At 38.2% G+C, this 116736-nt stretch overlaps 1 protein-coding gene and 1 pseudogene across 3 annotated transcripts; one reads left to right on the top strand and one right to left on the bottom strand.

The window, feature by feature from the left end:
- Positions 1 to 781: 781 nt before the first annotated feature.
- LOC127543110 (cilia- and flagella-associated protein 410-like) lies at positions 782 to 2550 on the bottom strand (annotated as a pseudogene).
- A 5000-nt stretch (positions 2551 to 7550) lies between these two features.
- Positions 7551 to 105448, top strand: MTM1 (myotubularin 1). Of its 3 annotated transcripts, none has more exons than XM_051969317.1 (15): positions 7551 to 7843; positions 38401 to 38464; positions 40990 to 41062; positions 43158 to 43252; positions 57264 to 57374; positions 71615 to 71716; positions 77091 to 77174; positions 80227 to 80376; positions 88108 to 88296; positions 91684 to 91869; positions 93895 to 94101; positions 95362 to 95454; positions 97017 to 97130; positions 100068 to 100244; positions 102874 to 105448. In XM_051969317.1, the coding sequence occupies exons 2-15, from the start codon at positions 38402 to 38404 to the stop codon at positions 103036 to 103038; spliced, it is 1809 nt and encodes a 602-aa protein (XP_051825277.1). In that variant the 5' UTR covers positions 7551 to 7843; position 38401; the 3' UTR covers positions 103039 to 105448. The 3 variants fall into 3 exon arrangements, with proteins under 3 accessions (XP_051825277.1, XP_051825275.1, XP_051825276.1); XM_051969315.1 differs by having other exon boundaries at positions 7552 to 7843; positions 102871 to 105448; XM_051969316.1 differs by having other exon boundaries at positions 7552 to 7876; positions 102871 to 105448.
- The last annotated feature ends 11288 nt before the right edge of the window (positions 105449 to 116736 follow it).

The following is a 116736-nucleotide window of genomic DNA, read 5'->3' as shown; positions in this document are numbered from 1 at the left end:
TGAAGAGCCCAACTCAATCAACCCCTACTCTCGCCCTGTTGCCTAAGGTACAAATAAGCCAGAAGGAAATGAACTTCCTTACCTCCTGTTTCTTCCCTAGGAAGTAAACCTGTACGTGAGCCCACACTGGCAAGTGTGGTTTTGGACTCACGTAGCCCCAGGATGGGAGAACCTCACTGGTCTCTTGTCATCCAAGAAGGATCAACCAGGATTTCTGTTTTCATAAAGTCCAGGATACTTCTCTAGGGACTAGATCACTTTGCGGACTGGCTTCACTTAGTTCATGGCTAGTCTAAATCAGAGGTGTCAAATTCTTTGGGCCAGAAGAACTAGAGTTAGCACAATTTCAGGAGAGTCAGTTGGTCAATGGTGGGATCAGCCCACGGATGCTGGCCACCTGAGTGATGAGTAGATACACGGCAGACTGGACAAGTTGACCACATAGGCCAAACATTCATTACACTTAGCCAAAGGCCTCCAAACACAGGTCTGGCCAACGGAGGTCTTGCTGAGATGCCCAGGTTCAGCCTTGGTCCCCCATCCCCCATTTGCGAGTAAAACTACCTTCAGCAGCCATAGCAGGCCAGGACCCTAGTGCTCCCCCTGCAATTCTGGCTTCCCTGGGACTTAGAAGCAGGGCTTCGCCTCCCAGGCCCTCAGCACCCAGTTCATTCAGAATCGTCACATCAGCATCTAGGCTATTGTTGGAGAGTATCGCCAAAAGTCTGGCCTCCGTATAGGTGGGAAGCTCTGGGGCTCCCACAGACTTGTCTGTCTGGGTTCATGGCAGAGTATTCCTAGACACACTTGCCCTCTTATTACAGCTACTGACTGATGGTGCTCTTAGGGAGAAGGAGGAAAACCAGTCCCTGAGAGGAGGCTTCATGCTGAGTTGCTCCTGGATTTTGTTGGTCTCCTCCATGCTGTTAATCAGGTCACTCTCAGTGTCTATGGAGGAGTCAATAGTGCTCAGCCCACAAAAGAGCTGGAGATGATGGTTCTCGGAACCCCGCCTGGCCAGAGTAGCCATGATCTCCTTGCCTTCAATCAAAGATCAAGATGGATCTTCTTGGCTAACAGTCTGGTTGTCCAGCTTCTGAAGCCGGGCAGATTGCAGAACACCATCTGTAATGCCGAGGTCAGGGCCACACCAGCCCCAAGACCTTCAGAGGGGGCACATCCTCTACTCTGGGCTGGGAATGCTCTTTTTCTACAGGTAAAACTCACTCAGATTCAGGCAGTAGCTCAGCAGGATGGAGATTCTGTTGACGCTGAGTCTGATCACTTCAATGCTGGGTAAGCTTCAGCAGATGGAAATATTGGCAAGGTGACCACAGGAGCCCGGCGAGTGAGCCTAGGAACAAGTGACAGATTTCTGTTAGACCACAGCTGCTCCCATCTGCAGGTAGACTGACTATCATTGGATAGTGTTTAAGAAAATAAATAAAAGGAGCACTTAGATGGCCCAGTATATAAAGCACCGCTCTGGAGTTAGGAGAACCTGAGTTCAAATTCAATCTCATTTACTGTATTGCAATAAACACAAATATAATAAAACACAAGTAATTTTTTTTGTCAATATGCAGCCAGCAGGGATCCATTTCTATTTAAATTTGATGGGACTGCTTTACAATAGTTTGAGTTCAAATTAGCTCACCAGCGCTGCTTTCTAGTACTGGGACACCCTACCTTGCCCCCGAATAGCCTTGAAAAACCAAGCTTGTCTTAAAAGGGTCCTCTGTGGTCCCAGCATACTCTATGCCAGAGCCTTTTCTCTTTTTTAGCTTTAAATAACCCTTTAATATTACATATATGTCCATGAATATATCATTAAGGCCACCTGCTTTTGTATATTTCCTATTCTTTTTCCCAAACAGCTTCATATAACCAGTCTACATTAGACAACACATTGTATTTTCCTTCTTTTCTTTTTTTTTATTATAGCTTTTTATTTACAAGACATATGCATGGGTGATTTTTTTAGCATTGACCCTTGCAAAACCTTCTGTTCCAACTTTTCCCCTCCTTCCCCCCACCCCCTTCCCTAGATTATGACAAAGCTTCTTAAACTGGGTGTTGTGACTCCAAATGGGGTCATGTAACTAAATGTGGAGGTCACAAAAAATTTGGCAACAGTAGAAGGTATCAAGTATTCTGCCAGGTTTAATTCTTTACATTAAAAATAAGTGCATGCATCTTATTAGTTTGCAAATTTGCTTTCATCTTTAATAAATGGTAAAATATATGTATACCAAAGAATTGTTTTAAAATAAATTTTTGTATAATTTATTATCAGTAAGTTTTTAATTTGTATACCTATTTTATAGGTATATATACCTATATAGGTATATATAACGATATACCTGGGGTCACATAAAAATTTCTCAAGCAAAAAGGTCATGCATGGGAAAAGTTTAAGAAGCTCTGATTTATACTAAAGTAAGACACAAAGCTAAAATGGAAGACCAGTTGCAGGAGCAGCAAAGTGAGACTGTTCATCCTTGTGTGACAAAACCTTCTCTGTTTTCTCTTGCTCACTTTGGTGGCCATTCTTCATAAAAAGGCCTTGGAGCTCATTCTCTATTTCCACTCTTCAGTAGGAAGCTTTCCCTTAATCTTTCCTCTACCAAACAGGTTAAAAACTCTTGACAATTAACCACATTTCAGTCTAAAACGCCTCATGGGATTTACTAATGCCCAAAAGATCACTGAAGTCACTAATCTCACATCATTTTGGTAACTAGCTAACTCAGTGCTCAAAAAATGGGTTGTAACTTTATTACCTCTTCCCATAAAGGAAATAACAGAACAGGGAAATCTCAGTACATATAGTTGACCCTCCATCTTTCATTATCTATTGAAATCCTTGTATCGGAAATTCCATAACATGAAAGGCCCAGCACAATATGGGGTTTCACTTATTCTTCCTCACTCTTTTGGCTTCATAAGTCTCACCAGGAAACTGAGATAAATGTATGTGTGATCCATCCCTGAGATGTAAGATTTTCACACATAAGGGAATTTCTCAGGCATCATCAGGGTCCTCCTCCCAGCAAGCACTTCTGGGTGTTGCTCCCACAAGAGTGATCGGGTTTTGTCATGTGTATTTTGGGGAAAATGTACCTTAGGTTTATGGGGGGAATATTCTAGTGCCAATTTTTTGACTGAGCTATCTACTTAAATACATTTGCTTGGAACTAATTATGTCTTCTGGCTGACTTGAGAAGAAGTAAACACGTCAGTGAGTGCTTGTGAGTAAGGGTTTTGAATGGATTTGGACCCATGGAGTACCTTGAACCCGGAAAGCTTATTTGTGGAGTCCTACAATGTGTGAAGGAGAGTAAAGCAAGTAAAAAGGTAAAATATTAGATCTGCACTTCAAGGACCTGAAGATTTGAGTTCAAATTTGACCTCAAACTGTGTGATCCTGAGTTCTGTAACCCCTGAGCAAGACATCTGTTTGCCTCAGTTTCTTCAACTAGAAATGGAGTAATAACAGCACCTACCTCTCTAAGTTGTTCTGAAGATTAAAAGAATATTTGTCAAGCATTTGGCACTGTGCCTGGCACATACTATGAGCTATATAAATACTTATTCACTTTCCTTCCCCTAATATGAAATAAGACTGGAAAGGTAGGTTGGAGCCAGATTGTAGAGGTGAAACCAGAATCTTTCCTTTATCCATGAAGCAGTAGGTCACTGAAGAAGACTCTTGAGCAGGGATTTGACATAGTCAGACCCATGTCTTAGGATAATGAGTTTGACAATTGTGTGGAAGATATATTAGAGAGATTTTCCTGTTGTGGTATTTCCTTTATAGGAAGAGGTAATAAAGTTACTACCTATTTTTGAATACTAAATCAGCTGTTTATCAAACCTATGTGGGATTATTGACTTCAGTGATCTTTTGGGCATTAGTAAATCCCATGTGGCATTTTGGATTGAAATGTGGTTAATAGAATCCAAACAGTAGCCTCTGAAGGGCCTCATCCTCTGTAGCACTCCATCTAAGTGTAGATTTTAATCCGGACATTGATCCTTTTTCATTCATTTTTTCCCATTATTATTTTATATAGAAAGATTCTTTCTTATGTTCTGATGTATACATGGCAATGTTGATTTTTTTTTCTTTTCTCATTTTGAATTTAAGTTTAAGATACATTTAAAAATTTACAAAAGAAAATTTTCCCCAGTGTCAATGGCTAGTCCATAAAGTCCATTGAGGAATTCTGGAACTTAATAGAATTCAAACCAGTAGCATCTGAAGGGCCTCATCCTCCGTAGGGAATTTGTTTTCTATTTGGAGTTCACGAAGGACACCTTCTGTGACATCTTCGGTGAGTGTCTTCTTATTCTAAACCTCACTAGATATCGATACTCAGAGGATCATTAAGCAAAGTCATCTCCATAATTGCACTTGACGTGCCAGCTAAGATTTATTCGGCATTCCCAAAATAGGAACTGTATTTATATAACTTGATTTTCCACTCTGAATCCAAGAGGATGCTACAACATACCCTTCTAGGCTTCAAAGAGAAAAGAGCCTCTCTTTTTCATTCTTTAGTAACATAAGCGTAACAGCTGTTTCAACTGAGCAGCTGTTTACCAGAGGACTTTGCCCTCTGCTAGCCACAGACATGCTTTAAAGCCTGTTAAAACCAGGGCAGAGGGCAATCAGTCCCAGTTCTAGGATCAATAGTCCAGTGCATCATTTTGCTAATTTCCCCCCAGTCTTGGCTGATCACTTAGGTCTGAGTGTCTTGTCCCTGACCCCCATTTTTAGGTCTGAGTGTCTTGTCCCTGACCCCCATTTCTGTGCTTGGATTCCCCCCCCCACTGCCTTGCCCTTTTGACCAGTCTAGACATCTCAATATGATTCCAGACTTCCATCCACTCTGACTTGACATTTTTTTCTCTGATTTGGTTGGACGCTGATTTAGCTTCATTCTCTGGGATCCATAAGAACTGTGTGATTCCATCTATATTTATCGGGACTTATAGTGGTGATGTCTTGTTATCTCATCTCCATGCCTTTGCATTAATTGTCCCCGTGCCTGGAATGCATGACCTCCTCGCCTCAGACTCCCAGACGGCCCGGTTTCCTTCAAATTTTAGTTCAAACATCACCTACTACAAGAAGCCTTTCCTGGTCCCACAGCCTCCCCAAAGCTGGCTTGCACTCCAAGGTTACACTGCACCTGATTTGTCTTATGTCTTTTGTATACCCATAAAATCATGTTGTCTCTCTCATTGTCCCAAACTGTATTGGTAACCCTGGCGCCCAGTACAGTGCCTAGTGCCTAGTAAATGCTTAGTTTTTATCGCAGGATGGATATGATGTGGTACATCTCTTAGGAATATTGAGGAAATAACCCCCAGGCTACCTGGCCTTGGGAATGGTGTAGTAGAAACCCCAATAGTAGTAAAGACCCTAATGCTTTTCAAGGAACCCAGGTCACCTGGCCTTGGGAATGATGTAGTCACCTTAGGAATGTAGCTATTGGGAGTAATGTGCGGAAAATGAAATGTATTGGAGAATGTGGTGAAAGAAAGAGAGCTGGGTGGGATATCTTCACTCAGCTGTTCTCCAAAGATTTTTGTCACCCAAAAGTCTGAGCTTCTATCTTGCACCTGGACTCAAACGATGAGCACTTTTTAGTTTCATGAGAGATGAATGGAGGTCCTTGTTAGCCCCATTGCCAAACTTCCCACCCATCCTGTGAACCCCCTCCGGTGATGTCAGTCACCCTGCTCTGTTCTGGGCTCCCCAAATCCCTATAAATTTACCTGCTTGCTCCCTGCTCTTTGGTACCTTCCTCTCTTGGAATATAGCCAGATTTAACTGGCATTACTTTCACAATAAAAATCTGCCTCTTGATTTGGAGATAATCTAAGCCTCCACAGTTCTTTTGTGACACCTGTATCACTGGTCCAGAATACCTATATTCTGGCATTCCCCTGAATCCCGACAGACATGCTGCCCTCTTCACTAAGCTTCTCTTTGCCAGTTCTGTCCTCTTGCTGTCCATATAGTATTACTCATAATGGCTTCCAGGGATGAGGATTATTAACATCAACCTTCCTGTGGATGCCATTGGTGAACAGCCACCGCTTGGATCTCACTCCAGAAGAAATTCACTAAAATTGAGATGGGAGCAATCATTTCACCCAGCCTCAGTCATTCCCACTTCTTTCCAAGGCTTCGTGTCTGGCATATCAGCAGAACTGGCTATTGTTAGTAATTCTATGTTCCAAGCGGGGTGTCATTCCAGTAGAATGAATGACATTTTCCTTTCTTCCCCTCTTCTTTCTACCCAATTTCACTCCTTCCCTTCTTCTCCCTTCCCCCACTTCCAAAGAAATTATGGAGAAAGGTTAAAGTGCTTCCCCAGGGATTACACAGCTAATATGTATCTGTAATGGGACTTCATTTCAAGTCTTCCTGACTTCCAGTTCCGAATTTCCAGTAATCATCGTGGGATTTTAGTGCAGTGTTGTGGAAAGAACTCTGATCTGAGGGAGGAGGGGGCTGAGGCACAACTACACTGATAACTAACTAGCCATATAACTTGAAGCAAATTACTTCCTCATTCTGCTTCTCAGTTGGACTAAGACCCCTTCCAGTTCAGACATTTTATGGTAATGAAATGATACAGAGGAGCTAAGACAGATAAGAGGAAGACGTACCAACTTGGCTGTGTAAAGGTAATACCATCTGTATATCACTCAGTGTGTCGGGTTCGTTTTAGTACGTTTTATTTGATTGCAGTTTTAAACTGCTGGAGTATACGAAATATCCTTAGTCTGGAAGTCGCCCAGAATAGACAGTTTTAAACACGAGTAGAGGGGGCATTGCTCTGATGCTTCTGCTCCCCTCTAACTCAAGAGAGTGTATCCGTGAAGAGCCTTAAAGTGACGGCCAGATGAAGAAGCTATAGAATGATTGTACTCAGAATGGCATTTTTTTTTCTTCTTTACTTTATCTCACCTTCAGACACTTTCTATGCTCTTCTTCCCAGTTTAAACTGTCTGGAAGGTCATTTGCGGCAAAGACCCTAGAGGAAAATTTCTATTGTGGGTTTTCCCCGTTTGAAACGAAAAAAGAGGAACTACCTCAAGGAAATCCCGGGCTTCTGAACTACATTTCCCATGAGATCCCGTTTTGCCTCCAGTGCAGTTTAGAAAGTGAAGTTATCCACTCATCCTCGCCCCGCCCCGCTACATTGTACACTACAACTCCCAGCAGCTCTTGGGGCTTCCCGGGCCCTCCAAGACTGAAGAGGTTTCCCGGCAGCCATAGGGGCAATTTTTCCCAGCCAATCACGTAAGAGAAGAGAGACCGGGGCAAGGAGGAGACCCTTTCCTGTCGCCTTAGTTTTGGTCCACCCAGCACCCGCCTCCTGCTTCCCACCTCCTCCCTACTCCGTCCCCCCCCCCCCCGCCCCTCCGGCTGGTCACGTGACAGGACCCCCTTCGAGAACCCGTGGGAGGAGAGGAAAAGGAGAGGGAGGGGAGGAGAGGGAGGCTGGCGGGGTGGGGAAAGGGAGGAGGAAAGGGAAGGGGGTCGTGAGGGGGCGGAGTGAGGCCCCTGGCGCTGAGCAGCCTTGGCAACAGCAGTGGTGGCGGTGGCCGGGGCCGAGGTGCGTCAGGCAGCTGGAGCAGCCTTGGCTCCAGCCCGGGAGGCGAGGACACTCCTTTCTGTGGAGTTGAAGGAAGAGGCGGCAGCGGATCCCCGAGCTTCCTCAGCCTGACTCCTCGGCCTCCCTGCCCACAGGCCCCAGCTGCCCCTTTCGGGACCCACTGACGGACGGCCGGACACACGCGCGGGCAGCCTAGCGCCAAGGTGCGGAACGCTCGCTGTCAGGCCCAGGCCGGGGTGAGCGGGCTAGCTGGGCACCCACGTGCTTGCCCCCTTCTTTCACTCCTCTTTTTCTCTGCCTTCTTTCCTTTTCCCTTTTTCTCCTCTCTATTTTTCGCCCCCTTCCCATATTTTTCTCTCCTTTCTTTCTCGAGACCCCCTCTTCTATTCCTTCCCTTTTCCCCATTCCTTTCCCCGTCTTTCTTCTTTCTTTTCCTCCATTTCCCAATTTCCCCTTTTTTGTTTCTTCTTTTCCTCCCTTTTAATTTCCTCATTCTCCTCTTTCCCACCTCTTCTTCCTTTCCTTCTTCTTTTCCTTCCTTCTCTTTTCCCTTTGAGCGCCTCTAATCCCCTCCCCTTAGCCTCTCTACACCTGTCTAGCTTTCCTCCTAGCCAATGTCCCCAGAAAAGGAAAAGGAAAGCTCAGAGGAAAAAGACATAAGAGGTGGTAGCTAAAGATGAAAGAACTGCATTTTTCTTGACTTTGCAGTTTTCCTGGTCAGTCATCCTTGTGATCAGTTTGTATTTATTGGTGTGGGGATCCGTACAGTTTCTTTAACCTGTTGCTTTTGTGCTCAGACACATTTAATTTTTTGGTATTTCATATGTCATAAATGGGTAAGAAAAACGGAACAGGAAACCACTTTTTCATCTCGTGGAAAGGCTTTAGAGAAAGTTGTCCCTGGAATTCCACAAACTCCTAAGTATTCTAAATTGGGAAGGGAGACATTGACTACTGCTGTTTGTCCTCTCCTTTAATGTCTCTATTGAAAAATGGTTAAGGTTTATTCTGTTTTCGTTTTGAAGTTGCTTATTCTATGATGGCATGGAAAGAGCCTTGGATTTATAGTTCAAAGACCTTCCTTGGAATCCTGGCTTTGCTATTTAATTCCCTCTGTGAGTCCTAGTTTGTTCAAACATAAATTGAGAGGTCTTGGACTAAATGATCTCAAAGGTCTCTTCTAACTAAATTCTATGATCCAGTAATGTTTTTTGGGCAAACGTATTTTACCAGATAATGCACACAAAGCCTGTCACCTCTCTTCTAGAAGTTAAAATACTTCAAATCCATATGGAGAAACCTTTTTTTTCCTACTTACAGACTAGGAAACCTGCACTAACCTACCTATAAATAAGAAAACAGCTTTTGAGTAAGTGTGAGCTTTTCCCTTATTTTGAGAGAATGACTTGTCATTGAAATTAAAGGGAGATTTGAGAGAGAACTTGAAGAATGATTGCTATCTCCTACCTCTTCTTACTCCAGTAAGACTTTGCTTTGCAGCCAGAAGTATACAATAACAAGGATAATCTGAATTTCTTGTCTTTAATTTGCTGTGTGCTCAGGAGATCCAAACTATTTTAACATATCCCTAAACAAACATGATTAGAAAGATCTAAAGTTGGAAGGGACATTAGAGACCATCTCATCCAGAATTACATGACATCTTCAATAATTGGTCAAGCTTTTGCTTGAAGACCTTCAGGAAGGGTTCATTTCTTTCCTCTTGAGTCAAGCCCATTCCACTTTTGGATGGTTCTGATTGTTAGGAAGTTTCTCCTCATATGTCATTTCTGAATCTAACTCGTGCCTTTGCTCCTAATTCTGCCCTTGTTGGTCAAGAAAAACTGGTCTTATCTTCCAAGGACAGCTATCTCATTCCTCTTAAGCATTCTCTGGTTTAAATATCTGTTGTTTTTTCAACCATTTTCTATTGTATGCTCTTGGGACCTTTCACTCTTCTTGTTACCCCTTTCTGGGTGCTCTCCAAATTTCTAAAATGGGATACTTCTGATTGAATGTAGTGGGACTATGGCACAGTATGGTTAGACTGTCACCTTCCTAAGCTTGGATTATATCCCATCCCTAATGTGGCCTCAGTTCCCATTGAATGTTTTTTTGTTGCTGTATAAATGTGTTAAGAAGCACTATAGCATAGCGGATGAAGACCCAGTCTTGGAGTCAGGAGAATTTGGATCCAAGCCCTGATACTGAAATAACAATCCATTAGAATACATTTTATTAAGCGCTTCCGATTAGCACTTACTGGAAATACAGAGACAAAAGTGAAATAGTCTCTGCCGTCTAAGAACAGTCATACATATATACGTATACACATATACATATATATATATATATAACAACACACACATACACACACAGCAGTTAGATAGCACATCAGATAGAGCACTGGGCCTGGTGTCAAGAAGATCTGACTTCAAATCCGGATTCAGACATACTAGCTGTGTGTCTCTGGGCAAGTCACTTCACCCTATTTATCTCAGTTTCCTCATAGGAAAATGAGCTGGAGAAGGAAATGGCAAACCACCCCAGGATCTCTGCCAAAAAAAAAAAACAAAAAACCCAAGTAAGCTCACGAAGTGTCAGACGAGACTACAGAGACTGAACAATGACAATGTATACATACCTATGTATGTGAACATATATACATGCACATGTGTACACACAGAATATACACAAAATACAAGATAGTTTTGGTGGGGGTGTAGTAGCAGCTGTAGAGGTTTGGAAAGGTCTCATGAGGAAAGTAGTGATTGAACTGAGTTTAAAAAAAAAAAACCAGAGAGTACCTGAAGTGAGGAAGGAGTGAATTCTAAGTGAGAGAGACAGCCAACCCAAAGGTGTAGAGATGAGAGATGTAGTGTGTGTGTGGAACAGCAAGTAGGTTAGTGTGGCTGGATAAAGAACAAAGGGAGAGAAGTGAAATATAAAGGTAGCAAGAAGCTGAGGCCAAATTGGACAGATCTTTAAACACCTAGCAGAAGAGTTTGTAATGGATTCTTGAAACAACAGGAAGCCACAGGAGTTTATTGCAGGGGGGGGGGGTTGACATGCTTTTGAAATATGTGGAAAGTGGATTGGCTTGGGAAGAGGTTTGAGTCAGGGAGACCAAAGAGAAAGCTGTTGCTATCATCTAGGTCCTGGCTTCTTAAACTGTGGTTCCTGTGACTAAATGTATGCGTGGGGGCGGAGAGTCACAAAATTCTGATTTCTCATCAGCAAATGTTTGATTTGTATATCCTGGGGTCATTCTCTCTGGCTCAAAGGGGTTGCCACTGGAAAAAGTTTAAGCAGCTCGGGTCTAGGTAAGACAAAGGCCTGAACTTAGGTACTAGTTATGTGAGTGAGAAAGGGATAGATTTAGGGAAGGTTGTCAGAAAAACAGTATTTGGTAAGTGATTGCATGAGTGAGAAATGAAGATGACCCTGAAGTTATAAAACTGGATAACAAGGATGGTAGTGTCTTTGACGTTAATAGGGAAGTTTGGAAGTAGGTTTTGAGGGAAGATGAGTTTTGTCTTATACGAATTGAATTTTAAATGCCTATAGGATATCTAATTGGAAATGTGTAGGAGGAAATTGGTGATGCAGGCTTGGAACTTTGGAGGGAGATTAAATAGGGCTGGATCTCATGATGTCTCCCAAAAACCTAGAGAAAAGAGACCTTCTAGAAGAGGGTGATCAAGGGTATCAGAGGTTGCTGAGGGGTCAAGAAGGATCAGAATTGGAAAAAAGACCATTATATATGGTCTTTAGGAGATCATTGGTCACTTTGGAGAGGGCAGTTTTGGTGAAATGTTGAGGTTAGAAGTCAGATTGTAGAGACTTAGGAAAGTGAGAGGAAATGGAGGCACCATGTATATACTGCTTTTTCAGGGAGTCTAGCTGAGAAAAAAAGTAGAAGTACAAGGGGATAGGATAGAATGTAAAGAGGATTTTTTGCAAATGGGAGAGACTTGAATATATTTGTAAGCTGTGAGAAAGGAAACGATAGGGAAAGATTGAATATTAGAGAAGGTGAATGAAAGTACTGAAGAAGAGGGGATAGAATCAAGGGTGAGTGTAGAGTTAACCTTAATGAGAAGGACCACTTTTTAAAGACTGGTATGGAAGAGATAAAAGTAAAATCATTATCTAAGGGGGTTGTGAGAGGAAGGGGAGAAGAGGGAGTTTTTGCTAGGAAATCTCAAATTTTTTTTCAGAAAAATTTGAAGCAAGAGCCTAACTAAGAGTGTATGTCAAGAGAGATGCTGTTGGAGGCTTGAGGAATGAAGGGAAGGCTGGAAATGCATGTGGAGAGTGTGGTGGTAAATCATTTTGTTGTTGCTGAGTTTTTTCAATTGTGTTCGACTCTGTGACTTCATTGAGGGTTTTCTTGGTAGAAATACTGGAGTGGTTTGCCATTTCTTTCTGCAGCTTATTTTATGAATGAGGAAACTGAAGCAAACAGGGTCGAGTCACTTGCCCAGGGTCACATAGCCAGGAAGTTTCTGAGGCCGGATTTGAACCCAGGCTTTCCTGACTCCAAGCCCAGTGTTCTATCTACTGCAGTGTCACCTAGCTGACCGGAAAATCAGTTAGGGAAAATAAAAGATTTCTTGCTACAGCGAATCCTCCGTGGAGATTAGATAACATAAGTTTGTAGTGTATCTAGTCAGCACAGCTGCAGGATTTTCTCTGGCTCTATTCAACATCTAACAGTAGCTGTCAGTTAACCACTCAGTGCTCCAGACAACTCTTAAGTCTGTAAATCACAGAGAATTCCTAATCTGTGACAAAATCACAGGTTGCCTTTTTTGCCTGACCCAATGATGTTACCATTTCTGAAACCATTTTGGGGGCTGCTTTCAGAATCAGTTTGAGCCACATTAGGAAAGTGGTTGACCCCAAATTATTTTTCTGAGACTGAACATATACTTTGTTCACCAGTCTTGGCTTTCTGTGATCTTAGGATCACATATCTAGAGCTGGAAGGGACTTAATTCTTCAATTTACAGATAAAGAAACTGAGGGCTGGAGAGGTTAAGTGGCATATCCAAAGTCACACCTGAGTGACAGAACTAGAATTTGAACTCAGATCCCCTGACTCCAAATGTGGCATCTTTTCCACTATACCACATTGGCTCTGACCTTTGGGTTTTGTTAAAAATCAAATCCACTGTCGGGAGTAAAGATCTGCAACTGTTGAGTATATTCAGGAGATTATGCTGTAGCTCATAGACCTTGGAAAGGTACAGAGATATTTTTGAGAAAGATTATTAAAGCATTAGAATAAATTGTGCTGTGGTGGCTGCTTAAAAAGAACAATGATCATTTGGATGTGCAAGCTGCAGAGAATTGTATAAAAAACATTATTGAGGAGTTGTATGGTCATTAGAGGAAGGGACCCTGATTGATCAAAGCGTAGCAGATGGACAGAGAAGGAGATGGAAGCAAGGGATGTTGGAGAGAAACAGAATTTGGCAAGTGATTCCTGTGTGAGGAGAGTGGGATGACACGGAAGTTTTGAAACTGGGGAATGAGAAAGCTAGTGATACCCTAGACCTTGAGAGAGAAGTTGGGAGGAGTAGGAGGTGTTTAGAGTCGTGCATAATCCAGTGGAAAGGGCTGGGGACTCAAGAGTCAGAGGACTTGAGTTGAAAGCCCAGATCTCCCACTAAGTGCCTCTGTGGCCTATGAAAAGTTTGGACTGGACTTCTAAGACCCTTCTGGTTCTTATTTATAAAGCGTGTGAACCCTAGGAAGGCCTCTATTGGGCTGAGTAGTTTTCCTTTTTGTAAGATTTACAGAGGCAGGGACAAGAATCAAGGAAGAGGAGATGTTGATTTCTACCAGTAGAGTAAAATGCTTCTGTCAATGAAATAATGGATCCTTTGAAAGCAAATTTTTCAGTCTTATTATTTAACACTCATGCATGCTTCATATACTGTATTAAACTATTTGCTGTTGAGGATTATTGGTGGTGGTATTGGGTTTGGGCAAGTAGCCAAATTGGAGTGGAAATCTACCCAAACCAAAGGGTTTCTTTAGATTCCTAATTTCACACACTTAACTGATTATATCCCATGCATTTTGTCAATTTTTCTAACTTATTCATAGGTTAAGAAAATAGACAGTCTTTAAATCAGCCATGTGTGCTTTTAATTCCTTTACAAAAATCTGGTTGTCACTAGTTCAAATTCATTATCTTGTAAGCCAGAGATCTCAAAACACCCCATTGCAATCTGCAACCCTCCCTAATGCCCGTTGTGGTCTGAAGCAGATTAAAGTTTAACTGCAGAATATTTAATCAAATAAAAATATGTAGAACATCGATAATGTTAATATATCATTTTCTAAGTCAGTCTGTGGCCCTCAAGATTCTTATGTAGTATTTTATACCCCTGTTTCTGTTTCAGTTTGATACTGCTAACTCTGACTCTAAATGAATTCTCAGTTCGACACAGATCCTTTTTGTAGCAAGGATTGTAGCATTTCAGACTGAAAAGGACCTTAGAGACCCTGGAGTCCAAACCTGCCTTTTCACAAATAAGAAAGCTTAGGACCTGGGAGGACACATATGTCATAAGAAGTAGAACTGGGATCCAGGCTCAGATTATCTTCTAATATATTAATCCTGCATTCTCCAGTTCATCCTGCTAAAGATTTCTTCTCTGGATTCATCAGTCAGCAAACTTTTATTAAGAAATAGAATCAGCTTTTTGTACAGCAAAATAACTGTTAGGACATGTATGCTTATATTGTATTTAATTTATACTTTAACATACTTAACATGTATTGGTCAACCTGCCATGAGGGGGTGGGGATGGGGGGAAGGAGGGGAAAAATTGGAACAAAAGATGTGGCAATTGTCAATACTGTAAAATTACCCATGCATATAACTTGTAAATAAAAAGCTATAATAAAAAAAAGAAAAAAAGAAATAGAATCAGGCACTATGGTTAAAAACAGAAGCGATGAAATAATTCCTCCTCTCAAGGAACTTACATTCTAGTAGAGAAAATAACAAATTCATATGGAAATGTAGAGAGAACAAATATAAAAAGAATGCTAACAAAATTCAAGGTAGTTAAATATATGTTATGCAGAGACAGAAAATCAAAAAGGTTTTTTATAGAAGGTAGTACTTAGACCATGTCTTGGAGGAAGAGAGAAATACTAGGAGGCAAGGATGAAGAGCAAATTAATTTGTGGCATGGGAAATGGCCGATACAAAGGCACAGGGAGAGGCGATAGGGTGCTGTGTGTGAGAAATGGAAAATTTGGCTGGCTGTTAGAATACGAGAGGGGAAGTAATAGTACAGTGAAGCTGAAAAGATAGGTTGGGTCTAGGTTACAGAGGGCTTTAAAAAGCAGAGGAGCTTCCATTTCATATTAGAGGTGATAGGGAGCCACTGGAGTTAATTGAATAAAGGAATGCCATAGTTAGATCTATGCTTAAGAAAAATCACTTTTTAACAGCTTTGTGAGGATGGACTGGAGTAGGGAGAGATTTGAGGCAAGGAGGCCAATTAGAAGATTGCAAATGTCTGAGAGAGAGGATATGAGGGCCTTGACTGAGGTGCTAGACAATGGTAGAGAGAAAGAAGGTAGATGAGTGAGATAACATGGAAGTAGAAATGGTATGGCATTTGGTTGAATACATGTGAGATGAGAACGAGGATTTGAGTTTATGAACCTGTGAGGCTAAAAGAATGCTGGTGGCATCAACAAAAATAGGGAAGTCTAGAAGAGGCATAGGGTTGTGGGACAAGACAGTGAGTTTTGTTTGAGGCCCTTGGACTTTGAGTTATCTTCAGGACATCCCTTTGGAAATGGAGACTTGAAGCTCAGGGGAGAAATGGGAGCCAATTAGATAGATCTAGTCATCTGAGTATAGATGATAAAGCCACGAGAAATTATGAAACCACCAGAGAATGTGGAGAGAGAAGAGGGCCCAGGACAAATTTTTATAGAATACCTAATTAGGGGCATGATATCGATGATGAACTAACCAGGGACACTTAGGAAAGGATACAGGAACAGAATAGAAAAATCCAGAGAAGAGAGTCTTGGGGAGAAAATAGTGCTTAGCAGTGTCAGTGCAGCAGAGGGGTCAAGAATGATGCCAACTGAAAAGAGTCATCAAATGTGGCAGGTCAGAGATCATTGACAGCATTATGCTTGGAGGTTGTCATCTGAGCTGAGCTGCTATGTTTGTGTTCTGGGGCAGGGGGGGTGGCACTGTCAGAAGTTTACCTTTGCAGTATTCCAGTTTATTCTTGAGGATTTTGAAAATCATAATTGATTTCCAGAGTTCTCAGCTTGTCCAGATGAGTTTAGAGTACAAACAAAAGAGCAGTGTTGCTGGATAAGAGAAAGAAAGAAAGAGAGAGAGAGAGAGAGAGAGAGAGAGAGAGAGAGAGAGAGAGAGAGAGAGAGAGAGAGAGAGAGAGAGAGAGAGAGAAAGAAAGACAGAAAGAAAGAGAAAGAAAGAAAGGTATCTATTTAGTACCTTTTTATTTCCCAGTTCCTTCCTTCTCTCCATTTCCTTCTCTCCATTTAAAAATGCTTTAGAGTAAATATTGCCTTTTAAAAACTTGGTGGAAAAAAAAAACTTGGTGAAATGATTAAGAATATAAGCATTTTAAAATTGTTTTTGAACAGAAATGAAAGAGGGAAGTCTAGCAAGACACTGTCTCAAGTCACTGAAAGAACATGTGATTATAATTCTAAGAGATCTCTTAAATGACCAGAAACAGGAAATTTTCAGTATGGACAAAAGGTTTCACAGACCACAAATTCAAATAATTTCTAAATGTGAGGTGACATCATCAAAAGTTCATCAAAAATATCTAAACAATAATGGGGGCCCTTGATTCTTTTGATGATTATTAGGTAATTGTGTTCTCATTTCTGCCCTTTCTTCTAATTCTTTTTTTAAGTGGCCTTTTATTGATGCTTTTTGTTTCTGCATTAGTAATTTCTGATGTAAAATAATTTCCCCATCTCCTTAGCCTAAAATTTGATTTTTTGTGACAAATAAGGATAAAAGTTAAATATAAATTACTGATATGTTGAGCATCTGACTTTGCAAATATTTTTGCCCTTGTAGCCTTTACTCTCCTGCATTTCTGCTGAAAGGAATTATGTTTCATTAACAATAGTCTTTTAGAGAATGATTTTCGGTCTTAAATATTTGTCAATTCCTATATGTTTTATGTATCAGACTTATAGCAAAGATACTTTTTTTCCCCTCCATCTAATGGTTTCTTTTCTTATTCTGTCTGCCCTGATTTTGTTTGTGCAAGATATTTTAATGTTATGTAATTGAAATTGTCTATTTTGTCTTCTCTGATAATTTCCCTCATATAGTTAAAAAATTCTTGACTATTGCTATGAAATATATTTCCTTTGTCATCTTTTATTTTTTTTAAAATGATTTATCTTTTTATTTTTAGGTTGCTTATCTGTTCAGGGATTATTGGGGGATATAGCATAAGATGCTAATCTGTCAAACTGTTTCCCAATTTTCCCAACAATTGTTGCCAAATAGGGAGTCTTTCCCTTGGTAATTTGTGTTCTTGTATTTAGAAGACACTGGGCTATTGTTTTTAATTGTTTCTAGTTTTTGTTTTTTCTCCTCTCTTCCACCAATCTATTTTTCTGGTGTATGTTTTTAACCAGGACCAAAGCTTTTTTGATGATTGTTGCTGTTTCAAAATGTAGTTTGAGGTTTGATCATGTTCCATTTCTTTTGTTCCCACTTCTAAAAGTCATTGAAATTAAAAACCTTTTAATTCTCACATATTATTTTGTCCAGTTCCACAAAGTAACCCTTTGGTAATTTGGCATGGCACTAAATCTATAAATTGAATTAGTATCAGCATTTTTACAATATTGGCAAGGTCCAATCACAAGTCCTGAATATCTCTCTGATGATATGTCTTTATTCTAAAACGTGTTTTATAGTTTAATTCATACAAATACTTAGTACAGTGTTTTTAATACATAGTAAGCACTTCAGTAAATGTTATCAGTCTTCTATTTATCCTGTGTTTTGGTGGTGGATTTTTTTTTGTCCAGACATATGGTTTCATCAGTATGAGGAACTCCCTTTGTAGAAATTTCCTATCCTATTGGTGATCAGCAACTCCAAAATTGAACATGCTGCTTCCTTGAGCCACTGATTACTTCTGAACTATAAGACTAGTCTCTATCCACTTTGCCAGACTGTCTCTATCTCAGTAGCTCAGATTATCTTATACATTTTATATTTATTTTGAATGCTATTTCTCTTAGCATTTTCTCTAAGTTTTGTTATTCTACATTAGAAATATCAATGATTCTTGAGACTTTATTCTGTATCTTGTTATTTTACTGAAGCCATTAATCTTCTCATTTATTTTCTTCACTGAGTTGCTGGGGTTTTCTAAGTAAACCATATGCAAATAGATATGATTTTCTCTCCTGATTGCTTCCGTTTATGCCTCCAATTTTCTCTTCTTGATGCTCTGGCTAGCATTTTTTAAAAACTATTTTTTTCATTTAACAAGCATTAATTTTCTCTCACTGCCTATTCTCCCCAGTTGGAAAAAAAAGAAAAGCCAAAACCTTTGTACCACAAATACTCTTAGTTAAGCAAAAAAAGAAGAGTTTTGCATTGGTCATGTCCAAAGCATTCTTCATATTGAATCTGTCACTTCTCTATTGGGAGGTGAATAACGTGCTTCTTGAATCATGGTTGGTCATTTCATTGATTAGATTTCTTATATAAGTTTTTCAAAGTTGTTTGTCTTTAGAGTGTTATTGTTATTGTATAAATTGTTTTCCTAATTCTGCTCACAGAACTCTGCATCTATTCATGCAGATCTTCCTAAGTTTCTCTAAAATATTTTCATCATTTCTTATGGCAAAATAATATTTCCTTACAAATATGCCGTAGTTTGTTCAGCCATTCCCTAATTAATGGGTTCCCTTTTAATTTCACATTTTAAATTTTCTGTTACCAAAAGATCTACAATATTTTTGTATGGATGGATCCTTTTCTTCTCTCTTTGATCTTTTTAGAATACAGTATAAGCTTAGTAGTGTTATATCTGGATCAAAAGATATGCATGTTAATGACTTTGGGAGCATAATTCCACATTACTTTCCAGAATGGCTTCACCAACAGTGAAATCATGTCTCTGTTTTCCTATAGCTTTTCTAATATCGTCATTTTCCTTTTTTGCCTCTCTTTGCCAGTCTGATAGCTGTGATCTGACTAGCGTTTTAGAATAGTGTCAAATGATAGTGGGGAGAAAGAGCATCCTTAATTTTTCCATGTTTGTATAAGAGAAACTTCCATTGGTCCATCATTGCCAGTATTGCTGGCTCTTGGTTTTAACTTTAGGCTTTTAATCCTATTGATGAAGGAGCTTTCCATTTCTATGTTTTGGGGGGAATTTTAATAGAAATGAATTCTGAATTTTGTTACAGTATTTTTATGTAGTTCTTTATTTCGGAGATTCTCTATTCATAATCCAATTCGCATACAAAACCAAGTGCCAGTTTTTCTACAAAATTGTGTGTGCCATTTTGTGTTTATCAGCTTGACTCTTCTTCCTTATTAGATTAACCAGTCTGTAACTTTTGAAAATCATTGAGGGTTGATTGATTTTTCCTATAAACTTCCCAATATTTATTTCATGGTTCTTAGCTCAGTGCCTAGAAAAAATACCCCCTTCCCCATCATCATGAACCAGATCAAGTGCTGCTACTACCTCCATAATGCTTTTCCTGAACCCTAGACTTTCCAGTTGAAGGTGATTTTCTTTTACATTTCTAATAGTACATTATTTAGATCTTTTCCTAGCATTCATCTCACTCTCTCTGTATCAACAGTAATTTCCAGGTTTAATTGCCCATCACTTTGAAAATAGGGTGTTGTTTGTAAATTAAGGTGAAGGGTTGGAATGGATTGATGGAAGACCCATGTGATGTCAGCCTGGTAGAGAGTCTTTACCAATGTAAATCGATAACCTGATGTCTTAATTGCCAAACCATCAACAATCTGGCACTCTTCCAAGTTACTCTGGGTTTTAGATATACTAGAGATATCATAAATACTTGTAGTGAACTTCCCAGAGCTTTCTGTATGGATGCCCTGTCCCATCCTGATTAGTAGCGACAAATTAAATTTGACTCCAGCAAAATTTACCATACATTTGGGCCGCTGTCATATTTGCTGATATGGGCTGATAGTCTCTTCTTTTGGTCTCATGACCAGGATATATGACAGTAAATGTAGCTAGAGTCAGAGCTAGCAGCTGTAGAAAGTATAAGGCTTTAAAAAAAAAAAAGAAGTTTATAAGGCTATCTTGAATTAGAGAAATCTTTTGAAGTATGTTCTTTCCCTAAAAGTGAGCATCTGTTGAAGTTTCCCATCTTTTTTTTTAACTTACTATTATTCAGAGCTTTTGCTGCTTTTTCCATCTCAGGGTTGGTAAATGGGGCTATTTCTTGGTTTCTGGATCTCTGATACAGCTTCCTCTATGGTGAGAATTCCAGTCCAGCAAGCCTTTGTGACCTTGGACAAACTAGTGGGACCCTCTCCTCCTCAGCTTTCTCATTTATAACTTAAGGACTAGATGATCCACCAGTATTTATTGTTACATACAAGGTATCACGTGGACAAAAGCAAACATTATCATTGTCCTTTAATAGCCTCTATTCTACCTGAGGAATGGGATAGAAGAATAAGGGTAGCTGGCCTTGTTTCCTGATCTGCTATGCCCTTTCAGAATCAGTAATCTTAGATGAATACGAGAGACTTCACAATCTCCCATTTTTGCCTGATGTATGGCTTTAAAGGATTGGAAAATATTTTACATTCGTTATCTCATTTGATTCTCACAGTCTTGGATGTTTTATTACCTCCATTTTGCAGATAAGGAAGCTGAGACTCCAAGACACTTGCATCACAGACAATATCAACAGGCTGTGTTATTGCTTCTTTGACCCAGACAGGCAACCATTGGTGCACTTTTCCATTTCTCATTCTTGTCGTGCAAGTTTTTTGGACAGTAAAACCAGAAGCTTGAGAGATTGGGGGTAGCAAGCAGATCCAGCCTTCTCCTTTAATATATCACCAATTTGAAGAAGCCTGGGTTTCTACATTTAAAAGCTTACTGCTTCATGCTTGCCTGGAACTGCTTTTGCTTTTTTGTTTTCCGAGGCTCATACTAACCTGACCAAATACCAAAAACCCAAATTATCCCTTTGGGTAATGGTAGGCTGGGTAAGGTTTAAGGGTATTTCTTGGTACTGATTTTCTTTCTGCTGATGGAACTGTTGCCTGTGGTAGTACCATATTCTGACTTTTCTCTGTTCCCCCTTGAGATCACGATATGAGTTGATCTCAGCACTACCTGTTGCATTACCAGTGCTGTAATGAAAAAATAGCTTTGTTAAACAAGACCCTTCTTTGTAATCATTTGTCATGTCTCTGTGTGCAGAGGCCGCAAAGCATGGCACGGTGCAGGGTGCTTCAAATGTTTTCAATCCAGCACCCCAACAGTAAAAGACTTTTGAACATAATCCCACAACAGAGGTATAATATTAGTACACATTAGTAACATATTAGTCTAGTACTACATATATAATTTATATAACTTATAAACATGTATTATTGTGTCATATACATTATGAAACATACACAAAAATAGAAATTAAGAAGAATGAGATGAAAATTTTAAAATGTTTATTTCACTAATGATACAAAAATTCATTTTACTAATGGTCCAGAAATGCTTTTCTTGTAATTATATAAGAGAATTAATATCTCTCTTACTGAAAGCAATGCGATTGAATATGACATATTATTATTTTTTTAAATCCTTATGTCCTTGGGGCAGTGAGGTGACCTTGTAAATATCTGTTAATAAATGGTTATTAAATGTGATCTTGCAGATGAATTGTTTTTAAGATACTTTTTATTGAAAGACACCCAATACAACAAGCAAGTAATAGGTCATAAGTCACTACCTTGAGAACTTTTCAGCAGGAGTCATATTTCTTTGTGTGTCACTGAACACAATCCAGCAATAACAAGCAGGAAGGAATGGCCTCTGATTCCAACTGAGCATTAAGTTTTCAGTATACATCCATCCTTTTTTCTTAATGTGGTTCTGCTAATAGATAGCAGTATACCTTAATTTAGTTTCCTAATCCAGGTTCTGATAGCTATTAATGATTGATTCCAGGACATTCTCCTTCCTTTTTCAGTGAGTTCAGTGCTTGGTTCATAGTCTTTCTTTTCTCCAAACTCCTTTTCTCATCAAGGGGTACGTGTTGATGTTCCTCTAAGTCCCCTAATTTCCCACTTTCTCAATCTGTTTAACTCCCACGACTCATTCTTCCACTCTGCTTCAGCTCTGCACAGGGATGCTCATTGCCCCTGATCTCACCATCACTCAGAAATGCACCCCTTGCATGTTCAGGAACTTTGAATTTCCTTCAAAAATGGCTTGTTATTTTTAAACTACTACTACCAAGATCTCTGATCCCCTCATCGTTCAGAAGTATGCCAGACCCTCATCCCTGCTCTCGATACACCCTCCTTGCTTCCCAGAAAAGTAGACAGTCACTGCTTGTCAAGGAGCTCACATTCTAATGGGAGAGATAACACGTAAAGGTGGTTTCAGTTGTGAGACAATTGAAAAAGTACCTTGGTCCTTAGGGTGCTGTGGCAAAGTGGATGGTAATGCACCTTCTTTAATGTCATTTCCTCTGATAAAATCTTATCTGTTTCTGATGGTGAACCTTTTGGCTGGCAGTGCCAAGGCAGCTTGCTCGTACAGTGGTAGATTGCTGGGCCTGGAATTAGGAAGATTCCTAAATTCAAATCTAGACTTAGACACTAGCCATATGACTCTGAGCAAGTCACTTCTGTCTATCTCAGTTTCCTCAACTGTAAACTGGGGCTAATAATAGCACCTACTTTCTAGGATTGTTATGGAGATCAAATGAGATATTTATGAAATGCTTGACACAAGAAATTGGTACTTAATAAATGCCTGTTCCCTTTTTCTCCACTCTTACCCCTTACTCCCAAAGACTTTGATGTTGAGAACTTTATTTTCTTGGTTGTTGAAGAGGTGGGGACCAGAGAATACGGGAAAGGGAAGAATAACTAATAATAAGTCTGAAAAGGCGTTTGCAGCAAGGTAGTTAAGTATGTTAAATGACAAATGGAAGAGTTTATGTTTGAAACTTACTAGATTTTGCTGAACTGGTGGGGACAGGGGGGTGCCTGTTACTGGATTCTGCTTTTGCTTTAGGAAAATCACTTTGGCAGCCGTGTAGGGGATGGAGGAGTGTGGGGAGAGACTTGAGACAGAGACCAGTTAGAAAAGGCTATTGCCATAACCACCAGCTGATCTGGGGGCAGGAGGTAGGGAAGATCATTATGATGATTTTCCCAGTGGCATCTGTGTAGCTGTTACTGTGGACGACTGGTGGCATTTGCTTTATAACTACACTAAATAGCCAAAGCCTAGGACAGAAGGGGGAAGGTTAGGAGCCTTTACAGTTGAGGAGCCAAAGTTAGGGAAGTATTAAGAGAGAAGATATAAAGAGATGAGATATACTAGTTTTAGAGGTAGATCCCATCATTGGCTGTTGTGCACAGGGTGGGGTGGAATCCCTCTTCCCACTCTCCATTTGATCACACACCACTTGGCATCATATCAGATCCCCCCATCAAAGGTCTCTGGTATCGTCAATAGAGTGCAGGATGTGGAGTTGGGAAGAACCTGATTCAGATTCTGCTACTGACACTTCTGATCTGGGTGACTCTGGACAAATCACTTCACCTTTCTGAAGCCACAGTTTAATCTGCACTATAATACCTGTAGCACCCAGTGAGATAATATGTGTGAAATGCTTTGCAAACTTTAATGTGCTATATGAATGACACATTTATGCCATCATGCTTTCCTTATTATCGAAGCTGATGTGACAGAGGATTAAAAGGGACCCCAGAGGTCATCTAGTACAACTTCTGGGAAAATGCCCTCCCTAAAAGGCCTGACAAGGGACTGCCTTGTTTGAGTATTTCCAGGATCAGGAGCTCACGGACCCTCTTGGTTTGTAAAAAGCTTTGTCAGTAAGTTCTTCATTGTTTTGGGCTGAAATTTGTCTTCTCCTAATTTCCACCCATTGATTCTAGTTTTGTTCATTGGCGCTACACTGAGCATTATTCTTCTTTCATATGTATTGGAATACACTGTCTCATCTCTTCCAAATCGGTCCCTTCAGTCATTGCTCATATTTTCCAGATCCTTCACCATCCCCTCTTTAGACAAATTCTGCTTTCTCATCTGGAAAAGAACAGAATATTGTGGGAGGAGTATCACAAGGACATTAGCAAGAGGGATCTAGCAAGACTCTAGTGGATCCAGAGATCAGCCTGGTATTATATGCTCCAACCCCAAAGTGCAAAGACAAAAGTGGACAATGGGCATTAGTTCCTCAGGGATAAGATGGCATGGGATGAATGAACAATTCAGAATGAGGTGGGACTGTGGAATTCTAGTCTAACCCTCTCATTTTTTACAATCTCTGCTTTTTAAAGGGAGGTTTGAGAATTGAGGAATAAGAAAGAGGGATGTAGAACCCAGTTCTGGAATTACTGATTTTTAGAACTGAAAGAGACCTTAAGAGAACATACAGGATTTGGAGTCAGAGATCAAGGATTTGTATCCTGCTTCTGCAGATCTCAGATTAGTCACTTCACTTCCCGGGGCCTCAGTTTCCTCATCTGTAAAATGAGGGGCTTAGGCTAGATGGCCTCTAAAGTTCTTCTGACTCAGAATCATGTTGTACCTCATCTTGCAAGTCTGGCTTGCATGAGATTTTAGCAAAACATTTTTATCTAATTAGTTGGCACATCTGTACTAGTAGGCCAGTAGGGTCTAACCTCTACAAATCCTGACCATGTGGCCAAAAGTCTGGGTTCACTTGGCTCCTTAAAACTGAAATTGAAATTCATGTGATTTGAACATACCAGTGATTCACAGAGTAGAACCTTGACCAGGTAGGAGGGAAAACAGTAAGGAGCTGGGGAAGGACAGTGGGGGGAAATTGTGGGATAGTTGGGTTTTTGGCAGCTTTAAATCATGCTTTGTAGGTGGTTTCTACTCTTAGTGTTGTTGGTCCTGGAACCCAGCCTGAAATCTTTCTATCTGGCAGGACAGTGTTGTCTCAGTCAAACCGAGACAAAGGCCCTTTTGTCCCGTGTCTGTGTATTTCACCTACTAGTTTTAGAGCCTTCCTGTACATAACCAATGAGAGAGCGCTTAGAAACACACACATTTAAATCACTACTTGAATTAGCATCACTTTTTTCATAGTATGTCTCCTGTGGACCCTGAGAAAGAATAATTAGCTTTTTAAGTATCAACGTCAGTTGTTTTCCCTTTAAAAATCTCCTTAAGGAGTTCACATTCCCTTGGATATACAACACATAAAACAGATAAGATAGTTTTGATGATAATACTGAAACAGTAGTCACCGAAAAATTTGTAGATGTCTTTTTCATATGAAATTGTTTTTTCTGCTCATGAGATTTCTCTTATATTGAGAAGTGTTTATTTTTGCTTGATTTGCATGTCATCTGTTGAATAGTAATGGTAAATGTCTTAATATTTGCTTTTATTTTTCTTTTCTTCTTAGTTTTAAGTCTTCAGATCAGAAAATACTTCTTTCAATATGATTATAATCATTCCTCTGTTTTCTTTGTTTCATGTGGTTTAGCTCGTTATAAAACTTATTTAACATAAATAGGAGACACTCACAGGCCCCTTCCATATATAGTTAAACTGTATTAATGCTTTCTTGCCATAAATTAAACACACACACACACACACACACACACACACACACACACACAAATATACCCACAAAGCACACTTGTACTACATTTGTCTCTTTCAAAGGTATTCATCAATTTTGCTGTAATAGTTTATGAAACCTCTTTTTAGAACTATTAATATTTTACTTAGTTATTCCCCAATATTTAGGACTTAAGTAAAGCCATATTTAAACAATATGAAATGAAACTATTAAGAAAATGTTTTAATTGTCACCTTCAGTTATTACCATTTCTGGATATGGATTTGAGCTTTAGATAGTTATACTTTTTAAAACTTCTGTAATTTATCTAATTGCTTCTTTGTGGGTTTTGATTTTTATCTTCACTTTAAGAAAATATTTTTTTTCAAGCCAGCTTTCATACTTGCTCAACACATTGATTCAAATCAATTTTGCTTTTAGGCATTTCTGAAACTGTGCTGGATTTACTTGCATTTTGTTGGAGGATAGTCTTTAAAATGAAATACTCTTTTTCTGTAAAATCAGATTTTGCTTAAAGAAAAACATACTAACCCCATTAGATATTTGTTATGCAATAATCCTGATGTTATATAATAGCTAATTATTTTTAAGTATCTACATACAGTCAACTTTTTGGTACTATTGCCAACTCCGATAAAGCGAAACAATAAGTCAGAAAATAGTTGTTGAACTCTGCTTTATACTTAGTTCTACCCTTGGGTCCTGAGGATTAGCCACTATTCATTTAATTGTCAGGTAAGAGGGAAGTTGGCATTAGGTTGATGGGAACCAACAAATTAAATCAGAGGCTGGAGCCATTTTAAAAGGACAGTGGAAAACTGTGGCAGGACATGCTGCCCTTTTCTCTACAGTCCAGAAGGGTTTGGGGACTACTGGGGGAAACTGATTCTTCTCCTGTATGTGGCTTGTTGGCAGTACAGAGAGTCCAAGTGTCCCTATAATTATTTTTGAAAATGACCGTTCTTTTAAGCCTCTCCTCATTGATAATCTTTTTAGCTCTAAATAATTCAAAGTCAAGTTTTTTTTAATTCCCAAAGATAATATTGATATTGCTTAAGCTCTGGCAGCTTTTCTCAAGTTTGAAAGGCTTTGAGTACAGGCCTGGTGATGGATTGTCTGTCTGGCATCTGAGGATCAGCCAAGTTAAGTTTGGAAAAGCTCATCACCGGAAAGTTGGCTGTGAAAAGATTTTTGTTTTCAGCCACAGCAACTTAAGAAACTTGCTTCTAAGTGTTTAGGAGCTACCATCTGAAATGGTGGAAGGTTTCCTCTTAAAGATGAAACTGTGGATCGTTCAAGTAATAATAATGGTGACAATTAGGATAGATAGCATTTTTAATAGTGCAGAAGAGGTCAGCAAGCTATAGCCTGGGGGCCAAATTAATCCTCAACCTGTTTTTATATGGCCCACATACTATGAATGACTTTTACCATTTTAAAATATGATAAAACTTTATTTCAAAATGTAAAAAACTTTTTTTAGCTCATTAGCTATACAAAAACAGGCACCCATGAGAAGGAGGAGAGGGCACTGTCAATTTTCCAGTTCCTGATGTAGTAGTGCTTCAAGGTTTGTATAATACTTTATATGTATTATTTTATTTGATGCTTATAAAAATCCCATGAGAAGTATTTTATTTTAAGAAAGCTAGTACTTGTCTTCCTATTGTTCATTGTGGTGATTCTTACCAGAAACATTAATGGAACCCCTGCTTTCAAGGAGCTAACAGGGTACTTGGAGAGATAAAACATACACATGTGAATCTGAGGAGGATTCAAGTTGGTGTGCCCAAGTAATAAGTAAGCATTAAAAAGTGCAGCATGTGTGATATGTTTAGGAAGTAGGAGTAGGGAGAGATTAATGTAGACAGAAGTAGTTGAGGGAAGCATCACGGAGGAGGTGAGAAAAAATGGGCCTTGAAGGATTGTTAGTATTTAGATTAGCAGCCAGGTGGTACAGTGGATAGAGTTCTGGGGTTCAAATCTGACTGCAGACACTTATTAGCAGTGTGATTCTGGGTGAGTCACTTAACCCTGTTTGCCTCAGTTTCCTCATCTGTCAAATGAGCTGGAGAAGGAAATGGCAAACACTCCAGGACCTTTGCCAAGAAAATTGCAAAGGGGGTCATGAAGAGTTGGACATGTGACTGGACAACAACAAGAGAGCCTCGACTTAAATGAGAAGTTTGTAAGGTAGTGGGAGTTCAGATCTAATAGACAAGTTGTGGTCAAATTCTAGAGAGTCCTCAAAGGCAGGCAGATTTGATGTGCTAGGAATTACAGAGCAGCAACTAAGACTTTTGAGGAAAAAGACATGATGAGAGTAGTGATTAAATGAAGGCTGAATTAGAGAAAGGGTAGGCAGGAATCAGAGAAGTCAGTCAGCAGGCTATTGTAGTCATTCTTAGTGGAGATGAGGACTAGGAGAGTGACAAAAAGGGATAGAGATCCAGGCATGTGGAAGGAAGGAAATGCTAAGAATTAATAACTGAATATGAGAAGTAAAAGAGAAGAAAGAGTCAAAGATTATTCTAAGGTTTTAAGTCTTAGAAAGTAGGAATGAGATGGTGCCATTTATAGGAGAGAGGCATTTGGGAGTGGAATCCAATTAAGTGGAAGAAAATGAGTTTGAGGTCATGTAACATCTGAGAAGAAATGGACTTTGGGTGGTGGCAAGTAAACAGATTTAAAACAAATTACAGGAGTAAGTCTTAGAGGGAGAATATGTATCTCATATATATATATATATATATATATATATATATATATATATATATACACACACACACACACACACACACATACACACACACACATATATATGTAGAGATAAATAGAGAATGAGAAGGAGGGAGGAAAAAAAGAACATTTGATAAATATCATTGTATTTATTAGGGCATTTTTTATCTTATAAGTCCCCACTCAATATTTAGGGAAGAAATTATTTACAGAATAATTTTCACCCCTTTTCTCTCAAAAAAAGGGATGTTTTTGCAACTGCCACTGCAAAGACCTATTTGGTCTAGTGCTGCAGAGGATGAAATTAAGATCAGAGATTGTAAATGAGAGAAGCCCATTTCAGTTCTTTATAAGACAAAACTTTGAATTAGAGCAGGTCCTGATAAATATCATAGGATCAGAGAGTTGGTGATTTAGAGTTAGAAGGTATTTCAGAAATCACCTAGTGCAGGGATTCTTAATTTGATTCTGCTAACTTTTACATAATAGTCCCTTTTGATAACTGTATTTCAGTTTAATTGATTTTCCTTTGTAATCCTACATGTTATTTTACGCATTTAAAGCCATTATTCTGAGCATGAATCCATATGCTTTATTAGAGTGCCAGAAGATGTCTTTAGTAGAAAAAAAGGTTTTTTAGCTTTTTCATTTTCTAGATGAAGAAACCAAAACCAAGAGATTGAATGATCCTCCCATTGTCGTATAAAATTGTGAGTCTGCTTATTCATCAACTCAGTTAGATGACCTTCTAGCACTAAATCTTTACAACAACTCTGTGAGATGCAGATGAGGAGACTGAGGCAGGCAGAGGTGAAGTGGTTTGGCGGGGGTCACACAACTAGGAAGTGTCTGAGGTCCCATTTGAACTCAGGTCTTCCTCACTCCAGATTCAGTGCTGTGTGCACTGTGGAATCACTGCCTCACATGCATGCATAGTGAGAGAGAGGTTCAATTAATTACCTTCAAGGTCCCTTTTGATTGTGATTCCATATGTGAGTAACCAAGGAAAGTTAATGCTGAATTCATAATAAAAAATGAAAATTCAAAAATCTTTTAAAATAAGATATTGGTACATAAGTTAAAAATAGGCTATTATGTAGAACTTAGCCCTTTCCTTGTTACTACTGCTAACATGTTAACATTTTTAAAAATTTTGCTTCTATCTAAAGTTTTACATGTAAACATTAAACGTAATTTCCCTGGAATATACAAATTTAGGGGGAAATTCAACAAAAAGTGTTCTTATGATATAGAGTCAGTAGTTCAATTCAGCAAACATTTTTTTTAATGTGCTTGTTGGATGTAGTGGCTGTACGTGCCAAGTGATTGGCACAACTTGATCTCTTCTTGTTCTTATTTTAGACCTTTGTTCATGCTCCAATATTAAGTCCCATGGTGATGAGTTGACTGATTCCACTTAAGTCTGTGTGTGGGTGTATGATGGGGGTGTGAGGAGGTAATATCTTTGTAGGGTGGCTTTTGGATATTTAAAATTAGTTAATATAATAACTGATGTCTTAGTTATATAGAAAATTGCTAGTTCATGTAGAAAACTTCCTAATTTGTTTTTCTTGTGCCTTCCTACTTCCTTTTTGTGTAATGGTGCCACAGATAGGAAAAAAATGCTGTTCAGAATTCACACTAGTACTTTTACCTGAAAGCATGTAGGCTTGGGACTGATAGTCTTGAGGTTGGTAACCTGGATCTCAGGGGGTCATAAACCTTGGGTTTGAATCTCTTAGGCTCAGTAAGCAGGTTGACATTAGGGTGGCGCGTTCTGGTTCTGATCACAGTACACTTGGTAATCTTAGGAGTTATATATTTTTGTGGTGACTTTGAGCTCCATGCACTTATAGATTGTGGGTTTGAAATCCTCAACCTTGAAAATTGTGTTGTTAAAGGCTTTGTTCACCTCGTCTTGGCAGCAGGTTTTCATGTTAGGGGCTTTTTAGTTAGTTTTTGCTACTATGTGATATATGCCTTCTAGTGGTATCATTGGGTGAAAGGGTATGCACACTTTAATGACTTTTGGAGCATAGTTCCAAATTATTTTCTAGAGTGGCTAGACCAATTCACAGCTCTCCCAACCAGGAATATGTATGACTGTTTTCTCACAGCTCATCCAGCATTTGTCATTTTCACTAATCTGATGGGTCTGAGGTAGAGCCTAAGACTTTCTTTAATTTGCATTTCCATAATTACTATTGATCTGGAACATTTTTTCCCTATGTCTGTTGCTAGTTTGGATTTTTTCCTGTAAAAATTCCCTGATCATATCCTTTGACCTTTTATCTATCTAGTGGGGAATGATTTTTATTGTTACAAATTTGGATCAGTTGCTTATATGCTGAAATAATCAGGTTAATGCTGTGTCTTTTTTAATTGATCCAGTTTGTAGTTAATTAATTTTGTCTAAAATGTGGTTCTTTGTCTCTGAACTTTAAGATCAGAAATTTTGCTGGCTTGTAATGTATTAACTTTAGATGTCTAGTTCTGATGATCCCTTTTCTGTTCTTGTGTAAAAGAAATCTCTTACCCTAAAGAAGGCAGGTAGTCATCAGGGACCATTGTCTAGGATGTTTCTAACACCAAGCTATCCTTCAAGGATGTTGTTTTGTTATCCAAAGAAGTCTGATCCACTATCTCTAACCTTGCAGGTGGACTCAAACAATGAATACTTGTTAGTCAGAGAAGGGAAGGGAGTGGGGGTGGGAGTTGTTGGTAGCCCCTTATTCCCAATTCCCAACCAGTCATGTTGTCCCCCGGGCTCAGCTCTGTAACCAGTAATATTGGTTTTGCCATTCATGACGCTGAGCTCTTTAAACCAATTATAACTTGTTCCCTGCCTGTGAAGTCCTCTTCTTTGTTCTGTCCTCCCCAAACTATAAGAGAGCCAGCTTTCTCACAGGGGTCTTAGCTTTGCTAGGAAAGCCGAGATCTTATTTATTAGTAAATTCTCTCTTTACTAATAAATTGATCATGCTTAGAATTTTGTGCCTCAGTCTACCTTAATTTTAACTGATAAAATGCTGCAAAGATTTTCTTGCAGTTACCCATTTCCCTTCTAATTTTAACTACATTGGTTTTGTTTGTACAAGTTTTAAAAACATTTTTACATAATCCATCTGTCTGTTTTATCTTCTGTGATCCTCTCTGTCATAAATTTTTCCTCTATCTGTAGATCAGAAAGATGAATTCTTCCTTGCTCCTCTTATCTCCTTGTGACATCACCTGTTATAACTAAGTTGTGCTTATTTAGAAGTAATCTTGATAGAGGATGTGAGATATTTGACCTTGGCTTCTTGATAGCGTTTCATTCATTTATGAGTATAGTTCTTGAACACGATTATCTTTAACTTGCTCCTGGAGATACCAGAGATTGGAAGCAGATATTTTCCTAAAGCATTTACAGAGCACTTTTGCAAGTCCTTTGATAGAAATCAGTAGGTTTCCAGGCCACATTGCACATGTATAACCCAGTCAAATATCTTAAACATCTTTGTCATTGGTCACAAGCATTTCTGTGACTAAATTTGTTTAAGATCCTCACCAATATAGGAAAAGCCTTACTGCTTCAGAATCTTACTGCTTTTGGCCAAAGATTGTTATATGTCTTATAGAACTGGGATCTTTAAAATTAACTATAAAAATCAATAGGAAACAAAATTAGAGTGAATTTCTGAGTGTAAGAAAAGATGATGTGTTAGAGTTCATTACAGAGAATCTGATCCATGAGTCATGTGACCAATCTACTGGTAATGAGCTAAAAATCAAAGAATGTTAGAGCTGTGGTGGAACTCAGAAATCACTCAGTCCAACCCCTTAATTTTACAGATGAGGAAGCCGTGACCCAAAGAGTTAAATGCTTTGCCCAAGGTCGCACAGCTGAATAAATAGTACATCACTGTCTGTTTGTTTTTTCAACTTTTGTACATGGCACAGAAAAAAAGAGCTCTGGATTAAAAGTCAGAGGGTTCAAATTCTGGCAATATCATACTAGCTATGTGATATTGGATGAGTCACAACTTCTCTGGGCTTCACTTTCCTTTTTATAAAATGAGAGGGTTTGTTAGATGGGACCTCCATGGTCCCATTCAACTCTGAATATTTGATCTTGTGATATAGTTTGGCATAGCTTTGGGGTTTTATTTTATTTTATTTTTTAGGAAAGTAGTATGATTAGATCTAGTTTTTATGTACATATTTGTTATGGACAGTAAATACTTCATCTCTTCTCTTCCTGTTTTCAAGTAGACACTAGTTAAAATGACCCCCCCCGAAAACTTCTGACATAATTCTGGGTACTCGGGGCCAAATAAAAGGTAGTATACTAAGAAATTCTTTGTTAAGAATATTACAAGAACAGGTACACAGGACGAGTCTAATATTATCTGTGTTTGTCATGGTAATGGCACACTTCAGAGGAGATAAGTTGAAAGACCTGTTTCAGTGCTGGAAAAGGTGAGGTCGCCTGTGTCAGGATTACTTTTGCTTATTGTAATTGATAAAACTTTTTAAATAGCTGCGCTTAAAATCTGACTTGGGGATGCAGTGTGTTAACAGATGAAGCAGCCAGAGCTTATACAAGCAATGAGCTATTAGTTCTTGGGGAAAGACTAGACTAGCACTTGAAGCAGTCTCTGGTAGTTATAAACAATCCTTGTAGTTTTGCAGTTGGACAGACATCATTTTGACAGAACACAGCCTAATGAGATTGTCTGTAGGTTAGAAACATAATCTCATAATAAGAGAGATCATACACTATTCTTTTCCATAAGTGGAGAATGTTCTTTTTCATTTAGAAAAAAAATCTAGTGTGACAAGTCCGAGAAAAGTGTATAAGATGAAACAAATGAGTGGTCTTAGTTCTGATAGTTATTTTATTTTTTGAAAAAGCTAAAAGCCACAAAAAAGTAGATCTTAATGGTGCCACATCACAGAATGTTTTCAAAGCTAGTGGAAATATTAATACCTTTTCCCCACTTTTCCAATTTGCTTTTGTTAGAGAGAAAAAAAATTAAGGTTTATTTTTAAATTGCTTGCCATCTAAAGTGGCCTGATAATCTGAAAGCCTTTGTTTCACAAAGTAGTATGTAACCTAAGTACTGCAAATCAGCATAAGCTCATACAGTAAATTATGGGTTAACAGGCATTTAAATTATAAATGGAACTCTCATTTAATTGACATTTTTTTTTCAAGGATAGAAACCCCAAGCTCAGGAAAAGACAACCTCAGATGTGATCTGAAATTCTTTGATGCTCAATCTAAAAGTTAAGACAAAAGAAAAACCTTCAGAAATCACCTGGAAAGATTTAACTTTTTCAAATTTCATGCTATTCAGAGACTCTAGATATAATAATATTCTTGAATTTCACTTGAAATTCACTGGAAACATAAGAAAAACAAGGGGAAAAGTACCCTTATATTTGGCCACAAACAGTTCTCAAGGTAAAATAAAAACCTAGCGAATTAAAATTCAGTGCATGCGATTAAGAGAAATACAATCCCCCTTTGCCCATATAGGCATGCCTCTTAAACCGTTGTCCCAACCAACATCCTTTCACAATAACACTATTAATGCGTTACAATCAAGGGCTTCTCTTTAGTCCTCGAGCCAGCCCCAGGAGACCAGCCCAGCTCACCCCTGTTGATCAATTTGAGTCTTTGTTTTTCCTTTGTGTTATTAAATATTGCCAAGCAATGTTAGACACTTAGAAGAGCCAAGCCTTCTCTAGTAGTGGCCCTATTCACAATAAAGAGGCACCAAGTTGATTATTGATTGTTTCCCTTTCTGGAACACAAGAAAGAAGAGAAAAATAATGAAGTTTTAAAAAGCTCTTAGCCCAACTTGTGCAAGTTCAAAGCCACTTCCATTGGTTGTCCAACTCCTTTAGTCTCTTGAAGAAGAGAGGTCAGGAATTTGGCTACCAGAAACCTCCTCCCCCACACTCCTTTCCTTTTTTCCCATCCTCTAAGTCTGATCATTTACCTTTCCCTTTCTACATGTTATACTAGAGCTCAGTACTTTCCTGTTGACCTGTTTCTCTAGAGAGATGATTTTTACCTTCCTAAGCTGTGGATTAATTTTTTTATCGTTTTAGAGAAAAGAGGGACAGGAAAGAGAAGCTTTCATTTTCTCTCTCTCTTTCTTTTAGAGAAACAGAAGGGAGGAGGAGGGGGAATGAGAGGGGAAAGGAAGAGGAAAGGAAAGGGGGGAGAAGGGGAGGGAGAAACTGTTTTTCTCCAAAAACAAAGAAGGCAGAGCAAAAGAAAAAGCAAGAGAGTCTTTTAAAAAAAGAGTAAGTTGCTCTGTTTCTCTTAAAGAAATGGAAAGTAACATTATAGAGAGAAAGAATAGAAAACATTTCTGTGAGAAAAGCAGATAGGAAAACAAAGAGAAAAAAGAACATCTCTTCCTTTTTTCAGTCAGTGAGTGTGAAAGTTTAACTTTTCCTGCTTCTTATAGAGAAAGAAAAAGAATAGAGAAAAGAGAAAGAAAGAAGAATGGGGGGAAAGAACAGAGATAGAAACCCTTTTGTTTCTCTTTCTTTAAGAGAAAATGAGAAAAGAGGAAAAGAGAATGAAGGAAAGAAGAAAAGGAAGAGGAACCAGGAGGGGAGAGAATCAATTTCTCTTTATCTCCTTCCTCTTCTCATCCTAGTCTCCTAGTCTGATCATTTATCTTCTCTCTCCCACATGTTGTACTTGGGCCCAGTACTTTTCTGGCAGCTTGTTCCTCTTTCGAGATGGATTCCACCTTCCCTAGCTGTGGACAAATTTTGGTGGTTGAGAAACAATGCCCAGATTCATGAGACTTGTCACTTCCAGCCAGATCCTCAGCTAGAGGTTAGCAGATTCAAGAGAGAGTTCCTCTTCCCATGATGTCATGAGATTCTCTGCTGCTTGTCTTCTTGCCAGCCTTTAACCCTCTTGACTACCTCAGGGACCCCACTAATGACTTGGGTTGTCAGGTTTCCAAGCTGCAGGTCTGTTTGCTTAGCCAAGTAGCTTAGCCTCATTATACTGTACTTTTCAAGGCTTTGTAATGACCCATTTTAAGCTTTTATTTAGTCCAACTTTTGGCTGTCTAATTTATTTATTACATTTAAAAAAAATAATTCCTTGATCAGGTCTTAGTCAGATTTTCATATATTGTTTGTTCAATCAATAAATGTGAAAAGCTTTGTTTCTGGTCTTTTGCAGACAGCAAAAATAGCTGAGGTGTAAGCAGTCTTCATGCTCTCCTTGCATTTAAAAACATACAGTAGATGGAGCTGCTCCTCTCATGAAAACTAAACCAATACAATTGAAACTTGTTTTTTATTCTATAATGCAGACTTTATTTAGAGGTCACATTGATCTAAAAAAAAAAAAACTGACAAGGCACAGCTTTAAAATGCATACTGCATCTCTCCTAAAAATAAGTCCTCTGGCACCAACTTATGAGGAAAACACACACACACACACACACACACACACACACACAAAAGAAAATAGTTTTTCTGTGAAAGATTGATTAAATCATTTTCTTGACAAAATTAAACTGGATTAAATAAAACCTATTCTTTTTAAATGTTTGAACTTGAATAAATATATCATGTTAAACTCTGAAAATTTTCTTGATTTATTTTCTTTTTAATATCTCTGACATTTCCTGCTATATCTGTTCCCCACAGAGAGCCAATTTTTATAGTTTTTTAAAAATTTTGCCTAATACATACAAAGATAGTTTTCAACATTAACCTTTGCTAAAAGCTTGTATTACAAATTTTTCTCCCTCCCTCCTTCCCTCATTTCACCCCAATCCAAGACAGCAAACAATCTGATAGAAATTAAATATGTAAAATCCTTTTAAGCATATTTCCATATTTGTCATGTGGTACAAGAAAAATCAGAGCAAAAGGGGAAAAGCCACGAGAAAGAAAAAGTAAATAAAGGTGAAAACAGTATGCTTCAAGCCACGTTCATTCTCCATAGTTCTCTTTCTGGATGTGGATGGCACTTTCTGTTCCAAATCTATTGGAATAGTCTTGAATCACTGTATTGCTGAGAAGAGCTAAGTCTGTTTTAGTTGATTGTCACAGAATCTTGATGTTGCTATGTACAATGTCCTCTTGGTTCCACCCACTTCACTTATCAATTCATGTAAGTCTTTCCAGACTTTTCTGTAAAATATCCTGCTGATCATTTCTTATAGAACAAGAATATTCCAAAACATTCGTATATTATAACTTTATTCAGCTGTTCCCCAATTGATGGACATCCACTCAGTTTTCACTTCCTTGCCACTACAAAAAGGGCTGCTACAAACATTTTTGCACATGTGGGTCCCTTTGCCTCTTTTATGATCTCTTTGGGATACAAATCCAGTAGAGACACTGCTGGATCAAAGGGTATGTGCGGTTTGATAGCCCTTTGGGCATGGTTCCAAATTGGAGAGCCATTCTTTGTAACAGAAGAAAAGCAGTTCAGCAAAACTAACCAATACATTGAAAAAGTCAGTGGGATCTATGGCAAACGCTATGGTCATTTTAGTCACTTTCTTAGCATAATTTCAAGTTGCTTTCCAGAATTTTTGAACCAGTTCACAATGCAATGATGTGTTAGTGTGTCTGTTTTTCTATAATTATCCAACATCGATTCTTCTTTTCTTATCTGTGTTAATTTTCTGGATATGAGGTAAAACTTTAGAGTTTTTTTTATTAGTGATTTGGTGCAATATTTTTAATATTGCTATTGATTTGCAGTTCTTTTGGGATGCATGGTAAACTTTTGATTTTTCCTTCATGTCCTAGTTATTTCACTATTTTATTTGTCTCCAAAAAAATTAGGATATATGATTTTGAGACCTAATAAAATGTTTATCAAATACATGTGTTTCAGATAATACTTTGCAGTGATAGTCATTTAAATTTCATGTATGTAAATGTGAGTAAAACTTGGGGTTTTTTAAGGAACATGCTAGACAATATATACTGTTTCTTGGGAAAAGAACACTTAGGAAGAGGTCACTTTAACAAAGTGGGGAGAATTATTAGCTACAGGATTTAAATATACATAATCATGTAGTTATTTCTCTGGTTTTCAAAATTTTGGTCACTTTTTACTCTTTCCTCAACTTTCTACATCTTGTCCATACCTCTCTGATATGTCTAGCATCTGCCCTCCTCTTCTCTCCTATTGCTGCTTAATCAGGTGCTAGAGCCATAATTACCACCTGCTTGGACTCTTGAAATAGCTTCTTAATACATTTTCCTTCCATTTTCTCTTCTGATTCATTCTGTCTTTTCTGTTTGAGCTGCTATGTTGCTGTTCCATATGAAGAGATATTTTGCTCAAAGCCCTTCAATGAATCCCTGATATCTATTGAGTAAAATTCAGATTGTTTTTCCTGGAGTTCAAAAGACCTCCAAAATCTTTGACTTGTATTTTATCATACTGTTCCCTTCCACATGCTCAGTACTCAATCCAAACTGGACTGCTTGCCCTCCCTTACATTTTATGTCTTCTCACCTCCATGCCTTTGCTTACTTTGTTCCCTATGCCTGGAACTTCCTCCCACTCAGCTTGTTAAATTCTTGTCCATTCCTTAAGTCCAACTTAAGGCTAAGGTTTTGGGGAAGCCTCTTCTGATTCTTCTAGCCAGGGATGAGAGCTTACCATAAATAATACTTTGCTTATAATACACTCATCTAAGGATCATAGACTGAGAAGAAGAAAGAAAAGTCAAATCATATATGCTTCTATAAGCCTATATATAAGAAAACTCTGAACCGTAGTTTAAATAGCCTATCTATAATCACAGAATTTCAAACTGTAGAGCTGAGATTTGAACTGAGATTTTCTTGACTATGTGGTGAACTCATCTATTATTTGGGGCTGTATTTACTGATGTATGTGTCATTTTCTACTAGACTATAAGCTCCATGAGGGCAGGGACCTCATTTTAAAAAAACCATGATTTCTTTTTTCCTCTCCTCGACCTCCAACAGAGGTTTTAACAAGTCTTTGTTACATTGAATTAGAAAATATATAACATACTAATTCTGGTTATTATTTATACTTGGGTTTGATACACCAATTCACATGATTACTTAAATGTTATCTTTCTGCGAAATCTTCTAGGATGGCTTCAGCATCCACACCTAAATATAACTCCCGCTCCTTGGAGAATGATTCGATTAGGAGGGTAAGTATAGTGTTTTCATATTGTGTTCATTAGTTACTTTTATTTTTCTCCTGTTAATATTTTGAAATGAGACAAGCTGGTATGGTGGAGAGAATGGGATTGAAGTCTTAAAGACTTAGGTTTAAAACAGGTCTAACATATGTTAACTGTTTGATCCTGGACAAGTCTGTTAAACTTACTGTGCCTCAGGCAGTTCTCTACGATTTAATGACTAAGTCATAGATGACTATTGCTGGAGGGAGCTCCCTAAACTGGTGATTTTTTTTTTGCTTTTATACTGAAATGACATATTTTATATTTATGAAGCCCTTTATACTTTTCAAAGCACTTTTTCGTAACTGCTTAGATACTTACCAAAGCCCTGTGGGGTAAGTGAGATAGGTCCTTCAGCCCTTATTTTACAGATGAACATATTGAGACTCAGAAAAGATTAAGTGATTTGTCAAAGACAGGTAGAGGGCTGGACCTTGAGTCAGGAGAACCCGAGTTCAAATATGACCTCAGATACCTCCTAGATGGGGGACTAAGAGGCGCTGCAATGGATAGAACATTGAGCTTGGAATCAGAAAGCCTCATTTTCCTCAGTTCAAATCCAGCCTCAGACACTTCCTAGCTTTGGGACCCTGGCAGGTCATAACCTCTGCCTGCCTCTGTTTCCTCAACTGTAAATAGGGACAGTGGTAGTACTTTGCAAACCTCGAAGCTCTTTATTATGCTTGTTATAACAGAACAGGGCTAGAATTCATTGTCTTTAAACAACATGATATTGGATCAATGCTTAATTTACATAGTAACCCAGGGAAACAAACTAATTCTTAATATATTAAAAAGGAAGTGTCATGCACTCCTGAGTGCTGCCTGAACCAAATTAAGTTGCAGTTGCTAAATACTTAACAAAATCAACAAGAATGTAATCTAACATAGATAAAACAATGACATTTTCAAATTGAGTCATTCTGTGGCCATCAGAGATCCTTGGGATGTCCGGATTGAGAAACCTTGTTTCTATTTGAGTTTGACACTGGTATCCTAAAACAGAGGGTCCCAGAAGCCTTGGTGCACTTTAACTTTGTGATAGATTAAAACTGCACTCAGACTTTTGGGATGCTTTCTATATCCTAATTCATTCAGATCCTAGTTTCTGTTAGCCACATACTTTTTTGGATGATCATTAATGCTTTCTCCAAATGGCCCAGTAATTTGGTCCTCAAAAGGTCCACAGAACAGTTATGTTTCTCTATTTCTTCTTAGTGAAATAAAATAGTAACTGCCAATATCGGTTTCTCCTTGGTTTCATGATTCATGACTTAGTTTTCTGTGTGTGTGTGTGTGTGTGTGTGTGTGTGTGTGTGTGTGTGTGTATGTGGTGGGGGGGCATAGTAGTAAGACATTCCTGGCTTGAAGCTATGTGTAATATTCTCATTAAAATGTGCATTACAAACTTGCTGCAAACAAATGCAATTTAAAGTTTTCTATGGTTGGCCTGTAAACTTGCATCTAATCTGAAAGAAAACAGGTGGTTGGAGCAGCTTCTGGCATTCTCCCACTGAAGCCCCTCTCTGCAGGGGGTCACCTGAACACTTCTGAAATTCACAGTGAGGCATTTATGGCATTTGCACATGAATTAAAGAAATGCAAATTGGAAAATGACCAAAGGGAGGGAGAAGGAAGGGAGAGACTTACATGAAAAGCACCAAAGAGCCCCCCCTCACCAAAGTTTGATGGCTTATTAGGTGGGTTCTTGGACTTCACAAGTCACTGGAGAAACTAGGCGAGGATTATTGCTAAACTCCCAGGTCACCAGAGACCATTTTCCCCTCCTTGCATCCACATTATATGAGTGTGCCAGGTCTTGTGTATGAGCTAGAGCTTACTGGAGGAGCTAGCTTGACTTCTTACTCAATTACCTTTGGGAGAAATCATTTTAGCAAACTCTGAAACTTAATATTTATGATGAGCTGGACCTGAAAGAAGGCTGATGTGTCTTGCCGGTGAGTTGAGACCACACTGAAATGAAACTTTCCCTTGATCGTAAACTGTAAGATTACTCTGATGAATGTTACATATTGCACGTGGAAAATGTGCCAGAACAGACTTGCCTGTTACGCTTAGGCTAACATTTTTCTGGGAATAAGAGGAAATCTAGAAATTTGTTGAAGTATTTTTAACGATTGGCTTTTAATCTCTGTGTCAGAGTTGGAAATCAGGTTTTTACTGGCTGTGCAAAGCCACTGTCTTTAATTTGAATAATTTATACAAGAAAAGTGGAATCATTTGACTGGCAAGAGTACAATATTATTTTAAAAACAAACCAGTGATTGCATAGCAAGTGACTGTTGATACTAAATATTTCTTATGTTTTTATTTGAGTGTGATTCACTAATTTTACATTATTATTAATGTTCACTTTTCTTCCATTTTTTCTTTTTTCAAAAGGTGTATTTCTAGCTCAGTTTGTGTTTCTGAAATCTAAGGAAGCTGTATTAGGCATTATAGTTGTTTCTGATTTTCCTGTTTTATTTCAGAGCTCAAGGGATGGGTTCACTCGAGACCTCTGTGAAGAAATTCCTCGACTTCCAGGAGAAACTAGAATTACGGGTAAGGATTGTTAGAAATTGATGCGGTGTTGAGAAATATCAGATGACTCTGATCACCTACGTCTTATCTTCTAAAGACTAAATTTAGACAAATAGGGCACTTCTATTCAGGGCTGTTAAGAGAGAACTTAATTTTTTTCATTGGCTCTTTGATGTTATATCTATTTCAAGAGCTTTGTGTTAACTTGATTATAATTGCTATTTTTCTGTGCCAAATACAGGATTGTTTAAGAAATTTGGTATTTATGTCTAGAAAGTTCCTTCTCCAAGCTAAAAACTGACTATTTATATGGTAGGTCCAACATAATATTAAGTTATATAGCCTCCAGATTTTAAAATGTAAATATTTCTTTACTTGGCATAGTAAGTATACCTGCTGTAAATGCTGATCTCCAAATTATTAAACTAAAAATCTAATATACTTATCCATGATCTCTAACCCCCAAATTAGAAAGTCCAGGATCTAGAAGGTAGCATTCTAAAAACCTGGTAGGTTTATAGATTAACAAATTGTATTTTGAAACTATCCTGTTTGGAAGGGATTTTCCAGATAAGATGCTGCATATCATGTTTATTTTTTTCATGATAATTCAGGCTTAAAAGGATGCTACCTTCTTCATAATGGTCAGATCACTCAAATATGAGACTGCAGGAATATCCATGAGCTTTATCTGAGCCAAGTACTGATACCATAAGGTTTCAGTTTTTATAATATTCCTGTATCAGTTTCATATGCACTCCTATGACATCCTGTGTACTTACTAATTGTGGAAAGCTGTAGGAGGCATTTTTCCCTACTGGGAACTCTTTTGCTAGGGTACTTTTTCTTTATTTTTAAAAATAAATTCTGCTTTTGTTTTTTAATATAACTTACTGTCCACTAATGGCACCCCCACCCCCACCGTCCACCTGTCTGATCAGAGAAGTCTTATTCTACCCCAAAAGACGTTCTTACATCGCATGTGCTCGGCTATTCTGGTAACTTTTTCAACCTAGAAGTAGTAGTATGTTCCTAATTTTTGTCAAGACTTAAAAGTATTCTACAAGTAACCCACTTAAGAGAAGAGCCTTGTTGGAGGAGGACCAGGGATTCTGAAGCATAAATTCTAAATAATTTATCATGTCATATTGCAAAACATGTTAAGTCAGCAAGTCAAATAAATATGTATTGAGTCTAGGCAGTCTCAAGAAATAGTAATCATGGCATGTTAATGCTGAAAAACATTTCATAATTTGCAGGCATTGTAGGAATTGTGTACTTGCTCTTTAGGACACATTATTATTATCTTTTAACTCTAACCAGTACTATTCAATACTGAAAAACAAAGTCTGTTAGGTATTGTTTCAGAAGGAAAATTATGGAGATGAAGTCTGAATGGCTTATGCCATACAGGGGATTAATGAGGTCGTTACGGGAGTGGGTCCTTTATGGACCATTACTTTGGCCCAGTCTATGGCCATAATCCATACATACAGAATCTGATGTTTGCGAGGTTGTATTTTTAAAAGTGTGCAACTTGCCTACTGAGGGAAAAGCATCACAAAATCTATATTTGTCTTATTGTCATTGTCCCGAATGAAAGAATATATAATTGGCAATACCTTTTATAGGAGGTAGAACCCTAAACTTGATAACACTTTAAGGTTGTTATTTAAGTTACCGGGAAGTAATCTTACTAGCTATTAATGGTTTTTATGCTTGAGCAGAAAAGAGATAGCAATTGTAAAAAATGAAAAGCTGTTAAGTTATTCTATAGATACAGTCAGCCTTCTAATTTATTCTTTATCCTACCACAGACTCAGTCACTATCCTCTATTATGTCTTTTTAGTACTTAAATACTTAACTCACCATTGTAATATTTGTGTGTCTTAAACCGAAGCTCAGCAAGCCCAAATACTTAGATCCTTCCTTGCCTCAGGTGTCTTGATCTCTGTGGGAAAGTTCAGTGAGACATTCTTTCTACCCTGAATGTGTCACATACTGATTTACTCTAATGCTTTATACTTCCTTGGCATGATAATGTAAAAAACATTGCCAGTGCTTACTTTAAACCTCTCTAGTTCTCACTTGGATACTTTTTTTAAATTTCAATAGACAAAGAAGTAATTTATATATGTCCATTCAATGGCCCCATCAAAGGACGAGTTTATATCACCAATTACCGCTTGTATTTAAGAAGCTTGGAAACGGTAAGTAGAACATAAGAACTTAAAGATGATTGTGAATAATTAGAAATTAGACATTTTAATTTTCTTTTGTCATTAGGCTTACTGTGGTTCAAAAATGCATGCTACCCAGTATACTTGCTACTCAAGTATCAATGACTGGATTTATATAAAACAATATGGAACCTGAACCTTTACATGGAGGGAATATAGAAATATAGTTTGATGTTTGTAGGGAACAGGGAGCAAATGGTTTAAGAAGATCTAGAATAGGAGTTCTTAACCTTGAGTCCATGAACTTGGTTTTAAATATTTTAATATCTGCATTTTTATATAATGTTTCCTTTGTAATCCTCATTGTTTTAAGCATCCATAGGTTTTACTATATTCCTAAAAGACTCCATGACATAAAAAAGCTTAAAAGCCCTTGATCTACAGCCTCTTAACCCTACAAAACAAGACTTATTAATTGGCTCTTCACCTTGTAATTTGTATTCTTAAAAAAGGCACTATTTTGGTTTTGAAACCAGGGTAGCTGTGGTTCTAGCTTAGTGTTTGTCATCGTTTTCATGCATTACAAATTTATAAATTTCCAAATTTACCATTGCATACCAGAGAAACTCTTAATAGTCATTGTTGAAAATTGGTATGGTAGAAGGGGGTAAAGAATGTAAGGAAAAATATATTTGACTAATGATGGTGAAGGAGAAAGAGAGCAGGGTGGTTGTCACTTGGACTTCATCTGCAGGGCTTTCAGGTATTATAGCTTGCCAGTGCCCAAAGCAAATGGATGGCAGTAAGGACTCAGTGACGGGAAATTCCAGGGCAAAGCAGGGATGGATGTGTAACATCTTTCAGGAGTGGTCTTAGCGGCAAGTTGTGAATGAGAGAGGAGCAGCCAGAGCAGTGGGGAAATTCTGATTTGCTACTTTCCACATGCTAGTTCTTTAGGACAACATTTGCCTCTTTTTAAAGAATTTTTTTTAAGTTTTCATTGATTTTTTTGGTATATCATCACATTTCTGAATCTATCTCCATTTTCCCATCAAGTGAAATATCCTTTGTAACAAGAATAAAAAGAGGGGCCGGAAAGCAGGTCAGCAAAACCAATCCATTTATCAACTGAATCTGACTATATATGTAATATTCCATATCCAAAGTCTCTTACCTCTGGAAAGAATGGAGGGAGATATGCTTTTATTTTTTCTTTGGAGACACTTTTGGTCATTATTTCATAGCATTTGGTTTGTAGATCTTCTTTTTATGTACATTTGTGTAGCTATTGTGTATGTTGTATTCTTGGATCTGCTTCTTTCACTTTAGTTTGTGTAAATCATCCCGTGCTTCTCTGAATTCTATCACAATCATTTCTTAAATCACAATGATAATTCTATTAGATTCATTTACTACATTTTGTCAGCCATTCCCCAGTGAATGGGCATCTCCTTTGTTTCTAATATCTTGCTACCACAAAAAGTGCTGTTATAAATGTTTTGAAATGTATTGGGCCTTTCCTTTACCTTCTTGGGGCATGTACCTGGTTAAGTGATCTGTAGGTTCAATATTATGGCATGTCTCCTTTTTTCCTTTATGTAAAGTTCATTATTAGACTTTGGGCCTGTATGGCTACCCAAATGGAGACAAACTGCCCAACTCTGCACCTTCTCCAGCAAAAACCTGAAATTTGCTGAATAATGTCAAAAAATTAAATGGAAAACTATAGTAAAATAATTTTTCACTCAGAACTGCAGAGAAAGTCAGCCAAAACCCCAGTAAACTCAGTGCTACCACATGCAACTTCCCAACTGCTACTACACCAAATACAAGTATAGCTTGCAGGGTTCTGCATCTGGAAGCAGCAAGAGTGGAAGACTCCCCCAAGAAAATTCTAGAATGGGGATTTTGCTAGCCCTGGGGAATGACAGAGATTATCATGAGATAGCAATACTCTGGACAGTCCATGTGCCTCCCAGGCTCTAATGATCCCTCGTACTCCATCCTAAGGCCAATAGAGGACCCTTAAGGTGTAGTACTCTAAACTTCAAAGATCTATGATGCATGACCTCAGGAATTAAAAATCATTGTAGGACATCTTGCAGATTGGCTAAGATGACAGATTAAAAGATAATGACGAATATTGGAGGGGTTGTGGGAAAACTAGGATACTAATGCATTGTTGGTGGAATTGTGAATGGATCCAGCCATTCTAAAGAGCAATCTGGAACTATGCCCAAAGGACTATAAAACTGTGCATACCCTTTGCTCCAGCAGTGTTACTACTGGGCTTATATCCCAAAGAGATCTTAAAGAAGGGAAAGGGGCCTGTATGTACAAGAATGCTTGTGGCAGCCCTCTTTGTAGTAGCGAGAAACTGGAAACTGAGTGTATGCCCATCAATTGGAGAATGGCTGAACAAGTTATAATATGTGAAGGTTATGGAATATTATTGTTCTGTAATAAATGACCAGCAGGAAGATTTCAGAGAAGCCTGGAGAGACTTACAGAAACTGATGCTGAGTGAAATGAGCAGAACCTGGAGATCATTGTACACCACTACCACAAGATTATACGATGATCAATTCTGATGGAAGTGGCTCTCTTCAACGAGATGATTCAGACCAATTCCAATGGTCTTGTGAAGAGAGCCATCTACATCCAGAGAGAGGACTGTGGGGACTGAATGTGGATCACAGCATAACATTCTCACTCTTTTTGTTGTTCTTCGCTTGCATTTTGTTTTCTTATTCATTTTTTCCACTTTGATTTGATTTTTCTTGTGCAGCAAGATAATTATATAAATATGTATGCATATATTGGATTTAACATATATTTCTACCATGTTTAACAAATATTGGACTACTTGCCATCTAGAGGAGGGGGTTAGGGAAAGGGGGGCAAATTGGAACACAAGATTTTGCAAAGATTAATGTTGAAGAATTACCCATGCATATGTTTTGAAAAATAAAAAGCTTTAATACAAATAAATAAATAAATGAATTCTGCTCCTGCCCTTAAAAAAAAATTTAAAGTCATTGTAGGAACACAGGTGACTTAGAGTAAGTCCAAGGAGAACATACCATTTTACCCAAAAGCACAACAGAAGGCTGAGCCTGTCCCTGGTATAAAGCCTCAGTTTAAGAACCAAAATTAGAAAGATGAGTAAACCAAAGAAGATACTAATAGGTATAAAAAAATTATTGCAGGTTTCAGTATTTCTCAGATATTCTCTCTGTACCTGAAAGCAGAAACTCAAAGAAAAAATGAATTTTCCAAAAGCACCACAGAGGAAATGAAGCAAAAGATAAAAAAATGAAAAAAAAAAGAAAAGAAATTGATGAACCTTCCCCAAGTAATGAACTCCCAAAAAACTAGAATAGACCAAATAGAAATCAGTTTCCATGAGACAGCTAAGAATATTAGAAAAATGTCAAAATATTGCAAAAAAATGACTAAATAGGAAAACAAATCAAGAAGGTATAATGTAAGAATTATTAGACTCCTTGAAAAGTGTGATTTAAAAAAAAAAGCCTAGCAATTAGCCAAGATGGCAAAACAGGAAGAAGAAATATAACCCAGCTTCTCTACTTTCTTCCCCTCACCCTGCCCCCATCCCATTTTGACAAAGACCCAGAACTAATGAGGAAATATTTGGAAAAGTAAAAATAATTAATTTTTTGACTTAAACATAGGGAGACAAATAGAAGTCTATGAAGATTAGAGAATGAGTTTCTAGGCATGTAGTTCTGTCTCTATACTGCAAGACTCCATGTTCAGCAATAGAACTGGGGCCTGCAGATGTGCATTAAGGTAAGAAAAGGTATTGGATCTATCATGGATGGGCCTGAAGCTGAGCAGGAAATTGGAACAACTATGAATGGCCACACTTTCATTTATATCCTAGAGGTAGGTCACAGATGTCTTATTATTGAGGCAGTGACTTTCATTTAAGAATGGTGACCAGGGCAAACAGCTATCATGGTCCTGAGACTGTGTACTAGGTAAGGAATACGAACAGTAGTGAGCAGCAGCTGTCGTGTGGCTCTGATCCAGTCTCAGCTGTATCTGAAGTCCACAACTGAAAAACCAGTTTGGGGAGCTCAGACCAAAGGGAAATCTGCAGTTCTTTTACGCTTGCTCTGCTCTATAGAGACTTTCAATTAACTGACAGAGGCTAGGATCAGAAAGTGTAGCTTGTTGGTGCTCCAACCAGGGACAAGACCACAGATGTGTTGCCTAGACTCAAACTGAGATCAGGACCTTGCAAAGCTCAGCTCTGGGGAGCAGTGTTCAGATTTTGTGTTAGACTGTTTTGGGTGCATTGAAAGCTTGCAGGCCTCCAATCTGAACTCATCCTGATATCCTGATAGTCATGAAGAATATAACATTCCATACCCAGAGAATACAGCAATAGAACACAAGAGAATGGACCAAGTAAGGCCCAGATATTTCTCCCAGAAGCATTCAGAGTCCAAATTTGAGAAATAAGGCTAGGGGAAAAAAAGTGAAAAAACTGCTTCCCACCATAAAGAGCTGTAATGGTAACAATTACTCCTAAAGCGTAACCCCAAAGAAGGGAATAACTGCAAAATATCTGTAACAAAAATTCAAAAACACAGCTTGGCAACAAATTTGACTAGACTTCCTAGGAGAAATGAAACAAGGGGTGTTTTTTAAGAGTTAAAAATGGTTTTATAAATGAAATCAGAATATTAGAAGAAAGAACTAGAAAAGAAATGGGGACTGCAGAGGAAAGACTTGGAAGGAGAATTAGCAGCCTTGCACAAGAGGTACAAAACCTTATTTAAGCAACAGATTCCTTGAAGATAGAATAATAAAATAAAATTGAAACGTGAATAAAAATTGAAGAAATTTTAAGGTATTACATGAAAAATAACTGAACTATAGTTCAAGAAGAGAGAATTTCTAATCATTGAACTGCCTAAAAACTACAACCAAAAAAAGTGCCTGGACATTGAATTTCAAGAAATCATGAAAGAAAATTGCCTAGATCTATTCAAGGAAGAGGACAAAGTAAAAATAGAATCTACTTGTCACTAAGAAATCCAAAAAGGAAAACTTAGCACAGTGCCTGGCACATTGTAGATGCTTGATAAATGCTTATTGACTTGAAAATAGAGGACTACCAAGAATTTCAGATGAAAAGATTGGAGATAAATAGAAAACTTGAAATACATAGGAATCAAGAGAAACATAACAAAAAAGTCCTGTATTTCAAGGAATCATGAATGAAAGCTGTACAGATCTATTAGAACCAGGGTACAAAGTAAAGGTAGAAAAAATTCACCAATCATCTCCTGGGAAAAAAAACCAGCCCAAAAGGAACAGTCAGGATTAACTAAGAACCAGAGCTCTTATATCAATACCAATATCTATATATTGCTATATAGATAGATAGATAGATAGATAGATGGATGGATAGATATAGATATAGAAGACCTCCAGAAAGAAGCAGTTCAGGGGCCAAAGAACGAATAAGGACCTTGCAGCTTCTTTTATAAACCAGAGATAAAGCAGTATGATATTCTAAAAAGCAAAAGAGATAGGCTTATAACCAAAAACAACTTTCCTTGCAAGGCTGAGTATACTTTTACAGGGGAAAAAACAGTTCTTTAATGGAATAAACAACTTTCTTGCATTCCTAATGAAAAGACCAGAGTTGAGTGGGAACTTTGAAATGCAAACACAAGACTCAAGAGAAACCTAGAATGATAATTGAAAAGGACTGTATGATGATCTAGTACTAACATTCTAATAGGGGGAAAAGAAACAAGTGACCCTTAAGAACTTAAATGTATCTAAAAAGGAAAGATAGTAACAAGAAAGGAAAAGCTACAAAATAAAACAAACTTCCTGTTCTTGAATGGGAGATTCACAGGAGGAAGGGGGAAGAACTAGAATCTAGGAGTTTCATAATTGTTTAAACAGTTTGAAAATGGCTGAACGAATTGTGCTATAGAAATATAATGGAACATTATGATGTCATAAGAAATTTTGAAAGAAACAATTTCAGAAAAACAGAGTATGGAGTGATGCAGAGTAAACAAAAACAGGAGAATGTTACATACAAAGACAAAAACATTGTAAAGAAAAATTACTGCAAAAGATGTGACCTCTGAAATGACCAACCATGTGTGCAATGAAGCATGTTACCCATCCCCTGACAGAGAGGTGATGGAATGAAGGTATAGAAAGACATACCTTTTTGGCCATTGCCACTGTGGAGATTCAATTTACTCTTACTATGTTTGTTAGCAGGGTAACAATCCTAGGGGGAGGTTTGGGAGAAAGGTCAATAGCAACAGTGAGGCAGTTTTCAGAGTGATCAGAAAGGACTGAGACAGCTAGGTGGGCCACTGGATAGAGTGTTGGGCCTGGAGGCAGGAACACCTGAGTTCAAATCTGGCCTCAGATCCTTACTTGCTATGTGACCCTGGGCAAATTATTTAATATCTGCTTGCCTTAGAGATAGAAATGGCAAATCACTTCAGTATTCTCACCAAGAGAATCCCTTGGAGAGTATGGTCTGTGAAGTCACAAAAAGTCCAACACAGCTGAAGGACTGAACAACAGGGTTCCAACTGCACTTTGCCTTATTTATCAGTTCCACTGAAAGAGAAGGCAGGGTAGAAAATAGAGTGAGTAAGGGGATCTATTATTCATGACCCTAAGTTTTCTTCTGCAAGTATAAAAGTAAACTAAACAGTTATTTGTAGCAAAAGGTAATATAAAGAGAGCCACCTAAATTGTCATAGGGAACAGGAAAACACAGTCACAGTGGTGTTTTTTGCACTTATGTAGTAATAAAGAGAACGAGTTGTTGATTTGCTGCCAGATTTGGAAATAGTAAGAATGTGTTACAGGGATGTCAATCTAATGTCATTTTTCTGTAGTGTACCCTGACATATTTCAGATTTCATTTGTGAAATTGCAGCAAGGGAGCTCTAACTCTGCTGTTGTGTCTGGTGAGGGCTAAGTTAACCCAAAGATCCATGTCATGAGATCTGGAATCAAGACCTCCATTTCTTCTCCTGAATGGACTTTGCTGGTAATCCCACACAACTGTCTGCTTTGTGATGGACAGGAAAGTAAGGCTTTGGTGGATATCCACTATGGTGGATAGTCCTCACTTGGTGAAGTTACTGCAGTGTCCCTTCCTATTTGAGATCTGCCAAACTACCCACACCGACACTTTGGATCACCTTTTGTAATTGCTCTAAAGCATAAATCCAAAGAAATGTCAGCAGAGCTTCAGCATCCCTCTGTTTAAGCTCCAACATTGCCTCTAAACTACATGTTCCCATAATGTGACACTAAGATAGCTCTTGAATTTTGTCTTGATGGAGTCTGGGTGATCTTGAGTTGCCTCATGGGTACAGGCCTAGGCTACCACCTAATTTGTGAGACATGCAGAACAGCAGCTAGGTTCCATAGTTGCCTCTGGGATGTATAGAGTATTTTAGGTGAAGATCTAGTTCACACCATAGTATCAGGACCCCTCTGCTAGGGTATTGGTGGTCCTGGGTTGGGGTCAGGTAAGGGACATCAGTTAGGAAAGACAGGGCTAATTCATTCCTATGGCATCTCTGGACTTAAAGTAGATACACTGGAGATGGGCTTTGTAGTTGCATTTAGAACCGTGCCAATAATTCCTAAAGCCTCCTTGACATTCATTAACAATAAAGAATTCTGAAATTCCTTTTTAAAGCCATGATCAATTATTCTATCTCTCCCTATCTCTTCTCCTCTTTCCCTGCCATTTCCCTTTAACCCCATAAACTTCAATAGTTCCCTATTGCCTTTAGGATCAAACATAACCTCCTGTGGCTTTAAAACCTTTTCTCAACCTAGTTCAATTTCCTTTTTCAATCTTGTTATACACTACTCCCTTTCCTTCACACTTCAGTCCCACCTAGATTGGCCTTGGTATTCCTCAAACACAATATGTTGTCTCCAGTGCCATTTTCACTGCTTGCTCTCAGACCTGGAATGTACTTCTTTACCTCCACTTCTTAGAATCTTCCCTGTCCTTCGAAAATCAGCTCAGGTGCCACCTTCTATCCGAAGCCTCCCTGAACCTTCTCTCTTTTCTAAAATTCTATGCTATCTGGACAGTTTTTCCTCCCTAGATATCTAGAAAGTAGGGACAGAGATTGTTTTTTATCCATAGTGTTCATCACAGTGCCTCACACATAGTAGGTGCTCAGTAAATGTTTGTTGAAAGATTGATTAGAGCCTAGTGGCATAGATATTGTGGTTTTCTGGTAGTCCAATGGTGCTATACCAGTTATGTTCACATTAGCTTAAATCTAATCTTACTCCAAGCCCTCTTTGTAAAAATAAGATCCTTCTAGTTCGTTTTATGTTTAACATTATGTGATATAGTATTATATTACACATATATGTTATGTGTATATAATTAGACTGGGGAGCATATAAATATCTGCTTACTTGACAAAAGAACTTGAAATGGCTCATAAACTACTAGAAGTGCAAAATATTGCTTTAAAGGATAAAATAGAATTTGAAAGAAACAAGGGGAATATATACTTTCAGGCATCAGAACTGGACACATTTTTAATATTTGGGCAGTCAGTATGGCTGTAAACTTTCTGGCTCCTTAGGCAAAGCAAATACATTTGGCCTTAGTTTTTGTTTTCTGACAAAAGAATGGATGTAAATTCATTTATAGAGACAGAATTTTTTTCCTGGAACTAAAGTCAAACAAATTTATTGTTTGAGTTCTTATATGAAGGTTATTGAGTAGCATAGTGAGCAAATACCTTCAGCTGTAGTTTTACACAAGATAAACAAGTGCTATTCAACTGTCAGATTCTCTTATGGCCTTGCTATACGCATCATCATATTATAACTCATCGAAAGGATTTGTGCAAGGACTTGAGATACATTGGTTGGCTTTCTGTTGATAAAATAGGGATAAAACTTGGAGAAGCTAAGGCCAAAAATAAATAGTTAATATGCCCATTGAACTGCAACTCTCAAATATTAGATATCTTAATCTTTGGATAGGTGCTGGATCGTCCAACAGATGCCAGTGGTACTTAGAACTTACATTGTTCATTGCAGTGAGAGCTCTAAATTTGGTAGCAGTTTGAAGTAGATTTGTGTTCTTTCTCAGATCAACAAGTAACTTTAAATCTTCTAAAGATTACCATTTCAATTCGTTCTCCTTCTCGACTGATTTTGGTATCTGTTTTCATTTTGTTTTATGGAAGTAACAGAGAAACCCTGGTGTAGCCCTTGGCCATGCAGCATGTTTAGAAGCATGTATTATATTCACCTGCTTTCCAGCCTCAAGGTTTGGCTCCTTTAAGAAATGAATATAATAAGATTTTCATCTCTTGTTCTTTAATGATGACATATTATTATTCTTATGAAGTTTTATTTTCTTCTACTCAAAATTATATTCAACTCCTTTACATATTTAATCATATTCATAGCATTTTAGTGCCAGAAGGGACCTTAGAGATCATTTAAATGTTTAATAATATTTAGTCAGTTAACACTGTCAAGAGAAGGCAAAGATAATTTTCTTATTCCTAAAACTTCCAGTTAGTCTTTGGGAGTTCATTTAAGCAGAATATAGTGTATACTAGCACTTTTATACGTGTGGACCAGTAGATAATCTGTAATTGCAATTCCCTATACTTAGTACCCTTTCCTTTTGGTGTAGGTAGTTGAGTTCAGGCTCAGAAGATAAAAATAAGTATGTCTAGGTTTAATCTCCAGAACACATTACTACTCAGATCACCACTGACTCTGGAGCAGCATGGGGCTAGATCATAGAGCCATGTGCTATACATTGGGGAATACAGAGTTGCCATACGGGCCCCTGCTTGTCTTTCTCAAAAAGGTTAGTATCCAAGACCATACCTAGCATAAAGCTAAAGAGAACATAACAGCAGATAGTCTACTAGAGCTAGGCCCCACCTCCCTGGCGGCTTCCCTTAAGCCTAGTTCTTCATGAACCTCTCAAAATATTGGTTGGCTCGACCCTTGTCCAGCAGTACTGACAAGTGTTCATTTCAGGATGGGCCTTACTTAAATATTTTATCTTCTCTGACTCGTGTAGAGAGCCTCTGGTTTGTAGCCCAACTGTTTTCCTCTGCCTTAGTGCTCATTAGAAACATGTCTAGTCCTTCTTCAGAATCCTTTTTTCTGTTCTGTCTTGGGTCGGTGTTATTTTGTTTTCTTTAAGTGGTACAAAGAGCATCATAGTTATCTTGTTAGTTTTTGCTTTTGCATTCTGACATAAATATTGATGGTAGAGGAGTGAATTTTCACTTAGTATGCAAGTATATTTTTCTTAAGGAACATTTAGGAAGTTGAGAAATAAAGTTGAACATCTAGAAAATTTCACAGAACTCTGTAAATTTCAACATGGCATAGACATTCTTATAAAACTGCCTGATGTTTTTTCATTTAACAATAGGCAAAAGTTTCTTTTTTCTTTTCTCTCTTAAGGTAATCAAGTTCATGTGGTATTGTTTCCTTGTGCCATATAATAACTAGAAAACGTTTCTTTACAAGTATAATCCAAAACACTAATATTGTCTTTGGTAAAGCAGATTGATCTGAGTAAATAAAATCTCAGTGTTTGCATTTATTCCCTTACTCCTGAAACTCTTCTATTCTAGGCTTCTATTTCTAGACAACTACTAAAAGTTGTGTTTAAATTTTATAAAAAATATTAGTTTTAATATTCATTCATTTGGCAGATATTTATTAGGTACCCTACTGTGAATTTTGCATAATTTAGCTATTTGAAACTGATCATTTAAAAAACTTTGCTTTGTGTTCCAAAAAGGTGATCAATTTGCAAGAAAAAAAATTGTATAATGCTTCAGTTTCATAAGAAAATAGATAGAGGTACTGATTGCAAATAAGTCTTTAGAAATACAGGTCATTAATTCTTGATTTTTTTTTCCCCAAACAGTATCAGCTACAGACGTGCATTTTCTAGCATTAATGGTTACTGGCTTAAAGATTTTAATTTATAAAGAAAAAAATGTAGAAAGTGTAAATAAGAGTACATAAATACAATTTAAGTAAGAATGTGAAGGTTATAGAATAAGGCATCAGATTATGGGTTAGATATAGATTATAAAATTCGAGAGGCAAAAGGAACCTTAGAAGTAGTAATGGAATCTAATCCCATCTCTTTTTTTTTCCAGATTTAGAACTGAAACCCACAGGTTGAATGACCCGCTGATGATCACAAATCTTGATAATAGCAGAGTATACTCAGACCTTCAGTTTTTTCTTGAAAAATCAACAGTGGATGAAGGGAATTATAGGAAATTGGTAGAGTAAAGCAGGACATTATCTGGTTCTCTCAAGTTCCCCCTCAAATGACTTAAAATAATGTCTCAAAGTAAATTTTAGATTGATAGGAATATATAGTCTAGATAAAGCAATCACTCAGCTTAAGACAATTTGATAGAATGTTAGGAAAGATCTAACCTATGAGTTGGTGGTCTGACTAGGAGGAAAGTGTGTCAACAAAGTGCAAGCCCTGATGGGGGAGGCGTGGCTATGTCACCTTTGTCACCACAGTGACAATATCAGGGTCGTAGCTGATTGGGACAGGGAGGGGAGGGTGTTTACTAATAATGGACAGGGGCCCAAACTTACTGGCTAGACAGAGTCTCAGGTTGTATTTGCAGGTGAGGAAGAACCAGTGCAGCCAGTGAGTGTGGTGACAGAGTGGTAGGGTCCCTGCTCCCAATTCTAAGAGGAAGAGGACTGGTTGTGGTCACTCACAGGAAAGCAGATTCTCTGGATTAAGTTCCAAGGCAGAGTGATAAACTGGTGCTTGTGGCAGGGATAGAGTAGAGGCTGATGGTGCATTTCCTGGATTGTAGGGAGTGAGTGCATCTGTGGTGGTGGTTGTGCCAGGGTCTTGGTTGTGGCTCAAGGTATCTGAGGTCATTCATAAACCAAGGTATAAACTGGAAGAGCAATGATCATGCCTGGTCTTGGATCACAGCACATTGGAGAACCAAAAAGTCATAGACCACCCCCTCCTGTTCCCCCAGCTAGAATTCTGAAAATAATAGCACAAAACCTCGAAGCCTGACACCTTGTTTCCCCACACCCTGACAGGAGAGCCCAACCGTAATGTAAACTTCACAGCCAAAAAATAGGTTGTTTAAAAAAAAAATGAATAAACAATAGAAAAAGAACTTGACCATAGGTAATTACTATGGTGGCAGAGAAAATCGGACTTTAAACTCAGACGATAACAGTGAAATAAAACAATAACTTGTAAAGCTTCAAAGAAAAATGTAAAATGGTCAAAAGTCCAATAAAGTTCTTGGAAGAGCTTCAAAAGCTCTTTAAAAATCAAATAAGAGAGATAGAGAAAAATTGGCAAAGGAAATAAGATTAATGTAAGAAAGTCACTAAAATTATAAAAGAAAACCAGTTAGAAAATGATATCTAAAAACTTTCTAAAGAAAATGACTCCTTAAAAATTAGAATTGAGCAGAAGTTAATGATTTCATAAAACATCAAGAAACAATAAAATCAAAAGAAGGAAAAAAAACAGATCAGAGAGAGACAATATAAGAGTTGTTGGACTTCTGGAAAGTCATGTTCAAAAAGAGTCTAGACACAATACTTCAAAAAAAATCTAAGAAAAATTGCCCTGAAGTTTAAGAACTAGAAGGTAAAATAGAAATTGAAAGAAATCTACCCATCATCAGCTGAAAAAGATCCCAAAACGAAAATCCATAGGAACATCATAGCTAATTTTCAAAACTTCAAAAGTCAAAAAAAAATATTATAAGCAAACAGAAAGAAACAATTTAAATGTTGTGGAGCTATAGTTGGGATAACACAAGATTTAGTAGTTTCTACTTAAAAGCCAAAAGAGCATAGAATAGGATATTCCAAAAAAAGCAAAGGAGCTAGGTTTGTAACCAAGAATAACCTAACCAACAAAGCAGAGTGTAATCCTGCAAGGGGAAAAATGAATCTTTAATGAATTAAAGGACGTTCAGACATTCTCTTTCTTGGGGGAAGGGAACCAAGGCAATTGGGATTAAATGACTTGCCCAGAGTCACACAGCTAAAACATGTTAAGTGTCTCAGTCCAGTTTTGAACAAAACACTTGTCTGTCAACAAATTGTGGCATATGAATGAAGTGTTGCATGCTGTTAAGAAAAGATTAAAATAATAAAAACTAAAAGCTATGGGGTCTTTTCCCAGAGTGATCAGGAAAAAGGGAAGGAATCTACATGTTTTAAAATATTTATAGCAGCTTTCTTTGTGATGGCAAAAAAACTGGAAATTGCAGGGGTACCCATCAATTGAGGAATGACTGAATAAGTTGTGGTATATGATTGTGATTTAAAACTACGGTGCTGTAAGAAATGATGAACAGCTTGATTTTAGAAAAATATGGAAAGAGTTGTAGAAAATAATACAAAGTGAAACAAGCAAAATCAAGAGAATGTTTTGTACAGGAATAGCAATGACCAATATGACGATTCAAATCAACTATAAACAACACTGCTATCTACTTCCAGGAAAAGAACTGATATATGGAAGTATATAATGTGTGGTTCCAGATAGATAGAGAGTTCAGAGAAACTGATAGGCTTTAAAAAAATCTGTTCCATGTGAGATTTTAGACTTTGGGAGACTGTTTTTAGAAATTTAGGCATATAAGTCTATTTTAATCCTTGCTGTTTATGTATATTCTATTGTGTCACACTTTTATCTATAAAATTTTAAAATTTCAAGGTAAGAAATTCTGCAGTATACTGCCTATGAAGTTTTGATAGATTCATGATTTGTTTGAGGATAGGATGGTGGGGATGTGATTTTTATTAATGTAGAAAACTTCTGGTGAGGACAGTTTCTGCCAGTGCAGATCAACAACTAATTTATACCACAGAGTTATAAAGAGTTGTCTAGGACCCAGAGATGTGTAGTTGACTTCTTGATTTTTAACAAAAATCTTTACTTTTGTATTTGTGTCTCTTTTAGGATTCTGGGGCATTACTGGACATTCCTTTGGGTGTCATTGCAAGGGTTGAAAAAATGGGAGGAGCTTCAAGCCGAGGAGAGAATTCCTATGGACTGGACATTACTTGTAAAGTAAGATATTTAACACTTTTGTTATAAAGCAAGGAAAAAATGATATTAAACAAACAAAAAAAAAAAGCTCTAGAAATTGAAACAGCTATATAAACCTAAGATTTTGAAAATGTTTTTCCATTCAAATGTTCACCTCCTTCCTTAATTGTATCACATTCTCAAGATGTAGTTTTCCAAAACTGTTAAGAGCAACATTTTACACAAGATATGTGCCTGCTTTTGTTGCCAAACCTAGAGGGAAAAAAAATAATATCCTGCTCTCCCTTTCCCCTTCCCCCCAAAAAAGGTCTGCTTACTCTTATGCTAACAAATATTATACTAAAGAGATGTAGTAAGAGTACTCATCAAAGGGATTAATCAAAGAACTAGCACCTAGATCTCTCAACTCCTAGCCCAGTGATTATAGATAGGGTTTCTAATTTTCATAGTGAATATAAATCCCAGTTTGTGGGGTTTTAGTGCTTAATTTGGTGCTCTGTTTTGGAGATTGAAGAAATTTAATGATCCTGTCCAGAGCAGAAACATATCTAATTTTTTTATCCTATTTCTTTTATTATTGTTAGCTGCTACCTACCACTTTGATCTGCTTCTTAAGTCAACACTATATATTCCCTGATTTTTAAGTGCCATGATCAGCTAGAACAATGGCGAGTAATAATTTGTCCTTATTGGGGGAAAAAAACTACTTCACTTCCTTCTTTTTTCACTGTATTTGGAAATCCACTGATAAACAAGCTTTTATCTCTCATTGAAACTGGGTTTGGGTGAGCAAAGGAAACTTTTAATAGTTTAATTTGAGGTTTCAGTTGTTTGAGTATATTGGGAATATTTTCTGCATCCTTAGTGTCAGTACAATTCAAAAAGTTCAAAAATTCTAAACTCTTACCAATGTTTTTCTTAGGAGCTTGTAGGATTCCATTTTTTTTGTGTGTGTTCCCAGAGAGCCACTTGAGCTTTTCTCATCATATTCAAAGGAAGGTGATTATTAAATTGATTTTGCTGGTAATTGTTAACAGAGTTGGAGTGATTAGAACATTCATTGGAACTATATATGCTTGAAAATAATTGTTAATAAAATAATCTAGAAATTGATCAGATTTTTGAAGCTGAATAGTTATGTATAATTGTGGGAAGTTTTTTTATGCCTTATAGATATAAAAAAGCCAAGTTATTGACAGTTTAAAGAAGTGAAATACTTCTATTTAGAGTGCTGGAGCCGCTCAAGACCCTTCACTCTTAGGAGTACTTATATAATCAACCATTATAGTTGCAGCTGTTGACCAAAAAAAACTAGCTTTGAAAAAGTACCTTTCTTCCTCCATCTGTCTTGTGCTTTGATTTATGGATAGACAAGTAGTATTCAGATTTTTTTAAACTATGCTTTAAGTTAGTACTTCCATAACTCATTATAAAGTGAATCATTCAGCTGTATTCAAAAGAAATTGTATTTAAATGATCATACTTTTAAAAAAAATTACATAGAATAATAGAACTGAAAGGGTTCTGTGTAGAAATTTATATAAGCTTGATCATTTTGAATCATTGACAAAAATTTTGGAACCTGGTCTTAATTGTCTTCTTGCTATATGTATTTTCCCCAAAATGTTTGCCTGAATTTATTTACTTGCTATTTAATGATCTTGGCAAAAATAAAAGTCAGTATTAAAAGAATGGAAACACTAATTAAAAATCATAACTTACTCTGTATATTTTTTGGGTTCCTGCATGTGGTAGAACATTTGTTGATCCTATACTTAAAAATGAAGGAGTATAAGGACTTCAAGCTACGTTGGTTGCCTGAACAGTCTAGCCTAACTCCCACATATCTAGTCTAGCACAGAGCCTAAGAATTGACATGATGATCCAGAAATCCAATGAGAAAAATATCAAAAAAAATAACCTGGAAAACAGGCCTGGGGGATGACTTAAGAATCACCAAATTCTCTAAAAACCATTATTTTAAAAAAAATTTTTTAAGTTTTTTATTTTCAAAACTTATGCATAATTTTCAATATTTCCCCTTGTAAAATCTTGTGTTCCAAATTTTTCCCTCCCTTCGCCCTACCTCCCCTAGATGGAAAGTAATCCAATATATTCTTCTATACATATTTCCAAAATTATCATGCTGCACAAGAAAAATCAGATCAAAAAGGGAAAAAACAAGAAAGAAAACAAAGCGCAAGCGAACAGCAACAAAAAAGTGAAAATACTATGTGCAATCCACATTCAGTCCTCACAGTTCTTTCTCTACGTGCAGATGGCTCGCTCTATCACAGACCGTTAAAAAATCGTTGTTTTTAAAAGCCTAGACTGTAGATTTTAAAATATCTTAAATGAATACTGCCCCAACCTATTGGAAACAGAGGTCAAAATGAAGACTGTGAAAACCCATCAATCACCACCTTAAAGAAACACCAAAAGAAAAAGTCCTAAGAATAGACAACATCCAGAGGAATCTTGTCTATCCAAGGAAAAAATATTATAGGCATCCAGAATGAAGCAACTCAAGTTCTAAAGAACCACATTCAGTATCGCACAAGACCTAGCAGTTTCTTCTTAAACCAGAAGAGAGCGTGGAATACAATATTCCAGAAGGCAAAAGAGAATGGCTTATAATCAAGAATAATTTGCCCTGCAAAGCAGAGTATACTTCTACAAGGGAAAAAATAAGCCTTTAATGAAATAAGAGATTTCAAGCATTCCTAATGAAAAGTCCAAAGCTGAATAAGAATTTTGAAATGAAAACACAAAAGTCAAGCGAAACCAAGAATGACAGATGTTTATTTGAGTAGTTGGAAGGGAGCTTTACAAGGACAAGATGTTAACATTCTCCTACTAGAAGCAGCAAGCATCCCATTAATATCACAGTTCTAATCATTAGAGCTAGTAATCCTGATAGTGATAGAAGCATTACAAATGGGTACAAATACTCTTTCTTTCTACTATTATTTGACAGTGTTTAAAATGATAGCTAGGTCAGATACATCAGAATATCAAAGAAGACCAAAAAAGGATATGACAAATGTTGAAGAGACTATGGAAGAATGGACACATGTTGTTGACCTGTTGGTGAAGCTATGATTTGATTTAGCCATAACAATTTGAAACTCTGCCCCAAAAGTCAATTAACTGTATATATCATTAGACCCCACTACTATGTTTCTTTCCCAAAGGGATCAAATGAAAAGGAAAGGAATCTATATATTAAAAAAAAATTTTAAGCAAAGATCTGAAAACTAAAGAGATTCCCCTCACTTGAGAAATGGCTAAACACATTTGGTCTAGGAATGTAATGAATTAAAATGCAATGTTGGAAATGATGAAAGAGGTGATTTTAGAGAATCCTATTTCCAAAAGAATATAAATTTTGATTGCTGAAATCTCCCAAGATACCTTGGGGTTTACTGACTAGATTTCTTTTGTAAGAACCATTCCTTAAACTCAGATCACTCTGGCTCTCATTAAAAATGTCATTTTAACATTTGACAGTAGGTCAAAGGCTAAACCCTGGTCAGTCATTGTTTGGGCCCTGATTTGCTCCAAGTGAATATAAATTGCAATTGTTTCTGTTTTGACCAGGAATTCTGAAGGTCTTCCCCTACCAGGTTGATTTTTTTTAACTAGGTAAAAGAAACCATTCTTTGGCTCAATTCTTACCTAGTCTTAGTCAGTGAATGACTGTTAGCTGAGTTTAACTGAGACCTATTGAAGACCTTAGTTTAAAAATGCCAAGGACTCCCATTGTATCCAGGGCCATCTCCAGTCTGATCTATAGCTGGCCACTGGACCCAGATGGCTCTGGAGGGGAAGGTGAAGCAGGTGACTTTGCACAACCCTCCCTCACTTAAATCCAATTCATCCACATGTCATGGCATCACCTTCCTGATTTCATAGTCTTTGAGAACTAAGGTCAAACAATAACAAGTAAAACTTATGTGAACTAATATGGAACCAGAAGAACAGTTTCTTTGACATTGTAAAGAATAACAACTTTGAATGATTTTATTCTCATCAAAGTCAGGACCAACCACGATTCCAAGTGATCTCTAGTGAAAGTTATCCTGATGGAAGGGTAATGAACTTAAGATAAAGAAACATACATTTTAAAAAAAGATGGCCATCATATGATCTGATTTTGCCTGAATGTATGGCTGTTTGGTTTTAATTCAGTTTTATTTTCAGATTTTCATTGTTTCCATCTTACCTACATTTTCTCTACCCCTTTTGTTTTTCCCCATTAAAAAAAATAAGAAAAACAAAATCCTTGTTATATGTAGTCAAGCAAAAAAAAATCCTGTATTATCTAGATCCAAAAATAAAGTCTCAATCTGCATATTGACTCCATCACTTCTCTATCAAGAGATGGGTAACATGTTTTATTATGAGTCCTTTAGAGTATTAATTGGCCATTGTGTTGATCAGAGCCCTTAAATCTTTCATAATCATTTATCCTTACAATACTTTTGTAATATTATTATATTGAATAGAATTGTATAAATTGTTTTTCTGATATACTCACTTCATCTTATACCAGTTCATACAAATTTTCCTTGGTTTCTCTGACACCATCTCCTTCATCATTTCTTAATACACAATAGTATTCCATCACATTCTTGTACCATAACTTTTTCAGCTGCTCATCATTTGGTGTTCACTCCATCAGTTTCCAGTTATTTGCCACTGAAAATAGCTCCTACTAATATTTTTTGTACTTATGGGTCCTTTTCCTTCTTCTGATCTCTTTCGGGATGTAGACCTAGTAGTGATACTAAAGGGTCAAAGCACATACACAGATCAATAATTTTGAAGGTATAGTTCTAAATAGCTTTCCAGAATGCCTGGATCAATTTATCCCACCAACAGTGCATTAATATATCCATTTTCCCACAACCCATCCATCCTTTGTCATGTTCCTTTTTTATCAGCTTTGCCAGTCCAGTAAGTATGAGCTAGAATCCCAGAGTTGTTTTAATTTTCTTTTCCCTAAATATTAGTGATTTAGAGCATTTTTTCATATGGCTATTGACAACTTGGATATCTTCCTCTGAAAATTGCTTATTTCTATCTTCTGACTATTTAGCAGTTGGGAAATGGCTTTTATTCTTATAAATTTGAAACTATTTCCTATATATTTCGAGCCATTCCTTATATATTCTTTTATTAATTTAATTACATTTTATTTTAGCTTCAGAGGTTAACATCCTTCTCCCTCCTGTACCTTTCTCATCTCCCTCCTTCCCACAAAGAAAGCAAGAAAAACAAAATCCTCGTTGTAAATGTGTAGTAAAGTAGTACTTAATTTCTGTGTGTGTGTGTGTGTGTGTGTGTGTGTGTGTGTGTGTGGTTTTATTTATTTATTTATTTATTTATTTGTATTTTATTTTAATAACTTTTTATATGCATGGGAAATTTTACAGCATTGACAATTGCCAAACCTTTTGTTCCAATTTTTCCCCTCGTTCCCCCTACCCACTCCTCTAGATGGCAGGATGACCAATACATGTTAAATATATTAGAGTATAAATTAAATACAAAATAAGTATACATGTCCAAACCATTATTTTGCTGTACAAAAAGACTCGGACTCCAAAATATTGTACAGTTAGCCTGTGAAGGAAATCAAAAATCCAAGCGGGCAAAAATATAGGGAGTGGGAATTCAATGTGATGATTCTTAGTCATCTCCCAGAGTTCTTTCGCTGGCTATAGCTGATTCAGTTCTTTACTGCTCCATTAGAACTGATTTGGTTCATCTTATTGCTGAAGATGGCCAGGTCCATCAGAATTGATCATCTTACAGTATTGCTGCTGGAAGTATATAATGATCCCCTGGTCCTGCTCATTTCACTCAGCATCAGTTCATGTAAGTCTCTCCAGGCCTTTCTGAAATCATCCTGTTGGTCCTTTCTTACTGAACAATAATATTCCAGATTATTCATATACCACAATTTATTCAGCCATTCTCCAATTGATAGGCATCCACTAAGTTTCCAGTTTCTGTCCAAGTAGTACTTAATTTCTAATTGGCCATATCTAAAAAAAAAAGTCTCAGTCTTTGGTGTTACAACAACTTCTCTATCACAAGTATAAGTAGCATATTTCATCATAATTCAGAAATTGTGATTGGTCATTACATTAATCAAAGTTCCCAAGTTTTCTTTTTGTATGTAATAGTTTTAAGCATCCAGGATCCGACTTCTCATCTTCTCACCCCTCGCCTCTTACCCTCATTGAGAATATAAGAAAAACAACCCATTACACACACGAACACTATTTGTGTGTGTAACTTCCACTTTGGCCATAATTCCCTATATACTCTAATAAGATCTTTGAGGTTTTATTCACAAAACTTATGAGTGACCCATTTTTCAGAGAAAGTTGATGGAAGAAAAATACCTGTTTAACTTATAATTTTAGCTGCATTGGTTTTGTTTATGCAAAAAAAAAAAAGTTATCAATGAAAATAGCCCATTTTACTTCCTAAATACTTCTTATGGCCATGAACTCCTCCATGATCCATAGATCTAAGAGGTATTTTCTTCATTGCTTTTCTAATTTATGATGTTATCCTTTATGTTATATATATATTTAGAGCTTTTCTTAGTATACACAGTGTAAGATGCTGATGTGTACCTAGATTTTGTAAGGCTGCTTTCCAATTTTCCCAACAGGTTTTGTAATATAGTGAGTTGTTATCCCAGTAGCTGAAGTGTTTAGATTACAACAGACTATACATTTTATTATGTGTGCTTGATCTACTGAACAGCCTATTTATTGTCCATTACCAAATTGTTTTTATGATGATTGCTCTGTTGTATAATTTGAGATCTGGTTCTGCTAGGCTCCCTTCTTTTCTACTTTTTTTCCATTAATTTTCTTAATATTCTTGACTTTTTTAAAACTCCAAATAAATTTTGGGTTTTCTCTGCTCTAAAAAGTAATCTTTTAGTAGTGATTACTTTGGCACTAAATAAGTAAACTAATTGGGTTATTATTATCATTTTTATTTTTTTCATTGGCCTACTGATGAGCAACTAGTTATTTGCTAATTATTTAGATTTGTCTTTATTTGTGTAAATAGTATTTCATAATTGTGTTCATATAGTTGTAGTGTATCTTGGTTTCCAAATATTTTATCCATTCTGCAGTTCTTCTAAATGAAATTTCTCTCTTTATCCTCTTCTTGCTAGATTTTGTTGGCAGTACACAGAAATATTGATTATTTGTGTAGATTTATCTTGTATCCTAAAACTGCTAATGTTGTTAATTATTTAATTTAGGTTTTTAGTTGATTTGAGGGTTTTCTATGAAACCATTCCACCCTCTGCAAAAAATGTGACTATTTGGTTTGTCAGTGTTTATAAGCTTACTCTTGTCTTATATCTAGCATTTCTAGTACTATATTAAATAGGAAGGGAATGGAAATTGATAGAAATGGATTGGAAATTAATTGTCATCCTAATCTTAGTGGAAAAGCCTCCAGTTTAGTTTTGTTACTGATTATGCTGACTTTTGGTTTTGGATGGATATTCCTTATCCTGTTTAAGAAACGATTTATTCCTGGTGTTTTGAACAAGAACAGGTGTTGTATTTTTTTCAAAATCATATTTTGATTATTGTTTTTAATGTGGTCAGTTATCTTTATAGTTGTCCTAATATTGAACTAGCCATTACATTCTTAGTCATAGTACATAATCTTTGTGATATATGGTTGTAGTCTCTTTGCTGATATTTTATTTAAAATTTTTTGCATCATTATTTATTAGGGATTTTGGACTAGAATATGCTTGCTTATGGTAAGTTTTTTTTCTCTTTTTTATAACTAAGAGATAGGGCTTTAATGGAGATAGGAGCTAACAGCAGTGATTTCCCCTCCCTCAAGAAAAGAGGCATTTTTTAATGTACAGAAGAGCGTTTATGGTTATACACAGAAGCATAGATAAGCAAGATTGCTTTGAAAATAACATGCTGAAATATGTGCTTTAAGAAATCCAGTCTCTTGGAATAGAGATTCATAGTTTCAGGTACAATTGTCTTTTATTGTCTGCTTGGTATTATAAAAATATTTTCGGGGGAGGATTTATGTTCATAATTTTAAAGTGTTTATTTTTAAAATGAGGGGTTAGAACTTTCCAAGAAGTTTCTTGAGTTATTTGATGTTAGAATGCCTCGAGAAGAACATTCAGTGATGTTACTAATTATGTAATTCTAAGTTGTTATCTATCTTCAAGTTAAATTTGAGTAATGGTAATTTTTATTCATGGGAAAAGTACAGTGTGACCTTCGTCCTGGAAGCAAAGGTAAAGAGACTCAAAGAATGTCTCTCCATTATCTAGATTATCATGGAGCATTAAGTGTTCTTTTCCACAGGAGATGAAGGGCTTCAGTGTAAAAATAAAAAAGAAATAGGATCTGAAGAGGCAAAGGGGACTTCTCTTCAATGTCAGGAAGTTAGAGAATGGAAGAATGGATCACAGAAGGAAAGGAGAGGACTGCCAAGCTTGCAGAGCTAAATAATAACCAGGAAACTATCCTGAATATGAGGGAATTGGACTCACTGAAGGGGAAGCAGCTACTTGGCCATCAAAGAATGTTGATGTGAGAGACAGTTTGGTACAGTGGAAAGAGGCAGAGGTTTGGGGTTTGAATCTTGGTTCTGCCACTTTTCAGCTGTATGACCTTGAACAAGTTGGATTGGATGATGTCAGGATCCTGTAATAGGTGACATTAGATGAGAGATTGTCCACTGTGGCTTAGAGGAAGAAACAGACAAGCATCGGTGGTTGTGACTCCTTGACACAACAGTAGAGAGCTCCGCTATTCTGCTGGCAGGTGCACCCATACCAACACAGGGAACCTCCCAAGACTTGTCGGACCTGATGATGACTACCTCTTCTGGGGTGTAGGCAGAAACTATAATGCCAAAAGGGATCATGAAAGCATTGCTGCCGCTCGAGAAAACCAAGGCCCTTAAGGGCAAAAGTTGTGTTTTCATCACTGCTGCTGTTGCTACTGATTGGAGAAAAATGATTCAGAAGAACAGGAGATTTGGGCTGTGAAGAGGTTAAAAACACATCTGAGAACAGGTTTGGAATATCTAGACTACTGTCTAATATCCAGGAATAATGTAGAAAAGGACCTAACCAGAACTGAGGGTGGGGGTGGGGGGGGAGAATGTATTTGCTTGGGATCTTGAGAACCATATAATATTATATTATTATATTATATCATATAATCATATAAGCTGAAAGGCAAAGATAGAAGAAAAACAGCTAAAAGCTAGCTAGCTAGATCTTCCCAAGAAAATGCCACAGAAAGTAGCTACAATGTAGGAAGATTAGCAGTAGCTAATCCAAAAAAGAATTTCAGGATAGAACCGTGAGCCTCAGATTTCTTTTTTTAAAAATGTGCAAAGTATTGTTTTTTAAAAATGAGTTAGAGAGCTCCTAAGTGAGGAAAGTGAGTTTGACCTCAAGTTCTCTAATTCCAAATCTGTTGTTCTGCTACCATACCAACAGGAAGTAGCAGTATGGCATTGTATATTAAGAATACATACTCAGGGCAGCTAGGTGACACAGTGGAGAGAGCACAAGCTCTGAAGTCAGGAGGACCTGAGTTCAAATTTGGTCTCAGACACTTAACAGTTTCTGGCTGTGTGACCCTGGGCAAGTCACTTAACCCCAATTGCCTCAGGGGAGGGGGGGAACCATTGATGAAATTCAGGAGTCAGAGGAGAAAACATGGAAGAGAGAGAAGATTTAGGAAAAGATAAAAGAAGTCAGAGTCTATAATACACTGAAAGCATGTACAAGAGTTTAAACAAGAAGGCTAGGAGGCAGAACTGATGTAATATGGGTAGGCTGTCAGTTAGCCATGTTGTTTCAGGAAGGTCTCTGTCCTCAGCTAGATAGGACTAGAGGTAGCATCATTCAAATGCAGGTCTTTCTGACTCATATTTAAGCACTCTTGCCATTGTAGAATTTGGTCTCTTATTAAACCACCCTGCCTTTCTTTCCCTGAGAAAAAGGAGGGACGAGGAAGGAAAAGGCACAAAGAGAGTGGAAATCAGGGCTTAATTCTGCTCTATATTTAGAAGAGGAGATTTCAGAAAGTTGGAGAGAGAGAGAGAAGAAAAGGGAGAGAGACTTGAGAGAGGGAAAAATAAGTAGGATCCAATGGATTAAAATTCTCCAGAATAAATCAGGCTGGGGACTAGGAAAGTCAAGACTGAAATTCTGAAGGTAGTAAAAGAAAATAATTTTTAATGGGGGGTGAGGAGCAGTTATCTAAGGAGACTGATATGGAACCAGGAATACATTGTACATAAAAACAGCAAGAGTGTACAATGATCACCTCTGAAAGACTTGGTTCTTTTCAATGGTTCAGTGATCCAAAGCAATCCCAATAGACTTTGGACAGAAAATGCCATGTGCATCCAGAAAAAAAACTAAAGAGATTGAATGTAAATCAATACATGCTATGCTCACTTCTTTTTTTTGTTTTTTTTTTCTCCCATGGTTTTTCCTTTTTGCTGTGATTTTTCTCTCCTAACATGATTCATAAAGCAATGTGCATTAAAAATAAATAATTTTTTAAAAAGAGACTGATATGTTCATGCAAAGGGAGCCCCAACCATCTGGGAATTTGAAAAGCTGCAGAAGATCAAAGCAAAAGCAGGTGATGGCATAGCATAGTGTAATAAAAAATAGAGTCAGGAGCAGTGACTCCTAGAACAAATTGAAGCTGATGACAAAAGCTAAAGACAGAATAGGGTTTGGAAAAGATGAAAAGAGAGTGAGAGATAGAGCTGCTTTTTGGTATGTCCAAGAGAATCAGCTTTCCAGTGGTTAGGAAGGAACACAGATGGGTAAGAGGGAGTTAGTCCCCACACTAAGTGAGGAGATAGTGTAAGAGGCTCAGGCTCAGCTGGCTAGTAAGCATCTTTTAAGCATCGATCTTGCACCACACACCACCCCAAGGTATAAGGAAGTTAGAGACAAAAGCTTCTGTTCTAATGGGCAAGACAGGATGTACTCTATAGCTACATATAGGTACAAGAAATAGCATATATTTGATCTAATATGATCTTAGAAGGGCAGGCAGACCCTTTGAGGGAACAAGGAAATATTTCCTTGCAGAAAGTGGCATTTGAGCTCAGTTTTGAAGGAATGTGGATGGGAACGGAGGGCATTTCAGGCAGGGCTGACAGCCAGTACGAAGACACAGAATCTGGAAATGGAGGAACACACCAAAGAGTAACATGTGAGAATCCTAGAAAGGTAGGCAGGGCCTGGCTTGTGAAGTACTTCAAATGTTAAGCACTGGCTATTTGATCCTAGGGAGCAATAAGCAACCGCACAGGTTTATTGAGTCGTGAAGTGGTGTGATCAGACCTGGATTTTACGGAAGTCACTGGCCACACCAGAAAAGATAGATTGGACTGAGAAGAGATTTAAGGAGGGAGGACTAAATAGGAGACTAGCTGGAAGCTGGACAGAAGTCCAGGTGAGAGGTCACAGTAGGCTCTGAACTGAGGTAGTGGCTGTGTGAAGGAGAAAAAGGAAATAAAAGCAGACATGTTCTAGAGAAAGAAATGACAAGATTTGGCAGGTAATTGGATTGTAAGATAAGAGTGAGGAGTCAAGAATGAAAATAAGGTTTTGAACCTGGGGAACTAGAAGTAAGAATAATTTATAAAAGTAATTTTATACCTATTGAATTGCCCCCTCAAAATGACAGATTAGAAACTAATTTTTGGATTTTTCACATTCTACTTAAAGAAAATTTTTTTGTTTATTAAGAGTTTAAGTTTCTACAAGATATTGGGTTTTGTTTTTGATTTTTGGTTTTTTGGTTTCGTTTTTATTTTTTAACGAAAAGTTTGTTCGTTGATATTGTGGGACTCTTTAATATGACCTACTTCAGAGATCTATCAAGGTGAGATCGTACATTGAAAATACATTTCTTGAATGAAATTTTAAGGTACAATTCAATTCTCCTAAGCATAACTGGCAAAGGAGCATTGGAAGAAAAGTTCATATTTTAAAAGACATTTAAAATGTTGGTATATTTTATCGTGCTTTTGATGACTTTGACATCTAGCCTTTTTAAAAATAAAATATTTTATGTCCAATGAAGAATCATAACTGTGCCTAGAAGGCTATCAAACTGTGCATACCATTGGATCTGGCAGTGTTTGTATTGGGCCTGTATTCCAAAGAGATAATAGAGAAAGGGACCCACATGTGCAAACATGTTTGTACCCTCTCATTTTTTATAGTGATAAGGAACTGGAAACTGCGTGGATGCTCATTATGGGGGGAATGAATCAATAAGTTATGGTATTGAAAATAATGGGATATTATTGTTCTATGAGAAATGAAGAGAATTCTGATTTCAGAAAAGCCTGGAAAGTCCATTTCGTGAACTAATGCTGGATGAAATGAGCAGAACCAGGAGAACATTGTACATGGCAGCAAAGAGATTATGATTGACTAAGACAGACTTGGCTCTTCTCAGCAATAGAGTGATCCAAGACAATTCCAATAGAATTGGGATGGAACGTGCCATCCTCATCCAGCAACAAAAGAATGAAGACTGAATGAGGATTGAAACATAGGACTTTCACCTTTTTTGGTTTGTTTTCATTCCTGTGGGGTTTTTTCCCCCTTTTGGTCTCATGTTTCTTGTACAAAATGACAAAAATGGAAATATGTTTAAAAGGGTTGTACATATTTAACCTCTGTCTTGAGGAAGGTAAAAGAGGGAGGGAGGGAGAAAAATTTGGACCACAAGGTTTTGCAAAAAATGAATGTTGAAAACTATCTCTACATGTATTTGGAAAAATAAAATGCTATTAATAAGAAACAATGAAGAATCATAAACTGTTTAAATTTTTTTTTAATTGCAATCACTGTGGTGATGAGGAAAGATGGTGGTGGGAAGAAATCCTAGTCTGCCCCCTGCTGAGGCACCACAGGGTTCCAGTTAGCCCCAGGTCTTCTGCTGCTCCAAGTCGCCTACCCTGCTGTCCAGTTAAATTCAGTGATTTCAAAGATTCATAACCACAAGGGATTTTTTTAAACTACTAACTTTTGCCTTTTCTTTGAAGGTACTATTTTTTGTGGATAAACTCCATAAAGGCTGTTTCTTCTTCTCTTTTCACTTTTTAAATTTTATGCAGTCTGGCTTCTGAACTCATCATTCAACTCAAGCTGCTGTCTCAAAGTGAATAGCTTTTTCTTGGACCTCACCCTTCTTGACCTCTCTATACTTGTTGACACTGTTGATGAGCTCTTCCCTAACGTCTAGGTTTTTGTGACACTCATCTCCCCTGATTCTCCCTTTACCTGGCCGACTGCTTCTCGGTCTGCTTTGCTGATTCTTCATCCAGGTCATCTGCAATTCTGTTGTCCTCAGGATCAAATAGCAAATCGTTTAGTTAGCATTTAAAACCTCTCCCGACCTTTCCAGTCCTCTTGTACCTCACCCCTCCCCACCTCAGCCACTGTCTTCCAGATGTAGTCAGCGATCTGGTGACATGGGCTTCCTCCATGTTCCTTGCAGATGACATTCCCTCTCTGGCCTCATGACATTTTTATTGCCCACGCCCCATCCCTAAAACTCATTTCTTCATCATTTCCACCTCCCGGCTTCTCTAGAAGTCCTACAGAAAACTTTTTGATGCCTTCCCTCTGAGTCTGTCTCACTTTACCCTGCCTCAATCATGTTTCTCCAAAGGTGTTTGCGTATTATCTCCCCAGCATTCTTGGACTAGTTTGTTGCCTTCCTTTCCCAGTAGTTAGCACAGTACCTGGCACATTTTATTTATTGTTTAGTTGGTTTAATCATATCTAACTCTCAGTGATCCCATTTGGTGTTTTCTTAGTAGAGATCCTAGTGTGGTTGGCCATGTCCTTCTCCAGCTCATTTTACAGATGAGGAAACTGAGGCAAACAGGGGGAAGTGACTTGCCTCAGGTTGCAGCCAGTAAGTGCTGAAGTCAGATTTGAACTCAGGTCTTCCCGATTCCAAGCCTGATACTCTACTGCTCACCTGGCACACAGAAGGTGTTTCATAAGTGTTTATTTACAGTACTATATAATAATTCATTTACTCACATAGAATAATTGTCCTTTTGATATTCAGTCAATCAAAGAGTTTTAAATTAATTTGAATATTTTTACTTAATATGACTATATCTAAGGTTATGGTAATAATTTTTTTTAATCTTCCCTTTAGGATATGAGAAATTTGAGATTTGCTTTGAAGCAGGAAGGTCATAGCAGAAGAGACATATTTGAAATCCTCACAAAATATGCCTTTCCACGGTCACATGGTTTGGTAAGCTAATGTTTTTCCCCTCAAGTTCTGGAGTGTGTGTTTCAATATTTTATTTTTATCTCGTTTCATTCAACAAGCATTTATTTGAATAAATGAATAAATAAATAAGTAAAGCAGACAGGCATTTATGAAGGGCCTGGGGTGTTCTGGGTACTATGGTAGGTGCTGTGGGATCCAAAGCCCGAAAATGATGTCGTCTCTGTCCTCAAGGAGCTAATGTTCTGTTGGGGAAAACATCTTCTACAGAGAAAAGTAAATCCAAAATTAACACAAAATCATTTCCTGAGGCTACTGCCTAGTATTATCTGGCATGGCTCCAGATAGCCCTCATATGGAAGATAGTGCTCGAGAGGATGTCAGGCCCAGAGGACAGCCAGTCCAAAGGCATAGAGCTAGGAGAGAGAGTGGAATGGATAAAAACCAGCTCCTCAGCCTGTTGGAGTGGAGCAGATAGCGTATAAGGGACAGGAATGAGCAGTAAGCCTGAACAGAGAGGTCAAGCCTGGAAATTCCAAACAAAGGGATACACGTTGTATTCTGGTCAAAAGGGAAATTTTGAAGAGGTCCCACCCAGGCAGGTATGTGCTAACTCAGCCCAGTTTGTGCCCCTGTGTAGAGTCCGGATTAGGGAGAAAGGAAAGGGGAAGAGGGTCTGAGCTAACCTGCTGGCCACATGGATGAGAGATGTCATAGAGGTTGAATCAACAAAATGTGGTAACTGTTGTATATGAGGAGTGAGTGAGCGAGTGAGCTTGGATCGTTGAGGACGAGTCCAGGGTTGTCAGCCTCAGCGATGAGAACGATAATGGTGCCATCAACACAAATAGAGAATTTAGAAAGGCAGCGACATGCTGAGTTCAAGATGCCCACATTGATTTAGAGAGTGCCAACAAGCAGTTGGTGAAACAGGATTGTAACTCAAGGGAGAAGTGAAGGCTACAGATGTAGATCGGGAACATAAAGATGATCATTGAATCCATAGGATCTGAAGAGATAGTCAAGAGAATGGATTTAGAAACAAACAGGAAGAGGACAGATCCCTGAAATACACTCACATGTAAGGAATAGGGCAAGCATGATGATCTAGGAGAGAAAAGATGCAAGAGTAGGACCAAGAGAAAATATCCCAATACCTTCTTCTCCCCACACACCCCCAAAAAAAAGCTAAAAGGGAGAGAGTACCTAAGAGGAAAAAGTAGTCAGCAATGTCAAAAGCTTCAAAGGAGCAGAGAAGTCATTGAATTTGTTCGTGAGGAGATCGTCAGCGAGAGCAGCTTCATTTATGTGGTGTTCTCTTCTTTTCTAAAATATGATGGTTCTCTGGAGGCAGCCTTAGTTTTGGTTCAGAGTAATAATCACCTCAAACACAGCCAAGAGTTACAATCCAGTCCTTTATTGTGTCCTTCAAAGTCTTGAGCTTCAGCCCCTAGCTCTCTGTGAATGTCTCCAGCCAGCACAAAGGTGGAATATGGAATGACTCTGTCTCTGTCTCCGAGAGTGGGCTTCTGTTGTGTCTGGCCCTGAGAGCTTCTTGCTTACATGCTGTACACTGAGTACACACCAATCATTATATCACTGGGAAACCATTATTTGTTGTAGGATTAAATCAATTCTAAACTAGATTTAACCATTGTCTCCTCAATTCCACTCAGTACCTTGTTTCAAGTTCTGGCCCATAACATCTCCTTGTAGGATTAGATCAATCATACTGAACCATGCTAAATTAGATAATGATTGTCTCTATCAACTCTAATGACTTAACACTTTGTAAGGATTCCAACAGTTTATATGGTGATATTCTGGGAATTTGGTAGGTGCCAAAGTCAGGAGGCACATTATGAGTTCCCAATGACTACGCTGGCAGAGTAGTCACCCATACAAAGCTAGAAAAGCTTCCAGTATAGGCCCAGAAGTAGACCTGTGTGTTATCTATTATCCTGTAGCCAGGACGAGGATGGCTAAATTTTGAGGGACTCATCACTAGAAAGTTGATCACCAACCATCTAAAAGGCTCAGGAATGATGAGAGGTGGAGGCAAAGAGGAGAGAAAGGTTTTTCTAGGAGATTGGCTGTGAATGGGAAAAGAAAGAGAGGGTAATTATCTTGATCAGAAATACATAATAGCCTGGCATATGTTTTTCCTTTAACATGTTTCATCTAACCCCAGTTTCTCTACAGAATATTCCAGTATACTAACTCTTAAAACAAAAGATAGTATACTTTTATTCTGACTGTAGAGTGTTACTGCCTGAACTAAAAATGATGAAAAGACTGTCCTGGAAGGACTTGTCTTGCTGTAACTATCCTGTGAAGCATTTTTGCACAAAAGACCAGAGTATACATCCAAATGGGATTTCTCCATTCCTGTGTCCCATTGATCATTATGTCTACCAGTGTGCATGGCTGTATTTTCAGGATTATATCTAAATAACATGATAAGCTTTTATTAGAAAGTTATTGAGCTTTTAAAAATAAGCTTGAATAAATTATGATATGTGAATGTTATGGAATATTATTGTTCTGTAAGAAATGACCAACAGGCTGATTTTAGAGAAGCTTGGAGAGACTTACATGAACTGATGCTGAGGGAAATGAGCAGAATCAAGAAAACATTGTACACAGTAATAACAAGGTTATACTTATGATCAATTCTGATGGATGTAGCTCTCTTCAACAATGAATTGATTCAGACCAGTTCCAATTGTTCAGTAATGAAGAGAGCCATCTACACCTAGGGAGAGGACTTTGGTAACTGAGTGTGGACCACAACATAGCATTTTCACTCTTTCTGATGTTGTTTGCTTGCGTTTTGGTTTTCCTTCTCAGGTCTTCTTTTCTTTCTAGATCTGATTTTTCTTGTACAGCAAGATCACTGTATGGATCTGTTTACATATATTGGATTTAACATATATTTTAATATGTGTTGAAATACCTGCCATCTAGAGGAGGGGGTTGAGAGAAGGAGGGAAAATTTGGAGCAGAAGGTTTTGCAGGAGTCAGTGTTGAAAAATTAACTCATGCATATGTTTTGCAAATAAAAAGCTATAATTTTAAAAAATCAGAGTATCATTTTAAGAGGCTTGCTGTATCATGCACTATTTTATATCAAGGTCTTTTTTTCATTCAAAAATTTCTAAAATTATAACCTCCTAAAATTATTCATTTTACAAGAGTTTGATTTATATGCATCTTTCTCAGTACAAACCTTCTGCTTAAAGTGAGATGTGCTTGTGTTGGTTTCTGCATGCATGGTCTCAGACATATTTAAAAATTGAAGAACAGGTTATGTACCAAGTGAGAGGTAGAACTGAGACCCCAATAGACCTTTGGAGATTGCTGGAGTTTATTTGAAGGCAGGATTAGAGTTGCTCAGGTTACACTTGCTTTTGGACCCAACGAAAGAGCATCTGGAAATTTTAAAAAGCTCAATTCCAAGTCAAGTCATGAATTGAATGGATTATGGGTGTTTTTCTTCCGAGCCACCCTCTGGCCCCTCCTGCTTCCCATTGCAGGCAAACATTCAGTCTGTTCGCTCTATGCCTTGAACTTGGAATTGAGCTTTATTTACCTTCCACTTAGAATGGCCTACAAAAGAAGATTTGGATGTGCTGTAAGTGAATTCACTGGCCTGATCTCATTTCTTAATTCAGTCAGTTTCTAAATAAAGTTTTAAGGTATATTTCATATTTTCAAAATCACATTCATTGGTTTGCTTTCATATTCTTTTCTCTTAATGTTATTGCGAATTCTTGTAAGGAGATTATTGCAAAAATGTTTATTATTATTAAGTGTCACATACATATATATTGCATATCTTTTCAAATGTCATTTCATATCAACATGTTTTGTAATCAAAAAGGAGAAGTTTTCACCTCCAATTCTCAGTTTCCTCCTCTACCAAAGTGAGGAAATTGAACACGATGGTCTCAGATCTGTCTGATCTATCACACAGCATAATCAAATATAGTAGAACGCTTTAGAAAATAATTAGAAATCTCTATAGTTCTTGTAGCAACTTTGACTTTTTGTTTAGTTTCTTCAGCAAAAAAATTTGGCTGCTGAAACAGGGTAGAGGCAAGAGCACTCTGCTGGGAATCAGGAAATCTGGGTTCTGGTCCCAGCTCTGCCACTGACAAGCCATAATACCATTGGGGCGAGACACTGGATCATTTCTCTCACTGGAGCAAGGGGAAATCTCATACCAGTTTTGTAAGGTTATTAAAGAGACATATTGGAGCGCTTTGAGCTTTTTCAAAGAAAAGTGCTGCTCTGTAAAGCTGCTTATTCCTATTGACACAGCCATGAACATGTTTTGAAAAAGTATGAATTGAAAACTTATAGGACATGAGAGTGTAGAAGATAAGAATGTACCTTAAAAATGCCAAATATCGAAAAGGAGTTAGAATAATCAGAATTTCTTGAGATCATTTCTTTCTGTAGTCATTTTTCCACTTCAGTAAATGGCTCATTTAAACTGTTCCTCCAGTTTCTATTAGGTTTCCCCGGATGGTTTGAGATATTTTGCTGTAAGTTACTTAAGTTTTACAAAACTTTCTGGATAATTGTCTATTTTCTTCTGACCTATGTCAGTGAAACTCCACAAAAGTTTTCCTCTACCTTAATTTGATGTGGAGGTGACATCCTGGGTTCCCAATGACTACGCTGGCAGAGTAGTCACCCATACAAAACTAGAAAAGCTTCCAGTATAGGCCCAGAAGTAGACCTATGCGTTGTCTGTTATCCTATAGCCAGGACCAGTATGGCTAAATTCTGAGGGATTCATCACCAGAAAGTTGATCACCAAGTGATGAACTTTTAAAAATAGTTTCATAAGTTGTAGTTTAAAAAAAGAAATCTGCTAATAAGGCCTTGGGTGGTAGAGGGATTGTACTCCTGCTATGTGGTAAAGGACTGAAGTTATGGTCCTAACAGGTAGGTTAATAGAGGTCACAATTTTAAAAGACTTTTAAATTGATAATTGACCAGTTTACAGTAAACTTGCCAGCTTCAGTTTTGAGAGAACATCAACTTATTTTAAATATTTTTGCTGTGGAAACCAAAAACATTCTGAATAATGGTTTGGTGAATCAGGAAAAGAACAGAATCATTTAATAAGTAAAACCTTTCTGGAAAAGATTCAACATTTTTTCCAGGTATTTTTAATGCTTTTAATGCTACTCTCCCTACTTCTCCCCATTATTGTTCATTTCTCCTGTAAACCTGGTTTAAAAAGATAAAAAGTTTAAACATTGCATAATCTGAAAATGTCTATAGAAATTTGAGGGGGGAAAATTCACGTGATAGAATGTATTATTAAGATATCATTAGTTCCCTTGCCATAGACATTAAGTGCTTTACCCTTGTCTTTTCCTAGCCTTTATTTGCTTTTTTGAATGAAGAAAAATTTCCTGAAAATGGGTGGATGGTCTATAATCCAATTGAAGAATATAGAAGGCAGGTAAGTTGATAAGTACTGTGCCATGATTCTCATATAGCAAATTACCCCCAAAGATAGTAAATTAAAATAAAAATACACATTGCAATGATCTGTAATTGGTCATGTTCTTTGGAAAGCAGAAATATCCTAATGAGCTTCTGAATTATAACAGAACAATATTATCCAAATTGCAGACAGCATATACTGTACTATTCTGTGATTACTCATACCTTTAGCCTCACATATTCCCAAGGTCATAGTTCTCACTTCATCAGGGACCATATTAATTCCATTTCTTTATTTTCCTCTCTACACAATTGAGGAAGATCTTTGCTTTGTGTATAAAATAAATTCTAGGCCACTATTATAGACGAGTCTTTGACACAGCTACTTTATAGTTCATTTTTTATTTCTGCATTAAATTCTTTAGTTTGAGAGACTAACTTTTCTCTCTGTACACTAGCAGCAGTTGGTGGCTAATATAGGCCTTTTCCATACAAACTTGTGACATTTAAATTGTCTTCCTGAAGTTGCTTGCTCTCATAGCTGCTTATCCAAAGGAAGGTTTGATGAAAGTACATTATTAGCACTAACAATAAGCTCAGACTTTTCAGTAGTGCTCCAAGCACATTATGTGCATTAGTCTCATGAATCTCACCCCAACTCTCTGAGCTTAGAATTTGGTACTGAGTCTAGATTCCTGAAGATTTTATCATTGTGATTTTATAGCTGATGAAACAGACTAGGAGAAGGTGACACCCTCCTGCTGTGGAAAGGGTGCCAGGCTTGGGGTCTGAGGGAGGGGGTTTGAATCCCACCCTCATCCATTGTTAGCTGAATGCCCTTAGTCCACTGCTCCTCCTTGTGGCTCATCACCCTCATTTGTAAAATGGCCTTTAAAGGTCCCTTCCAATTTAAACCTACAAACTCATCAGCATAGAATAATGAAAAGGCAAGTGACATTCCCTCCCTAACATCAGGTTTGGACCAAGATCTCTCCTGAGTCTACATGTCCAACCCTCTTTTCCCAACTCCCTGGTGTTTTACATACTGTCAAGAGATAGACCTCGGACCGAAGGTTGCCTTTGCTACGTACTTAGCTAAGTGACTATAAGGAAAGGTCTTTTCACTTCTGAGCCTCAATTTCTTTGTCAGCGGAGAATAATACTACTTCTGACAGCCTACTCCAGAGGATTGTTGTGGGGGAAATGCTTTGTAAATCTTTGTGTCAGAGAAATGGGAATTATCATTGAAGTTAGTGGTCTCTTACACTTGTGTGTGTGTTTTAGCTGGAAAATTAGTTACAGTAGAACCCTAACCGGATGCTGATGTGGGGAATAAGCCCTGCATCCATGTAATTCCTTAAAAGTTTTAGTAAAGAGAGGTCTGGGATGTCTGGCCCGCGGGCCAGATGTGGCAGCTGAGGACGTTTATCCCCCTCACTCAGGACTATGAAGTTTCTTTATTTAAAGGCCCACAAAACAAAGTTTTTGTTTTTACTATAGTCCGGCCCTCCGACAGTCTGAGGGACAGTGAACTGGCCTCCTATTTTAAAAGTTTGAGGACCCCTGGGAGCAATGTACTATCTCATGACATTTTCTAATTTTCCTAATCGTAACCATATAATTTTAAAAATTATTTGGAGCTGTCGGATAAGTTTCAAAAATCAAGTCTAAATATTTTGTATTTGTGTTTTTTCATTGTTTACAATCTTTTGAAATGAAAACTTGGTCTGTCTGAAGGAAAATTTCAACCCGAGGACCTTAAAAAAAAAAAAAAAACTCCTCTGTATTCCTTGGTTTTCTCTAGTTCGGCCACTGGATCATCACTTGGTTTGTCATCAGATCCAATGTGCTGGAATTTTGTGTTTGAGTGTTAGGTTCTGAAAAGAGTCTATGTGAGGCATTTATTAGATCCCATAAAAAGGAATTCAATTTGAAATTGACTTATGTGATGATTTGTTCTATCACTCGCAATTTCTGTCTCTACTGGATCGATTTGATGTCAAAGAGGAAACTTTGTTCAGACATGTAGAACACATGGACCATTTTTACTTTATTTTTAGAGTGTTAATTGCCCCAAACTAAGATTTTTTTCACTTGGAATGACATAGTGCTAGGTTCCAAGATTGCATGCATATATGAAGTGGCAAAAGGATTTGGTGTTGGACAGCTGTTCTGTTCAATCTTTTTGTTTTTTTCTTACTCTCTGGGCTAAGGAGCGTCTAGACTCATACCTTCTTGAATCCATGGTTTCTGGGCCCAGATCTCAGGAAAAGGCACAGCTTCCAGTCCCCAAATAGATGCCCTCACTAACTCCTTCTTGTGGGTGTAGCAATAAATGAAGGAACAAAGAGAAGGAATAGTTCAGACCCCTTCAGAATTTGAATTTGATGATGAAATTTATCAGGGTTAAGTTGTAGGGGGGGTACTTTAAGTATCATAGCACCACATTTATAGTCTCTTCGGTTTGCAAGTCAGTGCATTTCCCATACAGCCACAGACTAATCAATCCCAAACAACTTTATTTAAGACTCATAGTAGGTGGCAAAGTGAGTCTCCCCAAAGGAGCTTCCCTGTGTATTTTTCTTGATCTATTTACCCTAGAAATTTTGAATAGACTGGAAAAGCTACACCCTTTTGGAAGAAGGAGCAGGAACTTGCTGATTCTCATCTCTACCCTCAAATTGAACACAAGGCTTTCATTTGGTGGGGAAAGGAAAATATGAGTTTCATTGCTATTATTTAGTCTTAATGTTATATGTATTATGTAAGTAGAAAATAGTAATTTAATATGAACAGAGAGGCCTCAAATTCAAGGGAACCTCTGCAACTAAAAATCTGCTTATGTAAACCATAAATGTTTTTCTCCTGTCCTTAACTTTTCTAATTGTCATTGGTGTAGCTAGTTTGTGTTAAATCGGTAGGTTATCGCCACCATGTGGTCAGTGCTGAGTACAAAACTAACTCCAAAGGAACAAAATAGTCCCCAAAATGAAATGTGGCCTGGAACTTAAATTTGAAATCAAATCAAACATAAAATAATGGAATTTGCTCTTCTCATTTGTTTTAAGGGATTGCCCAATGGCCAGTGGAGAGTATCTTTTGTCAATAAACGCTTTGAAATGTGTGAAACTTATCCTTCCATTCTGGTGGTACCATATCATTCCACAGATGATGATCTCAGGAGAGTTGCAACTTTTAGATCCCGTAATAGAATTCCGGTAAGTCCACCTTCATAGCAGTTATCAAAAAATAACTTTTATTAGCTATTTGAGTGTTCCACACAACTCGTGTTCTTGTGACCTAAATGTTCTTTGATTTTGGCAAAATTAATTGTTATATTTTGAAATCTTACTAATTCCAACCCTACTGATTTAGAACTTGTGATCATTTAAATGTAGGATTGCATATTTTCTGGTCTCTAACGTGTTCTCATTGGGATCCTGGGTGAGTCACTTAAGTTCTCAGACAAATCTGAGGGATTTATAAGTTTGCAGAACAGTTGTAGAGCTCTATTGGTAGAAAGAATTTATGTACAACATTGAAATCACAAATCCAAATCCAAAAAAGTCCTATATTGTAATGCTTATGAATTGATATTGATCTGTACTCTTCCTTATTATCTTACTAGCTACTTTTAAATAGCAGGGGCAGATTAGAGTTAGGGTGGAGAGGGTACCTTCTGCCATACTTGATGTATCACAAAAATCACAGAATTTGAGAATTGGAAAGAAGCTCAGCAGATATCTACTTCAACCACATTCAGAAGGTAATCTCCATTAAAACACATCAGGCTTCAAGCAGGGAAACTCACCACCTCTCAAGGCAGTTCATTCCACTCTTGGTCATTGTTAGGGTTGGTTAGGGTTTCTTTCCTGATATTATGCCTATAATTGTCTCTTTGCATCTTTAATCCATTACTTCTGGGAGCCAAACAAAGGAAGGCTAATCATCCTCTACATGATTACCCTTGATTTACTTGAAAATAGCTCTCAAGTCGTTCCTGAATGTTCTCTTTTCTATGCTAAATATCCTCATTTGCTTTCATCAGTCTTTTGTGTTATTATAGACTCAGTTATCTTTCCCATCTCAGTTGCCTCCTTCCTTCATACTCTCTATCTTTTCAATAACTTTCTTAAATTTCAGTTGCAGAGACCAGAATTGAACTCAAAATGAGGTCTGACAAAGACAATGTTGTGGGATTATCACTGAATTATTATTAGAAGCTGGGCCTATCTTATTGTACCCCAAGATTATTTTAGCTCTTTTGACTGCCACATCACACTGCTGGTTTGGGTTTGTGATTTCATTGCTGTATGTAAGTTCTGGCTACCAATAGAATCCTGCAACTGTTCTACAACTCCAATCCCAGAAAATTTTCTGAGCACTTCAGTGACTTCCCCAGGATCACACCAAGAGCTTATAGTTCATTGAAAACTCCTAGGTCTTTTTCAGAGTAACTGCTAACTATGCCTCCCCTATCATATACTTGTAAGTTGAATTTTTTTTTAATATCCAAACGATAGGACTGGAAGATAAGATAATTGAACTTCATTCATTAGATTCAGCCGAGTGTTCTAGTCTCTCAAGATCTTTTTGGACCCTTACTCCTTCAATATGTTAGATCTTAGTTTTATGTCAACTGCAGATTTGATAAGCATGCCATCTGAGACTAAAGTCATTGATAAGTTCCCTAGGATGCTTCCAGGAGACCTCCTGTTCACAAGTACTCTGAGTCTGGCCATCGAACCAATTCTGACTCCATCTGCTTCTGTTCTCATCTAATCCACGTCTCTCCATCTTTTCTTTTTTTTAATAATATTTTATTTTTTCCAATAATATGAAAAGACAATTTTTAACATTTTTACAAAATTTTGAGTTCCAAATTTTTCTCCTCTTCTTCTCCCCTCCTCTCTCCTTGGCTTTTTTTTTTTTTTTTTTTTTGGCTGAGGCAATTGGGGTTAAGTGACTTACCCAGGGTCACACAGCAGGAAGTGTTAAGTGTCTGAGACCAGATTTGAACTCAGGTCCTCCTGACTTCAGGGCTGGTGCTGTATCCACTACACCACCTAGCTGCGTCCCCTCTCTTTTTAAAACAAGAAGCAATTTGATATAGGTTACATATATGTAATCATCTCCCTCTTCTTTCCAGAAACAGTCTGAGAAACTTTAGCAAAAGCTTTGCATAAGTCTGAGCAAACTATATTCATAGCATTCCTTTCATCTACCAATTTTATAATGCTGTTCCCCCTCAAAAAAGAATTAAAGTTAGTCTGGTACGACCTGTTCTTGATGAAAGCACCATGTAGGCTCTTTCTTATTTTGTTTAATATATGAAGTCATCCAAAACATTCACATTTTAAACATGAAGAAGGAGGAGGAGCAGGACAAAAATGTGCTTTAGTCTAAATTTAGAGTCTGTCTGCAAGTTTGAATGGCTACAATTTTTCATTAGGAATCCTTTGGAATCGTTGTTGATCACCGTATTGATCAGAATATTTTACAGTTGATCATTTTTACAACGATCATATTGCTGTTACTATGTTCCCTTAGTTCTGCTCACTTCATTCTGCATTAGTTTATATGTCTTCCCAGGTTTTTCTGAAACCATCCCCTTCATTATTTCTTATAGCACAAAAGTATTCCATCACATTCACATACCACAACTTGTTCAACCATTCCCCAATGGATGGGCATCTTCTCAGTTTCCAACTCTTTGCCACCTCAGAAAGAGCAACTATGAATACTTTTGAACATATGGATTGCCCTTTTCCTTTTTCTTCAGTTTTTTTTTTTTTTTTTTTTGGCACATAGACCTAATAACAGTATTGTACTGGATAAAAGGGTATACACAGTTTTATAGCCTTTTGAGCATCAGATCCAAATTATTTTCCAGAATGCTTGGACTAGTTCATAGCTCCACTAGTAGATTTATTAGGGTCCTGATTTTCCTACATCCCCTCCAGCCATGCTGGATTTTTGTAATCACCATTTCCTTTTCCAGATATTCACCAGCTATCTGTAGAGTTTTTCCAGGATCAAAATCAAGCTCACCGGCCCACAGTTTACAGATTCTTGTCTCTTTGCTTTTTTGACAACTGAATTAGCATTTCCCCTTCTGTGTTCTTGTAGTACTTACCCCTTCCCGCTTTCTATATTTCAGATATTGACAGTGGCTCACTGGGTTGACCCCTGGGGAGCAATTTTTTTTATCTTAAAAGGTTTGTTGATACTCTGAGATGTGCTGTGTACATGATATTTTTATTGTGTTGACATTTTGAATTATTTATCCGTCTGCAACTTTCCAGGTCTTATCAGTCAGAGAAATCTATTCTGAAATTGGTAGCTTTTTCAAAAGGAAGATTTAAGAAATTAAGAGTTCTTTAGGTCTGCTGTTAACATCTGAGTCTAGCAGCTCATGTGCTTTAAAGAATACTTATGGGACATAATTCTGGAATGTAGACCTAATGTGAATTATTTCTTAAATTAATTTGTACTTCTGGGTATCTGTACATGTCTTAATCAACAAGCATTTAGATCTGCCTGCTCTGGTAGTACCTAGCAAGGGCAGGTGCTAGGCTTAGAAAGAGAAAAGCAAAACAATCCCTGGGGGTCTTGTATTCTAACAGAAGGGAAAACATATAGATATGTAGGAATATATAAAATGTAAACAAAGAGAATATAAGGGAAGATGGCATTAGTAGCTTGGAGGACTAGAAAGTCTTCCTATAAGAGTTTCATTTGAACTGAATCTTGAAGGAAACCAAGAATTCCAAGAGTTAAGGATGAGGAGCATTCGAGACATTGGGAATGGCCAATACAAAGTCACGGAGAAAAGAAACGAGGTATTGTGTGTAAGGAACAATAGTTGGGGTATCTAGAGGGAAGTGATATTAGAGGACTGAAAAAATGGGAATAGATCAGGTTTTAAAGAATTTTAAATGCCAAAGAGAAGAGTTGATATTTGATCCTTGAAGTGATAGGGAGGTATTGTAATATGTTACAGGGTGAACTTACTTCAGGGAAATCACTTTGGCAACTGTGTGGAGGATAGATTGGAGTAGAAAGAAAGTTGAATCAGAGGAACCAAATGGAAGGCTATTGCCTTGAACAGATGAGATTTAACAAGGGCTTGAACTAGAAGCGTTTATGAGAGAAGAATTAATGAGAGAGAAGGGGATACAAGCAAGAGAAGTTGTGGAGATTGGAACAGCATGATTTGGTAATTGATTGACTTTGTGGGGTGAATAAAGAGCCAAGTGTTGGCGCTGAAGTTTTAGCCCTAGTGACCAGGTTCATGGTGCCCTCAACAGAAATAGGGAAGTTTGGGGGAGGGTTTGGTTTTGGGAGGAAAGATTAAGAATTCTTTTCTGGACGAGTTGGAGTTGAGGTGCCATGGGACATTGTTGGCATTGCCCAACTGGAATATAGAGGAGAAACTAAGCTGGATATATAGATGTGGGGGTCATCTACATAGAAGTGATAATGGAACATGTAGGAAGTGATGAGGTCACCAGGTAAGAGTATGGCAAGAAAAGAAGGCCCAGGTCAGAGCCTTGGTGTGTATTCACAGTTAGAGGGTGTGCAATACATGAAGATCCAGGAATGGAGACTTCGGAACTAAGTGATAGAAACGTGTAAGGCGGGTAGAGATCTGAGAATGTCATAGAAACCCAGAGAGACCAAGGTATCCAGGAGGAGCCAGTGGACAGCAGTGTCAAAAACTGCAGAAGACTGAGAATTGAGAAAAGGCCATTGGTTTTAGCAAAGGAGTAAGCATTAGTAACGTTGCCCAGAGGAGTTGCAATTCAGTAAGCAGATTAGAAACCAGATTGTAGAAGAGGGTGAAAGGAGAGAAAGTAGAAGCGATCAATGTAGCCAGCTTTTTCTAGGAGTTTGGCTAAGAAAGGAAGATGGATATGGATATGGATATGGATATATATACATATATATATGCAGATGTGTGTCTATATATTCTACATATATACAGATATGTATATCTATAGATATGTATATAGATATATATACAGATATATGTCTACACGCATACATCTGAACACACAGATATATATATATATATATATGTAAAGGATGGCATAGCTAGGATCCAGGGAGGATTTTTCAAATATGAGTGGGGAATTGGCCATGTTTGTATGTAATAAGGAACCAGAAGAAATAAAAGACAAAGCAGATGGAGGGATTGACTATAGGAATAATTTGCTGCCACTGGAGCATGCACATGGCTGCAGGCAGATGGCAGGAAGGCTTGAGGGGATGGCTCGATGACTTGATAGGATGTGGAGGGGAAATGGGCTGGAGGGAGGGGTTTTCTTTACAGTTTCTCCCTAGTGTCTGGCACATAGAAAATACTTTAAAAAATATCCAGTAGACTAACTGGCATGTGGGATCAGCTCCTAGACAGATAATATGGTGCTCCTGTTGGCATTTACCTAGCCATCAGGCACCTGGTTATTAAAATGAAATTGCTCTTTTTGTGTCCCCTTCTACGTCTCCCCTCCCTTCCCTTTGTGTATAAGGGCCATCTCTTCAACAGATCGGAGTTAAGCTAGTGGGAAATGGTGTCAAGGGATTGTGAGATGAGGGAGCTCGAGCTGAATGCCCTTCCCTTCTAAGGTTACCTTGTATCTTGTTCATATATAGTCGGTAGATACTTGTGAATGTGCTGTCATTTCCATTGGAATGGAAATTTCTTGGGGCAGCTAGGTGTTATAATGATAGAGTGCCAGACCTGGAGTTAGGAAGACCCGAGTTCAAATATTAGCAGGCTGATCCTGGGCAAGTCACTTCACCCTGTTTGTCTTGGTTGCTTCCTCTGTAAAATGAACTGCAGAAGGAAATGGTAAAGCACTCCAGTATCTGTGCGAACAAAATCCCAAATGGGGCCACAGAGAGTCAGAGATGACTAAAAATGACCACCACAACAACATAAGTTTCTTGAGGTCAGGGGCTGTTTGTTTTTGATCTCTGTAGCTTAGCATTTAGCATGGTGCCTGCTGTACCAGAAGGGCTTAATAAAATATTTGTTGATTGATGAAAGTAGGAGAGGAGATTCTCAGCTGAAGGACTAAGAGGATAATGGACAACGATCATATTTGAAGAGGTACTCGGTTCTTGGATCTGATTCCAACACTGTCTCGCTACAGCCAAGGTCACGGAGTCAGCCTTCACAGTCTCGGTGGTTTTGTTCTTCCCCCCCTTGCCCAAACCTGTATGCCTCACTACACTGGAACCTGTAGTCACAAAAGACTCTAGGGTATAGCCCTAATTCTTGACTAGAAAAATAGCACATCCCTTTTTGGTGGCATTTACATATACATTTTTGGATGTGAAAGAAAAACCAGATTATACTCGAAGGTTATTAGCTTGCACTTGTTCCCCAAAATATTTTCTAACAGAAGCTTGTCATTGTCAGCCAGGCCTTCCTCCCAAGGTTTTCTTCTTAGTGAGACTTTATCCTAGAGTGCTCACAAGAAGTGCTTCATCTTCACAGAGCCTTTCTCACTGAGTTGCCATCAATATAATCTTAGAAGCCCAAGCCAGAGACTTTCCTCTTCCTTTTTGGAAGTTGGCTTTTGTTGGGTGTGGTGAGAAATCCTATCTTTATAAGGATGACTTTGGAGTTTATGCTTTATAGTTTTGTTTAAACTCCAATTTCTCGACAGACCCAGCAAATGTGTGTGCCTTTAATTATGAATCTAACAAAATTAATTCTAGGTATCATTTGAGGTTTGATTTTTAAAGGTGCCTCTTAGAAAGCAAGCAAGCAGAAAGTGAAATTAGAATTATGGTATAACCAAACCAAATTATAAATATAACACACGATAACACTTCATTTATCTCACAGCAGGAGAAAATGAGCTATTCAGCATAACTGATTTATTCTTTTTAAATGCTGAAATCTTTACTATTTGGATGTGGATATTTCCAAAATATATTCCTCTTCCTTGTTTTCATTGTTGTGAACATAAAATAACTACTCATTTGAGTTCTTCCTTCACATGATACCAAATACATATTAGGGACTTTGCGCTAAGTTGCCTGAGACTTCTGTGCATGCTTTTCAAATTTTTTCTTCTTTTTTTATAATTTTTCTGTTCCTTCCTTCCCTGTCAGAAGTTTCTTCTTGCTGTTGTCAGCAGACTGCTTCTAAGACTTCCCCCTAGTGCCCTCCTATTCCCCAGTTTCCTGCTTCTAATCTGATAGGAACTGGGAAACCAAATCACCTGTTTGTTAGTGTGTTTAAAATGAGAGTAAAGAATCTCAGAATAAAAGACTGAGGAGTTTTCCCTGGGAAAAAAGGAGCCTACACATTAATGCTGAAAATCAGAAAGACATCATGTGTTCAGAGATCTTTTGATTGCTGTTTCTCAAATACATACACTAGCAGCCTCCCCACCTACTCCAGATTCCTTCTGGGCCCCTTGCACTATTCTAAATGGTTGTTAGCCAGAAGGGACTTGCTGAGTTTAGATAAAAAATAATTTTTAAATTTATTTTTGCTGAGGCAATTGGGATCAAGTGACTTGCCCAGGGTCACACAACCAGGAAGTATTGAGTTTCTGAGGCTAGATGTGAACTCAGGTCCTCCTGACTTCAGCACTGTTGCTCTACGTACTGTACCACCTAGCTGGCCCTAGCAAATAATTTTCAAAAATCCTTCTCTGTTAAGGCTGTGCCTATATGATCTCTTCAGAGGTACAATAAAAAAAATGTCTTTTTAAGTGATGAAATCTATTTTTCGTCAATGTAATTCAACCTAATCATACTGTGTGATATTTTCAGAAGTGTTCAGTGCTGTGGAGGGAGGAAAGAGCCATAAAATTGTATGTAAATAATAATAGTTTTTGGCTGATTGATATGCTTTCCTTCATAGTGGTACACATTTCATTGTTGTGCTTCTCAGTGGCTGACAGTATCTGAACTTTTCCTAGGTGCTGTCCTGGATTCATCCAGAAAATAAAAATGTCATCATGCGTTGCAGTCAGCCTCTTGTTGGTATGGGTGGTAAAAGGAATAAAGATGATGAAAAGTATCTTGATATTATCAGGGAGGCTAATGGACAGATTTCCAAACTTGCGATCTTTGATGCAAGACCCAGTGTGAATGCAGTAGCCAACAAGGTAAGCATATTAGTTAATGACCTGATTGGAAATGGTTTGGTTTTTCTTAAACAGAAAGTATTTTATAGGTGAGTGTTATTTTTTGTTAATTAAAATTAATAAAGCTCATAGACTGCATTAGTCAGAACTGGAAAAAATCATAGCAATCATAGAACGTTCCATCTACAACTAGAAGGAACCATTTTTAAGATGAGGAAACTGAGGCTCCCAGGAGGTGAGGATCATTAAGTCCAGCTCCCTCAATTTACAGCAGAGAAAATGGGGAGGTCAAAGGATAGAAGTGAAAGTCAATATTGAAACTGAAATAAGAACATTTTTGTTTCTTTAAGGGGAAAGTTTGGACCACAGGATGGATTTTGGTAAAATTAGTTTTGTGTGATATCATAGTCTAGCCATTTAAACAGCAGTCAGTACATTCTAAGGCAGCTGGAATAGCCTAGCTTTGTACTTCAGGACATTTGGACACACGACTGCTGTGACAGGGTATAGAGCTTTACTCAAAGCTACCAAAAAATAAAATGATTATAAATCCTAATCTTATATACCTCCATTCTCTGTGCGTATGTAATAGTATCTCAGTTCTCTGGCCTGTTTGAAGATACGTGTCATATAAAAGGATTTTCCAAATGACTGAAGCTTACCCTTTTAAGTGTTAGTCTTTTTTATTTTAAATGTTTTTGATACAAACTTTATAAGATGGAACACTTTTCTACCCCCTTATGTGGAAGTTCCGGAAAACAAATTGAACATTATCTTGATAGCTAATGAAGAATATCCATTATTGCTTGCATTGGGCACCCTTGGGACCCATTGAGATGTGAAAGGCTATTTGTCCCCTACACTAAATGGCTCCAAGTTGAATGGGGGGTGGTTGGTTTTTTAGCTCCCTGTCTACCTTTGATCGTTCTTGTCATGGGCGGAGGGAGGCCTCCCACCTCCTGATATCTATAGAGTCGTCAGCTCTCATTTCTTACTACTCTCCTTTTGCCTGCACCAAGCAGGCCTCTTATTTTACCTTTTTATAGTGTGTTGTAGGCTAGAAAAAGACACAGGAACACCTATTAGCTTGTCTCTAAAATGAGGCAGTGGGCCATGAGGGCACTGGCTTTGCAATATCGATTTTGAGTGCTCCGGGAATTTTTCTTTTCCCTCCTTGCTCCAGGCTGTGTTCTGGATAACTGGGATTTCTGGACAATTTGCCTAGGGATAACCTCAAGTGTATCTCTATTTGTCAGAGGTTTATAATGCAGAGGGCAACCACCTTGCCAGGTGGACTCCCAAGCATTGGCTTTGGAAGGAGAGGTTTGACTTCTGGTTCTGCTGCTTATCTGTGAGCTCTTAGGCAAGTTAATTAATCTTGCTGGGCCTCAGTTCCCTCATCTGGTAATGAAGGAGTTGCACTAGCTGACCTCCACAGTCTCTTCTACCTCCAAGTCTATGATCCTGTGATAGTGTCTGGAATGAAACAAGATTCTGAAAAGCTTTCAGTGCTTCTGTAAGTGTCGCCTCCTTACTCATTAATCATGAAAGATCTGATTCCTGGTAAACTCCTCAGCATGCTTCCGGCTACCTGTCTGCGCCATCATGGATTCAGATAATTTTAGGATTGGTACAGATCCAATCCAATTTAAAAAGAGATACCTACAGCTGGAATAAAAGTCCATAATACCCTTCCAAGCCAAATGTGGACTTGTTGGATTGGCCCCAGTTCTACAATATAGACCTTCTGTTTCTTTCTGTCAGGATCTGTAAGAGTTAGTGGCATATATAAAATTATACTTTATTTCCATGGAAATCTTTTTAATGCAGGTATTTAAAATATCAAGGCATTGGAAAGGTAGTTGTATACTTTGAAAGCCGTATTTGAATTTGTGGAACAAGTCAATCTCATTTCTATCCAAATTCAATGCCGTCTGCATCTGTACTTAGTAAAACTGTGTCTCTCGGTGAATGCTGCAATAGTAGAGCTTGCCGGTGACTATTTACAAATGAGGGAACTTGGGTTCAAGCCATGACCCTGCCACTCACCACCTAAATGAGTTTGATACACTCATGACCTGAAGAACCCAACATCGCAGCACTCCAGGACTCCTGACTTTTGCCACGATGCTTCCAATGCAGACCTTCCCTGGCCCCTTGGTCTTCAGGTTCTGTCATGTTGTAAGCTCCTTGAGGGCAAGAATTGCCTTTTTCCCCAGATTTCTATTCCCAGTGCTTAGCATGTTGTAGACACTTAATATTTATTAACTACTGATTGGCAACAGCTTTATCTGTCCACAACATCATCACCACATGCTTCGCTCTGATGTTCTTAAACTCGACCCCCCCTCAAATGTTCCACTCCAAATCTACCTTCCCCTTCCACTCTGCTTTCTAGAATGCCTTCTCCATAATTAATAAACTTCTTTTCATCTGAAACCATTTCCTTTCTCATTCTCTCCATCTTCTGACACTCACTGAGATCCGGCTTCCACCTGTTGAGGAAAAGGTGACCGTACCTGGCCATCCTTTCGAATAGTGGTTGTGCTTTCACCCATATCTCAGACCCATTGGTTGTAATAGGGAGTCAGAAGACTCCTCGTTCCCCGTTGCCTTCCTTCTACCATCATCATCATCCTTCTCCTCCTTTGAGGTTTGTTCAATCCAGTCGATATTCTGGATGTTTGATGCCTGACTTAGTCTCCTTCCTCCTTCCTGTCTCTCCTTTCCCCCTCTCCCCCTCCTTAAGGCTACTGCATCATTTCCCTCCAAGGGTTAGAAATAGACAGGAAAGGGAACCTTTATGTGACATCTATAATGTGACTGTCCTTTTCCAATCATGTTTTCTTGGCAGCCAGCCTTACTAATGCCTTCTTGCTCACCCTTTTAACAGTCAGCCTGAGTTAGTGTATACTTTCCTTCTTTACTAGCCTTTGGTGGAGATGATTGTGTTCCTTCAAAGTTCTCAAGCCTTTTCCCTAGGATGTGCCAAAACGCAGACCACTGTTGTCTTTAAACAGATGGACGCTGTGGTTTTTACACATAAATCACTGTTCCTTATTACAATGGCAGGATGATCCATTGCTAAATGGAACAGATTTTAAAATGAGAAGCCATAGTAATAACCCAGCTTTCCTCTCCTCTCCTAAGTATTTAATGCTGACCAAAAAGATGACTTTAATTACATTGTGTAAAAAATCATTTGGAATATAAAATCGGGCATATTTGTTTCTCCCTCCGTGTCAGAGTGTATTCTCTTTCCATGAGTAACTCACTTTAATTTTATACCTGCATATAAATTTGTGTAGAAGGTGGACCTTTCAAGGCCTGCCCCACTTACTTCAATTCATTTGTAAAACTGTGATTATAAAGCACTTTGAAAACATTGCATGTTTTTTTCTTTCTTAGGCAACAGGGGGAGGATATGAAAGTGATGATGTCTATCACAATGCAGAAATTTTCTTCCTGGATATTCACAATATTCATGTCATGAGAGAATCCTTAAGAAAACTGAAGGATATAGTTTATCCTAATGTAGAAGAATCTCATTGGCTATCAAGTTTGGAGTCAACTCATTGGCTAGAACATGTCAAAGTAAGTCCACTTCGAAAATTAAAGTCAGGGACTTTTTAATTTATCATTGTCCACTAATTTATGAAATGTTTCTATTTGGAGTAATGGACATTTGAATTTGTTACCGCTGTTCATTTATTGAATACAGCCTAGTGTGGTACTGAATTGGCAGTACATGTTAATCCTGGAAATTTGCTGTCTGATCGATACTTTCTGGAAGTGGGAGACATGGCTTAAATAAAGGAAGTAGCCCTGATGAATCTGGATTCAGGTGTTTCTTTAATGGAGACTCTCCCACACGCATTCTAATGAGCTTCATCGTGCTTTTAGGGCACTGATAAGCTTATTATACATTCTTTGGTGTATAATGCTTATGTCGTTTCTTTAAAAAGCATTTTAGTTTTTCTTCCCGGGTTATTTATACCTTCTGAATCCAATTCTCCCTATGCAACAAGAGAACTGTTCGGTTCTGCAAACATATATTGTATCTAGGATATACTGCAACATATCCAACATATAAAGGACTGCTTGCCATCTAGGGGAGGGGGTGGAGGGAGGGAAGAGGAAAAAAATTCGGAAAAGAAACGAGTGCAAGGAATAATGTTGTCATTATAAAGTAATCATTAAATTAAAAAAAAAACATTTTCTTTAGCCTGGGATCATGATATTTGATAAGAAAGGGGGGGGAAATTTCCAAGAAGGAAGGCTCTAATGGGATTTAGTGATTGATTGGAGGTAGGGAGAGAAGGAAAGGAAGAAAAGAATTAAGACTAAGGTTTTAAGACTAAATGGTAAGAATGATAAAACCTCATTAACAACAGTTTGATTTTATCATTGACTTTTGACTTTTCCTTGACTGGTCCTAGATTTATGAGGTTTTATTGAGGTACTACAGTCAAAGGAAAAATACCGGGCTTGTCACATGACCATTAGAATTTTGAGAGTTCTTTTCCATATGACTATAGAAATGACCAGTTGTAATGATAACACAAACATTTGAATGGACTGACTCAAGACTTGTCTGGCCAGCTGCGTGGTACTATCAGGGCAATGGGCATTTTTTATCACTTGGTTCCATTGTAGATAGCCCAGTCTTTTCTATCACTGAGGTGAGACCTTTATCGTGTTCTGGTTCTGGGGTTCCTTGTGATTAGTATGGTGTTATCTGTATATAACATGTGGGGAACCCTATAGGGAGGGAATCCTTTTCTGTCTGATCTCTGGGCACACATCTCCCCTGCTACTGGTGACTACCTTTGGGAGGAGAGCCTTTAAGCGCTGCATTTTATTCTGATGAGTCAGAGGGGTTTTTTAAGCTCAATGAACAATAAACTCAGTGGGATCTTATATTCTTGCCACTTGTGTGCCAGCTTATTGTGGAAAATCCTTTGTGAAAGGCCTGCCTATTTCCTCTTCATATTCATGTCCAGACTATTGATAGAAGTTTTCAAGAGATGAGAAGTTGGCACTTGCTGTTATTTTCTTGGTCACCCTTTTTGCCCGTCATTTTTTCCTTTCTTTTGCAGCTTCTTAGAGGTTGATGAGCTAGCTATTTAACCTGCTTTTTAAATCATCTCTTCTTGAGCAGAGATGTTCTTTGCAAATTTTGCTATCCTCCCTCTAGAAAAATGTCAATGGATCCGGCCCGCTTTCCTTCTCTTCTTTGTCTTTCTAGTTCTAAGAACATGGAATCCAGTGTGATTGGACTTGGAGGCCACTTTAATCCAACTTCTCTGGAGTCAGTTTCCTCAATTTTTTGTTCATTATTCCTTCGCATAATCTCATTCATGTTCATAAATACATCCATGTAAGCAACTTCATTAGGAATTTTTCTACTTCTTGAATGAATTTAGATTGGAGAAAATCAGCTGATTCTAGATGTGCAAATTTTCCATGCTTAGAAATTTCTCTATACCAGAAATAAACTTTAAAAAAAAATAGAGGTTTTGCTGATATTTAAAACAAATTTTAATCACAGCAGTATTTTTCTTCATCTTAATTATCAGTATTTTAAAAAGTGTTTTGTTTTGTTTTTTTGCTTAACAGTTTGTCTTAACAGGAGCTATTCAAGTTGCAGATAAAGTGGCCTCTGGGAGAAGCTCAGTATTGGTGCACTGCAGTGATGGATGGGATAGAACAGCACAGCTCACATCTCTAGCCATGTTAATGTTAGACAGCTACTACCGGACCATTACGGGATTTGAAGTATTGATACAAAAAGAGTGGATAAGCTTTGGACACAAGTTTGCATCGGTAATTTTGTTGTTGTATTAGAGTTTAAATGTTACAGATGTATATGATGGAAAAACTAGCTGTTTGAAGCATGCATTTCCTGTGCCTGTAGAGTATTAGAATTTTACATCTTTTGAAAATGCACAGCTCCTTGGATTGATAAAAAGTGTTTCTAAAACCACGTTTTGCCATTTTAAAAAGTTTTTTTAGTATTGGAAATCTTCTGAAATCACATTAAAGGAAAAGAGCTGCTTTCTGTAGTTTCCAGATTTTGAAACTTTAATTCACCAAACATTTATTAAGTGCCTGTTATTATTTAGGCTCGTGCTAATTTTTTTAATCCTCTTATATAGACTTTGATGCTTCATCCCTATCCCATAAGAGGCCAAAACTTAATTGGAAAGAAAGTGGTGAAGAAATATGTTTGGGTTTTGTTTTTAAGGGCAGAGGTATATTCCTCTGTCCATGATCATAGAATTATATATCTAATTCTAGAAGGATTTTAGAGACTATCTGATCCAAGTCCCTTATTTTCTAGATGGAAAAAAAGTCATACCAGAGACAAGATTTAAACTCTAACCTTGTGATTCCTTATTGGATACTTTTTTCACTGACCATGCTGACCCTCCGGTTCCAAATTGTACCACCTAAGCATTGGTACCTTGGTAACTGTGAAAATCGCCTGGACTCTTTTCAGTTTTTTGTATTCCTAAAACATTTCTGTTAAATAACTTGTTCCTTTTTATTCACAAGTGTCCTTCACCTAAATGTAGCCCACCTAGATTCAAGTAAAAATAATAGATGTTCTTGTAATAACACAAAATACTTTTATGATACTGCAGAATATCCAGGTTTGAAATGCTCATATAGAGGAGTGCATACACTGAATTTCTAGCATTTCAAAAGCCTGGACCGCTTGCCTTTTTCTACGTCATGTACTGATTTGTAAGCCTCCACAGCCATCCTCCGATCTTTTGTCATGGTGTAGAAGAGTGACCATACTGGCACTGGGGTGTGCTGCAGACCAGGCTGGTGGCAGGAGGATGATGGTTTTGGTCACAACAACTCTTGAAGATTGCATTCTAAGTGATGGGGGATTTTGGGAGCCATATTGGCAAAGGGAGTAGCAATAATGATGAAATCGGAAATCCTGGAAGCAGTATTTGTGTGTTGTATCTCTGATTCAGAACTCAGGTGCTGCTTAGACCAAGGAAGGCAAATCGGGGTACCAACCTGCTTCCTTGAAATTCTATTCAAATACCTTTCCTTGTCTCATTTCAGAGAATAGGTCATGGAGAGAAAAATTATGCTGACACTGACCGCTCTCCCATTTTTCTGCAATTCATGGATTGTGTATGGCAGATGTCTAAACAGGTACAAGTTGAAGAATATGTTTCATTTTATAGATGTATCATTGCATACATGTATCATGTAAATGTATCATTACTCAAATACATAAAGTAGGGAGTATAAGAAAACGTGTCATAAAATGCAAGATTATATGGGGTACTCTGGAAATGCTCTGGAATTTAGAGAAAAGAAAGGTCAGTTTGAATTAGACAAGTTTCAGCAAGTTTCTTAGTGGGGAGAGGATGGGACTGAAGCTGTGTTGTTGAATGATGAATGGGATCTCAGTAGGTCAAAAAGAGAGGGAGTAGAGTATCCCAGACAGGGGAACTGAAGGACCATGATAAAAATGTTTTAGATCTGCAAGGTAGATTATGACAGGGATAGACTTCTTAGAACTGTCAGTCATCTACTTGTGAAATTACCCAGTGGTTTTTATGGAATGTAGAAGGAAGGATTGTAGGACAAACGTCTCATCGTCAGGTACTGTATCTGCCCCTCTGAGGTGGATGGAGGTAAATAAATAGCAGTGCATCTTTTGGGAGACCAGGACTTGGTATTCTGCCATTTTGAACAAATCTATCCCAGGATTATCTGGGCTTACTAGTTTTTCCCATCATTTTTTTTAGTGCTTTCCCAACATTGGCTCTCTTACAATTAAACACGGGTGCTGGGGTGAGTGGGTGGGGTTTTGTAGTCTTCTTTGCTACTGGGGAAGGAAGAGCTTTTCAGGGGCAGGGATTGTCTCCCCAGAGATTTCAGACATGACAGAAGCCAAAAGTGTTTGGTAGGTACATGGCAAGGATTGGAAGAGGTAACGTTTGGCTAATTACAGTCCTACTGCTGTCTTTATGGTCTGATAACAGTTCAAGCAATTCTTTAGGATACAGAATGAAAGAGGGAGGGAAAAAGAAGGATTCCCAAAGCAATCAGGATGCAGACCAGCTTCCAATATGTGACATGAGATGTATACACCTCTAGGGGGACTACAGGTGTCTAAGGTCATCCTTGCTCTGGATGGAAGGCCCTTCAGCATGCACAGCATTTGCATGTGGTGATAGTACTGTGCTCAAACTCTGGTCAAGTGTTTCCTACATGTCAGGCGTAGCACTAAACAACATATAAAGAAAAACAAGCCAGTTTCTATCCTTAGGGGGTTCACCAAACCTAGTGATTTCCTGGCATCCTCTCTTCAATATAAATGCTCGTTACCCAGATGAGGAAAAGCACCAGTATTGCTTTGCTTTACTTGCAAATTATGTAATCATTTAAAAAACCCCAGACCTTTTTATATCTCCCACCTCAATAACTTGGTTTTTTTTAATTGTCAGAACCACAATGGTTGGCCCCCTGAATTGCCTCCCTGCCCCCAATATAGATGTGAATGAAGTTTCCCCAAAAGTTTTGAGATTAGTGCCAGTACTTGGGGGTCGGGAGGAGTTTTACCTGTAGACTGACTTAAGAGCAGTTCAAATAAAAGCACCCACAGCAAAAAAAAAAACCACAAAACTAGAAATGCTCATTTTATAATTGATCATTTTTCAAGTTACCTTATTTTTTTGATCTGTTCTCTGTGTTTGTTCTGCCAGTTTCCTACAGCTTTTGAATTCAATGAACAATTCTTGGTTACCATTCTGGATAATCTGTACAGTTGTCGATTCGGTACCTTCTTATTCAACAGTGAATATGCTCGAGAAAAAGAGGTGGGTAGATTCCAGTTCCATATGACTAACATTTCTTCGTCTTCTAATACAAAGTCTCTGGTTTATGTGAAGTCTGCCATGACAGCAAATGATTTAAAGGAAGCTGAAGATTCTTTTGGCTGCTTTTTGTGTTTAGTGCCATTTTGCCATTCACATTCAAGCTGATGCCCACGAAGAAAATAACCTTAAGGCCTATCGTGGTAGTAAAGGCTAGGAAGGCTTATCAAGCTCTGGCAAGTCAGCTTAAGTCCACACTATTAAGCGTGTTCTCTGTGCCAAGCACTGTGCTGAGCACTGGAGATACAAGAGCAAGCAGAAAGAAAAATAATCCCTGCCTGCCTTCGAGAAGCTTGTATTCTAATGAGAGAAGAAAGCACATTATGAAAACTTAAAGGAGGGTAGGGAGAGTGAGGAGTGGAAGGAGGGAGAAAAGGTCCCCGGCAGAGTCCTGAAGAGTAACAAATGCATGACTGGCATGGGCATTTTCCGTAAAATAAAGTTTTTGGGAGGAACCATCAAATCAGAAGAGTGGACCACAGGGGCGTAAATGTACGTATAGAGTGAGAAGTCCAAGGGTGGCGTGAACTCCAGGGTGACTTCTGGGGTATGGAAAGAAAGGTTCAGAGTCAGGCATGAAACCTGGAGAGGAAAAGTCTGTACAAAATAGGTGAATCTTTAAAAAGAGACATCTTCAACTTAACATGTCCAAAATTGAATTCATTGTCTCCCCTTTAGTTTTCCCTCATCCCAACTTCCCTATTACCAGAGAGAGTACCACCATCCTCCCAGTCACCCAGACTTATAATCTCTCTGTCATCCTTGACTCCTCATGTTCTCTCATCTCCCATATCCATTTCTGTTGCCAAATTCTCTCATTTCTACCTTCCTAACATCTGTCACATCTGGCCCCTCTGCCACTCTGTGCCTCACATCTGGAACAATGGCCTTCCTGCCACAAGCAAACTTTCCCCCACGCTAGCCCATCCTCTCCTCTTCTGTCAGGGAGCTTCCAAAAGGGCAGATCTAACCTCGAGACCCATCTCCCACTTAATAAAATCTAGTGGGCTCCCTGTCACTTAAGGGCTCAAAAAGAAAATCCACTATTTCGCATTTAAAACCTTCAAACACAGCCTGCCCCCCCTTTTGGTCTTCCTACACCTCCACCCACCGACAGCCTCTAGTAGCACTCAGTGACACTGGTCTCCTTGCCGCTCCTCCCACAAGAGCCCTCTCTTTCCAGCCCTGGTGTCTGGAATGTTCCCCCTCTTCATCTCTGCCTCCAGGCTTCCTTCATGACCTAGCAACAAGCCCACCTCAGACAGGAAGCCTTGCCCAATTCCCCTTAATCCCAGTGCCTCCCCTGTCTTTTTCCTATCTATCCTGTCTGTCGCTTCTTTGTACAAAGCTTTTTGCTTGTTGGCTCATTGGAAACAAAGACTGTCTTTTGCCTTTCTTTGTATCCCCAGCACTTTTCACAGTTTCTGGCATATAGCAGGCACTTAATAAATATTTATTGGCTGCAGGAATAGAATATATGGCCTTTGTAGCTGCCCAAGAAATTTATATTTTGTATTTTTATTTATTGTCTATGTATTTTTTTCTTTACTACATTTATTTCCTAGGCTTTCTTTTCTTTCTCTCATTTATAACTAATATTTGGGGGCAGCTAGTTGGCGCAGTGGATAGAGCACCAGCCCTGAAGTCAGGAGGACCCGAGTTCAAATCTGGTCCCAGACACTTTACACATCCTAGCCGTGTGACCCTGGGGCAAGTCACTTGACCCCAACTGCCTCAGCAAAAACCGAACAAACAACAAAAAATAACTAGTATTTGATAGAAATGATCAATTTGGAAAAATTGTTTTATAAGATAACAGACTTCTAAATTTTTTTAATGAACTTTCAGTTATATGGATGGCGTTTCCAGATCACCTGAATGTTAGTTCTGTGTGGATAAATCATCCAGCAGTTAAATAATGCCTTCCCTTTTTACACAGAAGATGAAAACTTCATTGGCTTTACAAAAACAAAAACGAATTATCTGCTGCAAACACTTTTAAATAAGGAAATAATAGCTGTCTGATCACTTGGAAGAAAATGTGCGATCCATATGTGACCCACATTTTTGGTTAGTCCAGAAACACTTTTGCTCGGGTCGCCAGGCCACTCGGCATCTTTCTTAAGCTCCCCAAAAAGGATTCTCACCAATGACGGTGAAGGGCTTCCCATGGAGCCCGGACCAATGGAAAGAGTATTGGGCTCGGAGTTTGAAGAACTGGAAGTTCATCCTGCACAAATCATTGCACCCTTAGGAACTTGTTTCCTCATGTAGCAAATGAGGGAGTTGCACCCAGTGACTAATAATAATAATAATAACAGCTTGTAATTGTAGAGTGCTCTAAGGTTTGTCAGGTATTTAACATGTGCAAATTGGGTTGATCTTCACGACTACCCTTTGAAGTCAGTGTTGTTTTCATCCCCATTTTATAGATGAAGAAACTGAGATTTAGAGAGGTTAAGAAACTTGCCTATCTCAAGAACAACTAAGTAACATTTATAATATGGTGCTTACTGTGGACCAGGTACTGTGCTTTGTGCTTTACAGATATTATCTTATCCGATCCTCAGGACATCAATGACAACACTGAGAGATGGGTACTGTTACTATCCCCCTTTTACAGATGAGAAAACAGATTAAATGACTTGTCCAGGCCACACAATTAATAAGCACCCAGTCCTCCCGACTTCCGACCCTGAACTCTCATCGGCTTGGCCTCCTGCCTCTAATTCTGTGTTTCTGTGAGCTTTGCTAGCTTCCTTGCAATTAAGAGAGATCCAGATGGGTCACCCTCTAGAAACAAGCGTGGCCTGACATGCTGCTCACCTGTTGGGGTGTCTCTGTTCTCACCCAGGCTTTCTGGTTTTCTTCTTTCTACAGAAAGTCATGATGAAAACTCTGTCTTTGTGGTCAATGATAAACAGTGATAAAAGAAAGTACACAAACCCTTTTTATACTAAGGAATTGAACCGAGCTTTATACCCAGTTGCCAGCATGCGTCATTTGGAGCTCTGGGTGAATTATTATATCAGATGGAACACCAGAATGAGGCAACAGGTAAGTGAAATGAAATTATTAGCAAGGCAGTGACGTTTTAGATCAGTAATTCTTTTCCATCTTAGCTCATGCTGCTGGGAATGGTTTTGAATCTCATGACAAAAACTACCAAGCCCAAAAGAGGTACTTGGAAGTGAGTTCTCCTTTGTTGGAGTTTATTTAGATCAGTAGCTTCAGTCCATTTAAAAGCCAACCTAGACACTGTGATATTTTATGAACTTTCTACCATCGACAGAAGTTTGGAAGTTTCTGAATTGTGTTTATCCAGGAACTTCCTTTACCATCATCAAGTTGACAGCTGTCACATAGACAATACTACATTGCTCTACCCTACCTTAGAGGCCAAAATGAGAAAATGGAATATTCCCTTTCCCCATTCAGGTCTTGCTATATCTACTAGGGTCCTGGCATGAGAATTATTTCTTTTTATCAGGGTCCTTCACTCCAGAAGGATAACTGACTGGTTATTGAACCACAAGGCTTCTTTGGCCACTTACCGACCATAATTAAAAGCCGTGTGTGTGTGTGTGTGTGTGTGTGTGTGTGTGTGTGTGTGTGTGTGTTTCGTTTAGTGAAAAGCCCTGCATCTCATTTTGAGCCCATGGAACCTACCATTTACCAAACAGCCCAGTATCCCTTCACTTAGCTATTTGTTCCGAGCATTACAAGTACTCGGTATTCTTCTGCTTAACTTTTTCCCTGAAGTTTTGGTGGGGAGATTTAGGAACATGCTGTCTCCACCAGCCCAACCTTTAGAATCCAGCCTTTGGGAAGAAACATGCTTTTATTGAGACAGGAATTTTTGGGCACCAGCAGATTCCCTTTTCTATGTGCTGTCTCCTATATTGTTTCTCCCATTCGCACAACTGGTAAGATGCCAGTCAGGGTCCTGTTTTCTCTCATCGGTATGTTGCCAGTTTCAAGCTGGCACTTGTGTTTTAAGGTCTCTGGTGCTTGCATGAAAAAGGCTCCTGCTGCTTAGTGATGTGGATTCTTTCGGGAAGCATGGAATTCTCGGCCCGAGAACATTGGCCGGCTGAGTCTGTGATTTCAGAAGCACACGGAGAGAATTTACTTAGCAAGAGTTTGTGTTTCCGATAGCAAGTAAAGAAGGAAATACTTTTCCAGGGTTACCGGATTTTTTTATTTAACTGCAATTATGGAAAATGTTTTCCTTAATAATACCCCATAGCTACAACACTGCACTTGTCTCATAAAATCTGGCTTCCCTATGTTTATTTTGATCTTTTTTGCCACCAGCAATTAGAAGTAATAGGTCAGTGCTTTCTGAAGAGATTGTCGGCTTCCTTTTTATTTGGGCAATAAGGAGGTCTCCTTGAAAATCAGAGGAATCAAAATCAACTCATTTGTGACCAGATAAAGGGAGAAATAATAAATGAAGAATTGTGTTTGAAAACCCATCTTGAAAAGGACAAGTAGAATCTATTTCCCTCATAGTCACATAAGCTCAGAGTAATTGAAGACTCGATGATATAATTGAGCTTGGATGGATAGCGATGTTCTTCATTTGGAAGACAACAGAGGAATAAAAGAAGTCAATTGTCTGCATGATTTACCACAATGGGGTGCATCCTCATAGCTTTACATCCTTTATATCTGTGCCTGGACTTTTTTCATAGGATTTGTTGAGATAAAAAGACCTTAAAATTTAATTGTAATGCAATTTTGCACTGCATTTAGGGATTAATCGGGAAGCCAAATAGTCAGCAAGCTGTGATCTAGCTGATAAGCAGACAAGATTGGAGCCCCTAAAGGGTGCATGGCATGTGGCCCAGGGTCACGATATTTAGGTGGAGGAAAAAACATCGAAGTAGATGCTCCATAGAGGTGGATCTCCAAGTACTGGGGTCTGGGGACCACTGTAACATGATCAGTAGCTCTTCAGTGCCTCAGCTTTTCCCTACCCCCCTAAAACAATTGAAAATCAAAAAACCCGGACAGAATTCCCAAATAGACTGGTGGTGCTTTTGGTAGAGCCCCAGTACACTTTTTCAGTTTTCTCATTAACTAGAAGCAGAATATTCCCAATAGAATCAAAAATAGCCATTTATCATATAAGGACCAACAGCGCTATGATAGACTAGCCTCTCGCCCCTCACCTCTCACCTTTCACCTCTCACCCCCTGTTGTTCTTTATCCCTCACCCCCTGCCTTCACCACTCCCCTGCCCCTTACCTTTAGCTTGCCAGTGATTCTCACACTGTCCTTTGACTGCTTTGGACACAATTTTTTTGGGTGGGCATGGTTTGGACCTGATTAGGTCAAGAAAAAAAGACAAAACATTCCAGCAGATAGTAGCAAGCTGAACAGCATGGGATTGAGTCGTGTTTAATTATTTTCAAATGTCATTCCACTGCAGCAGTACTAGAATAATTAAAAGGAAACCATATGGACATACATCTGTGTGCTGTTGTCTGCTGGCTGAACTCGTAATGGGTATCTTCAGAATTTGAAGTTAATGGGGACAAACAGATTGAGAAATGGAATTTTGCTATTTGATCATCTTTGTTGAAATGTATCGATTTCAAGGCAAATTCAGTTAATCAAGTGTCATTTTGCAGTATGGTCAAAATAAAGGGTGGCCCTTTTGTGTGTGTCTCTCCAGCAGCCAAACCCAGTGGAGCAGCGTTACATGGAGCTTTTGGCGTTACGGGATGAATACGTGAAGAGGCTGGAAGAAATGAAAATGACCAATTCCGCCAAGCTCCCCGGCTCCTCGGCTTCCTCTTCGACCACCTCCCAAATGATGCCCCATGTCCAAACTCCCTTTTAAAGGGAGAATCCCGGCGCTAGTTTAGATCTCCGTCCTAAAAGAGGAATTTTTGAATGCTTCCGATTTGCACATTTTTCTTAGGGTTTTGTTTTCCTTTTTTCGTTCTTTCTTTCTTTCTTTCGAGCGCATCCACATAGAGCTTGAACTAGCGCAGTCCTAACCTTTTAAACATGTGCCTTTCATAGTCTACCATTGGAGGGAGATGCAGCGTTCTCGCAGCCATCGGAATGCTAGGAAGGGTTTTGAGAAAAAACGTAATGCAATTAGTTTTTTAAAAGTGTTTATATTAACATAACTGTAGTTTACATCTTAAATGCTATGGATACGATCTACTTTATGTATTTAAACAAAGCTTCAGTGTTTTGAATTAGAGGTTAAAAAGTTAGAAATAGATTTTTTTCTGAGTTGATTCTAACAGCTTATGTTACTTTACATTGTCTAAAATGCAACCAGATATAAAAGATGCTAGTGTTAATGCCAATATAAAACTCAAACTTGCTTAGTGTAGGTCTCCAGAAGTAAGATGTTTTAAATAATGGCCAAATTCTTTACCATTGCAAATGATGCATTTAGGAAAAGTCATTGTAGGTGAGAGTTTTTCCTCATTTTGGAAATGAAACTTTGTCTCCGACATATTTAAATTCACCCCGTGGCAAACTTATGGAAGGATGGAGAAAAGAGTTGCATGGTCTGGGCAAGTATGGATGTGTCAGGAGCTCCATTGTTGGGAGGGACACCCCATCGGTGCAGTTCCAGGTCCATTTGGGTATATTTCAGAGAGGTTTATTTTTTTCCAAGAAAACATCTTTCTGGTAGGCCTCAATTAAATATGAGAAAACACTTATAAGCTTTCCAAGCATTTTAAAAATATCTTCTGTTCGAGAAGTTGTCTAAAATAGGGACTGGTTTTCAATTTGGAACAAAACCTCATTATAGCCTCGTTGTAAATGTCACCGCTGTGCTGCTCTTGTCAATATTTTCTGAAAATCTGTGCCTGGCCAGAGCAGCCTGCATATAGGAACCAAAGTTTTGATCGAGCATCTCTCCTGTGGGTTTTTGCTGCATTGTACATCTAGGGTGACTCTCCGTGGGTACATTTTATGTGAGGATGTGTGTCCTTCTTGAGAGGATTGTGAGAAGTTTCAGTTTAAATGGTTTTTCCAGCGATGACATAAAACTGACTCTACAACCTCTTACTTGAAGCATTTGGCAATTTTGCTTTTTTTCGGGTATGCCTTTCAGTGCTATTAAATGCAGTTTAAGAAGCACAAACTTTTCTCTTTGCTATTTGAACTAATTCATATGGTAAACCTATTTTGGGAAGCATTTAGGCTATTCAGATACATTCACTATGTTTTACAGTAATTTGTAAAGAACTATTTATAGCTGATGTGATTATATTTTCAAGTAGTTATCTAAGCAAGAAGAAACTTATCTTTGTAAATTATTGTATAGGCCATAGCTGTATGGGTCTACCAAATAAGCCATTCGAAGTGCAGTGGTGTAATATACACATAATGTAAGTATAGAAGCGGCTTTTGACATGATCACGCTTTTTTCTTTTTTAAACACTGTAACACTGTAAATATCATGCGTTGCATTTTAACCACACGTTTTAGTCCCATAAAAATTAAGCATAATAAGCTTAATAGGACTTTGGGATGTGTTCTAAAAACTTTTTCACTGCAATAATAATTGAACACCTGCTATGATCAATGTATTGTACTAAAAAGATTGCACTATATTTTCAGGGAAGTAACTATTTGTATTATGTTCTAAATTCCCAGGATTTCTACCTATAATTTCCTCTTTCTATGTTTTGTATGCTTTTCATTGTATTTCAGTAGCAGTGTTCTAAGGTTCTTCAAAAGCTCTCTAAGTATTAGTTAACGGGCATTTAAGTAAGTGCATTAATTCAGTGAGCAAGGAGACTCAAATATATGTTTTCTGCTTGAGCGACTTCTACATATATAACTTTATAATACAGATTTGAAAGCATAATTGCCTTTACTCTGGATTTTGTTTTTAAAGTTCTGTGATGGAGATATAGAGCGAAGCTTCATGGGGAAAAGAACAGTTGATTGTATGAGAGAAATTATAAAGCTGAATATGATTGTTTTATTTAGTCGATACTTTATGAGAATAAACTCAACCAGAGTGAAACTCGTTAAGGCAAGACTTGCAACTAATGGTCTTGTCGTTTTGTGACATTAAGTAGATCCCCTTAAGACATCCAGAGGCCAGATGAGATTGCATCCTTTCTTTTGATGAAGTAATTCATTCCAAGACTGCCTGGAAAAACTTGTTCAGTTGGATCATGCATCAGAAAGCAAAAATGTAATGGGTTAAGTTTTCATTTGTCTTCAAAGTGAAATTGGCTATCATTCAATAAAAGGCTATGAAAATCCAATGTTTGTGTTCTTTTAAAGCTATGAGCATCTTCAAATAGCGTCTGAAAGGCAGCACATTCTGTATGCATCCACGAAACTCCTTTTGTCTATATGCCATTTTAATGCTTCAATCAGAATTTTTTTCTTTCACCGTTTTTGTTTCACCATTTTAAATTATATCGATTTCTTGAAATAGTTCTCTGTAATCCAATATAGTGATTTATCTGCTGTATCTTTTTATGACAATTAACTGTACTTAGCAGTAGCATGAATATTCACCTAAATCCTTATTTTCATAGACGGTTTCATTTTAAAAGGTGATACTTAAATTAAGCAGAATCTTTGGAATCTCAGATCTAATTCCTTTCCTTTTTATATTTGAGAAGTAGAGAATGTGGTGCAGTTAAAAAAAAAAAAAAAAAAAAAAAAAAAACAAGGTGCTAGATTTAGTGACCTGGGTTCAACTCTCTGTTCCGCTTATGGGATTTGGGGAAAGCTTCTCCACCCCCTCCTGGGAGTTTCCACTTACTCATCTCATGACCTTTCCATTCCTAAAACTTGAAGATCAAGACAATGTGTAACTGGAACAGTTGCTTTATCAATTTCTCCCTTTTGGTACTTATACTTTGGGCCAAGTCTCTTTCCTTTCCGTATCTTTTTGTTCATTATTGACATTCTCTAAGAGTATGGATGGCAGAGTTCTGTTACTCGGGAGTTCCCCTGTACTACTAAAATAAAGATCCAGACTTCCTCCCCTCCTGAGAGAGTATCACAGAGATGCCATTGGAATTGGAACTGGAGTCGGGAAAAGATGAGAACATCAGCGATGTTAAGCATCTCACAAAGTAGAATGTGGTGAAAGGGGGCAATTGGAATCCAGATCCTTTGACTTTGGAAATCCAGTGTTCTTTCCCCGTAAATATTGATATTGCTCTCCTCCACCTGCCACTCCCCTAATTTTGAATGTTATCTGTTTCTTGAATGTTTTGTAGGCTGAGGGTTTTATTTGCTCACTTATAGCATGTAGGAAAGTCCTCTAACATTTATTTTTAAGCGTATTGCAGAATGGTAAAGCACATCCCGACAATTTCTTTTAGTTTGATGGTGTGACAGTTTTTTTCCACGTAGAAATGAGATCCTTTTTGTGGTTCCTTTTTTCGTATCATTCTGCTCGATGATATAGGCACTTTGATCAGTATGTTAGCAAAATGATGCCAAGAAACAGTGGTCCTGTGGAAAGAAAAGATCTTGAAATTATGAGAATATGATAGTGAAATGAGGTAGAAAGAAAAGAGTGAAAATGCTGTCTAAAGTTGGGAATTTTAAACTGCCTATCATGAATGCATATTGAATAGAAAATGACTAGAAGATTGAAGATTTCTTCCACTGAGTTTTTCAAGTTTGCAACAGCATGGTAGTATGAAGAGATGGCTGTATTTAGAGTCAAGAGCCCTGGATTCGAATCCTGCCTCAGATGCTTCTGAGCTAGGGAACTCTGGAGAAGTCCCTTAATCTCTACCCTCAGTCGCCTCCTCTGTAAAATGAGGGGTTGGACTCAGTAGCCTCCACGGTCTTTTCTATTTCTAAGTCTGGGACAGATACTATTGTCTCTTAGACAAAATGCCCCTCTGGTAAATAGGGCTCAAGGGGGCATTGGATATGTGAATGCACCCCTAGCAAGAAGTGAGGTCAGGGCATTTAAAAAAGAATTAGTTTCTGTTATGGAGGACTCAGGTGGGGCGTCAAAACAGTTAGATCGATTCCTGGGCCCCAGTTTATATACTTGGGGGGAATTAATGCATGTATTGTCAATATTGTTTAGTCCTGAAGAGCGCTGCTCAATTCAGGCACAAGCCATATGGGAATGGAAAGGAGGCACCCACCCCTGAATGACGGGGCGGTCCCCATCACAGAAGTATCCTGTGAATGACCCAGGGTGGGATGGTAATACTCAGGGGCATAGACAGAATATACAAGATCTGAGGGAGTTAATAGTCGTGGGGTTGAGGGATGCCTTCCCAAAGAGGCAAAATATAAACAAGGCCTTAGCTTTCACCCAAGAAAAAGACGAGTCACCAGCCCAGTACTTAGAATTAGAGAAGGAATAAGAAAATATTCAGGAACAGATCCTGATAGCCCAGAGAATGAACAGATGTTAAGGTTCAGTTTGTACCTAATTCCTGGCTGGACATAAATAGGGAGTTACAGAAGACTGAAGGGTAGATGCAGTCTTCTTTGGAAACTTTATTGGAGGAAACTACTAAGGTTTATGTAAGGAGAGATGAGGACCGGGCTAAGGAAAAAGAGGGGCAGAGAAGGGAATGGGAAAAGCACAAGGATAAGAGAGAAAGAGAGAGAAATAGGTTCATGATTCATGAACTCGGATCCCTAACTCGGATGCTGCTAAAAAGGAAAAAAGGGACCCAGGAGGGGCTGGGAGTCTGAAAGAAACAATGAAAGGATGCATTGAGGAATCCAAATTTAGAATGTTGGACATGTGGAAAACAAGGAAACATATTGGGTAATTTGTTAACATTGTAAGTTATGCTTTATGGAGTTTTTCTAGCTATTCACTATATTGTGAATCTCAAAAGTTGTGAAGGGAACTGGAAAGAAGAATGCAGGAGATTTATGGAGGATTGATTTGTAGGAGCAAATTGAGAGCCTGAATGATATCAAAAAGGAATCAGTTGGAAAATGAAAGGAAATAAACTGCCTAAATCTTGAGAAGGATTCCCAAGTGGGAAATTGAGTGGAGAAACAGGAGGGAATCCTTTGTCTAAGATTGCAGGAGTGGGGGAAGGGTGGCCACATGGAATCCTCTCTTCCCCTCCTCCCCTTCACCAAGTGCATTCCAGTCACTTTCTGTAATGGCTTGGTTAATTGACTGAATATTTGTTTCTTTGAAACATAATGGTTTTCTTGTTTAAGGAATATGATCATAAATGCGATCTATAGTTTGAAAGGGTTATTTCAAAAAGTTTAATTGATGTTTTTAAGAACTTTTCAGATTCTCTCATGTGAAAATAGGAAGTTTTAATTAACTGTATTGATGCCAATTATTTAAAGGGACTCCAAGGATAATAGTTTTTACCTTTGTCCTTTTGAAAAAGTTTTTGTTATGAACAATATGTAGTTGGGGATTTTTCTGTGTATTGGGTATTTTAAAAGCAAAATGATTGGTATAATATTCAACTTATGAAACATCTACTTGGGTATGTAAGAATTGTGTGAACATTCTGGGATAAATTTCTTACTGTTAAAAGTCTTACAACATGTAGATGATCCTCTTGTGGCAAGAAGGAAAAAGAGTGACCTTGTCCAAGTCACTATCCGTTTGTTAAATTATTTAGGAGCACAGGGACTGAGAATTTCTTAAGACCAATTGCAATTTGTGAAACGTGAGGTAAAACATTTAGGTCATTGTATAAGTGAAGGAAAAAAGAAATTAGATACTGTAAATTACTTGGGGGAAAGAATGGAAACAGTAAAGGTAAGGGATTGGCACACAGGGCATTGGTCACTGAAATGTTGACTAATCTTATGTTACCTAAGAACATTGCAGTGATTCACATGCAGGGGCACCAAAGAGGAGATTCATTTGAGATGAGGGGAAACTGCTTTGTGGATGAGGAGGCGAAATGGGCTGGAGGAGAGGAATCTAAGCACGGAGGAGATGATGGTGCTAGTTCTGGCATTTCTGCCTCAAATGCCTCCACCTTCCCTTACCCCAGAAGAGAAGCAGGAAATCTAAAGCCTTGGCACTCAGGAGGATAAAGAGGGACACTGGCTCCTCCCTGACGGCAGAGAGGTGCTGACCACAGCAGGTATGGGACATGTGCTCCAACATTTACATCAGGGCAGTCCTTGGGGTGTCCAAGACCTGTGTGACATGGAGCTGACTAAGTTTGTGGCACTGAGCTTGTACACACTAGCAGATAACTGGTCAGTGGGTGTCCTGTTTGTCAAAGGATGAATAGGGCGGCCCAATGACAAGCCCAAAAAGGAGGAAGGCCCCCTGGTATCAGGCCTTTCCAAAGCATTCAGGTGGACTTTACCGAGCTGCCATCAGTGGGGCATCTCAGATACCTGTTGGTTGTAGTGGACCATCTGACCTCATGGGTGGAGGCCTTTCCCCTTGCCCGGGCAACTGCCTCAGCAGTTGTAAAAGTCTTCCCTGAGCACATCATTCCAGGGTATGGGATGGTAGAGCAGGAAGTTTCGGACCAAGGCACCCATTTCACAGCTAAGATCCTCCTATCTGTGGCCCAAGCTCTAGAAATATCATAGGTCTTACATATCCCATGACCTCCGCTCTCATCAGGTACAGTGGAAAGGATGGATAAGGAAATTAAACAGCAACTGACTAAATTGGCTGAGACACAATTGCCCTGGACCAAGTGCCTTCCCCTTGCCTTATTAAGAATAGAACAAAACCCCAAAGGGAGGTGGGATTATCACCTTATGAATTATTGTATGGTCTCCCTTATCCAAAAGGGATTCAAAATTCTTCCTTGGATCCAGTATTTGAGACCAAGGATTTGTTTTTAAAGAAATATGTTCTGTCTTTACTATAACATCTGAAAACTTCACAACTAAAAGGGCTTATTGCTCAGACTCCTCCCTTAGGATTCCCAGTCAAGTTTTAGCTTGGAGACCGGGTCCTGGTTTGGACGTGGAAGGAGGACAAGCTGACCCTGAGCTGAGAAGGACCGTTCCGGATCCTGTTGACTTCAGATACGGCGATATACACCAAAGAGAGAGGTTGGACATATCACACTCGAGTCATAGGTCCCGTAGATACGCCAAAGAAGTGGGCAGTAGAGACTGATCCAGGAACATTGAAAGTGTGGCTGAAATTACAGGAAACTTAGCAAAGACTGATGAATTGTGCATGTAAAATCTTTTTGACTTGTCTCATTTGGGGAACTCTCTTGGGACTTTTCTTGTTTGTATTAGGTATTACATTTTGTTGAACTGTATTGTTAGGATTAGGGATATTATATACTATCAGGAAGAATGGGGTGTGAACCAAACCCAAAGGGTTGGAGACTGTGCCTTGTATATGCATGTATGATGTTATGTGGGTACATCTTTTGTACTGGTACCTCGAGAGCCAGTGGGGTATGAAAATACCTTTCAAACCCTGATCCAAACAATAGCCACTAGCTTTAGATTGACTGACTGTTGCATATGTGGGGGACCTGATCAACTTACACAATGGCCCTGGGTTCCTGTTCCCTTGTCTCCGGCCTGAATCTCGAGCAACAGGTCAGTGATACATAACGGAACAGGTTTCTGGGCAGCAGAAGAAAAGCATCGCTGGACCCTGACCAGTACAGTTTTAGGGAGATATTGCCTGAATCAGACTGGTACAGGGCCACGGATGGGAGAAAGTGAATGTACATGGACATTTACTCGAAGACCAGAGAAGTGAGCTGTCATAGCCTGCAGTACGTATGTGAATAGATGGCATCAAACCAGTATAACTTGTTATGACGGATCAGTGGTTCGCTGTATCCGATGTTCTAATAGAAGTGAGGGGTGTGCGAGGAAAATGCCACCTGCCTGTTTAATCCCTGACCCAGAGGGACCCCAAATATGGACATGTATAACCTTGAATAGCACAGCACCAGGTTCAACTTACACTTCAATGGAATGGAAGTGGGAAAATAGAGAAGGCACTGTCAGGAAAATGTTTAATAATTTCTGGAGCCGTCAGGATCTAACTGGGGAAAATGGTCGCACCTGCCAGTGGGTAGTTGAAAGTCATCTTTGGAGATGTAATTCTAATATGGGAGCAGAGCCTTAGGTCCCTGGGATGTCAGGTATTTTCCACCTTCTAATGGACCTGTTATATTTTGGTTTAAAAATAATCCTGCTCTGAAGGGGCATTATTGGATCTGTGGTGAGGGGGCTTATACCCATTTACCCAAAAACTGAACTGAGGTTTGTTATATAGGTATAATTAGACCTAAATTTTTCTTTTTCCTATCAAGCATTGGCAGGCAATTGGGGATATGGTTATATGAAGATTTGGAAAGGGAAACACGAAGTTCCAACTGTTCCCTAACCTACATTAATATTTCTTTGACCCAGACAAATGATGCCAATGGTTGGGAGATGCCCGGCCTCCGGAAAGAATTATAAAAGAGTACGGACCGGCAACATGGGCCCAGGATGGTAGTTGGGGACACCGAACACTGATATATGTGTTAAATCGGTTGATTAGGCTACAGGCAGTCCTAGAAGTAATAACCAACCAAACCGCTCAAGCCTTAGACTTACTGGCTGATCAGGCAACTCAGACAAGGGAAGCAGTGTTACAACATCGGCCAGTCCTAGACTATTTGCTAGCAGAGGAAGGAGAGTCTGTGGGAAACTGAATTTGTCTACCTGCTGTATGCAGATTGATGATAATGGGCAAATTGTTAAGGAAATCAAGAACATCCGTAAGGTTGCACATGTACCCGTGGAGGTTTGGAAATCTCCCTTTACAAATGGCTGGTGGTCATGGTTCAGTGGAAGCTGGTGGAAACAACTGTTGGGATCTGGGTTAATAGGTATAAGTGGAATCATCCTGTTGCCACTATGTTTACCCTGGATGATTACCATTGGTAACAAAAATAGTTTGGAGGTCACTGTCAAGAATCTTACAGAAGATGCCATTAAAATGATGATTTTACAAAAAGAGGGATGGGAGGCGGTAGCAGGGGATGATCCTGATGAAGCGATTAACAAGCAATATGTAGAAATGTTCATCGGATTTGACCACGATGTTAGTTCTTCATGAGGAAATATATATACATATATATTTATGAATAACAGGAGGGATTGTGTGGAAAGGTGAAGAACTTACAGATTAAGTACATATTGATCAGAGACTGTTAACTAAAGTAGATCAGACCTATAGGCCCCAGTCATGTGATTTTAGATGAGACCAGGACTGCATTCCCTCGTCCAAAGAAGGAATTAAGTGACCGAAGCTGTAGATCACCTTTTTCACTGCATTCCACTGACCAAATAGGGAGATAAAGATTTATGTAACCAATCACAGCCTGTAAAGGGTGGGATTTTGGGGGTTCTTGTCTGAAATGTATAAAAGCTGTCAGCATCTTCAAGTGAATGACTCTCCTCCTGTGGGTATTCTTGCTGTCCTTTCAGGCCCACAGGCCAGGATGGTCCGCTTCTCGAGATTCTAATAAATTCTTTCTGTACATCATTTGGAGTGACTCCTGAGTAGTCAGTTTGGGGAGGTGCAATTGCCCCAAACACTTGCATCCTATGGGAACCGGCATTTCTCCCTTTCTGACCGTGGCCCTGGAAACCCTTTTGCTTCTCTCCTAGCATCCCTCTCTTATGTAGCGTCTTCACAACACAGCCATCTGTTACAATCCAAGGCCATTAGGGCAGCGAGGTGGTACGATGGGTGGAATGCACCGTGCCAGGAATCAGAAAGACCAGCATTCAAACTTGACCTCGAATACTAGCTGTGTGACCCTGGGTAAGCCACTAACCTCTACCTGCATAAATCTGGGGAAGGAAATGGCAAACCACTCCTGTATCTTTGCCAAGTAAACCCCATGGACAGTATAAAAATGATGAAAGGTAGAATACTAGAAGATAGGTCATGAAGAATCGGACATGACTAAACCATAACAACAACATATGTATAGATACAGGTATCAAAGCGGACAAATCGGAAGCGAGGTCTCAATTAAGCCTGAGTCACACTGAGTAGACTTTTATAGTTGCCTCTTTCTATATGTATTACTGTTCCCAGTCTACGTAACTGAGTCTTACCTAAATGATTTGTTAAGGGCATTTCTTGAGAGGAGAGTAAAAGTCAAAGAAAGACAGAGCACCCTCCTGCCACCATACCAGAGGTGCAGAGTAGAAGGGCATGTAAAGGGTTGGGGGCGGGAAAGGGGATGGCTCAGAAGAAAAATATGTGCTAAAAACAGCTATTCCCTTTCTAAAAAAAAAATTTTTTTAATGTGGAAGAAATGGAGAAAATAACTTCTGCTCTTGAGTTTTCACAGTTTTTCTAAGCCTTTCTAAATGTGTCAAACATAATTTTATTAGTAAATTATCACACATATTCGTTGAGTGTCTCTTACATTGTAAGGTCAGAGCAGCAATATGGTATGGTTCAGTAGTGTTAAATTCAAATAGAAACAGGGCCGCTAATTAGTACATAAGGATTCCTGTAGGCCACATATTGACTTAGTTTTTAAATGTTATTTTTAGTTATTTAAATTTTTTTGTATTTTTATTTAGGTTAACAATTTCCCAATTACATTTTGATGTGGTTTTCTCTGACACTGTTGCACCTGGCCTGTTTTACATTTCTGATGTAGTTGATAAAGGTCACGGACATCTTCCTTTAAGTCCTATTTCATTAATCTACTTATCCAGTGCCATGCCAATCCTAAGAAATTATTTTACAGAGCTAGAAAAAATAATAACAAAGTTCACCTGAAAAAAAAAGGTCAAGAATTTCAAGGGAATTAATGAAAACAAATGCAAACGAAGGTGACCTAGCTGTGCCAGACCTAAAACTGTGTTATAAAGCAGCGGTCGTCAAATCCATTTGGTACTGGCTAAGAAATAGAGTGGTCGATTGGTGGTATAGGTTAGGTTTACAGGACAAAATAATCAATGACTATAGTAATCTAGTGTTGGACCTATCCATAGCCCCCAGCTTTTAGGATTAAGAATTCATTGTTGGTAGAGTTGTAAACTGATTGAAACATTCTGGAGAACAATTTGGAACTATGCCCAAAGGGCTATCAAATTGTATATATCCTTTTTTCCTAGCAGTAACTCTACTGGGCCTGGATCCCAAAGAGATCATAAAAGACAGAAAGGGACCCACATGTGCAAAAAAGTTAGTGGCAATCTTTTTTGTAGTGGCAAGGAACTGGAAACTGAGTGGCTGCCCATCTGGGGAGTGGCTGAATAAGTTATGGTATGTGAATGTTATTGAATATTATTGTTCTTTAAGAAATGACCAGCAGGATGATTTCAGAGAGGCCTGGAGAGACTTACATGAACTGATGCTAAGTGAAATAAGAAGAACCAAGAAAATATTGTACATGGCAACAAGAAGAATATACAATGATCAACTGTGATGGACTTGACTCTTTTCAACAATGAGATGATTCAGGTCAGTTCCAATGGTCTTATGATGGAGAGAGCCCTCTACACTCAGAGAGAGGACTGTGGAGACTGAGTGTGGATCACAACATAGCATTTTCACTTTTTGGTTGTTGTTTGCTTGCTTTTTGTTTTCTTTGTCATTTTTTCCTTTGTGATCTGATTTTTCTTGTACAGCGTGATAATTGTGGAAATATACATAGAGGAATTGTACATGTTCAACATATATTGGATTATTGCCATCTAGGGGAAGGGATGGGGGGAAAGGAGGGGAAAATGTGAAACACAAGGTTTTGCAAGGGTGAATGTTGAAAATTATCTGTGCATATGTTTTGAAAATACAAAGCTTTCATAAAAAAAAAAAAGTCCTGTCTCAAATATATACTATGTGAACCTGGGTCAGTCAATTAGTAAACATTTGTTAAGCTGGTACAAAACATTTGTACCAGCCACTGTGCTAAGTAAGCACTAGGGATACAAAGAAAAGAAAAAGAAAAAGCTAATCTTTGTTCTCTAGAAACTCACCTTCTAATGGAGGAGATAACTTGCAAACAACCGTAAGTAAACAAACTGAAAGATATCTTAGAGATAGTTGGTTTTGTTAATCCTTTGTTTTTCAAAATGGCAATGACATTTTGGGTGGTGACAGCAGTTCAATTGACATGTTAAAGACCTTAGCTTTAAAAAGCCAAGATTTCCCACTGCATCCAAGACCATCTCCTTACTAGCAGTAAGGGAGATCAGGAAAGGCTTTTTTTTGTAGAAGATGGGGTTTTAGCTGGAACTTGAAAGAAGACAGGAGCCAGAAACGAGGAAGGAGAACATTTCAGACATGGAGGACAGGCAAAGAAAATGCCCAGAGTTAGGAGATGGAGTGTTTCCAATGTGAGTCGACTGCAGAATACGTGGAGATAAATCGGGGAGGCATGGGGTATAAAATTAGGGGTGGAGATATAATGAGTTCAGTTTTGGACATGTATTTAACATGTCTATGGAAAATTAAGATACTCAATAGGCAGTTGGAAATGAAAGACTGGAGGTCAGGAGAGAGTCAGGACTAGATAAATAGATTTAAGAATCACCAGAAATGCGGGACAATGGCTTTCAAGCATGGATGGATCGAGTGAGGGTTTTTTTAAGGGTGAGGGACACATGGGTATGTAAGTAGGCAGTAAGGAAGCATCCTGTAGACAGAGATGGAAGATAAATGAAAGAGTGGACATGATAAAGGGGGTAATGTGCAGGAAAAGATGTGATGGAAGGGGATCACTTGTGCATCTACAGGGGTTTGCCTTGGCAACATGAGTCACTTCCCAGGGGTGAAGGTGGAGATAATGGCAGAAGGCATTTGTAGGATGTAAGATGAAGAGGAGGAGGAAAGAGGGAACTCTCAGTGAATAGTCTCAATTTTTTTCCCATGAAATATGAGGCAAAGTTCTTAACTAGAGTTTGCGGGGAGGGAGGTAGGCAGGGAGCCACGAGAGGTTTGAAAAGGGATGAAAGATTTGGAAAAGCCACTGTGATGAGTGAGATAGTGAGTCAATTAGGGAGGTAAAAAGGATTGCCTTGCCACAGTGAGGATCCACTTGAGATTTTGTAAAATATATGTGTAGTGGATCCAATCAGCACAGTTTCCTGATTTTATTCCACTTTGTTCAGTGGCATGTAAGTATGAAAAAAGGTAACATGGTAGAAATAATCCATTATTGGCAGGTCAAAAAAGAGAAGATAAAGGGCTCCCAATGAAGTGTTTGATAAATGTCGAAAGACTGAATAGAGGCCAGTGATGGAATTCTGAGTAAGAGAAAACAGCAACCAATTGGGTTGGCACGTAAAATATGTGAGTGGGAGTAATGTGAAATGAGAGTCTAGGAAGCTCAGCAGGAGCCAGATTGTGAAGTGCTTTAAATGTCAACAGAGAACTTGGTATTTATCATAGAGGAAATGGGGAGCCCCCAGATCTCATTGAGGAGTGATATGGTCTGATCTTTTGGAATATCAGTTTGACAGCTGTGTACAAGATGGATAGAAAAGGGGAGAAAAAGGATCTAGACTAGGAGACCTTAAGAAACTCTCTTGATAATCTCAATCAGAGTGTTAAGGGCAGGGAGATGCATCAAAACTGAACAGCCCGGAGCACCAGCCCTAA

This window comes from Antechinus flavipes, chromosome X (assembly GCF_016432865.1).
Source record: "Antechinus flavipes isolate AdamAnt ecotype Samford, QLD, Australia chromosome X, AdamAnt_v2, whole genome shotgun sequence".
NCBI classification, from domain to species: domain Eukaryota; kingdom Metazoa; phylum Chordata; class Mammalia; order Dasyuromorphia; family Dasyuridae; genus Antechinus; species Antechinus flavipes.
Note: the sequence above shows the minus strand (reverse complement) of the source record. Positions and strands in the feature narration are given on the sequence as shown.

Excerpts from the sequence above, each read along its gene's own strand:
- MTM1 (XM_051969315.1), top strand. The coding sequence starts at position 38,402 with ATGGCTTCAGCATCCACACCTAAATATAACTCCCGCTCCTTGGAGAAT. Across the intron at positions 38,465-40,989 it reads AGAATGATTCGATTAGGAGG|AGCTCAAGGGATGGGTTCAC; the intron begins GTAAGTATAGTG and ends GTTTTATTTCAG. Across the intron at positions 88,297-91,683 it reads TGAATGCAGTAGCCAACAAG|GCAACAGGGGGAGGATATGA; the intron begins GTAAGCATATTA and ends TTTCTTTCTTAG.